The sequence below is a fragment of the Magnolia sinica genome, chromosome 11 (assembly GCF_029962835.1).
Source record: "Magnolia sinica isolate HGM2019 chromosome 11, MsV1, whole genome shotgun sequence".
In the NCBI taxonomy this organism is placed as follows: domain Eukaryota; kingdom Viridiplantae; phylum Streptophyta; class Magnoliopsida; order Magnoliales; family Magnoliaceae; genus Magnolia; species Magnolia sinica.
Genome location: NC_080583.1, coordinates 50,893,445 through 51,037,623, shown reverse-complemented (window position 1 = coordinate 51,037,623; position 144,179 = coordinate 50,893,445). Strand labels below are relative to the sequence as shown.

General features: G+C 39.9%; 2 protein-coding genes across 3 annotated transcripts in view; one reads left to right on the top strand and one right to left on the bottom strand.

Annotated features, from left to right (window-relative positions):
* Nucleotides 1-42,407: 42,407 nt before the first annotated feature.
* On the top strand, nt 42,408-121,272 carry LOC131219128 (sodium/proton antiporter 2). 2 transcript variants are annotated; one of them, XM_058214128.1, is made up of 10 exons: nt 42,408-42,714; nt 51,867-52,043; nt 52,218-52,346; nt 84,906-85,082; nt 90,007-90,113; nt 91,554-91,674; nt 101,188-101,249; nt 101,875-102,177; nt 119,890-120,184; nt 120,634-121,272. In XM_058214128.1, exons 1-10 carry the CDS (start codon nt 42,427-42,429, stop codon nt 120,793-120,795), a joined length of 1,821 nt encoding a protein of 606 aa, XP_058070111.1. In that variant the 5' UTR covers nt 42,408-42,426; the 3' UTR covers nt 120,796-121,272. The 2 variants fall into 2 exon arrangements, with proteins under 2 accessions (XP_058070111.1, XP_058070112.1); XM_058214129.1 differs by lacking the exon at nt 51,867-52,043.
* A 22,229-nt stretch (nt 121,273-143,501) lies between these two features.
* The window catches only part of LOC131218105 (uncharacterized), a 963-nt gene continuing 285 nt past the window's right edge, over nt 143,502-144,179 (bottom strand). The window contains exon 1 of the mRNA XM_058212785.1: nt 143,502-144,179. This exon is cut by the window's right edge and continues 285 nt beyond it. Coding sequence (XP_058068768.1) covers nt 143,502-144,179 — 678 coding nt within the window.

Here is a 144,179-nt window from a genome sequence, read left to right as displayed (position 1 = left end):
TCAAGCCTACAGACCCGGCGCCGTTAGGATCGCCTCTTCACTCTCCAATTATAATTAGGCATGGACTATTATCCTTAGGTGGCCTAACACCAATTTTACTATGAGTTTAATGATTATGAGTGTTAGGATGATGTGCTTGAGTAACTTATAGAGAGAACTTAGCTAAGACCCATCCTCCTAAATTCCATGAAATGATTAAATGTTGTTTATTTGTTCTTCAACATGATTAGGTTTAATTTTCATGTGGCATGTTCATCCCATATATGATTTTAGTATAACCTTCCTTATGGCATGTATAATTGCATAAAACCCTTGTTGTATGTTGGTGCTTGCTTAAATCCTTATTGTATGTCTGTGTTAGTATTAATTCTTGTTGTGTGTTTGTGATATGAATGATGTATAACTCTTGATCTTCTCAGTAACCCATCACAACACACATGCACATTAATTTTGTATTTTTGTTAGTAGTTGCATTGTAGAAAAAGCTAGATTTTATATTTAATGTATGAGATCATGACTTCACTCGTGCAAAAGATAAATCTTGAATTGTTGGAATATTATTGAATATTAATAAACCCTTAGGTTGGTCATAGAACTGAGGTGGGAGAAGGTGGTCCTGTTGGTAGGACCATCCTGCGGCTAAACCAGCGGATTTGGGCAGATGCGAATGGGCGACAGTAGTTGGACTACATGGGTTACTTGTACTTTATGTCATTCGTCATGTACTCACCTGAACTCGCATGGTTTAGTTCATTTACTGACCAACCATGTTTGTTAACCATGTCTGCTTATGCCTGTATGGAACCTGGAACACCCTTCAACCATTGAAGCCTATTGATAACCATTTGAAACCGATCACTGACTCGAGAGCCGGGTATGATGGAATGGGACACTGTGTCTGAGTTGTCGGCCTACGCTGGGGTGATGAGCCTCCCCGTAGTGACCGCGATCGATCCCTCTTTTCAGTAATCCCCATGTGTTTGAAATTGGGGATGGGGAACCCGATGGGATCAAGGATCGCAGGGTCCTGGCCTCTCACATTTAGGGGCTTTGGCCTCGCAACCAGTTTATGGCAATGATACGTGGGGTGTACTAGTTTTTTCAATCTGCTGGATGAACGGAATTAATTAAAAACTCAGCTAGCACATTCACGATCGCATCGCACTAGTTAGGTTAGCGACTCAACAGTTAAGGTCGCAATGAGGGAGTGTTGGTCATGCGCGATAGTTGGACAAAGTTGCTCGAGAGAGTGTTGTTGCGAGGGCATACATCATATCATAACACATGCATATGCATTAACAAGACTAGTTAAAGATTTATGAATGTATGCCTTTCATTAAATTTATCATATAATTGATACTTGTTGTAAATTAAGGCTAATAGTAACCACTGAGTTAACTACTCACTCTCACTCTGGGATGGTGTTTTAAAACACCAACCAAACCCTTTACTAGATGCTGGTGAGGCGGAGCTCGACGGGCCAAGCGAGGTGAGCCTGGATGAGGAAGAGGATCTTCCTACTTCCAGCTTGTGGGCAGTTCACCGTAGACTATGCAGGTTGATTATGGGTTGTGGAGTTGTGGATCTAGTGCACCATTTCTTTTGGACATTATTTTATTAAAATTTTATCAAGCGATGCCTTGTGTGACCCATTTGATATTCTTATAGACTTGTATTTCTTAGTCATTTATTTCAGTAGATTAGTTGTGGTTGTGGTTTATGTTCCAGCCGATTCATTTATTGCTCATTTAAATTGATATATGTACAAATTACCATAATTAGAATATAAGCGATACCCAAGAATTCGGAGGCCGAGTTCCTACACGGCCCCTGAAAGCTCGGTGTATTACAGGCAGATTCCGATCCTGGGATCCTACAAGGAGGATTTCCTAATGTACTTTTATCTCGTAATAAGCATAACCACAAGTTTACCTAAATCACAAAGGCAACATCATCATCACATCTCCACTAATATAAACATTTGAATACAATGCTAAAAAATGAAATACATATATTGAAATTAAAGCTCCAGAAGTCAGTTACATGCTCCAAGCTCGACGTTGTTGTAACCTGATGCCACTTGCACGCATCTATCGTCCATAAGCTTATAAAAAGTTTAGAGGGTGGTATAAGTGTGTGCACAAGATAAGTGCCAAGTATTCAATACAATGCCTTAATCATACCATATCAGAATTACTGGCAAGATCATGAATCATACGATATCAGAGTAAGCAGATATACTGCAAGTCTATAAATCGTACAATATCATAGTACGCAATACAGATCAGCTATGTAAATGAGGAATCATAGAGAGCCAAATATCAGATGTCGAGGTTATAATGCAATATGTAAATCTTGCTAAGTCTATCTAGGCCATATAAGTGCAAAAATAGAGCAACCAAAAATGCTATATGCCTGTGGATATAATGTAATATGCGATGCGAATGAAATGGCCAAGCTGGAGTGTGAAGTCGGGATATAGTACATACTATCGCAGGCTATGGGGTCCATCAGAAGGGACTTCTATCTAAACTAGTCCCACATGTAATTTTATAGTCAGACTCAATGTAGGAAACTCCTGATCTCTGGTTAGTCATATGCCACAATCGAAATCCTGGCCATTGTGAAGGTACACGTAACAAATAGTTGCGCACCACCAGCCTGAGTGGATAGTGAATGAATGAATGAATAAGTATGCAATTCCTACTCAATAAGTCCACATATCAATACTGTACATCTCTGGGATCATTACTGGGGTCTAGTACACTCCAAGCTGGCTACCGCCCTAGCCAGCCGCGTAGCCTAACAAGTGGAAAAGACGTCACTACCTGCCTACCAGTAGTATACTAATGCCCGCCCGGCTCGTCGATAGCGGACCCATTTAGGAGCTGATCAAACTCAGCCTAGCTCCATACCCCCTCCCAACCGACCATGACACAGTGAGAGACGCAGCCTACTGGCATTCGGCACTTGGGCACTCATATATACACTCGATCTAGACGTTGGGGCATCTCTTGGCCTCGAAGGTTTAGGGACTTTCACTCACGGACATCCAAAGTACCCAGATGCTCGAACTAAATATTTCTATTGGCCCATCTGGCCATTCACGACATGCTCGTGGAGGTCACAGCCCTAATGTTGCTAGGGGTACAGTAATCATAATCACACAATGCAAGATGCATGAGTCATGTAGTCCAATCATGCATCAATCCTGCGCATATCATGTGCTCATGTAAGACAATCTCTACCTATCAAGGAGTCTCATAATAACCTATCCAATGACATATGCAATGGTTAACCATATCTCATAATAAACATGCAGATGATGCGTATGGGCATGTATCATGATGCTATGCTGTCACATACTCATAATCGGTATTGATAATCGGCACAGATAATTAGAATCGACAATCGGCCTGATAATCGGCCTCAGTAATCAGAATCGACCTCGGCAATTAGAATCGGCCTCGACAATCATCCTTGATAATTGGAATTGGCCTCGACAATTAGAATCGGCCTTGATAATCGGCCTCGACAATCGGAATCGATAATCAGAATCGGCCTCAACAATCGGCCTCGATAATCAAAATTGGCCTCAACAATCGGAATCGACCTCGACAATTGAAATCGGCCCCGATAATCAGCCTCGACAATCGGAATCGACAATCAAAATTGGCCTCAGTAATCAGCCTTGATAATCAGAATTGGCCTCGTCAATCAGCCTCAATAATCAGCCTCGACAATCGTCCTCGATAATCAGCCTCGATATTTGGCCTCGACATTTGGCCTTGATAATCAGCCTCAGTAATCGGAATCGGCCTCAATGAGAATGGGCCTAACAAGGCCTAAGGGAAGGTCACAATGTGGACATTCAACCGTCATTTCCCATCAATGTGGACATTTAACCAACATTGTTCACAAGAAATAGCCCACATAGAGCCAAACATATAGTAGGCCCATGGCCTCACACAAGGGTCTCATACATCAAGTGAGCTGCATCAATGGGCCGCACTAATGGGCCTCATACACATTAAGTAGGCTGCATCATTGGGCCGCACTAATGGCCCACATAGATGGGCTACAAATATATCAAGGTGGGCCTCACAGATGGGCCACAAGTATATGAAAGTGGGCCTCCCGAAAAGGCCACAAAATATATTAAAGTGGGCCTGACGGATCAGCCATAAAATACATCAAAGTGGGCATGACGAATGGGCCATAAAATACATCAAGGTGGGGCTGACGGATGGGCCACAAAAAAATATATCAAGGAGGGCCTCATAGATGGGAGCTTGGATTACATCTAAAATCATTTCAATAGTTGCAGTTGCAATATGTGTATCACTGTACACTATCATTCCATGGGGCACATGGCCCACCAATGATGATCAACACTGTTCAAACATTGTCCAGGTAAATCAGCACCATACAAACATTTCCCATGTAAATCAGCACCATCCAAACATTGTCCAGTGTTGTTCAGCATTGTCTGGACGATATGGATGAAACAAATACATCACGTGGGCCCTAAGGTGGATGGACGGTTTGGGTCTAACATATACAACACGTGGGAGGGTCCCACTGTCCAAAACAATGGACGATGTGGATAGAACATAAACATCAGGGTGGCCCATCCCTGACGGATGGACGGTATGGATGAAATCCATACATCAGCTGGGTCCCACCGTCCAACCATCTGGACGGTGTGCTGACACTAGCCAATCCCCTCTAATTAGGTGGGTTCCCACGTAGGGCCCACCATATGTATTATATATATATATATATTATAATATATACATATATAGATATATATTATATATTTATTATTATTATTTCTTTTCTTTTGAATTTGCTAACGTCCAAGCCCTAGACGGACGGCCTGGACATGGCACACGTACGGACATGGTGGTCCCCACTGCTGCAAGTGGGTCCGACCGTCCCATCTACTGGATGGTGTGGACACTACACGTGACAGGTGGGTCCCACCGTCCAGACAGTGATGGTGTGGATATAACACATAACACATGATTAGACCCACAGAGCAGCTGACGTCAATACAGCAGCTCTCTGCTGATGTGGGACCCACCGTCCAGGGTCTGGACGGTGTGGATCTAACACATTTATCATGGTGGGTTTCCACGCGTGGCCCACCAAAGTTCTTGATAAAGTTGATATTTATGTTTTCCCTTCATCTGGGCTGGCTGGATGTCAGCAAGGTGGGCCCCACGGGCAGCTGGATCAGGTGAGCCACACCACACTTCGTCACAAAAGGGAGCGAGAGAGAGATAGAGGGAGAGAGAGAGAGAAAGAGAGAGAGAGAGAGAGAGAGAGAGAGAGAGAGACGAGTGTGAGAGGGGAGGGACCCCGCCTCTATGGGCCCTCCCTATACATTGCATACATCAAGATGGGTCCCACTACAAGTGGGCCCTTAAATCATCAAAATCAACAAATAAAATCACCCATCATTAGATCTCTTCTTCCTTTTTCCGCCAATGTATGCTAGAGCTCCAATGGAATGCACTTCAATGGTCGAGATGAAGCTTGGATGGTGGAGATGGGAGGTAAGAAGGTGGGCCACACTAGCTTCTCCATGGAAGCCATGGATGTTGGGTGCTTGGGTTGCTTGGGAGAATGAGAGAGAGGTGTAAGAGAGAGAGGGATGGGTGAGTGATGGGCTGTGATGGGTGAGAGTTAGGTGATGGGTGATGGATGTGTACTTAGTTGTAAGAGAGAGAGTTGACTTTGAGGAGGGTGGTTGTACTTGGGGATGTGTGTTGTACTTGACATTTGTTTGATGGATTGATTTGATGTGCCATAGAGATTCTCTCGGTATTTACAACGCATGGTGTTTTTCTCAAACTGAACGCGGGCCCACATCTCCTGGCCTGGGTATCGCCTCGGCGCGTAATACGCAGCGTCGGAACCGCGGCGACGGTGCAGTCGCAAGGGTACGCTTGACTCTGATATATGAGACACGACTCAGGATCGCGCGTAAACACCGATTACAGATCACGGGTCTCTGAAATTCGACCGAGAGGACCGCGGAGGCATACAGAATGGTACAAGTTAGGATACGGGTCTCACAGCTGTTGTCTGGCCTCCCATTCTCTCCTCTCCTTCAACCCCTTTATTTTCATCCTTCATGCTAGAAACGTCCAGCAATGGGCGTCAAGCCTGACCTGACTCAGCCTTGGTCGAATTGAGTCGACACAATGACTGCATCACCCGTTGCCTCTTCTCTTTCTTCTTTTCTTTCTCCATTTTCTCTCTCTTCTTCTCTCTCATTGGAAGGACCTAAACTGAGCCTGAACTCGGCCCAAATGTGACTCAAACTCACAAATTAAATCGTGACTCGAGCGAGCTTGTGTGGCACAACAACAACGACCTCCCTCTCTCTTTTTTACTATCTTATTTCTTTCTCTCTTTATCTCTCCATCTTCTATGGCCAGCAAGGGTAACCTTACCTATGAAGGATTGTTGTACTTTATTGTTTTGGGTTTGTTCTAACAATAGTGTGTCTATTTTGTTTAGTTGGTTAGGCCACCTCTTTTCTTTAAGAAGACGAATCCACAACTTAGGAAGCATACCTTATGAAAGGAAACTTCAGATTTTATTGGTGGACAAGCAAGTATGCATGTGTAATATATTCCTATCATGCTGGTTGAAATTCTCTCTTTTTATAAACTACATATTGGTGATGTTACACTCCAATCTCATAGATTTTTTAGAATATGTGCTTTAACACATCTGAATGTATGCTTATCCATGGCAATGACATATGTAGTTTAAACATTGTGAGTTACTACAATCCAATAGCTGCTGGTCAAGCAAAAGATGCATGTGATGGGATTATTTTCTTTAACACAAAAACACACACAAGTTCCTCCCTACCATTCAAGCTTTTTACAGTTTGCAATTGAGTGCATTTCAAAAAATGATTGATCATCTTCATTAGTCAATTTTGATATCTATAGGCATTTTTGTTATTTGAGAAGTAATTAATTTATTTTTGTCATTTTGTTTTGTATGTTATAGGTAGAGACGGATGGGGGTTGGATAGAGGGATTTTTTTTCTATTCTTTTATGTATTTGAAACCATTTCGAACTTTTTGTTATAAATATTATAAATATTTTTTATTGTAAAGTAATACAAATTTTTTTTAATATTCATTTGTAATTATGTTGTGCAACATTTTTAGGTTTTAAATATGTAAAAAAATAAATATAAGTGGTGTTTCGACAAGAAATGAATGTATTTAGTTTGGGGGATTATCTTATTCAATAATGACGAAGAAAATAGAAGAACATTCTTCATCATAGATTTAATTTATTCTGAGTTTCAATTACATCCTCATGTTTTCCTTGATTCTAAAAACAAATTACAATGGATCAGCACAACAACATATAAAAAGAAGTAATCCAATAGCAATTTTGGTAATGTTTCAACGTATTTGTGTCTGTCAAAGAGAAATCTCACGCAGGTTCAAGATCTCTTATCTGTTTGCTTGAAGAAAGGTACTAAATGTGCAACTTGTAGGGAAGGGAATCCACTACATTGATAGACTCATTGCGCTGTGGGGACCACTATGCGGATACCTGGTCTCTTCTCTTGAATTCTCTCTGTCTTCCTTTCCTTTCTGTACTCTTCTCTGAACTTCCCACTTCTTCTCCTTTTTCCCAAACTATTGTAGAAGTGGTTGTTGCATGGTTGGAGTGGTTGTGTGGTTGGAGTGGACCCTTGCTTTTTCTCCACTCTGCACTCTCTCTACTCCGAATTCTTATTCTTTTCAAATGAAGAGAGGAGGGGCATATATAGCCCCCTCACACGTGTGAAGCCCCAATCCGTGCAACAGGGAATCAAAGGAGGGAGAGGTGGACCGCATAACAAAGAGAATCGAAGGAGGGAGAGGTGGATCGCGCAACAGGGAGAGAATCGAAGGAGGGAGAGTGAGGCCGGCGCGCAACAGGGAGAGCAATATGGGATCCACACAACAGAGCTTTTAAGCTGAGGGATAACCACGCAATGGGACTTCCAGTCTGGGAGACTAAATCGTGCAACCAGGAATCCAGTCTAAGAGACCGAGGAGTTGCGTGCAACTAAGGCAGGTTGAGGAGTTGTTCATTCAACAAAGCTTTCAGGGAATCTTCATGATAGCGTATTTTTTGTGCCCCAACAAGTGGTAATAATAAAAAAAAAACAAATAGATTAAAAAAAAACATTTTTACTAGTGGTCAACACCTATAATCGTGTTTTTGTGACATATAACAGTAGGTGCATGCCTTTTTACTGGTGTTTGGCTTAGTGGGGGTCTTTTACTAGCGCTTCATTAATTTTATATCAACGCTTGGACAGGCCTTTACAGGCTTTTCAGCAAACTTTTACCAGTATTTTGGCAAGCATTTTACCAACGGTCTTGACCACTGGTAAAGGATAATTTTCTTATAATGACTATTTTTTAGGGTGTGGTCCACTTGACCTTTAGATATGCCTCATTTTTTGGCTCATGCACGAAAATGATTTGGTGAGTGGATGGACGGCTTGGATAAAACAATGTGCAAACAATAATGAGGTCCATAGAGCATCGGCCAATGCTTCATGAAGTGTGTGATTGGGCTTACGGAGTGTGATGGGGTTGTACTTGAGGGTATGCTAGGGTTTATGTAGTGTGTGATGGGTTACATATGAGAATGTGAGTTGGTTGGTAAAAAGTGTAACTTAGTTACACTTGAGAATGTTATGAAGTTGATAGATGGTGTTGGGATGTAGTTACACTTGAGTATGTGATAGGGCATTATTCAAAAAATGAAGCAGATCCAATTATTAGGTGGACTATACCATATGAAACAGTGGTAATTGACCGTCCTTCCATTAAAAACTTTTTAGGGCACACATTAATTTTTTTTCATAGTGTTTATTTACCATCCAATATGTTGATAAGATCGCATGAGCAAGGATGAAGGGTAAAAACAAACATCAGCTTAATCCAAAGAAAATTAGCCCATTAATGGTCAGTTACTATTGTTTCTTATAGTATGCTACACTTGATAATTGGATTACTTCATGTTTGGAATAATGCCCTAAAAAATTACACGTGCTGGGCCCACGGGCTATGCGCAAGCCAAGTGAGGGTCCAATCATATAGATTACAAAAGATATGGCAATGAGCAACAAATCTATAAACATGATAGTGTACATGTGTGTGTGGGATGTACTACATATCAACTCATAGCATTCATCTAATCATGCACATATATAATTAAACATTCAATCACATAAGCATAATAAAACAAGTGCTCAAAGACAATCCCAAACACAAGCATGTATAGTGGTTCAGTTTCCCTACTCCACTCTCGGTAGATGCACTCAACCCATGAGTGTATCGGATTTCACTATCAGAGGTTTTAAATCAGGTTCACCTCTAACATTTGCAATTATACACAAGGACTAGCTCCCGTAAGAGACTCTACATGGTTTTCTATAGGCTCTCCATGAATCTTGGTCTTACATAAGAACCTACAGGCGTACACTCCCTCTGAAGGCTCCCGCAAGTGATTTGAGTTTGTTTTCTATCGGCTAACCATTAACCTCGGTCCTAGTCTAAGGACGTATGGTTACTCCCGCCGGAGGCTCACTTAAAGACTAACACGTACGCACCCATGTCTGATGGCCTACACAAGGGCTTTGATTTATGTCCTACACAAGAATCAAGGTCCTACATAGTAACCTAATTGAGTTTGGCAATTCAAACTCTTACAGTCAATCCTACACAAAGAATGAGTATATAAAGACTCTTGTTGGATTGAGCACATTTTGTATTGTTGTCTCGAGTTGCTCGATCAATGATCTCCTGTGCTTCAATTAGCTCTCCTTTGCTCCCCTAATCATGATGTCGATGTGTTACCAAGGCTTCATCTCTAAGATCAAACATCTTACATGTAGTGCTCCTTTGAGGTGATCAAGATAATTGAAAATGGGGTGAATCTCCTATACCTAATGGAATGTTGTAATCTTAGGAGATTCACCTAGATGAGTCTTTTAAAGGATTTAAACAAAGATTTAATCATAGGTTCAAGTCTAATCTCTAGAAAATTGTGGAGTTTAAGCTCACCTTTAAGGTGGAGGTTGGAATCCTTATTAGAGTGTTAATCTCAAAGAAGATGACTTGGAACCCATTAATTTAAAGGCTTGGAATGGGGGATATGATAATGGAATCACCTAAGCTTTTATTACATGAAAAACTCATCTAAATGCCCACGAACCGAACGCCCTATATATGAAGTTCAAGCACCAACAATATATAAAAAAAAGTAAGATAACGGCTCTTTCGATGGGATCGATCGTGGCTTCGATGGCCTCAAGAAAATCGGGTTTTCAGCTAAATTGTTGCTAGATAGTTTACATACTGCTACCAAATGCCATTAAGTGGTGTTCGTGGGATCGGGGGGAACCTTATTGAAGGTTCTTTGATTCCATTAAGAAATTCAGATAAAAAAAATCATATGCTGCTGGACAGATCTAAGTTAACTACTCGATTCCATCGAGTGGTTTTTGATGCCATCAAAAACCCCTCAAGGACTGCTCAATGAGATCGAGTACCACACGAAAGTCTATTGTTTTAGGCATACGATTTTGCAACAGCCTTGCACCCCCTATAGCCTTACTTATCATGTTCTAATTAAACTTCTAAGGCTAAGAGATGATAAATAAAAGGTTTACCTATTAGGGTTAAGATCATCTAGAGGTTTTGGTTATTTTGGGTCAAGGGTTAGGGTCACCAATGCACCTCATATGCCTATTTTTTGTTCCTTGGTGCTTCACATCTTTGTGTGTTTTTAGTCTTTAACTTCCAAGGGCTCAACCGACTTCATGGCACATGAACTCACGTGATTGACAAATAAGGTGCACAAATCGGTGCACTAAATAAAACTATCTGGAAAAACAGATGGATAACATGGATACATGATACATACATCAAGGTGGTCCCCATGGTAAGGGTCACACCATCTTGGGTGAGTCAGAGGTCTCACCTAATCCACTCTCGAAGATGTGAAGGGTTACACTTGGAGAATGTGAAAACCACTTGAGGATGTGAGGGGGTTCGAGTCCCTGCCTCGATGGTAGACTCACAGGAGTTTCACATACGAGGTTTGGGGTTCGAGTTCCCATAGGTGGAGAAATCCCACTATGGCATGAGTGTGGGGATGTGTGGGCGTGGGGTGTTTGTCTGTGTGTGTGGTGCATGTGTAAAACAAATTGATGTGAAGGGCTTAATTGACCATGTGATCAGGTTGCACTAAGGACGTCATATGGATGTGTAACAGTGTGATGAGGTTACACTTGAGAATGTGATACGGTTGATAGATTATGTGATAAGGTTAATAGATTATGTGATAAGGTTGCACTTTGAGGATGTGATATGGTTGTGTGACGGTGTGATGTGGTTTCACATGAGAATGTGATACAATAAATGGACTATGGGATGAAGTTGCACTTGAGGGTTTGATATGATTATGTGGCAGTGTAATGTGGTTCCACTTGAGAATGTGATACGATTGTTAGACGGTATGTTAATGTTGTACTGGAGGATGTGATAGGATTGTAGGATAGTGTGATGTGGTTGCACTATAAGATGTGGTGGGGTTGTGAGGCGGTGTGATGGAGTTGCACTGGGAAGTGTGGTAGGGTTATTAGAGCGAGTGAATTGGTTTGTATAGTTTGGATTTGTAGTTGTTGTAGCTGGGTTTGTATATTTTGGATTGAACCTAAGTACACTGTGGCTGAAGATTGGATGTTATCATGTGGCAATTTCTTTTTCTTTTTCCTTAAAAATAAACAACAAAAGAACAAGAAAACTCCATGCCTTCCCTTCATTTCGTTTGGATTATAGTTTACTTTTTTATATTCACTTTCAATCTTCCTTCGTCCAAAACCCTCGAGAGAAAGAACAAAAGAAGAAAAAAAGTCTTATGTCCTAAAGCAGAAGTAACTACCCGAGTAGATTCGAGTGAAAAATTTTAGTTAAACAAGTCGAGGGTTCCTGTCAGTTGACAGTTAAAAGGCCTTGTTTGGATGTTCAATTGAATTATGACAATATAATGCAATAAAGTAAATAATGAAAGTGGGTTCTAATCCATTCACAATCGAGGTTACTGTGGTTACTAAATAACCAAGTTGGAGCTAATGGTTAGCTCCATTCCATTCACATTCAAGGACTTGCACCTTACGGTGGTTACTTGCATTTCTAACCCGACCTATTTAGCTTACCATTTTGTTGACAACTCTTCCAAATTAGCATCTTAACAAACATTAGCATCTACCTGCATTAACTACAGTTCAAGATCTGAAGCTTGGAGATGTGATATTCATTACACAAGCAAGCTGTGTTTGTACATCATCATAAGTAAGCACCGACTCTCTTTAAGAGCCTTTAACAATCTCTAAATTGTCACTTGCATGACTTCAACTTCCTTCATCATTGTCACGTCTCAAAAGTGGAATTTCAATATGTGGATGACATTCCATTGAATCCATTAGTGGAATTTCATTACATCCATAATTGAAATTTCAATATGTAATTTAATTAATTTTTAAAATTGATTTACATAAATTTAGAAAGACCCCACAAAAAGAAACAGGCCCCACCTATCGTATAATGCACATAAATAACGCAAAATGTACTTGAATTTAAGCAGGGCCCACAAAAAAAGAAATGGGCCTCACCTTTCTCACTTATTGTATAATGCACCTAAAAAGTACAAAATATACATGAACTAAGATAGGCCCTACAAAAAGAAATAGACCTCACCTATTATATTAGGTATATATATAATATAAAACATACATTTGATAAAAATAGAGGAAAAAAAAATAGCCATTCTGAGCTCTTGAAACATGCCAAAATCTGAGCACCCTTTAACTTGAACAATGATCATTGGCACAACCAAATTGCCCTCCTGAAGCACATAACGAAGGATTTATTGCTGTTTGAACTTATTATCTTCGCAATCCCATCCACAACCGAATTGCCTTACTAAGGCACATAATTCAAAATGAAGTTCACCTTCATGAAGAGTCTCGTTCATAACAACACACCAATCCTACTTTAATGCAATACCTATAAAAAAATGAAAGAAAACAACCCGCATTTAAATTCAATTATATATTTAATTAATATTTTCTATATTTGGATTATATACTTGGAGGTGTATATATTTAAATTATACATGAGAATGTGAAGAGGTTCAAAGACAAAGAGATATATTTGTGATAGGGTTTCAAGATAGTGTGATTAGGTTGCACTCGAATATATGGTATGCATTTTAAGAAAGTGTGATGCAATTACATTTAAGGGTGTGATGAATATGAAGGCATGTGATTTGGTTACACTTAAGAATGTGTTGTGGTTAGAGTATATATCTGGGTTAGAATATGTGATGGGATTACCCGTGAAACTGTAATGTGGTTGATTAATAGTATAACTTGGTTCCACTTTATGATGTCAAGAGGTTTTAAGATAGTGGTGGGGTTACACTTGACAATATGATATGGATGATGAAGTGTCTATTGAGGTTGAACTTTAGTATGTGATACGGCTATTTAAAACATATATAACCCATCATCTAACACAACACTTCATAGAAATCTAAAAATACTTTAAATAAATCTATAGGGTTGTTTAACAACTTCAGTTTGGGTTTTTTTTAAGTGTATTTTATTGAAATTGCACTTAGTGTAGGATGTCATGGCTACGTGTGGAAACTTAGCAGAGATATGGAATGAAGACTATGTCCTATAGGGGGTGATTATGACCAAATAAAAATTTACCAATTAAACACATAATTGCTTACATAAACTAATATGTCAATTTAAACTAAGTAAGGTAATTAACTATAAGGCTTCAAAGCCAATAGAGGGTCCAATCATATAAACTATAATAGATATGTCATTCAAGCAACTAGTCTATATATGATGGTGCAAATGTGTGTGTGGGATGTGTCAACTATCAACTCCTAGCATTTATCTAACTATTCATATACATAATTCATCTAAACAATCACATAAGCATAATTAGACAAATGATCAAATAACAATCTCAAACACAAGTATACATAGTGGTTCAATTTCCATACTCTGCTCCCGACGGACGCACTCGGTCCATGAGTATACCAAATTTCACTATTGGAGGTTTTTAAATTAGGTTCACTTCTAACCTTTACAGCTATACACAAGGACCTACCATGTACCCACTTATTTCGGTGGCCTATACAAGGACTTACCTAGTGTACACTCTTGTCGGAGGCTCCCGCAAGAGACTTTAGTTGTTTTTCAATCGGCTAACCAATAACCGCGGTCCTAGTCCAAGGACCTACGTTTACTCCTGCCGAAGGCCCTACAGAGATTAAAACGTAAACACCCGTGTCCGGTGAATTCTACCCTACACAAGAGCCTAAGTCCTATATAAGAACTTATTCAAGTTTAGGTCACGAATTCTTACCCTCAATCCTACATAAGAAATGAGAGTATGAACTCACTAAATGACAACTCACTTATTAGATTGAGCCCCTTTGATGCGCCACGCTTGGGTTACTTGATCAATGCTCTCCCCTGCTCCATTTAGCTCCCCTTATGCTCCCTTGATCGTTGAAGTCAACCTTCTTCCACTTCCTTGAATTGACTACCTTACAATTGATGTTCCAATGAGGCTACTAAGGTAATGTGAGGGGTTTGATTGAATCTCCTACAATTAGAGGCTCAGTTGGTTTCCAAATGGGGATTCACTTAAATGGGCATTATAGAGGTTTGCAAGGCAGTTTTTCCTATTGGATTGGCGTCTATCCACTAATGAATGTGGGGAAACAAGATAATCTTCACAGGGAGCTTGAAATGCCCGTTAGAATGATTACACACATGAAAGATGACTTGAATCCCTTTGGGTGAGAGCCTAGAAATGTTGAGAATCGAGATATATTGGGGCTTTAAACTCACTAAAAAACTATTATTTTGCCTAAAGTCCATATACCTCTTTTAGAGGAATCAAGTTCCAACAGTAAATAATTGATTTATGCCAAAGCGCTGGTTCGATCGATAAAACTCTTCTTCGATGTGATTAAAATGTCACTTGATGACATTGATTGCTTACCTCCAAGTGCAGAGGTTCCTTAATAATATCTCGTGAATATAGGGTCGATCCCATGGGGAGATGAATTGTGAGAATGAGAAAATCAAATGTAAAACAAACTAAGTAATAAAAAAAAAAAACTAAACTAATGATTTGATTTTAGGAGTTTTGAATGGATGTAATTCAACCGAATTAAAACAACACCCAAGCTTCAAAGTTCCACACATAGGTTAATGTTCCAAAATCATGATGACTTGGATAATGCAACTAGGATTTGAGTACTATGGTCAGCCTAATTGGAAAATAAAACAGCTTAAATATTTTAATAAATGATATAAAAGATTAGAAAATCATGGATTTGCACCATTAATATATATTTTCAAGCGTCCGTGATTTTAAGAATTCAATATCAATAAGATAATGAAAATCAAAGAAATATAATAGGTTGAGAACCTCTCCTATCTAGAAAATCTAATTGATCTAGGGTAAGCCTATCCATCAATGTGGATCTCATATGATGGAAACATATGAATCTCACATTAGAATAAAAAACTAAACCTAAACAATAGATAACATGCATACATCATTCTTTTCATCATTAAAACAATCAATCATCATAACTATGAAGACATTAAACCAATATGCTTTCCTTCTAGCTTGAGCTAGAGGGAACTTAAAAAAACATAATTAGAATAGAGAAAAAAAAATAATAAGAAAGAAATAAATGCAAATAGAAAAATCTAAAAGAAAAAAATAATTTATAAAACTTAAATAAAATTAAAAACCTTCTAAAAACCCTAAATCTTACTCTTGAATGCTTTGAATGATGCTTAGGAATGCGGGAACTTCAACTTTTGTACAAAGTTGAAAACTCTAAAAATCGCCTCAAATTTACATAGTTTTTCAAAATAGACTTTCCGCTATGCAGTTTTTCAAAATAGACTTCAGAGTTTTAGAATACACTTTTTCAGGACGATTTCAGGATTCTTCACTTTAAATTTTTGATTCTCTTCATTCCTCACTTAATTTTTTTGGATCTTTAGCATGTGAATTCTTCAATCTTGGTCTCCTAAGATCCATCCCTTGTCTTGGTGATTCTTGAGCATCAAATCCATGATTTTAACACCTTTTTTCAATCTAGTCTCTTAAATTAACCTTGCAACACATACATGAGTAAAATAGAACATTAAACTGATTCATGTTCATAAAACTAAGATATAAAGGGAGAAAATTATGCATTATTTGAGTCTTAACACACCCCCCAACCAACATTTTGCTAGTCCTGAGTAAAATAAGCAAAGAAAAATAAAAATAAGAATAAAAACTAATTCTAGAAACAAAATTAAAATGAAAAAAATTCTTCGCAGGTAATCTCGATTGCATTTAGCATATGCAATTAGCCTTTAAACTTCTAGGTTTCCCCCAGTGGACGAGTTATAGTCTCATGAGGGTTTTCAGAAATGTTACTCACAAACATTGAAAACATGAAAAATAGTTCAACACTTATAAATTTATACAATTATGCCTCCATTCATCATATGAATTCCAAAACAAAATAATACATACCCTAAGTCTGAAGTTAGTTAGAATCTCAATTTCATAATCCATTACATCCTTGAGTTCAGAGACCTAATTAAAATTTAGAATAGTTATGAACCAATATCCTTAGATGCTCCGTGACACTAGTCTAACTTTGAGAAATATGCATGTTCCCTATCCTAACTCCTTTCAATCATTCCAAGAATATGAAATCTCTAGTTATCTCATTTTCTTCTGGCCATTTCTTCTTTTTATCATCATATCCTCATTATTATAGACCACTCTTAGATGAAGATTCTCACCGGGTTTGCTTCATAACCTAAGGTATCGTACTTGTAATGATAACAATAATGGATACTTAGGTATCCTTACTCCGGATTACTGACACGATTGTTATGATCATTGCATTCATACTTTATATTAAATTTTTTTTTTCCATCACTTTTTCTCTTTAATATTCTCTATTTTAAGCATATATCAGTGGTACTAGTTCATTCAACGTTGTTTGAATTAAAATTTGTTATTCTAGTTCACATATCATATTCCTCACTTAGTCAGCTAGGGTGTATTATGAATTCAGTATATCAAATTACAACTCACTTTAAACTAGTGATTAGATAATCGAACTCAAGTCTATAATTTTTAGTTTTCAGAATTCTGACTACTATCGACCTAGACTAAGTATTAACTTTGCCTTTGGAATTCGCATAATATCATGTTCACATTCTTGTATATAAAAATATTATTTTGAAAATATTGAAAAAAATTTCCCATAAACCTTAAAAAAAACTAAAACCTAAATAAAAAAACCTCACATGGATGACTATCCACACCTCGAACCTAAAATCGACATTGTCCCCAATGTAATGCAAAGAACAATAAAAATAAAAGAAATGGTGGATAGTACCTACCATGAAGAACTCACTTGCTACATAACACTAAAAAAATTTGAATATAATACAAATCCTACACAAATGCTCCGTCAGACTAGGAGCATCAATCTGAATATTCTGGCTCATGAAAAGGGACAGACTCTTCTCCCAAATGAAAGTTTTCCACATAAGGCTTCAATCTCTGACCATTAACCTTGTACACATTGCCATTATGTGGATTCTCAATTTTAACAACCCCATGAGTATAAACATTCTTCATAATGAAGGGGCCTGTCCATCTTAATCTTAACTTTCCCAGAAAGAACTGTAGACGAGAATTGTACAATGCGACCTTTTGATGAGGTTCAGAATTCTTCCTTAGGATGTTTTTATCATGAAAATATTTAGTCATCTCTTTGTAGATTTTAGAATTTTCATAGGAGTCTCTCCTCAGCTCCTCTAATTCATTCAACTTTAATTTCTTTTGCCCACTTGCTTAGTTCATATAAAAGTTTAATTTCTTTATTACCCAGTAGGCTCTATGTTCCAATTCCACAGGCAGGTGGCAAGCCTTCCCACACACCATTCTGTATGGGGACATTCCAATCGGAGTCCTATAAGTAGTCCTATAAGCCCATAAAGTGTCGGATAGTCTGAAGGACCAATCATTCTTATCTGGCCTTATAGTTTTCTCTAAAATATTTTTGATTTCCCGATTAGAAATCTCAGCTTGCCCACTTGTTTGTAGGTGGTATGGGGTGCTCACATTATGCTTAATGCCATATTTTTTCATCAAAGCCTCAAATGTCATATTGCAAAAGTAAGACCTGCCATCATTAATGATGGCATTTGGAGTTCCAAATCTAGAAAAAATATTTTCCTTTAGAAATCGTATAACTACTTTGTTATCATTGGTCCTACTTTGAACTACCTCAATCCACTTTAAAACCTAGTCCACACCAACCAATATAAAAAAAAATCCAGAAGAAGATGAAAATTGGCCCATAAAATCAATACCCTAACAATCAAATATCGCCAATGGTAAAATTAGGGATAAAGGCATCATGTTGTGCCAGGACACTCTTCCCAACCTTTGACATCTATCACAAGCAACACAGAAAGCATGGATGTCTTTAAACATGGTAGGCTAGTAAAAATCGCACTATAGGATTTTTACAGTGGTTTTCTTAGCATAAAAATGGCCACTACATGCCTCCATGTGGTAAAAGAAAATAACACTCTAAACTTCATCCTCTGGGATATAACATCTAAAAATTTGATCAGTCCCATATTTATATAAATACGGGTCATCTCAGAAGAAGTTCCTAACCTCGGTTTCAAAACGCTTCCTATCTTGTGACTTCCAATGATATGACATTTTTCTCGTTACAAGATAGTTCATTATATCCGCATACCAAGGCAATTTGGAGATCGTAAATAATTGTTCGTCAGAGAAAGTGTCCTGGATATGCATCTCCTCAATGGAATCATCTAATGCCAATCTAGAAAGGTGATCGGCCACTACGTTTTCTACTCCTTTCTTATCTTTTATCTCTAAGTTAAATTCTTGGAGTAAGTGGATCCATCTAAAAAGTCTCGGTTTTGCATCCTTCTTAGATAAAAAATATTTCAAAGCTGAGTGGTCCGTGAAAATGACCACTTTGGATCCCAGTAAGTAGGACCTAAACTTATCCAAAGCAAAAACTACTGCAAGTAACTCTTTTTCAATTGTTGAGTAGTTCACTTGGGTTGAGTTTAGAATTCTACTCGCATAGTGAATAACATAGGGCTGTTTATCTTTCCTTTAACCCAAAATAACCCCTATGGCATAATCACTTGTATCGCACATTAGTTCAAAAGGAAGTGTCCAATCTGGTGGACGCATGATAGGTGCAGTGGTAAGGGATGATTTAATTTTATTAAAGACACTTGAACACTCATCTGTCCACTTAAATGGGACATCCTTTTGAAGAAGATTAATCAAGGGTCTATTAATGGCACTAAAGTCCTTGATGAATTTTCTATAGAAACCAACGTGCCCTAAAAGTGATCTAATATCTCTAACAGTTCGGAGGATAGGTTGATTAGCTGTAATGTCGAGTTTTGAGCGATATACTTCGATTCCATTTTTGGAGATAACATGGCCTAAAACAATTCTTTTTTGAACCATGAAATAACATTTCTCCTAATTTAAGACAAGGTGCTTCTCTTCACACCTAGATAAGATAAGAGATAAATTATCGAGGCATTCCTCAAAACTACTCCTAAATATAGAGAAGTCATCCATGAAAACTTCAAGAAACTTTCTAACCATATTTGAAAAAAATACTTAACATACACCGTTGGAAAGTTGTTGGGACATTACACAATCCAAATGGCATTCGTTTGAAAGCAAACGTGCCAAATGGATAAGTGAATATGGTTTTCTATTGGTCTTCCAAGGCTATCTCTATTTGGTTATATACGGAATATCCATAAAGAAAATTATAAAATGAGTGACCTGCTACCTTCTCTAAAACTTGATCAGTGAATGGTAGAGGGAAATGGTCCTTCTTTGTGACCTGGTTCAATTTTCTATAGTCAATACAAACATGCCAACCTGTGGTGACACGTGTTGGTATGAGTTCATTATTAGAATTTTGCACAATAGTTATTCTAGATTTCTTTGAGACTACTTGAGTTAGACTCACCCAAACACTATCAGATATTGGGTAGATGATTCCCACATCCAAAAATTTGATCACCTCATTTTTTATAACTTCCATCATGTTTGGATTAAGATGCCTTCGAGGTTGTCTAATTGGTTTGATGTCCTCATCGAGGTGGATTCGATGGGTGCATATAGAAGAGCTTATACCCTTTATATCAAAAATGGTCCAGCTCAAGGCTCCTTTGTGGTCCATTAAAACATTCAATAATTTAATCTCTTGATCCTTGTTTAAAAATAAAGAGATTAACACGGGATAAGTTTTATTTTCACCTAAGTATACAACTTAAGCTCATTTGGTAGTGGTTTAAATCAAGCTTTGGACATTGGTTGGTGATGGCAGAGGTCGCGAGTCCTCGATAGATAGGATTTGAGAGCGCGATCTCCATTGGTACATACCAATGTCCTGGGTGGTAGTGATCTCATTATCATCACAAATTTCAGCAAGCACTTTTTCTAAATCAGAATTTTTCAAGTCCCTAAAGACTTGAATCAATTCCTCCATCAGACTAGGTTCTAATTCCTCTTCTTCTATTAAGCAGTCCATGAAATTCAGCTCATGGATCTCATTATTATCAATGGGCTGCTTACATAGATTAAAAATATTTAGCTCTAGAGTCATGTTACTAAAAGACAAGTTCATCATTCCATTCCTGCAATTTATGATTGCCTTTGAAGTTACTAAGAATGGGCAGCCTAAAATGATGGGAACTTGAGCACTAACATTTACAAATGGTTCAGTACAGAGAAGTAGAATTTCTCCACTTGGACTAACACGTCCTCTAAAATTCTCATTGGTACCTTAATGGAGCGGTAAGCAAGTTGGAGTGTAATCGTGGTTAGTTTAAGCTTGCCTAATCCTATTTGTTTGTAAACCGAATAAGGTACTAAGTTGACACTTGGACCCAAATTTAGCAAAGCATGCTAAATTCGAAAATCTTCAGTAATACAAGGAATAGTGGGACTTCCCAGGTCTTTGTATTTGGATACAGCTCTTTGTTGAATGATAGCGCTCACTTTCTTATTAAGGAAGGTCTTTTGTGCACATTTAATTTCCTCTTTACAGTACACAAGTCCTTGAGATATTTAGTAGATGATGAAATTTGTCTAATAGCATCAAGCAGAGGAATATTGATAGTAATCTTTTGGAGCACATCCAACACCTCTTGATATTTCATGGGGACAGTTGGATTCCGAAGTCTAGATGAGAATGGAACTAAAGGCTCATATGACTTAGTCTCTTTATCTTTTTGTTGTTTTAGCTCTTGAACCATAGTCTGTTCATCATTCTCTTGAGGCAGTGGCTCATCCTCTGGTATTTCTACCGGTTACATTATCTTGTTATCAACCTCTTTTTCACTTCTCAACGTAATGATGGCTTTAGCTTGTTCATGATATAGCTCACTTGGATTTGAGTCTCCAATGAAATGTATGTTTATAGGGTTTGGCACAGGTTGAGAAGAAAGGGTCATTTTTCCCTAGTATTTAGTTAGTCTCAATCCTAGCCACGGCCATCTTTAATTCATGATTTGATTGGATTAGAGACTGATTCATTTGAGCTTAAGAGTTCATGAATGCAGTCAACGCATCCTCCACAGATGCTCGCTTCGGTAGAGGCACATTACTAGGTGCCCCAAAGAAGTTGTTTTGTGGAGGCATTTGAGGTATATTGGGCGCATTAATTTGTGATTCATTCCTCAAACTAAGATTAGGATGGTTACGCCAATTTGGATTATACGTGTTTCCCATTGGTTGCATAATTGACCTTTGGTAGTTATTTATAGCATTTGCTTGCTCATGTTCATGCATGATATTTTATACAACTGGGATTATTGGACAATCCTTTGTGTCATGGTCTGCACCACCACAAATGCTATAAAAAATACCCAAGGAAGTGTTTGCCTTAACCATATCAACCTTCCTAATTATAAGGCTTCGACCTTTCTGGCCAATGCAGCGAATTTTGTATTAAGGTCGTCTTCCTCTCTTAAGACATACATCCCCGCTTTCTCTCTAGGAATGGGTCTAGTTTGGTCTGGTTTAACAGAGACATCCCATGTTTGCTTATTCTCTGCTAACATGTAGAGAAAATCCCAAGTCTAAATATGATCCTTGTCAAGAAAAGTTCCACCACACATCATCTCTATGAACTGACGGGTATCCATGGTGAGCCCCTTTCGGACCGCATCAATCACGTGCCATGGTTCATAACCATGATGTGGACAAGTAGAAGGTCTTTGAAGTGCTCCCGAGTTGGAAAAACAGTTCATTCCCCTTTTGGGAGAACGACATGATTTCTTGTTTTAGTGTATTTGTTTTGTGCTGAGGAAAGAATTTTTTTCAAAAACTCTCTACTTAAGGCTTGCCATGCAGTGATGGTATTAGGTCTCAGAGAGTTGAGCCATTCTTTGGCCCGATCCTTTAGAGAAAATGAGAATAACCTAAGCTTAAGTGCATCCCTATTGCCATTGTTTACTTGTAATGTTCCAATTACTTCCTCAAAGTCCTTGAGGTGCAAGTAGGGGCTTTTAGAATCCAAGCCATGAAATTTAGAAATCAAATGAATCACACCTAGTTTAAAATCAATATTCTCTGTGTGAGTAGGGAACACTATGCAAGATGGTAAAGTTGATCTCTCACGGTGTAAACGTTCACGTAAAGTCTATGGTTGGTTTTACACATTCCTATGAACTTCATTTTCATCCTCAAGATGAGGATTAGGTTGATTTTCTCTATTTTGATTTATAATTGGATTTGACAGATTTGGATTTGGATTATTAATTGGGTCTGCCATGGAATCCAAGTGATGTTGAGTACCTCTTCTAAGCGAATGATCAAGGCCTGGAACTAGTTCGCCTTCAGAGGAGAGTCGATTGTTTTGATCTCTACTCCAACGGGACATAAACTATTCACACTACACAACAAATACCACTAATTCAAATAGCAAGTATGATACTTAAAATAAAAGTAAAAACTTAACCAACAACCCAGGCGACAGGGCCGACCATGAGGGTTCATCTACAAAGCAAAAATAAATCAATAACCTAGGCGGCAGGGCCGACCATGAGGGTTCAATCCATAAAGCAAAAATAAATCAACAACCCAGGCGGCAGGGCTGACCATGAGGGTTTAATCCACAAAACAAAAATAAATCAACAACCCAAGCGGCAGGGCCGATCATGAGGGTTCAAACCACAAAAAAAAATCAACAAAAGTAAAACTAATGTAGAAATTAAACTATGTTAATATGAAAAATAGATTTAGCAGATGATATTTGTGATCAAAGAGCAACTGTAGGACAACCATAGCACTTGGGTGATAAAATCCCAAACAGGGCAACCTTATGTCACAGTTTGTGCTTAAAAGACCTAATTGAATTTATTTTCAAAGAAAAATAGAAAATCTACAAAAAATTTGGAGGGTTTAGAAGAGAACTTATCTTAGAAAAGAATTTACCTTAGCTATCTTGCACGGATTTAATCTATCTCAGTCTCCCCGGTAACAGAAACTTGTTTGCTTGCCTATAAGTGCAGAGGTTCATAAGTAATATTCATGAATACAAGGTCGATCCTACAGGGAGATGAATTGTGAGAATAAGAAAATCAAATGTAAAACAAACTAAGTAATAAAAAAACTAAATTGATGATTTGATTTTAGGAGTTTTAAATGGATGTAATTCAACTGAATTAAAACAACACCCAAGCTTTAAAGTTCCACACATAGGTTAATGTTCTAAAATCATGATGACTTGGATAACACAACTAGGATCTGAGCACTATGGTCAGCCTAATCGGAAAATAAAATAGTTTAAATATTTTAATAAATAATATAAAAGATTAAAAAATCATGGATTTGCACCATTAATATATATTTTCAAGCACCAGTGATTTTAAGAATTTAATATCAATGAGATAATGAAAATCAAAGAAATATAGCAGGTTGATAACCTCTCCTATCTAAAAAATCTAATTGATCTAAGGTAAGCCTATCTATTAATGTGGATCTCTTATGATGGAAACATATGGATCTCACACGAGAATAAAAAATAAAACCTAAACAATAGATAACATGCATACACTATTCTTCTCATCATTAAAATAATCAATTATTATAATTATGAAAACATTAAACTAATGTGCTTCCCTTCTAGCTTGAGCTAAAGGTAGCTTGAGCTAAAGGGAACTTAGAAAAATATAATTAGAATAGAGAAAGAAAGCAACAAGAAAGAAATAAATGCAAATAGAAAAATCTAAAAGAAAAAAAATAATTTATAAAACTTAAATAAAATTGAAAACCCTCTTAAAGCCCTAAATCTTGCTCTTGAATGCTTTGAATGATGCTTAAGAATGCCGTGGAAAGCCCTATTTATAAGTGGGGAACTCCAACTTTCGTACGAAGCTGGAAAACTTTAAAAATCGCCTTAAATTTACGCAGTTTTTCAAAATAGACTTTACACTGTGCAGTTTGTTTAAAATAGATTTTACGCTTCGAAGTTTTTCAAAAAAGACTTCAGAGTTTTAGAATACACTTTTTCAGGACGATTTTAGAATTCTTCACTTCAATTCTTCGATTCTCTTCATTCCTCACTTGGTTTTCTTGGATCTTTGGCATGTGAATTCTTCAATCTTAGTCTCCTAAGATCTATCCCTTGCCTTGGTGATTCTTGAGCATCAAATCCATACTTTTAACATATTTTTTCAATCCAAGCTCTTAAATTCAACTTGTAACACATACATGAGTAAAATAGAAGATTAAGCCGATTTATGTTCATAAAACCAAGATATAAATGGAGGAACTTATGCATTATTTGAGTCTCAACTGACATGGAGAAAATCTTGGAATTATGCATTTAATTGATGGACGTTTCTGGGCACGTTCAATAGCTCAAGCTTCATCAATCGATGGCATCGACGATTGCTCGATGGGATCGAGAACCTATTAAAAACTACCTTTTGGGTTGAAATTTTTATAGTAGTTTTGCACCTCTTTTAACCTTACTTATCATATTCTAATTAGGCTTCTAAGGCCAAGAGATGATCTGTCACGCCCCGAACTCGGAAACCGGGCTCACAAAATTCCCGATCGCCGAATCCGGCGCCGACAGCCTCCGTAGAACCCCATTCTCGGACCCCGGCACCCATTCACCAGGTTCTGATCCTGGGAGACTACAAGGAGGGTTTTAAATCATCAGTCTGATTCATAATGAGCATAACAAAAGTATAACCCACAAACAATAACCACAAGAACACCACCACAAAATCCACTATGATCAAAAACATTTTGAGTACAATGCGACTGAAAGGGAAAATACAATGTAACAAAAGAAACAAAACTCCAGAAGCTCGGCTGCACGCTCCAACTACAGCGAGACTATGACTGCGAATGCGTCCTAGCGTCACCTGCACGCATCAATCGTGCATAAGCTTATAGAAAGCTTAGAGGGTGGTGTAAGTATGTGTGCAATATAAGCGTGCTCAAATGCAAGGTCAAAGTAATGTGGAATCATGGTGATGAGCACATGAATACAATCAGCCGTACCAGGGCTATGCTGTGCAAGATATGAATGCTATCGACCATAACACAGCCATGCGATGTGAGATACAACTCAAGCATGCCAAACCTCATCATATATCAGTACAGTTCTCATTCTGGATAATCACCGGGGTTCAATACACTCCAAATGGCACTGTCGCTCTCCTAGCCGCACAGTCCAAGTGAGCGTAAGAAACCTCACTATCCGCCTGACCAGTAGTCTGCCAATACCTATCCGGCACGTCGATAGCGGACCCATTCGCGAGCTGGTTAAACTCAGCCAGTATTGCCCCTACCCTCGGGCGAGTAAGGCCACACTCCTTTCCAACCGACCACGACACAGTGGGAGAAGCGGCCTCCTGGTATTCGGCCCTCATGCGCTCATATATCCACTCGGTCTCGACGTTGGAGTCATCCTCTAGTACCATCGGGTTTAGGAATTTTCACCCAGGGACGTCTATGGTGCCCGTATGCTAGAACCAAATATTTTCGGTATCCAACCCAGCTATCCACGATGTGTCTATGGAGGCTATGGCCCTGATGTTGCTAGGGCATACAGTAACTACAATCACACAAATGCAAGTGCATGAGTCACACTATCAGTCATGCAACAGTCCTGTATATACCATGCACTTATATGAGGCAACTCCGCCTATCAGGGAGCCCATAAACAGTCTATCTAAAGGTATATGTTATGATCGGTCACTCCTCACATCAGGCATACATATGGTGCGAATGATCATGAATCATGGATCTATACTAAACATGTATAAAGAGATGGACTCTAGATGGCCTACTTACCACAATTATGGGCCTATCAGTGGGCCTTAGGGAGAGTTATAATGCGGACATTTAACCAACATTATCCATTCAATGTGGACATCAAACCAACATTGCTCCCAAGGGATGGCCTTCCATGAATCACACATTGTAATGGGCCTTTTGTACATCTAATTGGGCCTTGACCCAAGGACCCAAATACATCAAATGGGCTACATAACATGAGCCCCATATCTATATCAAGGTGGGCCTCAATGGGCCTCATAATATGGGCCTAATACAAATCAAGGTGGGCCTCAACAAGGACCACTAATGCATGAAGATGGGCCTCCATAATGGGCCTTAAATTATCTCCAAAACAGTTGGACAATGGGATGAAACACATACATTATGATGAAGCCCACACTAAGAGAGAGTGTGGTTTATAATACTTACATAAGTGGGGCCCACCAAAATGCTCATTTTCCACCCAACCTAAGGCCCAATATGATGTTTATTTTCCACCCAACTTAAGGCCCATTATAATGTTTATTTTCCACCCAACTTAAGGCCCATTATAATGTTTATTTTCCATCAACTGTGCATAGGGTCATGTGGACCAGGGTAGAGCCCACTGTAGTTTTTTATTTATCATCCAATCTATCCATAAGGTCACGTGGGCCTGGATAGGGCCCACTGTAATATTTATTTTCCATCCAAAATGGGCCCAGTGCTATATTTATTTTTCACCCAACCTGTTGATAGGGTGGTGTGGACCAAGGGCCCACTGGGATGTTTAGGTGCACCCAACCCGTTCACAGGGCCATGCAGCCAGGGAGGGGCCCACCGTAAAATTTATTTGCCATCCAACCTACGTGGGCAGGGAGCCCATCGTGAGGCTGGCAGGGAGCCCACCGTGATGTTCGTTTGACATCCAACCTGTTTATAAGGTTACCAGAACCTGGGGTGGATGTGGGGCCCACCGAAATGTGGTTCACAAATCCAGCCCATCCATTATGTGGGTCCCACTTAGTTGTGGAATTGGATAAGTTGTGATGCATCCAAAATTCATGTGGGCCCCACCATGGTTTTATATATTGGCATGTCTTTACATAATTTTAAATGGTATGGCCTACCCGAGTTACGTATATGGTGATTTTGGGATGGGCGGTAGTCGTGGGGACCCGAAGAATGCACGGTTGATGGTCTAAACACATCGAGGTGGGGCCCAAAGGCGGGCCGTGAGCCCGGCTCGTCCGTCCGTCGAACTGACTAGCGCGGCGCCTGCGCGTTCTGCCGATGGCGGCCTGCTTGTTGGCTTCCTTTTTTTTTTTGAAAAGGTTTTTCTGCGGTTTTTCCCAAGTGGGCCCACTTGATAAACAGCATGGATAAAGTCCTGTGGCTTGATACAAGCCCATAGAGTCCAATATTGGTGTTTGGATACAGGAGCATCAGGGAGTAAATCAAAGGTAGGAAACTTGTTTGCCATGCTATGGCCCACCAAAAGTTCAGATTGAGATCATTTTTCGGCTCAACGCCTAAAATGATCTGGGAAATAGGATGGTCGGCTTGGATTACATAAAAACATCAAGGTGGGGCCTGCATGAGTGGCCCACCTCTCCCTTCTCTTTTTTTTTTATTAAAGTACACACCCATTGCCAGTGCACACACTTCACTTGCCAACGTCCAGCGTCCCTTGGACGCTGGACGACATACCTAAACACATTGCTATGGTGGGTCCCACGTAGATGTGGCCCACCATCATATATGCATATAATATATATTATATATTATATATATATTATATAAAATATAACATATAAATATATATATATATATTAAAAAAAATGCATTGGGCCATCCAAACAATGGATGGTGTGGATCATCACCTGAAATAGAGTGGGCCATACCGTCTGATGTAGATGGACGGGGTAGATGTAACACATATTGGTGGGATCCACACCATTACAAAGGAAGAGGGAGAGATAGAGAGAGATATACGGTGAGATAGAGGGACCCCGCCACTATGGGTCCTCTTGATTAAATCACATACATCCAAATGGGTCCCACCAACAAGTGGGCCCTAAAATTTAAAATAATGACAAATCACCCACCTTATCTTCCTTCTTCTTGGTCCCTTAGACTCCAATGCTCCTTAGCTTCAACTTTGATGGAGGTTGATGGGGTTTAGATGGTTGAGATGGAAGATGAGAAGGTGTAGATGGAAGATGGAAGGTGGGCCACACTTGAGAGGGAGAGGAAGCTTGGACGTTTGAGGCTTGGGGTTGCTTGGAGATTTTGAGAAATGAGGGAGAGAAAGAAGATATGGATGGGTAAGGTGAGGTGATGGAGTGATGGGTTGGGTTGAAAAATTGTAAAAGGTGTATGGTTGTTGTTGAAATTTGGAAAAGAGGAGTGGTGAGGTGGAAAGAAGGTGGACTTTTGAAAAAAAAGAGGGAATGGGTTGATGTACTTGAGGTAAGGCTTACATTAATGGTTGATTGATGGGACTAATTGTGTAGAGATTCTCTCGAAATCCGCAACGCGCGGTGTTTCTTCGGAATAAATGCTGATCAGCATCTTCTTGCCTGGGTATCGGTTCGGTGCGCAAGTCACGGCGTTGGAACTGCGGCGACGACGCGGTCGCTATGATACAACTTTCGGATCAAGCCGACGTCGGTGCGCGGGACCTGGCTTAGGATCGTGCGCAAACACCGAATACGGTGCGAAGGTTGCCGGAATTTGACCGGAAGGACCGCGGAAGCTAACGGAACAGTACAGATTAGGACACGGGTCTTACATGATCACCAAGAAATTACCCATTAAGTTTATGATCATCTAGAGGTATAAGTTATTTTATGATAAGGGTTAGGGACACCAAGGCGCCTCATATATATGTTTTTCACTTCCTTAATGCTCTGGTCTTCACATGTCTTTGGTCTTCAACTTCCAAGGGCTCAATCGACTCTTTGACATACAGACGCACATGATTGACAAACAAGGTGTACAAATCAATGAACTAACATTGGTTCCTGAAAGTCATTTGGAAATGCGTATTCCGATTTTTGAATTCTTGTCCGCACCATCGAGGTGAATTTTCCTAACACATATTAAATGCAATTCTAAGAACTTATAGACATGGACTATTCAAGCATGGTAGATGAAGAGTTAAGCTACACGTGGATGCGTAAACGAATTGAATCACAAACATTGAATTCAATCACATTAAATTATAAAGAGTTATTTACACCTTGTTAGCTAATAGTTGAATTTCGATTTAACAATGCATTGGTGTGTTTCATTTGCATTTGGTTGAACATCTTAGTGGGATAACTTTGTCGTAAGCATGATTAATGTATTTCCTTAGCATTTGGTTGAAAATGGCATAAAAAAATTGAAGAAATGCATAAAGGAGCGAGAGTCCAAGGGATCACAATGAAACTAGGCCTAACTCACAAACATCTTGGTTAGACGATTTTGTCATGTGCTTATATTAAGAACCTTGCCAATATCCTAAAGCCCCATGACGGATGAAACATGACAAACTATGCTCTTTAAATCATTAGGATATCAAACATTCGATTGCATGCAAGAAATAAAACTCAATTAGGCATGTTGCTAGTTTTCCGCTTCAAAGCTAACAAATCTTCTCATGTCAAATAGCGACATATTAACTTAAGAAATTTTTGCATTACCGCCATCGCCAAGGTATTTCTCAACTCTTAGGGCTTGTTTGGATACCACTAAATAAGTTACTTTTTCTACTTACATCAGTAGATAAGTAACTTATTTAAGATAAGTAAGTTTGGTTTAAGATCAATTATAAGTAAAAATTTTTACTTAAAAGTTAATCATTTCAGCTTAATACGTAGAAAACGAAGGTAACCTACTTAAGGGATAGGTGGTTTATCTTAAGTAACTTACGATCCATACGCCCCCTTAAAGGCAAAATCACAAGAGCAACAAGGTTGCCACACATTGATATTTTGGAAGTCGTCCTTGGGTGCTGTGGAGTTGGATGTTGACATGGACTTCGAAATGTTGGTTGGTTTAGCTAATCTTCTCCTTAGAAGATTTTTAAATGTGCTATCTCATATACTCAACATGTAACGACCTTGGATTTTCTTGCGCTAATCTTTCCTTAAGTAGTTGTTTTGGGGTAATTAGCGCTTTACTCGATTGCTTGTGAAATTCGCATCAATCACTTTAAATTGTATCTGCATGGCTCTAAACGTGTAGATTAGTGAGCGCTACGTTACTCTGAAATCTGGGATCCATCGCTAAATCCAGTTGTTCTGGGGAATTTTTGGAAGATCTAGATCGGACCTGGACCGCGCGTCGAAAATCCGATGGTGATGATCTTAGGACAGAGAAGAGCATAACAATTAAGAGAAAATGAAAAGAAAAAAATAAAAATCAATCCATGACAAAATAGGACTTGAAAAATGCCTTTCTGTATTTGGAAAGTCCTATGTTAACATAGATATGGGACCATAAATTCCCTTATTATTGTTTGTTTGACATATCATATTTTAAGGGAAATGTTAAAATGTTAATAATCGAAAGGCGAGAGCTGTAACTCCTAAGTGTGAAAATTTACATTTAAGTATTTAGTATGTTTTTTAAGAAATTATTTTGCAGGTTTTTGAGAAAAAGCTAGGAAAAGGAAATTGATTTTCCCATCTTTTCTTGTTAAATAAAGGCAATTGTTGTGTAAGAGATTCTTCTAAAAGAAAAAAAATGTTACATTAAGGGAATTCGTATTCTTTTCCATGGTATTTTAGGGTTTTCTCTCAAAACAAATAGGCCCTAATGGAAATATAATTATTGGCAACTCTCGTGGTTAATTACCATAAGTTGATCTCTCATGTTGACTGTCTTCCATTTATTTGATTGTTGAGAAGTTTTTTTCTATATGCTAAAGTAAATAAGATTCATAGATGAAGTTGAATATTCACAATATATAAAGTCTTGAAATAATGTAGATAAGAGGTAAACCATTACCTGAGGAAGGAAAAGGGATTGACGAAAAACGAACGGGGAAGCGACCTCCTCTTTCTCTTTCTTCTGGGATGAGTTTGGATCGCATCCCTAAATCCTATATGTTAATGCAAAAAACTATGGCGTCCTCTTCCCACGTCCTATCACCTGCACAAGAAGGGGATAAGGGAGACCCTGGCTCAAGCCGGGGAACCTCCGATGCTAAATTCAGCGCTAGGACGGTGCAAGAGAAGGGTTTTTAAGAGAGTTTTCTGCGTACCTTTCATCGTAGAGAATTCCTATTCTTATAGGAATGGGAGGATCCCGTCGTGCAAGGATTCTTTTCTGAGTATCTCAGAGATTTGATTTAGTCGTAATCTTTTTATGGATTTTGCCCGATCCCGAGATCTTCGGGGTCGGGAATCCTTTCACAAGATTTTCGGGACGGTATTCGTGTTTACACCGTCTCGCCCTCGCTTGACTCGGCCTTAACTGACTCTGGTAATGAATGAGTCTTGGCCAGCTGCAAGGATGGGGCTTTTTGCCTTCCATTGGATAAAATAGGATTGGTCCATAGCCAACCTCCTTTCTTAATCCGATAGCTAACACTATAACCGACCTAATATGGGACGGTTTTATGGTCGTTCAAGAGACTTCTAGCATTCAGGCCGTAATTGGTCCCTTTAGACATTGCTGCCTCATTATCTAAGTCAACTTTATGCGTCTTATATATTTTGCCTATGACTCATGACTCTGTAAGCTCCCGGTCGAGGGTCGTTCCTTACATTCTGAGCTAAGTCTCTTTGAAACATTTGATTCTTTTGCCTTGGTCGGGCATGTTGCCTCGGAATATCCGGCAGTGTCAATAGAGTTGGTTCATTCCATATCTGGACCTCCGGACTTGTCATATTTTTCCCCAACAGTAAGCCCCCTTACTCCTTATGTCAATCGTGTTGATGCTGAGGAGTAAAGCGTTGTTGAATCAGATTGGACTAGAGATCGACGTTATGATCGAACATTTAAAGCTCCTTACGTTGTCCATAACAGGCGTCGATTCATATCCCGAGGCCGCACATGTGGACAGCCGTCAGAGCCTTTTTCTGGCTTATGAGCATTGGACGCGTGGCGAGGACGGTTCTTTTGTTAGTCGGCATGCACCACATGTCAGGCAAGGGAGTCCAAATAGTTGTTGATTCGACTCCTCTTTAAATGCCTCTGCCACGTGGCATGACTATAAAAGGAGGAGCGGGAAGCCCTTTTCCCATTTTCGCGCGCATGCTCTTCTCTCTCTCAATCCCGTTCTCACCATCCCAGTTTCCTCCACCCTTTCTGCCTTCGTTCTCATTTTTACATCCACGTTCATGGACTTCTTGCCTCTCCCGTGAGTTCTAGCTCTCTCCCTCCCCTTTGTTTTTAATTTTTAAAGTAATGCAAGGTTCTTTGAGCCCCCGGGAGGGAGTCTCCGGTGATGAGGGCGAAGCGGGACATTTTTGGAATGTTTAGGAATTGCTCTCACTGCTAGCGGAGATGATGATCGGTGCCAATGAAGCTTTTCAGTTCTCTGAGAGAGTATCTTGGACTTCAGCGGAGCGTCCTGCTTCGGCAGGTCCTTCTCATAGAGGTATGTCGCTGGTGACTGCCTCTAGGAGACCTAATCCTCCTGGAGACGACATAGAAGAGGAGGATGAGGAGATTGAGGGAACCACTAGGTCGGTTCCCACTAGGAGGTCGATACAGGCTGTTGAGTCGGCAGCCGAGGAAGGGGAGGTCACCGAGGAAAGGGAGGCTGGAGACGAACAAAGGGGTTAGGTCCCTTCGGTCTTAACTGAGGCGAACTTAAACAGGATTAGAGTCGGGTATCATGTCCCTGACTCGGTCATCTTTCGTTTTCCTCTGCCGAGTGAGTTACCCGACCATCCTCCTGCTGGGATGGTCGCGATTTTTCAAGTCGCTCTGTAGTGCGGCTTGCGTCTGCCCCTTTAACCCGTTGCTTGGGATTTTCTTTCCCGACTACAAATTGCTCCTAGGCAGATAGTTTCGAACGGATGGAGATGTTTAGGTGCTCAGTGTTGTAGGCTAAGACAGAGCAGCCCCCACTGACCATTGACGAGTTTCTCTATCTGTATCAAGTACGACCAAACCCACAACAGCCCAGCTGGTACTTTTTATGCGCTTGGCGGAACAAGGACAGTCCTTTGATAACCGACCCTCCTACCTCCAACAAGCATTAGAGAGAGAGATGGTTCTGGGCATGTGCTCGCTAGGAGACTGTCGAGCCAGGGCTTTTCGCGCCTCGTGTTCCTCGGGCGTTCTCTGAAGCAGGTAACTCGGCATGTCCTTTCTCTGTCTTTTTTTGTTATGATACTTTTTAGTCTGATTGAATGTGTCTTATAGATATTCCCAAGAAAAGGCCAAAGCTAGAAGCTGACGCTCTAGCTCGGATTAAGGATCTGAGGGTGCTAAGTCTGGGGGATCGGTCTTGGAAGGTTCTTCTTCAGCTGGAGCGCCTTCTTCTCTCGGGTTTGGACTTAACCGTGACAGATACTCGGTAGTCTTAATACACTTCCTTGAACTTTGTCTAACTCTATGCTTCTATTGTTTCTACTGATGCAGAGATGGCTGAGGCTCGGCCCCTACTAAACCTGCTTCCAAAATGAAGGCCCCTCCGAGGTCGGCGCTTTTGTCAGAGACTCGCCTTCGAAGAAGCCAAAGGCGACTCCAAAGGTCAAGGGGCCAGCCGCCCTAGTCATCCTGACCGTGGTCGTGCTCTCCGACCTGGAAGAAAGGGCGGAGGAGGTGTTCGCGGTAGCTGCCGAGTCCCGAATGGCTCCCGAGCCAGGACCTGTTGCCGAGGAGGTCCCGGAGCTGAGGGAGGAGCTGAGACAGGAGACCTCTAGAGGGGAGATGACTCAACAGGAGTCTTCGCCCTTTCAGTGGGCTATGACAGATATGGTCCCTTGGGCCATCTCTCATGGGGGTGAGAGAGACTTTGCTCGCCTCTACAACTCCCCCCAAGGCGGACTCTCGCTCACGCGGTGAAGGTGTTGCTCGAGGTAACGTCTTTGATCTTGTGCTTTTTCTTGATCCTTACCCTTGTTTCGACGACTTAGTTCTGACCTCAAGTTCTTATTTTGCAGTTCGCCCCTTGTGTGCTTAAGGGTAGCTCAGATCTTGCCGACGCTGAGAAGCGGGTTGCGGAATTAAAGGCACAACTCAAAGCTTCCATGGCTCAGGTTGGCTTGCTATCGAGTAACTTGGGGCTTATCAGGATGGCCGTCGATGATGCCAAGGCCGAGTGTGCCCATGTAGCCTCGCTATTGAAAGAGGCTCAGGAGGAGAATCGATGACTCCATCAGGCTCACGCCTCTTGCAATGAGAGGTTGACTCAGGTCAAAGCTGAGGCTCAGGCAGCCATTGAGCAGGCTAAAGATCATGCCAAGGATCAAGCCATAAAGGTTTTCCTCGAGTCCCAAGAGTTTACGGATGAGAGAGATCGCTGGTATCAGGAAGGGTATGCCGAATGTATCCGAGTGATGAAGTAATCCTTTCCCGACCTTGATCTCTCGGGATTCGATGAAGATGTCGCTGGACCTGAAAGTCCAGAGGTTGAGGCTGCTGAGTCTACTGATGCGGCGGCTGGTATCGAGGTCGAGCCCAAGACTGCTCCCGAGGTGGCATCAGAGGTTGTTCTGAGCGGCGGCAATAGCTGAATCCGAGCCACCTCCTGTGTTAGCTCCTGATGAACCTTGGGGCTAGTATGATGTCAAGCACTTCAAGCACACCAAGTTTCAAGCACTTTAAGTACACCAAGCTTTAAGACGAGCTCAAGAGCATTTGCAACCAAAAGAAGATATATCGCGTTGTGGCCGACTCCTTTTGCTTTTATTTTCATGATTTTATCAATGTAATCCCATCGTGGACACTCATGTAATCCCATGCAAACATCATTTGACGAATGAATATACTTAAATTTTTTTTACTCATTTGACCGTTCTTACAAGTTTTCTATTTCACTGAGTCTTCATGAATGCTCAATACTCGACTTATGGATAAAAGAACTTTAGATGCTCGGCGTTCCATGGATGGGGTAATAACTGACCTGTTAGGTCTTTCAATCCATATGTTCCACGTCGGATGGTGCTTGAGACGACATAGGGTCCTTCCCAATTGGGTCCTAGTGTGCCTGCACCAACCTCCTTAGTGTTTAGGAACATTTTTCGGAGGACCATATCCCCGACTCGAAAATGTCTGATCTTGACTCGGGTATTGTAGAACCGAGCTACTTGCTGTTGCCGAGCCATCATTCGCAGCTGAGTTCTTTCCCTCTGTTCCTCCACGAGGTCGAGTCTGAGCGCTAGGAGTTCTTTGTTGTCTTACACATTAAACGAGTTGACCCGGGCTGAAGGCAGTCCTATCTCGACCGGGGTGATATCTTTCGATCCATACCCGAGAGAGAATGGAGTCTCTCCTGTGGCTGTCCGAGCAGTTATTCGGTATGCCTATAATATTTTAGGAAGCTCCTCGGCCCATACTCCTTTAGCTTTGTCGAGCTTAGTTCAGAGATGTTGTTTTATGATTTTGTTGACTGCCTCAACCTATTCGTTAGTTTGAGGGTGATGGGGCGATAAGTAGACATTTCTGATCCTGAGATTATTGCACATTTCTCGATACTATCTGTTATCGAATTGCTTCCCATTGTCCGATATAATAGTCCGAGGTATTCCGAATCAACAAATGATATTTTTCCAAACAAAGTCTGTGATCTTTTGCTCAGTTATCCTAGCCAATGGCTCGGCTTCGGCCCATTTTATGAAGTAGTCCATCGCAATGACAGCAAAAAGTAGGTCTGTCCCTTCCCCAAAGGGAGTGGTCTGATAATGTCAATTCCCCACTATGCAAATGGCCAAGGACCGGCCATGGGAGTCAATTCTTTGGGAGGTTGCCTTAGAACGGCCATGAATCATTGGAATTTATTGCAACTTTGGATGAGTTTATACGCGTCGTGCTGAATGGTCAGCCAGTAATATCCTTGACGTAGGACCTTGTGCGCTAGTGATCGTCCTCCCGAATGATTTCTACAAATACCCTTATAGATCTCCCGTAATACTTACTCAGCCTCGTTGGGATTTAGGCATCGTAGCAAGGGAGCGAAAAATCCTTTTTTATATAGTACTCTGTTGAGTATGGTATAACGAGAGGCTCGGATTTTCAGTCGTCGGGACTCGGCATGATCCTCGGGCAACTCTCCTCTGCCGAGATATCGGACGATCGGGTCAAGTCAAGTAGGTTCCGAATCGATTGTGTGTACGGTCGAGCTAACCGGATCATCGATACTCGATTTAGCGACGTACTCGATCGGGACGGACCTGGGTATGTCATCCTCGTCGGCAGAGGCAAGTTTTGCTAAAAGGTCGGCTTTACCATTTTCTATTTGAGGTATCCAAGTGACAGTACATAGCTGAAAGCCTCCAACCAACTCTTTGGCTTTCTTTATGTATGCTTTCAGCTGCTCTTTTCATATCTGATACACACTTGTGACCTGATTGATGACCAATTACGAATCGCTGAAGACGTTGAGATGAGTCACGCCCAGACTGGCTACGAGTCGGAGGCCAAGTAATAAGGCTTCGTATTCTACTGTATTGTTCGAGGCTTGAAATCCAAGTCTTAAGGCATATTGCATGTAGGTTTGATCGGGAGTTTCTAGGACGACTCCTCCCCCGCTTGCCGTAGAGTTGGAAGAGCTATCAACATATAGCTTCCAAGGTTTTGGGTCGGGTGAGGACTCGAGAGAAGCTGCTGTCGATTGATTAATTGATTCATCTCCAAGCTCGATAGGTAGATTGATCGGTGGTGTCACTTCAGCTATGAAGTCGGCTACCGCTTGTCCCTTATAGCTACTCTCGGCTTGTATTAAATGTAGAATTCACTGAGCTCAATCGCCCACTTTGTTAGTCGACCGGGCGCTTCTGGTTTCTGAAGGATCTAGCGTAGTGGGAGGTCGGTCATAACGATGATCGTGTGAGCTTGAAAGTATGGCCGAAGTCATCGCAAGGAGACAACTAAGACTAAGGCCACCTTCTCCAAAGGTGGGTATCTTGTTTCTGTCGGTAACGGTGATTTGCTCGCGTAATAGACCGACAGTTTCTTTCCTTCATGTTCGTGTATCAAGGCCGAGCTAAATGCTGCGTCGGACACGACCAGGTATAGTAGCAGAGTTTCTCCTCGCTCGGGTTTTAATAAGAGAGGCGGGGACCCGAGATAAGACTTCAATTGCTGGAACGCTGCTTCGCACTTTCCGTCTAATCTAACATTTGCTGTCTTTTCAACTGTTTGAAGAATGAGAGGCATTTATCGATAGCTCGGGAGAGGAAACGGTTGAGTGCGGCTGCCCGTCTGGTCAGTCTTTGTACGTCTTTAATTGTTCTCGGGGATTCCATGTCGAGCAGTGCTTTAATTTTCTCTGGGTTCACCTTGATCCCTATTTGACTGACAAGGAATCTAAGGAACTTTTTTGAGCTTACGCCAAAGGCACACTTGCTCAGATTTAACTTCATTTGGAACTTGCGAAGGATTATGAACATCTCTTCCAGGTCGGCTATATGATCGGCCACTTGTATACTTTTGACAAGCATGTCATCAATGTATACTTCCATGGTTCGGTCGATCTGCCCAGTAAACATTTTATTCACTAATCGTTGATAGGTCGCCCCAGCGTTCTTTAGACCAAATGACATCACACGGTAACAATAAAGTCCTTTATCGGTGGCAAGCGTAGTTTTAGATTTATCAAATTGATGCATTACAATTTGATTGTATCCAAAATTAGCATCCATAAAGCTAAGGAGTTCATGCCATGCCGTGCTATCTACCAGCTGATCGATTCTCGAAAGAGGGAAGCTATCCATTGGGCATGCTTTATTTATGTCGGTATAATCAATACAGACTCGCCACTTCCCATTAGTCTTTTTCATAAGTACGACACTAGCTACCCATTCTGGATAGTATATCTCCTCTATGAATTTGGCCTTAAGGAGCTTGCTAACCTCTTCTTCAATGATGGCGTACCTTTCGGGGCCGAGGGGATGTTGTTTCTGTCGGATCAGCTGGTAGGTCAGATAGATGTTGAGTCGGTGGGTCATTCCCGAAGGATCAATTCCTGGCATGTCTTCGTGGCTCCACGCGAACACATCCGCATATCATCGGAGTAGAGCTATCAGCTTGTCTTTCAGGGGAGACTGCAGAGACGAGCCAATTTGTACTGTTTTGGATTCGTCTGTCCTGACCAGAGGCACCAAGATAAGGTTTTCTACTGGTTGTCCTCGCTCGTGGGTCTCGATACGAGGATCCAATGATTCGATCGTGGATACCCCGACTGGAGCTTTCATGGCTGTGGCATAGCAACGTCTTGTATCCTGTTAGTCGCTTTTAACGATTCCTACTCCCAACTCGGTCATGAATTTTATGGAAAGGTGGTAAGTCGATACCACAGCTTGGAGCAGGCACAAAGAAGGTCGACCAAGTATCGCATTGTAAACTGATGGTTGGTCGACTATCAGAAAGTCGACCATTACTGTTGCTTGATGGGGAGGGCTCTTGGCAGTGAGAGGCAAAGAAATGACTCCTTCGAGGAGTGTTCGCCCTCCTGAGAATTCGATCAATGGGGTGTGAACTGGTCGTAATGCTGATCGTTCGATTTCCATTTTGTCGAATGCTTGAGTAAACAATACATCTGCAGACGACCCTGTATCGATGAGAATGCGAAATACCTTTTGGTTTGCTATAGTCAGCGTGACGACCAATGCGTCACCGTGTGGATGATAGATGCCTCGGTTGTCTTCGTCAGTGAAGGATATGCAATACGTCTCTCTTTTCCTCTCCTTCAGGGGCCGAGCTAGAATCAGAATTTCAGACTTGGGTCGACTGATGTTCCTGGCATGATTCTTCTATGAATTGTTTGAGTCGCCCCCGCCTCGGGGACCACCACAATTGTTCAGATTTTCTCAGTGGGTCGGTTATCTTCCTGACGTTTGTCCGTTGTCTTGGTCCTCTCGACATGCTCTCTGAGTCAGCCTTCTCGGATGAGCTTTTCGATTTCTTCTTTTAAGTGATAACAATCACTTGTATTATAGCCATGGTCGCGATGGTAATGACAGTATTTGTCCTTACTCCGTCGGTTCGGATTGCCTCGGAGTTTATTCGGCCAATTAATGAATCTTTCGCCCTTAATTTCCATCAATACCTGCTCTTGTGGTTTATTGAGTTGAGTGTATGTTGAAAAATTATAATTGGGTCGCTTACCGACCTACGCTCATCACAAGCCCGATCTTCCTTACGCTTCTTTTCACCGGCCGAGTCAACTTCTTTTTTTGACGACTCTTTAATTGGGATTTTCGCATTCTGGGCAGCTTCGCGCATGATCCGGGTTTCTTCGGCATCCTCATACTTATCTGACCCGGCCATGAATTCAGATAGAGTGAGAGGCGGATTTTTGTCCAGGGACGCTAAGAATGGCTTGTCCCTAACGCCTTGCATGATCGAGTTAAGGGTTGTTTCGTCTGAATGCTTTCGAACTTGGAGCGACTCAAAGTTGAAACGTTTGATATAATCTTTTAACAACACTCTCTCCTTTTGCACAATGTTGTTCAAGTGCGCAAGTGGCTTCAGTTTTTTCTTTCCTCTAATGAAGTTGGTGAGAAAAGTGTCGCTGAGCTCTACGAATGTACTGATGGACTTCAGTTTCAATTGTTGGAACCAAAGTCGGGCTACATCGGCTAAAGTAAGGGAGAAGGCTCGACACATTACAGTGTCCGTGGCATCATGTAGTTCCATATATGTCTGGAAAGATTCGATATTTTTAGTTGGGTCGGTTTTGCCGGTGAAGGGTGTAATCTGCGGAAGACGAAACCGTTCTAGTAACCGAGCTTGCATTACCTCTTTGACGAATGGGGATGCTTTTTGCTTCGGACCTTGCCGTTGTATCTCTCAACCTTGCTTCATGTCCGTAATCTCTTCCCGCCTGAAGTCCTGAAGGTAGGCTTTCCAAGGCTCATCGCTTTCTGCAGTCCCCTCAGCGGGAGGTCTGCTGCGTCTTCTTCGATCTTTCATATCGAAGATCGGTGTCAGGCAGCGGAGCAGTCACGGAATGAGTGGTTACTGGCTCGGACGGGCCATGGTGCCGACTTTGTTGAGGGGCAGATTGCGGAGAAACAGGTTGGGGGCCGGCAAATCGCTGTGGAGCGTTCGTCGCCTGACTTTCTGCGTACGGTGGTAACGGGACTTACTGGCGATGAATTTGTTCCAACATTTGCTTTATGACATTTATATCAGATCTAAGTTCCTGAACCTCCCTGTCCAACCGTCCATTGCCTCAGTTCCGCTAGGTATTCCCAGTCGCGACAGAGGTTGTTGGACAAGCAGCGGAACCCTGTCGATTGTTGGGTCGATTCTGAGCTTCTTGGGCTCTGTTCGCACCCGGTGGTCCTTCGGTTGCAGGCGGTGCAGTGACTGCGACCTCATTTGGTTCATCTTGGATAGTCCTTCTGGTTCTTACCATTAAAACTCGTTTGAAGCTCCTGGATAGAGCCTGGAAAACGACTTTTTGTATCGCTTCCCACAAACGGTGCCAATCTGTTGATGCAAAAAACTGTGGCGTCCTCTTTCCACGTCCTATCACTTGCACAAGAAGGGGACAAGGGAGACCCTGCCTCAAGCCGGGGAACCTCTGATGCTAAAGTCAGCGCTAGGACGGTGCAAGAGAAGGGTTTTTGAGAGAGTTTTCTGCGTACCTTTCATCGTAGAGAATTCCTATTCTTATAGGAATGAGAGGATCCTGTCGTGCAAGGATTCTTTTCTGAGTATCTCGGAGATTTAATTTAGTTGTAATCTTTTTATGGATTCTGCCCGATCCTGAGATCTTCAGGGTCGGGAATCCTTTCATAAGATTTTCGTGACGATATTCGTGTTTACATCGTCTCGTCCTCGCTTGACTCGGCCTTAACCGACTCTGGTAATCAATGAGTCTTGGCCAGCCGCAAGGATGAGGCTTTTTGCCTTCTGTCGGATGAAATAGGATCGGTCGGTAGCCGACTTCCTTTCTTAATCCGATAGCCGACACTATAACCGACCTAATATGGGTCGGTTTTATGGTCGGTCAGGAGACTTTTAGCATTCGGGCCTTAATTGGTCCCTTTAGACGTTGCTGCCTCGTTATCTGAGTCAACTTTTTGCGTTTTATATATTTTGCCTACGACTCATGACTCTATAAACTTCGGTCGAGGGTCGTTTCTCACATTCCGAGCTAAGACTCTTTGAAGCATTTGATTCTTTTGCCTCGGTCGGGCTTGTTGCCTCGGAATGTCCGACCGTGTCGATAGAGTTGGTCCATTCCATATCCGGACCTCCGGACTTGTCATATTTTTCCCCAACACTATATATATATATTCGTGGGCCACCTGAGTTTTGAATAGCTTGATTTAGTGCGTCCCTTGATCCTATGAGTGGGTTGGATGACTCTGTACACTATATGGTGGACCCAACGTTATAGATTAAAGTTTTTTATGATGAGCATCGCTTACCCAAAGTTCCCTGCTACTCCATTGGGTGTCCCACGTGAATTTGTATCCGGCGAACATGGATGCTGGGAGAGAAGAGGGAAAGCTGTGAGAGAAAATGGATGGAGTGCCATGACTTTCTGTTTTTTTTTTTTTTTGGATAATGACAATTTTTTATTAATCTCTTCATTTATTTAAAAGTTACTATGCTTGGATGACGTGGATAAAAAACAAGCTGTTTTTATTTATTTTTAGTTTTTTTAGTGAGTGGTGACGTGGACCAATGAGAATTAGGGTATCAGGAATTCTCTGTTGACCTGATAACAGAGGATCCGGACTCTTTCGGCAATCGGAGACGTCAAGAAATGGCAACTTTCTCTACCGGAAATCAGCTCTGCACCTACGGTTGCCGAGCCTACAAAGTGGCTGCTGCTACTCCTAATTCCTCCTCTTTCCACAGCCTGCTGCAACAGAGGCAGCAAAGACCCCACTCTCTGCTGCGCTCCGCTTATTTCCCACAGAGAGTAAGCGTTCAGAGAAGGCGCGGCACCGCCATTATTGCCAGAGCAGAAGACAAACCAAACGATTCTTCTTCTTCATCTTCATCTCTTTCGCCTCCCATTGCCGGTGAAAAGGAACAAGGATTATATGAGGTTTCTAATCCCACCCTCTCTTCTTCACTGTGTTGTTGAAGAAGTAGGTTATTTCATGTTCATGCCTTTCCTTTTTCTTTTCCATCTTTCTAATATGCGATTTCAGGCTGATAAATACACGTTTTAAGAATTACGATCCAATATAAATTCTTTGTACCTTGTTACAATGCCATTTTTACGATCCAAGATTATGGTGAATGACTGGAAATGCAGGCCATTCTGCCCTGGACTACCTATCACTGCTATTCTTTTAACGGACCCTGCAATGGATGATTGTAACGCCGGAGTTACTCTCACCATCAATTTCACATGCCCTTAACTGTATGCTTGTGATAATCTAATCATGGTTTTTTTTTTTTTTGGGCATGTTGTCATGGACTTTTTAACTCCTTAGCATTCTTGCCTGTGCGGCCCTCATACCCCAACACTTCTCAAGCCAACCTTTCTTCCACTTTCACTACTGAGTTCTATACACGACAAGGACTTGGTGAGAATGTGAGAGAATATACGAGAGTGGAATTACAAAGCTTGTGTTGCAGTAAGTAAATAAGATCACAACTCTGAGGAATGAGCCCAAATGAGCTCTCCCTGATTATATAGGCATAAGAAATCTTTAGAAGTATAGATCAATGGCTAGGATGGATCCAAGTGGCATCAAAGATTAAAAAATTGGCTTAGGATGCAATTCATCCAGGTATTGGAACAAGTTGTATCATTGGTACTGATATGACTTGTCTGATATGGGATGAGTCACCTCACTGTTACACAAAATAATAAAAAAAGTAATATAAAATGTGGAAAATCATAAGACAATAAAACAATAGATAGAAAATAAAAAGTGATGGAAATATGTGGTGTAATGGCCTGATTTTCTGTCCACAAGATCTAAACAGTGTGGTTGCCATGATTGAAAGCTTGGATCTCTCACATGTGTGCAGTCTTGGCAGGGAGGGAAAAAACTGTGGTTTTTGCTTCTTTTTTCTTCTTCTTTCTCTCCCATTTTCTTCTCTTCCTCTTTCCTCTCTCCCCCCTACTACCTTGTCTCTCATGAGAAAAGGTATACTCAAAGGCTAAACTATAATGTTAGTCTAGCATCATTAAAAAAGGGTGGCGCTCTTAAACATCAATGATCCATTTGATAGTTGTTAATTGTATGATTAGGATTGCTTGATCAGAGTGATGTTAGAGATATTCTCCACTATAAAAATTGTGGTGACTCTTAACCATCCATTTCATAGTCGACAATTTTGTGATTGGGATTGCTTGATAAGAGTGATTTTAGAGATATTCGCCATCCATGATGGGGTCACACTTTGGATGGTATGTGTAGGTTGCATTAGTGTCATGTGTGAGGAGGATTAGTCACCACTATTTTCAAAATGGTGATCAACTAACATATAGAAATCCTTAATAGATTTTCTATGCCTACTTACATGCATGTATAATTTATTTCCCTAGCAGAGTGTGGTGGATGATACACATGCACCCATAAATTGCACAGATGGCATGTGTGACTCAAATTGAAAGGTCAGATAGCGGGCCCCACATTAGATGGTACATAAAACAAAAGAAAACAATTGGTAAAATGATGACTTAATTGATAAATTAGTTAATATAAAATGGAAGGTCAACATAAAGAACAACACCCTTAAGCCAATGTGTCAACTCACCCCAACTTACCTTGACTTGTTCTCATACGGGGTGAGTTGGACAGAGTCAAGGATGATTTTGGGGGTTTTGTGGTATTGAGGGCCTGACTTGGATCGGTACCCATGGGTGATATTGGTTGTATTGGATGATGTTTAAAACCATGTGTGGCATCCATCTGGCAGTCAGGGAGCCTCTATAAAGCCTCTAGGCTAATCTACACCAATCTAGCTACAAGACTCGCATGGAAAACTGTAGAACATTCCAATGTTGTCTACCGAACTCTTAAGATTCTAGTATATTATAGATGTCTGTACACCATGTAGAAAGCTCTTATGTACAATGTGATCCAAAAAATGCCTAAATCTATGGATGAACCTCTGAGCCCCCCACCCCCCCAATGTGGTCTTTAAACTGTTATAGAGTGTTGGTTGGTAATAAGGTTGCTTCACTCTTGGTTGTTCTTATCTAGTTAACCAAATACTCTGTATATGTAGGGATTCCATCCATGTGTCTTGTGGTTGGCTGTCACGTACTTTTACCTCTTTGTTGAAGGAAGTCAACATATTCGCCGGTGCTCTCTACAACATGCCTTGTGCTAGGTCTTCCACATCCTCATGATATGACTTCATCATAATGGCACTAAGGATTGGGCGGATCTTCTGCCAAGTGGGAGGTTGAAGTTGGAAGGATACATTGGTTACCTTTCTTATGATGGAAACAAGTCCCTCGTATCATCGTACCACCCCCTTATGTACTTTCCTTAACATCTTAGATTGGTACAGTAGCACCTTAACAATCACCTTATCCTCTTCTTTCTATTTGACAGGCTGCCTCTTCGCCTCTACCAACTTCTTCATGCTCTTGGCAGTTTCCTCCATGATTTGGACTCTTTTAATCAACTAAACGAATCACATGCAAGTCTATAGCTTTCCTCAAAGTGCCCTTTTAAATTGGGGAAGCTGATGTCAGCACTAGGCTAATGCATCATGACCTCAATCGCAGTTTTAACTGAGGGATTACATAACGGTAACGGCTGGCCGATACAATGCGGTTTGTATTGGCCAATACAACGTATTGGCTGATAGAACCTTGTGACGGCCAAATATATATATTTTTTCTTTAGGAAAAAAATCTAAAAAATTATTAGCAAAATTTATTAAAATGTGAGGATCCCAAATATGTATTTAATTTTTTTTTTTTTAATTTTGGACATGCATTTGATGGTGTAAGGGGGCCATTCTTTGGTAATAATGCTGTCTATTGGGCAGTGTTAACTTGCCTTGCTGAAAGTTGACCACATAGGCCCCAATCAAACAAAAGTCAAGCATGGTTTGGGGGATTAGGGCTAGTTACATATAAAATTACAAATGAAGATGCTAAAAGTGACAATTTCCCCGCCTGATATTTTCCAAAATGGTCTACTTTGCTTCAGTTCATTGGCATAAATTTTATGTTTTGATCCTCAAAATATTCCTACAACCAGCTTAAACTTAATTTCTGAGTTTCCTTCATGGTTGAAATGAATAAAGAAGTAGAGAAATGAGAGTTTTTGTTTTTTGAAAGATACCGATATTTTATGAAAGGAAAGTCTCAACGAAGCACAAAAGACTACAACCCAAATAAAAGAGAAAAATTACAATGCTTAATAGCTTTTATATGAGAGGCCCATTCCACTACAAGAAGCTTTGCGTTACTAAAGATCTCCACTGTCAAGCTACTCTTATTTTGAAAGCATCCACCATGCCTTCCCCCCCAAAGCGCCCATAGGGTTGCCATGAAAGCCAATCTCTAAATAACCCTTCTTTCCCAAGCTCCACACCATACCATGTCATAAGGAGATCACCAATTGATTCCAACATCACCTATGCCACTTTAAACAGACTTAGGAAGCTAACCCACACCTTTTGATCAAAAGGGCAATGTATAAGGTGGTCAACTGATTCTGCATTTGCCAAGCACAACATGTAAACGTTGAGAGTCACTCACCATTGACCTTTTTGAAGATTTTCAATAGTTAGCACGCTCTTTCTCCCGACTAACCAAACAAAAGAAGCTACTTTTGGAGGAGCACCATAGAATCAAACATAGGATGTATGAACGTATCTCTCTCCCACCGAAGGAGACTGAAGCATCTTATAGAAAAAAAGGAGACCGAAGCATCTTAATAGAAAGAGCGGACCAAGAAGCATCTCGATTTGTCCTTATTCCACACCATCCTATCCCACTCCTCTAACCACATAAAGCAACTTTGGAGGTGCCCTTAAACCCTTATAAACTCCACTTCTACGTGGAGCAAATTCCTACGGCTGGGAGGAGACCAAACAACTACGTTTCCACTGAAGGAAAAGCACTGAGAAACCGTAATGTTTATTTTTCTAGAGATAGGCATGTTAGTCTCGAAAACTCAATCTAGAGTAAAGTCTTTCCTGCTCATACATCCTACTAGAATAAAATCTTCTCCATATCGCCAAGAGAAAAATCAATCCCCTCTCTAAACTTGGCTAGAGATTGCTTGTAATAACCTCTCTCCATACGACTCGTTCTTCTGACCCAAACCTCCACATCCATTTTCCCATCAATGCAAGATTCATCTTTTCTAGAATGGGTCCTTTAAGGTTGTATCGGCCAACAAAACCCAGTTTTTTCGTAACGGATTGATTCACCCCTGTATTGCATAATGAGGGTGACCATTTCCTTTATGTAACAACCGTAATGTAACCGTTTTTTAATACCATGGTTTTGACACTCTAAACATGTTTAGTGGCTTGAATTTTGCTTTTGTTTTGGGCTGCTTTAAATGCATCCTTCTATTGGCAAAGTTTGAACATGAAATTGCAAGATTAGGATTGCCATCCTTGCCTTTATCATTGAACTCTTGGGGTGCTTTTCTAGGTCATGTTTGTAGGTTTTGGATCAGTTCAACTACTACAACCATGTCTCCAAATGTTGGATATGATATGATGGTATTGTATATGTATCTCATACTAAAAAAGGTCCTTATTGGGTTTGATATTGTAACGACCCTAGTGAATTTTAGTCCTATAAATTTTTTTTGGAAATCCGATCCATCCATTAAATTATCTGGCCATTGATTGATCTATTCATGCAATTTTAGGATTATGCAACCATTAGATCCTTGATCCATTCATGATCCACCCATTAATCATGACATCTAGCCGTTGGATTATCCGTATATCTAGGCATCTTACCATCCATCCATTCATTAACCTATGTGAACGTACATTTCTACATCGATCCATCCATTCGTTAACCTATGTGAACGTACATTTCTACATCGATCCATCCATTCGTTTGATAAATACAACTGTCCATTTTATCATTCGACCATCCATTCACTTATTTCTTCAAATTATTTGTCTGCCCATGCATTTATATGATCATCCAATCATTAACCATGTAATTATTGATGATCCATCCACTAGATCATTGATCAATGCATCACCCATCCCTTAATCATGTCATCTAACTATTCTGTAAGTTATTCATCTGATTATTGGGTCATCCATCCGTCCATATATCAATCCACCCATCCGATTGCCTATCCAACCATGCATCTTAGCATTAACCACTCATCTAGTTGTCTATATATTCATTCATCCGATTAATTAACTAGTCATCCATTATATCACCCATTTACCTGTTTATCTTGCAATATGACTAGCAAATGTAGATTTCAACCAAACATGTACATAGATAAGATTTTTTTTTTTTTTTGCGTGATCAACCATTCATTGTACACTTGTGACCACACACTTGTTGCCACATACAAATGCATCGCACATGTACATCACACATTTGTACACATGCTATGCACACATGTATACAGATTAACACACGCACACCCATCAGCTCACATGTATCATACAATACACATAGACACCATACGTGTGTATCCCACACATGTGCACCACACCTCATGCACCCACCTTCCTCCCTTCTCATTCTACCCCATTCTCCCTCTTAAACTCCCATGTTACATGCATTTAACCATTTTAATGCATGGGAGACATAACTCCCTCCTTAAGAACCGCCCTGCCCCCGCCCATTCGAAAACTCATGGGGAGAGAGAGAGAGAGAGAGAGAGAGAGAGAGAGAGAGAGAGAAGAATTATGTCTCTTTATTTATGTGTTTATTTGATTAAGTTAACTCTTGTATTATTTATCAATCTATGGCTCGATTTTATTTTGTTTTGCAAAGGGACTTGGGCCGGATGATTGTCCAAATCTGGGCCCTCAATTATAGGGCACAATCTGCCCTTTAAATTTTTTATTTTTTATTTTTATTTTTTATTTTTTATTTTTTCATCGTTAATGTTTTTTTCCCTCTATGTTTTGACTCTACTATTTAGATGAGTATGTTGTTGGACATGGTAGCTTTTATGTATGGTTATTTTTCAACTATTTCAATCTAGTAAATGGTATAAGAGGGTGTGCTTATGGATATCTTATTTGTCTAATTTTATGTATGGCTATTTTCAAATGTTGAAATGGTACAAGTTGAAATTGCATGTGGTGGGCCCACGGGCTATGCATGGAAGCTTGGCCGAGCTATGGAATGAAGGCTATGTCCTAGAGGGAGGGTGATTAGGACCAAATAGAATTTATGCCAATTTAAACACAATTGCCTACTTAACTAATTTCCAATTAAAGCTAAGTAAAACAATTAACTCTAAGGCTTCCAAGCCAATAGAGGTTCCAATCACATAGACTACAAATGATATAACATTCAAGCAACTAGTCTATCAATGATAGTGTAATGTGTGGATGTGTTATTTATCAACTCCTAGCATTTATCTGATCATGCATATATATAACTAAATATTCAATCACATAAGCATAATTAAACAAGTGCTCAAAAGCAATCCAAAAAACAAGCATGTATTTCCCTACGCCACTCCTGCTAGACGCACTCAACCAATGAGTGTAGCGGATTTCACTATTGGAGGTTTTAAATTAGGTTTACCTTTAACCTTTACAATCTTACACAAGGACCGGCTCCCTCAGAGACTTACGTGGTTTTCTGTAGGCTCGCCACGAACCTCGCTCATAATCCAAAGACTTGTGTTTACTCCTACCGGAGGCTCCCTCGAAGACTAACACGTACACACTCGTGTCTGGTGGGAAGGGCTTGGATTTACGTCCTACACATGATATAACATTCAAGCAACTAGTCTATCAATGATAGTGTAATGTGTGGATGTGCTATTTATCAACTCCTAGCATTTATCTGATCATGCATACATATAACTAAACATTCAATCACACAAGCATAATTAAACAAGTGCTCCAAGGCAATCCAAAAAACAAGCATGTATTTCCCTACGCCACTCCCACCAGACGCACTCAACCAATGAGTGTATCGAATTTCACTATTGGAGGTTTTAAATCAGGTTTACCTTTAACCTTTACAATCCTACACAAGGACCGGCTCCCTCAGAGACTTACGTGGTTTTCTGTAGGCTCGCCACAAACCTCGCTCATAATCCAAAGACCTGTGTTTACTCCCATCGGAGGCCCCCTCGAAGACTAACACGTACACGCTCGTGTTCGGTGGCTTACACAAGGACTTGGATTTACGTCCTACACAAGAAGCTAATCGAGTTTGGCAATTCAAACTCCACACTCAATCCTACACAAGGAAGGATTGTCAAATGACAACTTGTCGGATTGAGCCCCTTTTTAAGCTCCTTCTTAGGTTGCTTGATCGATTCTCTCCCATGCGTCAATTAGCACCCCTTTGCTCCTCCGATTATGATGCTGATATGTCGCCAATGCTTTAGCTCTAGGATCAAATACCTTGCATGCGATGCTTCTTTTGGTGACTAAGATGATGGGAGGTTGGGTAGAATCTCCTACAACTAATGAGAAGTAGTAATGCCTAGGGGATTCTACTAGAAGGGTCTCCCAGAGAGTTTGGACGAAGGATACACAAATGAGGTTGGGTCTAATCTTTAGAAAATGGTGGAGATTGAGTTCATCTTCAACATTGAGGTTGAAATCTTCATTAAAATGGTAAAGCTCAAGAAGATGAATAAAATCTTATAGAATATGAGGCTTAGGATATGAGATATGATTGGGGATTTACCTAAGCTTCAATTATACCAAAAACCCTCTTGGATGCCCAAAGACCAGATCTTCTTTATAAAGGAATTGAGTTCTAACAGTCATAAAACAGGCAGAAATGGCTAGTTTTCGGTCGCACTGAATTAGATGGGAAAGCTGCTGGACAGACTTGGGCACTTTTGGTTGCACTGAAAGTGGTCTTCAGTCGCATTGAACATGGTTGTCGGTGGGACCAAATGTGGCGTTCAGTTGCAGCCGAATTACCCGAACCACAACACGCTATCCTGTTTTAGCTGATTTCGGTGGGAACGAAGGTGGGTTCGGTGGGACCGAATGTTGCTGAAATTATGTAGTTTTTCCAGCAACATGAGACTTCTAAAGCCAATCTAAGGATGGTCAATTTAGGCTCCTATGACTTAAGGGATGATCAATAAATGGTTTACTTATTAGGGTTAAGATCATATTGAGGTTTAGGTTGTTTTGAGTCAAGAGTTCAGGTCACCAAGGCACCGCATATATCTGTTCTTTGCTCCTTGATGCTCGACCTGGGCTCAACCGATTACATGACACATGGACTCATGTGATTGACAAATAAGGTGCATAATTCAGTGCACTAACACAAGTCGTAGAGCTTGTATTGTAAGTATCTTATTTTTGTGGGCCCATGTGGCAAGGTGTACATGGTGTGGATGAGTGAACATGCCTCCTTTTCCAAAATATAAACAGTTCAAATCACTGATTAGGGCCCCACTTGGCAAGATAACATTTACACAGTTTGGTTTAGTGAACAAGACCCTTAGCCAAAGAAAAAAATGGTTCGGATTAATTTTTATTATTATCATGGGCTCCACATTCCAAGATAACATGGACACTGTTTGCATCAATAAGCATTATACTTGAGTTTTGACAAGTGGAGCCAAAGGTTTGGTAATGCAAACCACTAGTTTGTTGTGTACCAACATGGGTAGACCGTTCTCCAAAACTAGTCTAGATTTTAAGGTAATAATATATATTGGCCGATATCGTCGATATTTAAAACATTGCTGCAAACTAAAGTAGTTCCTTTGGTCATGAATCTAGAAGGGAACATCTTGTCTGGTAATTAAAAATTAAAAAAGAAAAAAGAAAAAGAAAAAAAGGGGACACTAGTGATCGCCTTCTTGAAGGTTTTTTTAGCTATTATCATGCTATAGCTATATGGAGTTTGTTAATGTGGTGGCATTTGCAAGGTCATTATCTGTCAACTTTTGTGACTGATGCATGCCCTCGTCTTAAGTTTCATCCAAATTATGTATAGGCTATCTTCCTTAATAGATCTGCTATCAAAGTAACTTGATGTTGGAAATTTTGAACTCTCCAGCTTGGAATCTGAACATTCTTGTACTAAGTGTTGAAATGAAATTGATGGTGTTGCATTAGGAACTGAAACCGCAATCAGGAACATGTGATCCCTTGTGTTCTGTTGATGAAATGAGCTCTCAAGATTTTGAAGCTAACTACCAGCCAAAGGCTGACTTGCTGAAAGCTCTTGCAATTCTTGCGTCGGCTGTGGCAGGGGCTGTTGCTCTTAATCATTCTTGGGTAGCTAATAATCAGGTTGGTGCTCTTAATCAGATATTCTGTGATCATAAGCATTTTTGCAGTGGAACTTGGTATACTATTTCTAGCTTACATCTCTGATGACCCCTGATTTCTGATCCCTTACTATATGCAGATGTGTTAATGAACATTCCTTAAGGTCTTTGATGAGATGTATCTTATGTGGTACAGGATGTTGCTATGGCATTGGTATTCGCATTAGGATATGCTGGCATTATTTTTGAGGAATCTCTAGCATTCAATAAAAGTGGAGTTGGACTGTTGATGGCAGTTTGCTTATGGGTCATAAGAAGCATTGGGGTGAGTTTATGCTTTTTTGTCGTTGCATTAAAGATGCGAGTGTTCCGTATTGGCATACATTTAATCCTACTTGGAAGTTGGAACACTGCCTTCTAATTGTTAATAAAACCTGTTGTGCTAAGTTACAATACTACAATTTTTCACAGGTCTGAAAGAACTTTTATGCATCCAATGGTTGTTTGATCACGCTAACTTTTCACCTTGTTAGTGCCAACTCCAGCATGACTCTTGTATATTTCTGGGCACAATTCACTAATTTCAAAACAAATATATTTGCATCTCTTGTTGCTTCTACATCTAACCTGTCATTTAGTGACCCTGCCTGCTGGATGTCTGGTTATGTTCCTTGTTTAAAGTTTTCATGGTCTAGATCTGCTTCTGATGTGCACATTCAAAACTTTTTCCATTGTAGCCAGCCCCAATTGATGGGAGTGAGGCCGAGATGATAATGAATGGTGGCATTTATATTGTCTAATCTAATTGATGCAAAGTTATTAACCCTTGTGAGTTTAAACTCGTAGAAGTGTTAGTGGTAATGGAATTTTTGGAACATCTCGTCTAGATACGTAGTGCTTTGGTGTATGGCCGCTATATTTGCCATCAATAGTCTAAACTTCTAATCCCTGAGTTGAAGTTTCAAGTTCTAATATTCTCTGTTTTGTTGCTTACAAACTGAAAAGAAATAGTCATAGTTGGGTGTGTAACCTAGTACGCTGCATACACAACTCTAAGAATGTGCATGTGTTCTGTACTCCTGTGGTATGCCATACCTTTTTTGTTTACGGTTAAGTTAATATAAATAAGAAGTAAGAGGAGGTGGACGTGAGTTCTTCTTTTTTGTTTCTTCTTTTTTCTTCTCTACCATGATAAGAGTGGTAATGTGGGTACATCATCACACCATCATCATCGCCATTGCCATCCTCACATCATTCAATCATCAAGCCATCCTCCCATCATTCAATCATCAACATCACACTTTTCATTGTCTTCATCATTATGCCCCACTCCCTCCACCCTGCCAACATCATACCATCATCTTCTATATGTTATCATATCAAAGCCTCTATCAGTTGCTGTCCGTCATTACTGGAATATGTTGGCGCCGTTTATCTTCAACTTGCTGTCTAGGTCTGTCCATCATTACTGGAATACCCAGATGCTGTTCAGATCTGGTTCCTGTGCGAGTAGCGAGTAGTCTAGGTAGAAGATCAAGGATTCTTGTTCAGTAATCAGATCAGTCCATTTGTGCAGTGAATGTGTTGTTTCAGGTCAGACCATGATTCAGGACATGTAACAAATTATTATTTTTTGATAGTAGGACATGTAACAATTTAGATCAGTTCATGTATCCATTACCCAGCAATCAAGTTATGATTACGCCTTACATCTGTTTGCGATCAGCCCATGCATCTGGTCACTTGTTCAAACAGTTGATGGTATAGAACTGTTCTTGATTTGTGTTTCCTATTGATTTCTCAATTTAATCTGCAATATGGCGGAAGGACTTTGGGCTGTGCCAACACAATTCTGATTCCCATGGGAAATTGTCAAAATGACCACCCTGGGCTTACAATTACCACCGTAAAATTTGATGGAAAAGAATTATATGGAATGGTCGCAATCTGTAGAAGTTTCTATTCAAAGTCGAAAGAAACCAGGATTTACATTTGGGAATAAAGAGGAGCGGGCTGTAGATGATCTATCTCATGAAAATTGGGAAAGTGAAAACCTAACAATAATATCTTGGCTCCTTAATTAGATGCAACCAAAACATTAGCCGTGGATTTTTGTTTCTCAAAACTGCAAAGGAGATCTAGTACACTGTCGCCAGGACAGTCCTGATGACTTGGCCTAATTTTATCAGCTGCATTGTGAAATTACAAAAATCTGTAGCGAAGGGATATGTCTGTGGAGGAATATTATTTTCACGCTAAAATGGGAAGAAGTTGACCATTGTCACCGTTGCCCTCTTTGCTAAAGACATAAAGAAGCGAACAAAATGACATAGGCTTGTTGAATTCCTGGCAGGACTTCATCCTGACTTTTAATTGTAAAGGTGTCAATCCTTGGAAGGAGTCTCTTCCTTCTCTGGAATATTTTTATAATTACATCAGAGGAGAGGCAAGTAGAAGAACCGCATTGTGGGAAGTAATAGTCAGCTAACTTATGAAAGGTCAGCTTTAGCCATATAGTTGAGGCCACCTAGAATGAGTGGGTTGGGAAGAGGACCAGGTCATGTCCCACTATCAGTAGTAAAAACATGACAAAATGCATTGTACCCAATGTGGCAACATGCCGAGGAATATTGTTGGTACTTAATTCCCTGCTCGTCTAAAACAGCATTTTAAATAACGAATAGCATATAGCATAGAGCGCGAGGCGTGAGCTACATGGTACTTTTAGATTTTTAAGGCTGCGCTTAGTTGCACCAAATATCATGAAATTTCATGATATTTTTGCACCAAATTAGACTGGTTAATGTAGATCTTTTTTGGAGGAGGGTAAGCTCGATCTCCAGATGGATGCTTCCCCTTCATCTCCAGATGGGTTTATTCAGTTTTATTGTTATTCCCTACAAATCTTTGAAGCACGATTGAGTCATTACTTTAAGGAGAACTTGAGATTGAGGCAACTTCCAAGTGCATCCGAGGGAGGAAAGAAACTGCTGGGGCTTCATCAGCGTTTCGATACTTGGAGGGGACGGAGGAAGGGGTACTCCTTGGGGAGTGGATTTTCGGTCTCCAAGAAAAAGACCAAAATACATCATCATCGTTCCAGGGCACGGCCATTGTCGGTGCTGCTGACATTGTTTACAGAGCATTTTCCCACTGGTTGTTCAGAATCCAATTTCTGAAGGGTTTTCGATCATGTTGGGCATGTACGTGAAGTGGTGTTACCACGACTGAGGAATCCATCGAGGGAGCAACTATTTGCTTTAGTTTGCTTTGAGAAAGGAAGATGAAATCATCAGGGCAGTGAACGAGCTCGACGACAAGTATTTCAAAGGTATCCTTCTGTCGATGCAGAGGGCGAGATATGGGCCAGAAATAGTAAATATCGAAAACGGCTTCTTTGGAGAGGTGGTTTAAGGGGATAAGGTCTATAAAGCTATGGTGGGAGATGAGCTATGGGACAATGAAGTGGTTAAGGGGGGGCCTACTATCAAAGCTTCAGTCGTTGCTCCTGTCCTTGGAGCAGGGTTTCGTAATCAGGCAGTCTTGTTCCAAGATGTGGTGGTGAAGGGACAAAAAGCGACGATTGGCTATGCTGATGTACCGAAATCCAACTCTCTGATGGACTGGGTCTGGAAAGAGAGTTCGACTGATGGCCCAATAGTCTGTTTCCATCCTTCGTTGCCAGAGAAGGCAAAAGAAGCACTCTAATGGAGTATAGTTATGGTGGTCAAGAGAGGCTCATCAAAGGAAGAAATTAGTTCTTGGATGGCGCTTCTAGGATTCCTTGATTTATCCTCAGAATTGATGAAATTTCTCTCTGAAGACAAACTTTGGGTCCCCTTGCGATCTTAGGAAGAATTTGGCCAGTTCCCGTCTCTCGGGCCGTCGGAAATGGGTGGTCCTGTTTTGGAGATTGAAAGCTAGTCGTCCTTCTTTTTGTTTGGCGAGTCGAAGATAGTTGGCTTCGCATCGAGGGGGTCCCCACTCGAGCTATAGAATGGAGATCCCTTCAAACATATTTCCGAGTGGCTAGGGGAAGTGGTATCAATCAACAATGCAACGTTGTCCGGAACAGAGCTTCGTTGGGGAAGAGTATGTGTTAGGAAATACAAAAAGAAGATTCCCCTAGAGAAAATTTCTCTGTCAATAGATGGAGTTATGATTATGGTGAGAGTTTAGCAAGAGGAAGGTATCAAAATTGGTGTTATGTTGGAAAGGATCAAAATTGGTGTTATGTTGAAAAGGAGTAGGGGATTCCAGGCCTCGGAGGGCGCTCCCGTTACAATCTGGGAAGGAGCACAACGAACATACTCCAGCGGAGCACGGAATGTTGATGGAGGTACGTAACAGTTTTCTCAGCCTTCATCCGTAGCGTTGGACGCATGGCAAGGGAAGACTTGTTTACCAGTAGAGTACGACAGAGGGTGAGTGGGTGGTGGCTGAAAAAAGCTAAGGTTTCTCTCTCGGGGTGATGCGTGTCCTCAAGGGAGAGAATCATGGCGAGGATCCCTTGCTTCAAAATCTAAAAGGTGCTTCGGGAGCCTGCTTTGGACGTAATCCTCATGCTTCGGAACTCCCTTCGGCCAGTCCTGACCTCTCAGTTTGTTACAATGAATTTTGACCAGCCTTTTAGACGGGTCAGTTTCCGAACATGTTAGATCGAATAGAACTGACGCAATTGGATGTTTTATGAGTGGTGGAAACCCTCCTTCACATGGTGGCGATGAGAGCCTTATTTCAATGATTGTTCCATGTGCTGGAGAGGTTACCATGCATGCGGTCTCGCTCCCAGATCTAGCATATGTGCATCTTAATTTTATATCTAACACGTCTTTTGATTCCCATTTCTCTTCAATGTGATTACTCGTTATTTCCAGTGCTTATTACTCCCTTTGCATCAAGCTCTGAGGGTGATTTCTCAACGTTCGTCGGTGATGAAGATTGGGGCTCTAAATATGTAAGGGAATCTTGTCCTCACAATAGAGGCCAAGATCAGATTGAGGCTTATTGTATGCAAGAGTTATTTCAGCCAACCCTCCTCAGCCCTCGTAGTTCGAATGATCCAGTTGGGAGAGAAAGGGAAGTCCTAGACATCCCTCCTTTGTAGGTGGTTTTGATGTTTGCTAAGGAGTCCATAGTTGGGCAAAAGAAACACCAAGCCATCGAAGAACTTGCAGTGTTGAACAGTGTAGTGCTGGTGGAGATGGTGAGAGGTAAGAAGTGGATAAGGGAAGCTTTGGCACATTTCGGCAGATTGATTGGCATGTCCTTTGGAAATTGTCCGGAAGACTACTATGGCATTTTCCAATTCGTGGAAGAGTGCAGCCGTCCTAAAGACTTTTATAGGTTCCCCAAAAAAGCCATCAGAGCTTCTACGAGTTGTAAGGAACTGACTAATCTTTCTTCCGAGGCTTTCGTTCACTTGGGTGACTCAGTAGGAAGATTTAGGAAGGGGAGGGGGATGATGTGTTCTAAAATGAAGATTATCTTATGGAGTGTAAGGGGTTTGGGCAATAGGCATGCCAGATTAAGGATATTTGCAAGCGCTTTGAAGCCTAGGTGGTTTCCCTTTAGGAGACTAAAGTTCAAAGCTTTAACACAACATTTGGGGACTCTATGGAGAACAAACAATATCGATTGGGTTACTCTGAATGTGTTGGGCTCGTTAGGTGGCGTGCTGGTGGCTTGGAATTCTTCTATTTGGGGAAAACATGATGCTTGGGTTGGTTTGTTTTCCGCGTTAGTGATATTAACTAAAATCTCTTTAGGTTTTTAATGGTTATTTACATTTGTGTATGGCCCCACTTAGGAGGATGGGGGATCAACTTTCTGGGATGAATTATCTGAGTGTCGCATCAAGCTCAACGGGCCTTAGTGCATAGGCAGAGATTTTAATATGATTCGTTTTCCTCCTAGATCGGGTGGGGGGAGAATTTCTAGAAGTATGTGCGCCTTCTTTGACTAGGTTGGTGCCCATGATCTCATCGATCTTCCGTTGGAAGGAGGCAAAATTTACATGGTCTAATGGTCATTCTAATCCAATTATGTCTAGGTTGGATTGCTTCCTTGTCTCGCCGGATTGGGCTGAGCGTTTTCCTCTAACCTCTCAAAGGATCTTCTTGAGGCCTATCTTCGTTCACAGTCCTTTGCTTTTATCCATTGATGAAGAGAATTGGGGCCCTAAACCTCTTGCGTTTGAGCTCAACTGTCTGGAGGTTGAAGGATTCAAAAATAGTATTAATGATTGGTGGTCTTCCTTTTAAATGGATGGCTATGCAGGTTTCCGGATATTGCATAAACTCAAACTATTGGAAGACAAAATTAGATTGTGGAAGAGGGAGGTTCTTCTCAAAAGGGAATCAGAAACGTATACATCCTTCTTCATCTTCAGTCATTAGATGCTAAAGCGGTAGATAATGTCTTATCACCTGATGAAGTTGCAACTTGGGTTATGTTAACTCAAAGCATGTTGGGAGGGTCAAGGAAGAGGAGATTAAATGGCGTCAACGGTCTAGGAACTCATGGATCAAGGAAGGGGACAAGAATACAAAATATTTTCACAACATAGCTAGCATGCATACCAGGTGCAATAAGATTTCCAATATTATCATTAATGGTTCTTGCATTGAAGAAAGAGACTGCTTGTTTGTGGAAGTCCCTCGATTCTATGAAAATCTTCTATCTTGTGAAGAGTGGAGAAGACCCGTGCTGGATAATCTGAGCTTCTATCGGTTTTCTCAAGATAAAGCTAGGTTGCTGGAGTCTCCCTTATTGGAGGATGAGGTTAAAACGGCCGTCGATGTGCTGGGTAGTGAGTAGTGACAAAGCCCTTAGGCTGGATGGGTTCCCGATTGTGTTCTTTCAAATTTTTTGGGAGATCGTTAAAGGGGATGTTATTAACGTCATGTAAGAGTTTTTTCATAGAGGACGTCTGTCTATAGGTCTTGGAGCTTCTTTCATAGCTTTAATCCCTAAGATCACGGGAGCAGAGTCTATCAAGGACTTTCATCTGATAAGCCTTATTGGGGGGCCTTACAAAGTCCTGGCAAAGGTGCTAGCAACTCGGCTTCAAAAGATTATTAAAAAAGTTAATTTCAGAAAATCAAAGTGCTTTTGTACCAGACCATCATATTCTTGATAGTGCCTTGATTGCGCATGAATGCCTTGATTCAAAACATAGATAAGTGCAAAAGGAGCTGTATGCAGGTTGGAATTAGAAAAGGCTAATGATCATGTCGACTGGGAGTTTCTCGATTATATGCTGCTGTGGATGGGTTGCAGTCCTAAATGGAGAAAGTGATTCAGGAATGTGTTGGCTCAGCTCGCTTGTCAGTCCTTATTAATGGATCCCTGAGAGGCTTTTTCAAAAGCTCTAGGGGCTTTCTCTAGGAGGACCCTTTATCTCCATTCTTGTTTCTTATGGTGGTTGAGGCGTTGGGAAGAATGCTTCTCAAAGGACAAGAAGAAGGTTTTATCCGCTAAATTCAAGTGGAGGTGATGCCTTCCCCCATCACACACTTGCAATTCGCGAATGACACTTCTTTTTTGTGGTGTGGATCCTGAAATAGTGGAGAGGTTGACAACCATTGTTGAATGCTCTGAGGTGGTGTCGGGTCTTAAGCAAGTTGCTTGGTGTGCATATGGGAGTGGATGAAGTGGAGAGGCTAGCCGACGTGTTTAGATGTGCGGTTGGGGTGTTTCGGGCCACATTTGTGGGTAAACCGCCCAAGGCTTTGTGGGACAAGGTGGTGGAAATATTCGAAAAGAGATTGACTTCATGACAAATGTAGTATCTCTTGCTCGTGGTCGCATCACCCTTATCAAGGCAGTTTTGTCAAATCTCCCCCTTTATTTTATGTCGCTTTTTAAATGTTCGGCTATAGTATTATCCAAACTTGAAAAATTAAGACGAGACTTCCTATGAAAGGGGTAGAGAGAATAAGAAGATTCACTTAACAAACAGGGAGGAAGTGTGCAAAACTTATGAGGGTGGAGCAGGGATTAAAGACCTCAAGTTCATGAACAAAACCTACTTGGGAAGTGGCTTTAGAGGTTCAAAGAAGAAGAGGGAGCTCTTCAGAGGAGGGTAATCAAGAGCAAATACAATTCCTCAAGTGGGGATTGGTGGACTATAGTCTTGTCTCTATATAAGACCTCTGCTCCTTAGAAAGGGGTCCGAGCTGTCAATTTGGCTTTCTTCGAAGGAGTGGGTTTTTCAGTAGGTAACGGAGAAAAGGTTAGATTTTGGGAGGATATTTGGGTGGAATCCTCACTTTTGAAAGACAATTTCCATGCTATCTATTGATTGGCTTCGGATCGTGATGTCATGGTGGCAGAGTATTTTTCCTGTATCAGGGGGGTCATTTGGGAGCCTCCTTAGAGGCATTTTCTTCAGGATGAAGAAGTAAGCGAGTTTGTTTGCCTTCTTGACTGTATTCATCTCTTTGCCCCTAACCCATCTGATTCGGACAGAATGGTATGGTTGATTGATAAATCGGGATCTTTCTCGGTTAAATCTTTCTATTCACTCTTGTCATGAGGCAGACATCATTTTCAGGAGGTGAGTTTGAGCCATGTTTGGCATCTCAAAGTTCCTCTAAAAATCGCAACTTTTGGGCGGTTGGTAGAGAGGAAAGTTCTGACCATAAACAACCTTCAGAAGAGAGGGATGGTGCTCCTAAATATTTGCCTCATGTGTATGCGAGATGAGGAATCGGTGGATCATCTCTTCTCACATTGCTCTTCCCTTAGCACAATTTGGGCTAATATCTTTAGTCGCTTCGGGTGGTGTGGGTCGCACTGAGGTTGGTGGACAATGCTTTAGCCTCTTGGATTGGGGTCTGTCTTTGGAAAGATAGATCAATCCTATGGAGAATGGCGCTTCTAGCTACTTGGTGGGCGATTTAGGGAGAAAGGAATGCGAGATGTTTTAACAACACACGCAAGCCGGTCTAGAGCATCTCCTTGAGGGCAAGGAAGATGGTTATTGAATGGGCTTCTTGTATTTCTAATTTGAATGACTGTAATTTTTGTTTCCTTGGGTAGCTTTGGGTCGCCATCTCGGTGTCCCTTCTTGTATTCTATTGTTCTCTCTCTCTCTCTCTCTCTCTCTCTCTCTCTAAATAAAATAAAATTCAGTCATCTTTTTTTTAAAAAAAGACTGGTTAATAATGAAATTTCATGACATTTGGTGCACCAAACACAACATAATATAATAGGAAAAATAGGGCAAAGAGTACGTATAAAACAAAGAAAGAGCAACTAAATTGATTTAATACTGTTACTTGTATTATTTTATTAAAATCATTAAAAAGATCTTTTTTTTTTTTTTTGTTGAAAATAGAAAATGTAGCAAATCATGACTGTAATTTGTGTTTCCCTGGGTAGCTTTGGGTCACCATCTCAGTGTCCCTTCTTGTATTCTGTTGTTCTCTCTCTCTCTCTCTCTTTAATAAAATTCTGTCATCTTTCAAAAAAATAAAAAAATAAAAATAGACTAGTTAACAATGAAATTTCATGACATTTGGTGCACCAAACACAACATAATATAATAGGAAAAATAGGGCAAAGAGTACGTATAAAACAAAGAAAGAGCAACTAAATTGATTTAATACTGTTACTTGTATTATTTTATTAAAATCATTAAAAAGATCTTTTTTTTTTTTTTTTTTGTTGAAAATAGAAAATGTAACAAATCATGACTGTAATTTTCCCTGGGTAGCTTTGGGTCACCATCTCAGTGTCTCTTCTTGTATTCTGTTGTTCTCTCTCTCTCTCTCTCTCTCTCTCTCTCTCTCTCTCTCTATAAAATAAAATTCAGTCATCTTTCAAAAAAATAAAAAAAGACTGGTTAATAATGAAATTTCATGACATTTGGTGCACCAAACACAACATAATATAATAGGAAAAATAGGGCAAAGAGTACGTATAAAACAAAGAAAGAGCAACTAAATTGATTTAATATTGTTACTTGTATTATTTTATTAAAATCATTAAAAAGATCTTTTTCTTTTTGTTTTTTTTTTTGTTGAAAATAGAAAATGTAACAAATCATGACTGTAATTATGTTTCCCTGGGTAGCTTTGGGTCGCCATCTCGGTGTCCCTTCTTGTATTTTGTTGCTCTCTCTCTCTCTCTCTCTCTCTCTCTCTCTCTATATATATATATATAAAATAAAATTCAGTCATCTTTCAAAAAAATAAAAAAAGACTGGTTAATAATGAAATTTCATGACATTTGGTGCACCAAACACAACATAATATAATAGGAAAAATAGGGCAAAGAGTATGTATAAAACAAAGAAAGAGCAACTAAATTGATTTAATACTGTTACTTGTATTATTTTATTAAAATCATTAAAAAGATCCTTTTTTTTTTTTTTTTTGAAAATAGAAAATGTAACAAATCATTGATATTAATTGATTTTAATGTTTTAGTGGAAAATAACTTTTAATGTAAAGCTACATAGCATGTGGCATAGGTTATCTAGCGTGTGGAGTATGCTAATTAGTGTGTAGTGTAGAGTTACATGTGACTTGAGCTATTTTCATTTGCTACATACCATTAAGGCTAAGCTACGCTACATAGTGTAAGCTACACATGCATAGTGCAAGCTATTTAAAACATCAGTTTAAACTACAAAAAAATGTAGTTGCTGACACATTTTTGTCATTGAGACTATGCTTTTCCCCTTTAACTTAAAGAATATGGCTGTCTTCAACTTGTTTCTCTCACCGAGTCTATGCTTGTACTAGAATTTGGGGTTAAAAAAAAAAATGCTAGAACCCAATTCACAAACAAGTTAATAATATTAATACAAAAATTGATGTAAACTAATTTAACATATAAAAACTACCATTACCAACTAATGTAAAAATAAAAACTTATCAATCATATGAAGTGTGTGCTTAATGGTCCTATAACCAGCAAGGTGTTCCGTATCCGTTATGATACTCTTGTAAAGGCCGATACGTATAGGTAACAGCCATGACTGTTATGCGATACGGGGGTGAAAAGGGGCAGTTGGTTTTTTGAGGCTGTATCAACCGTTATGGTGGCCGTAAAGGCCGTTATAGGGCATAAAAACGATCACTTTTTTTTTTTTTTTTTCTATTTAAATTCAATTTTCTCTTCTTTTTCACTTTTCTCATTTCAAAAACTCTCCTATATCATTTTACAACAGATTTTAACGACTCTTACTATAGCTCTTAAGATTGAAACTGTGAATTGAAGTGATTTGAGTGAATAGAATCTCCGAGGGCAAAAAATTGAAAAAGCAGTATTTATGCCTTTTTCTGATTTTTAGTTCTAATGCTTAATTGTGATGTGTAAACATTAGAGACAATCATATTAAACAATTTAGTAGACAACCCGATACAACACTGTCACCAAAGAGTGGACTGTTACACTACCATAAACGTGTTTAAAAAAAAATAAAAAATGAATACATATTTGAAATATTTATACTATTCTTGATTTTCTAGATATTTTTTTTAGAATTTTTTGAGCAAAAGAAAATTTTCAACCGTTACAGGGGTTGTATCAGCCGTTATGGTCGATACCCGTATTGGTAATGGTGGTGACCGTTATGGCTACCGCTACCGATACGGAATACCTTGATAACTAGTGTTCAAGTTGTCGGTATTGCTACAAGTTTCATTGGCTGGGGATAAAGAAACAATATTGTTATCGCAGATAATATTGCCAATAACAAGAAATGTGGGAGAAACATGAGGAAACATGGAGAAAATGGTGGAATTTTTCAATGAAACTTCAGGAAATGTTTAAATACACATATTTGCATATTTAGGAATAAAAAATTTGTAAAAAAATGCATACATAATATGTTTTCATTTAATGGGGGCCTAAAACAAATTGTCGTAAGAAATCACTTTAATAATAAATCTCATCAAATCAATTTGCAAGCAAATAAACATGTACAATCGTCCAAACATTATACATCAATGCATAAATAAGCATATAAACACAATTCATGCATCATGCATGATGATCTAACCATCCATCCATCCATCCATCCCATCCAATCATCTAAACGTCCATCCTATCTATCTATCCAACCATCCATCCCATCCAATCATCCAAATATCCATCCATCCTTTCTATTTGTCCATCCAACCGTCCATCCACCTATTCATCCCATCCAACCATCCCATCAATCATCCAAACACCATCCATCCATCCCACCTATCCATCCAAACATCCGTCCATCCATCCATGAAACCATCCAACCATCCAACCCATCCAAACAATCCATCCCATCCCATCCAATCAGCCATCCAACCATCCATCCCTCCCAGCCAATCATGCATCCAACCATCTAACCATCCCATCCAATCATCCATCCATCCAATCCATCCATCCATTCATTCATCCATCCAACCATCCCTCCAACTGTCCAATGATCTCATCCATCTATCAATCCCATCCAATCATCCACACATCCATCCATCCATCCATCCATCCCATCTATCCATCCATGTAACCATCCCATCCAATCATCCAAATATCCATCCATCCATCCATCTCATCTATCCCTCAATCTAATCATCCAAACATCCATCCATCCATCCATCCAATCATCCAACCATCCCATCCCATCCCATCCCATCCATCCATCCATCCCATTCAATCATCCAATCATCCAAACACCCATCCATCCAATCAACCAACCATCCATCCATCCATCCCATCTAATCATCCATCCATCCATCCATCCAAACATCTAGCCATCTATCCCATCCATCTCATCCATCCATCCATCCATCCAACCATCCATCCTACTATCTATAAAACCATCCAACCATCCATCCTACTATTTATCCAACCATCCATCCTACTATCTATCCAACCATCCAATCATCCCATCCTACTATCCATCCAACCATCCATCCTACTATCTATCCAACCATCCATCCTACTATCTATCCAACCATCCAACCATCCATCCAAATATCCATCCATCCGTCCCATCTATCCTTCCCATTCAATTATCCAAATATCCATCCATCCATCCCATTTACCCATTCAAACATCCATCCATCCCATCTATTTATCCAACCATCCAATCCCATCTACTTTATATATATATTTTTTATAAGGTTTTCTTTGAAATGTAATTTTTTCATGTAATGGGAACACTGCCTATAACATCGCTCATTGATTATATTATTTACCCGTTTATAAGACAGAGGGTCTTCAATCTTGATGGCGTCCATGATTTGATTCCATTGTTGGTCATGTCTTGTTGTCACCACCGTTAGGACTATAATGGGCTCTAGAATGGCAACCATGCCATGGACATTATCTCAAAACACGTTACTTAGAACTACTTCGTCAACCCTTTTTCCCATTTGATTATCACTCTTATCCTAATTTGCCCACTCAGCGGAGGTGAATGGGGCTCTCAGACCATTTCTATGTCTACTCAAGCTCTCAAATGCAATGAAGTTTGTAGTGAACCATGTTGCCTTTGGCTATATGTGCCCTTCGTGCTTTTTCCGCAGCTTACAACTAGGTGTGGCTATAGATGAAGTTTGTCACTCTCCTCCTATCTTGGATCACACTTCTCATAGTTGGCATTTCCTCTATTGCCTCTAGCATCAAACAATGCACTGAGCTGAGCATGGCGTTCATTAAAGGCTGTACTTTCTTATTTAGTCCTTACCAGCCTTAATCACTGCACTCACATTATCTGTGATGATTTGGATGACATTCTTCAACCTCCGCTTATACTTTCCTTTATTGATCCACAAATGTAGTTTGTTTCTTAATCTTATTTGACATATCAATTGGCTTTAAAAATAGTCTCCTTAATCCATAAATGTAGTTAGTTTCTTAATCTTATTTGACATATCAATTGGCTTTAAAATTACTGTCTAACTTTAAAATATACCATGAAATTGATTATTGACAATCTAGTTTTCCTTCATCCATAACACATCAACGTAACTCCATTTGTCTCCCATGGTGGCTTCATTGAGTCTGTGTAATTCTTCAAGTCCTTCACTTGCTTCTCCAAGCAACTACTTGTAATACCATGTTGTGTGGTGTTGGAGGCTTAACTTTGGGCCTGGCACGTTGCACTTTATCAATCGTATTTTCGAAGTGTGGATTGGACGCTACATTGGCTGACACATGGTTGTATATGAATTACTTTGAAATAAACAAGCCCATCCTCTTTGCCAAATTTCCTTCACCCCAAGGATCTCTCAATCACTTTTGCTTTGCACCCTTGTTGTTATACAATGATGGATCCATGGGTGAATCCAACATCCGTGTGCTTTGGGTGCAACATAAACTAGGCCTTGATGTCCAAGCCCTTGAAGTTCCATCACCCTCCTGCCACCATGCCATTCTACTACCACTATCCTTGTGTATAGACCCCTCAAATGCAAGCCTATACTCAAACCATCATGTTTGTTCCTATTGTATGTCTGCACAAAGTCATGAATAACCTGTCTATTAGGCAATCTCCTCCACTCTGTTACACGGTCATAGAGGTATCTAATGTCATCGTTGTCATTACTCAGGCCCTCATCCACAGCTTCAAGTCCCCGTACAGGATGTGGCAATTCTTCCTTCTCCTGATCACGTGCTTCCTGGCCTTTTCAACATGCAACACTAGATCATAACACTTCATCTATGCTTTCACTCATGATCATAAATGCTCCCCCCCCCCTGCTTCCTCTTTTTTATTTTTTTGGGAGAGCAAATGCTCCCTTTTTTGGGAAAAGCAAGAAAGGACTCTCTCCTATTACTTAAGCCAGGGCAAATCCTGAAGAAATACAACAAAAAGGGCAGCAGAAGCCCCTAGGGACAAAAGAAAAGAAGAGAAAATCCACACATCAGGCTAGGGGCCAAAAGCCTACACCCTGGGGTAGGGAGAAAATTAAAATGAAAACTAAGGGGGTAAAAACAGAGAAGAGAAGGCGCCTGCTCTCTGGGCTAAGGAGAACCCACATCCCGGGCCAGGACATCAGAGAAGAGAAGCTAACTCCGTTGGATTAGGCGGCTAGAGGCATCCAACGGAGCATTGATAAACTTCAAAAGGAGATCCCTTTGGTGCTTTGAAACAATACTAGCTTGGCACCCAAAGTAGGAGATGAAGGTGTGAACTCGACGGGCATACAAGCACATCTCCCATGAAGAGGATGGAGGATCTAATAAAGCACGCAAGCTCTCGCCATTATGCAGTTGGATGCTAACACCTGCCACATAGGCAGAATTTAGTTTGGAAGTGCTAAGAAAAAGAGCTTGGGCTTTTGTCCCTTGGCCCATGCATGCTAACTTCAGAAAATGATTCCCCAAATGTGTCTAGAGGAAAGGGGAAAGCAAGGAATGTCAATTCTACAATTATTAATTTCTGCACAGGCAATAATCCACCACGTCCTAGCTGCATTACGTAAGCATTTTGGATGAGTTGGGTAACTAATTGTGGTGCAAGATGTAGGAAAGTCCCAGGCCGTGGAGAGGTAATTAGGGGCTTTGGTAGCAATAGCCATACCAAAAAATGAAAATGATTCTAGCCCTTAAGTCAGAAATAATATTTTTAAAAATGGCTTATTTAGGAAGAGTTTTAGAATTGAAGATGTGCAAGGCCAGGAAGCTAAGCCTACGTAGGGTCTCAGAATCTTAATTCATACAATTTTCCACAAGGTGTTTAACTGAATGGAGAATGGAGGGAAAAACAACAAAAGAGATGATGAATTTTGGGGGAAGCTTTTCCCAAATCCAGTGGATAAACCCACAAGCAAAGAATAAGTGACCAATCATTTCAAGAGTATATGGACAAAAAGGACATACACTATCATCAATAATATTGATTATAAAGCATGTCCTTGGTTTTTAGATGCTCTAGAAAAATCATCCACGCAATGATGGAGTGTGTGGGAATAGATCCGTTGAACTAAATGAATTGAATCTTTTTTTTGTTGGGCATCCAGACCCACATTCCTACAAGCTCTTACCACATTCCTACAAGCTTTAAGAGCTGAGGCAAGGTTGGAGAGAGTCTTTGGGGCATAGGGTCCACATGGTTTCATCGTCAATTGGGATCAATGATTAAATTGTTGGTGATATTGTCGATAATATCGCCAAAATATTGTTATCGACGAACCGCCAACATCGAAAACGCCTTGTATCGTATCCCTGCTGGATTTTGACGATTTTACAGTGGTAAATGCGCTTTTTTTTTTCCCCGATATAAAATAGTATTATCATGATATTTTTGAAAATATCGCACCTACCACTCTTGAGCACCACTCCGACCTAATCCTTTCGTTGAAAATTTCTTTAAATATTGCGAAATTATCGCCAATTGACACTCGATTTCTTCCGTCAGTGGGTTTGTGCGTAAATGGCAGAAATTCAAAAAAGAAAATCAAGAGAAATGGTTGATTTGACTTCATATCTGTTTGGGTTGTCATTTTCGGTAACTCCTCTTCAAGCTATTTGGATTTGAGCATCTGATTTGGTTCAGAGAAAAAAAGAAAAAAGAAAAAAAGAAAAGAAAAAAAAATCTTCTTCCTCTTCTTCCCATGCAACCTGCCTCTCTCTCTCTCTCTCTCTCTCATAAAAATGAATGAGCACTCTCTTTTTCTGTCCTAGAAATGAATGAGCTTGAAAAGGTTCCCTTTCTCTTGTAATCAATTAAATGAGCCTTGAAAGGCTCTCTTTATGTCATTTGACTCATTCCAATTAAGGAAGAATATTGTGTCATTAAAAATTAGTTATATGATACTCAAACAATGTATGATACACCGACACTTTAAAATTGTACATTGATGCATGCATGAATGGTTGGTTGGATGGTTGGATGGATTGGATGGATGTTTGGATGGTTGGATGGGATGGTCGGATGGTTAGTTGGATGGATGGGATGGTTGGATGGTTTTTTGGATGGATGGATGGTTGGATAGATGGAATGGGTGGATGTATGTTTGGCTTATTGAATGGGATGGATGGGATGGTTGGATGCATGGATGGATGGAATAGAATGGTTAAATGGATGGATGGACGGATGGATGGAATAGAATGGTTAAATGGATGGATGGACGGATGGATGGAATGGTTGGATGGATGCATGTTTGAATGGATAGATGGGATGGATGGATGTTTGGATGATTGGATGGGATGAATGGTTGGATAGATGGATGGGATAGATGATATATGAATGTTTGGATGGATAGATGGGATGGTTGGATGGATGATTGAATTGGATGGTTGGATGGATGATTGAATGGGATGGATTGAATAGAATGGTTGGATGGACGGATGGATGGTTGGATGTTTGGATGATTCGATGAGATGGATGGTTGGATGGATGGATATTTAGATGGATGGTTGGATGGGTAGATGGGAGGGATGGATGTTTGGATGGATAGATGATGCAGACATTAGTGCTGCACCCTTTAGAGTGTACTAGAGGAGGAGGCATTGTTGACAGAGTACCAGAGTGGAGGAGTTGATGTGGATGGATGCCGAGTCCATTGGACCCATTTTCTGACGCGCTATGAGTGCATAAGCGGCATTACTGCACCTTAACCGCAGGCCCATGGGGCGGATTTCACACCCTGTCATGTGGATGTTTTAGTTTTATACGTTTTTTAGTTCTTTTTCTTGTTTTCAGGGGCTTTAGTGCACTTTTTTTCCGTGGCTTATATATACACTGTGAGAAACCCTATTTTATTAGTGAATGAATGAGAATTCGTATGCTTTCTTCATCTTTTACCAAAGAGATTAGGGTTTCAGAATTGGCCCTTGGGTGTTGAGGATTCCACACCGGTTTCAAATTTTCATTTTTTCTACATCTTCGAGGTGAGAAAAGGTTAGAATCAACCGTCTTCTTTTCTTTGATACCCTAGAATCCGTACTCTCTTTCATCTCGAACCCATCTCTTCTTCATCTCTTTCGTTCATCTCTGGATATTCTCTTTTGGTTTGAACGAAAAGGAGGGATGGCTAGTCAGGAGAATCGGATCCAAGTTTGTGGATTGGCTAATGCTAGATCTAGATATCCTCATATCCCTAGGTCCTCCATTTTTTACTGTTTACTTATGTTAAGGGGCATGAACTAGACGGAATGATTTCATCTCTAGGTTGAGATTTGTCTAATCCCCTTGATTGAAAACAATTAGTTGATTAATTTTATTATTTGAATTTCTTCAACCTGATTATAGATGTATATAGGGTTAGGCCATCATATGTCCCTACATCAATAGATGAGATAGTTGGATGGTTAAGTGGGTAGATGGGATGGATGTTTGGATGTTTGGATGGGATGGATGGTTGGATGGATGTTTGGATGGATAGATGGGATGGCTTGATGTGATGGTTGGATGAGTGGATGGGATGGTTGGATGTTTGTATAGATGGATGGATGGATTGATTGGGATGATACATTGACTTTTATTATTATTTTTAAATATTCTAGCCAAAGTCAGAGAATTTGGGTACGGGAAAAACCACTTAGTGTCCTAATTAAAGGTACTAACAGTGATGTTCTCACTTAATTCGAGATCTTGGATAGCTTGTTCGCTGAAACGGTCGAAGAGGCTATTGTCTCCTAAGTAGGGGTCATTCCAAAAATTAGTAAGTTGACCATTCTCCGCAAGGAATCTGTCATGGCATTTAGTACTGTCGCGGACACTGAGAATGCTTTGCTAGGCCCATGATGCATTTGTAGAAAATTTTCAACCGCCATATAGATTTTGATGTAATGTATTTGGAGCGGATCCATCTTCCCTAAAGGCTTTCTTAATTGCAAAGAATTTTCCAAAATAGCTCTAGAAGTCGGGCCTTAGTAGACATTTCAAGGGAAATTATTCCTAGCCTGCCCACATTCTTGGTCTTGCAAACTTGATCTCATCCAATGGAATGGAATTTAGTAGAGCCCCAAGGAAAGTCCGTAATGTGTCTCAATAATATCGTAGCACGATTTAGCGGGTATAAAAGCATGGGACCAAAATATATGGAGATTGGAAAGAGTTGATTTTATTAACTCTAGCTTGCAAGTAAAAGAGAAGGAAGCTTTTTAACTACCCAACTTTTTTTATCAAGGCTATCAAGTAAAGGTTGGTGGTCTCTAATAAGAAGCCTGGTAGAAGAAAGAGGCACTTCAAGATACCTAAGGGGAAACTCAGTCTCTTCATATTTAAAATTGCTTTAATTGTATCTTTACAAGGGCAAGAACCAAAGATTAATAAAACAGTCTTTTTGAGCCTTATGAACGAGGTACTCAGATTGGTTTTAAGCAGATTTGTTTTGGTATGATATTGTTTTTAAGCAAATTTGTTTTGGTATAACATTCTCGTTCAAAGTTCTACCTTGTCTTACCATTTGCAACATTCAAAACCGTGTTTAGTACATCTTTGTGAGCAAGAATTGTACATGAAGTGATCAAAGCGTACTTTCATCAAATCATAGGTTAAATATCCATATCATATCATAATAGGGGACCTCATTTGAGCTGAAAGAAATCATTTATATGCTTTGTTGGCAGCATCCTAACTCTTTATATGGGTACACGGGTTCTTGGGACTTGATGCCTAGTACTAGAAAATTGTTAAGGAGAATGGTTGGAATCTATGCCCGGCCATCCCCTTATTGGAGAGATGCTTTTAAAAAGTGGGTGCTTGAAGCTGATGTTGCATTCAATAAACTCAGACAAACTTTATGACCTTCACGCCTTTATTGACATCACCTACTTTCTCCAAGCTCTTCATGATAGTCTGTGATTCATTTGGCATTTGAATGGTGGTTTACACGAGGATTTGTCTATAGCCTACCTTTGTAACCTTTTATAACTCGGTTTGTGTGCCTATCACAGGGATATGATGCTAATTATTCTTGTGGTGACTGTGGCAGGAAACCCTACCTCTTGGGAAGCTATATTAAAATCCGTATTGATCACCATAGCTCGGAATATTTTGTAGAGTAGTGAGTTCCATGTTAGCACAATAGAAATGGATCTCAAAGCATTATACATGTAGTGACAAGGTGGCTGCCCTATCTCTTGGGACGGAGTTTAAAATCCGTATAGATCACAACGTGGAATATTTTGTGGAGTAGGGTCCATTTTAGAACAACGGAAAATGATCTCTAAGTTGACTAGGTATATGACTACATAACTACTTATGCTAGGGTATTAGAGAACGTTGTAGCAAATGCGTTGTCACAATAGTGTGATGGATCCTTTCTAGCAGTTATATTCTTCTAACAAAAGATTTGGGTCATCTTTGAAACTTTCTTGGTATAGAAGTTGTCATATCAGAGGAAGGAATTAATGTCTTAATTAAAATATGTTTTGGATTTGTTCACAAAGATGAGCTTTCTTGGTACTAAGCCAATTGATATACCAATGGATCCAAATCGTAAACTAGTTCGTGATGAAGGTGTGGTTGAAGACCCAGGAAGATATAGAAGATCGGTCGGAAAGTTTATCTATCTGACTATCACTCGACTAGATAGATTATGTGCTGTGAGTGTGGTGAGCCAATTTATGAGCTCTCCAAGGGTGCCTCACATGGATGCAATTGTTTGGATTTTACGGTATTTCAAGGGAGCTCTAGGCAAGGGAATTTTGTACACAGGGAATAATCATCTTGAAGTCATGGGGTATTTTGATGTAGATTGGGCATGCTCTCTAACCGATAGGCAATCTATTACTAGGTACTCTGCACATTTATAGGAGAAAATTTTGTAATGCGGAAGAGTAAAAAGTAGAGTGTTGTAGGCCGATCAAGAATTGGAACTAATATATAGGGTGATGGCTCATACCATGTGTGAGCTTGTGTGGATCAAGAAGTTGTTACAGGAAATGTGTTCTGCAGAACCTACCTCTGCAGTTATTTTGTGATATTAAGTGGCCTCTCATATTGCAAACAATTCAGTCTATTATGAGAGAACCAAGCATATTGAAGTTGTCTCTCACTTAACTTGGACAGTCCAATTCATTCATTGAGCTTGTTTGAATAGTGTCAAACAAACTTTCGAAGGTGTTAGGGAATGATGGATGATGTACATGATCGTGGCTAGAAAACTATGGAAAGAAGACATGCTTCGCCGGAAAGGAGGGTAAGAAAGAAGCAAGATCTCTCTTCCTTTCCAATCCTTTATGTTGAGGGGTTCCTTGAGGGATGGCTTCCAATCAGTTTCTCGCGCGTCTTTAGTAGAGTTTGGTAGAGCAAGAGCTGTAATGGAGGTTGTACTTCCTTGGGATTGTTTCTCTTCGAAGCTGCGAGGCTTCGCCTTTGTTCGGATGGGGTCAAACGAAGAGCTAGCTCGGGTGGTTGAGTTTCTTTACAGTAAAAGTTTCAACGATAGGAAGTTACTAGTCTAGAGAGCTAGGTTTGGTCCCGTGCTCAAAAGTAGTAAAGGGGGTAAGTTTCCTTGAGTTGGGAAGGCGGTGGAAGTGTTGGTCAGCAATGTAGACCAAGAATAGGGGAAGAAGAACAAGCAAAATAGAGAGGCTGACCCCTCTGAGGCCTGAAAAGTTTCTTTTGCTTCCTATAGAGACTCATGATGGGTGTGGCTCTTGTTCTCTCGCAGAAGGAGCATTTAAGCATGGGGGACGATTGTTGTTATTGGACGGAGGAGGTTGGCATATTTAAGCAGGTAAGTGTGAACTTGAAGGTGGTCGACAAGGCCTCCTATTCTTTATGATCTGTTGTCGCAGTAACAACCCCCGATGCAACTATTCCTCAAATCAACTTGGCTGGAATATTCTTGCAATTGGTTTAGGGAAGATTTCTCGATCAGACCACTAGGACCTGCCAAGGTATAGATTTGGATTTGCCCAGTGAGGAATTTGGAACTGTTAATGGCTGTAGGAGGCATGCATAGAGACGGGCCGATTAGGAAGATTCGGAAGTGGGAGGATTTCTCACACTCTGGAAGTGAACCGAAATGGTATCTCATTTGGGGGATTCCTTTGGAGTTGTGGTCCAATGATTTCTTCGGTGCAGTTGTTTGTTGCCTAGGAGAAGTAATGTTTACTGATCAGGCAACGGATGAAGGGGAGGAGCTAGGGGTAGCTCGGTTTGTGTAAGGCAGAAAAATGCTCTATTAGATCCAGAAGAGATCACAGTTAGGGCTGTACATCGAGCTGAGTCGAGTCGAGGTGGGCCAAGCTTGGCTTGGTTCTTCCGTACTCTCCTCAAGTTCGAGCTCGGGCTCTGCTTCAAGCTTACAATTGGAGCTTGGCTTGTTTGCCAAACCTTTCGAGTCGAGCTCGAGGCGAGCTAGTGGATCGAGTCGAGGTGAGCTTACCTTGAGTCGAGTTAAGCTTCCTCCTAACCCGACCCAACCCAGCACCTAACCTGCACCTGACTCAACCTGCACCCGACTCAAGCCAGCCACCTGAGCAACTGACCCAACCCCCAAACAAAATATTCAATTAATTAATTATATATATATATATATATAATATTAGATAGAGCCATAAAGGGTACCTTGTTGTTGGTGCTGAGAGAGAGAGAGAGAGAGAGAGAGAGAGAGAGAGAGAGAGAGAGAGAGAGAGAGAGAGAGAGAGGGGAGAGCTCGGGCAAGTGCAGGCCATACAACTGAGACAAGTCAGACAGACACCGAGTCAAGCTCGGGTGAGTGGCTGAGTGGAGAGAGAGAGAGAGAGAGAGAGAGAGAGAGAGAGAGAGAGGTGTGTGTGTGTGTATATATATAAGCTGAGCCAGGTTCAAGTTGAGTCGAGTCAAGCTCCCCTATGTTCAAACTTGGCTCGTTTTCAAAATGAGCTGGGTCATATGAAGCTTGGCTTGTCTTGAATTGTCGTTCGAGTCAAGTCAAGCTACATCGAGCCAAGCCGAGCGAGCTTTTCGAGCTAGCTTGGCTCATGTACAGCCCTAATCACAGTAATGGTGGGGAGGAGTATTTGTGTCTAAAGGTGCAACGGGAAGTGGAATGGGGGTTTCGGCCAGGTGGGGTGAAGTCTGGAAGAATCGGGAGGTGTCCTTTCCTCTTGGTAGTAATGACGGACTAGCTAGTGTGGATGAAGGAGCTTCTTTTCCTTGCTTCGGAGTTGCATCGGCCTGTAGGGAGACACATGTCGCGTTACGAGTGGTGGAGATAAGGTAGGTAAGGTTAGATCGAATGAGATGATGGCCGTTGCCTCTTCATGCGCTGCTGGAGCACCAAACCTCTCTTACTCCTCTCCGACCCTTCTTTCGAATGGAGGCTCAAAGTTCGAACCTACGTCTCTTCAAGGAGGAGGTAGCGCGATTGAGGCTTCAGATTTGGATCGGGACAGATGTCTAAGGGAGATTTTAAAGGGGAGTTTGAGCCCGGCTTTGGTTCCTCGGGGTGTCTCTCGCCTTTACACGTGGAGGGAACCTTCGTTCTCTCGGGTGGAGTTTGAAACTCATGTGACTTCTGAGTTTTCTTTTTTATGTGGTCCCCCTTCGGCACGCATAAACTCCACAAGTGTTTCTCTTTCACCTCATCTATTCGATCATATGTGTGGCTCCTTCGCTTGTGAGATGATTATTCAAGCCCTTACGTTTAATTTAGGAGAGTCTTAGCCCCTTCTTTTGCTTAGAAGAAACTCCTCTAGTCTGAAATCGCGGAGCCTTGCGGGAGAAGATTCTAGAGATAAAAATCGGGAGGCAGATGTAGCACAACAAGGTCTTTCCAATCCCTCCATCGATGCTTCTTCAATCTTGGAATTGGAAGATCGATCTTTTATGGGAGAACGGGAGGATAAATCTATTATAGCCAATTGGGAAATGGCTTCTTGTGGTGACTATAAAGAGGCGATGGAAAATCTTCTCTTGGAGGATGCAGAGGAAGGAGTCGATGCGCTAGCTTTTTCGAATTCTGTCGATGGCATGCTCTCATCGTCACCCCCCTCTGTGCTTAAAAGATGGATAAGGAGGTTTCACCTTTAGCCCTGAAGGCTTTCGATTTTGCTAAAGAGTCATTACAGGATTCAGGGGTGTTAGTGCACTGATTTGGGCATCTTGTTTGTCAATCACGTGAGTCCATGTGTCATGTGGTTGGTTGAGCCCTTGGAAGTTGAAGACCGATTACAGAAGAGAAAATGAGCATCAAGGAGCAAAGAACAAGTAACTGAGGTGCCTTGGTGACCCTAACTGTAACGCCCTGAAAATCGGGGGTCGAGCATAAACGCAACCCACGAGTTCCAACGCATCACTTATGCAACATAGATAATGATGATTAGATGTTGTCTGTGTTAGTGCATTAATCATGAGTGGGATTATACCAAAACAGTAATTCATACTCCAGATCAATTCATATAACGCAAGCGGAAGACTGGAAAATGTATATAGACGCGTATGAGCCAAAAGGATCACGATCGGACTCCAGAGTATGAATACATCACTGAGTCACCATATACATGTAATAGTTCAAAATAGTTCAACTACAATAATAAACCCTGTAGCCCCTTCGATTCGGATGGCCTAAGCAAAACCACCAGAGAATTGCATATATGAGAACTCATCCTGATCGTCATAGTAATCGGGCTTCGCCTCCTGAGTCGCATCGTCATCTGCAACTAAGACAGAGTCTGGTGGGTGTTCAGAACACCGTCCCAGAACGTGGGAGTAAGTGATCAACTCAGTGGAACAATAAAGCAAAGGTTAACATGTTCTCAATTCAGTCAAGCAGTAATGACAAAGCAGACATATCAGACATTCCTAGGTACTCTTATTAATGCAAGGATAAAATGTAAGCATGATGCATGCCCTTGCCTACACTCCCTCGTGCGACACCATCTTACGGTCGCGGCATGCTTTCTTCCCTTTGTGCTCTTCAACTCGGGGCACATGCAGTGTGATGAAATGAGCGTGATTACCGAGTTATTATTAGTCCTTTTCATACAACGGGATTAGGAAGTTAAGGTACCTCCCTTATATCAATTCCCAAACAATGATCCATTATAGGGTCGTCAGTCCTAGTAAATCTCATACGATGATACGGTTCTAGGTCGCTACAAAGGGCTCGTCACCTTATCAGTGCAAGCCTAGTGTACTCTTGTTGGTACGTAAGGGCTCGTCGCCTCTACGCAGTCTTAGCGTACGCTCGAGGTCATTACAAAGGGCTCGTCACCTTATCAGTGTAGGCCGACAGCTCGAATACAGTGTCCCATACCACTGTATTCGGCTCACGAGACTCTGTTGCTCACTGGTCACTACGGGGAGGCTCGTCACCCCAGCGTAGGCCGACAGCTCGACCACGGTGTCCTATACCATCATGCCCGGCTCATGAGTCTTAGTGGATCGAGGTACTAAGGTTTAAAGGGTTTTCACTGGTGAGTTTGGTACCTTAGATTCAAGTAGTAGCGTCCATACATAGTAAACATACATCGGGTCAATCGGGTTACTTGATGAGCTCGATTAGTACGAGCGCACGTTGAGTTGATCGACATGAAGTGCGTAAGCACTCCGTGTGGCCTAACCATTGCCGACATCCCACGTACGGCTTGGATTCATTAATCACATTCTATGTGGCGAAACAACCTCAGCCACCTATTCAAAGCCTGTTGCCGATTGCCTGGACTATTTCATAGTCCCAAACACATTCAATTAGAACGGATAATCATACAAGCTAATCAGAACAGTAATGGATCAACCATTCCAATCATACTAGCATATGAGCATTTGATGGATTTCAACTTAAACATGAATTCACACATATGTAGTTCCTAAGTAAAACAGACAAAGATTGTAAGTTATATGAAGGAAATCATACACATCGTTAAGGTAGTTGAGAATCTCTTCTCAACGGCCATATAAAGTATAATATATTACACACTTGATCATTCAGACATTTCTACAAACACTTAGACTACACATTCCAACATACATGACGTATGTTGGTGATAGCACGTCTTAGGGCAAATCCTTTCGCCAAGGAGTTGTTACACATACAACTAGCACAAACACACGATAATTAATCATGGCAAGCACACGTTCAAATTTCATACGCATACGATACTTTCTACATATACATGGAATACACTAAACTCAATATAGTTCATATATATCAGAAACGCGAAACAAACATCGCATTTGGCATGTGAAATAGCACCCACATCAGTAATAAACCATTAACCGACATTGAAAGCCATGAAAACTATAACCTATACGTTTATAATCCGCACCTTTCGCTAGTAGACTTGTAACGAACTCAGTTTTAAAGCTAAGTCTTTGTTTACGGCAGATTGGCAACCTATAGCATAAATCAGGTTAGCTATTTCATAACTTACACTATCTGAAACCCTAAAATAGATTAGGGTTAGGTTTTCTTACCTAAGAATGGAATCGGAATCGCCTGTATAACGATATAGGAGTGGCGGTTGAGTGCGTGGAATAGCGGGATCAAATCCCAGGAAGAATCTCCAACTCTCACTCTCACTTTCTTTCTTTTCCCCTCTCTTTTCTCTTCTCTCTCTCCTAGGGTTTTATCAAATTCGTATGGGGTGAGAGGGAGAGGGTTTAAGGTCCTTATATAGGCCCAGGTTTGATGGGAATGGCCCTAGGGCCAAGGTATACTTAGGTTATATCCAAATACGGACTGTTTCGGTCCAACGGAGCACTTCTGGTGGCCCCTTTTCCACGTGCGGTCGGACTTAAGCTCCCTGACCATGGATCTAGGTCAGGCTAAGTTTTCGTTCCGATCGGATTTACAGATCAGCCGTGGCGGACCAGTTTCAGTTCAACGGTCACGGTCACTCGATCAGGGCCACAAGTACATCGACATGTGTGGGACATTTCTCCTGATCCGAGGGTATATTTGGGTCAGATTTTGACGGTCTGAATCCTTATATTTGGCCTGCAAGCGACACGACTCAGATTACTTAAATTCAGATTTTATATCTAAATATTTTCACGTTTCTCACACTCTTCGCTCTGGGCTCAAGTTGTGCAGTTCTAGACACAATTAAGACTTGATTTCCGAAGGGGTTGTCAAGTCCAGTAATGCGGTCATAACTGTATAGTTTCGGGGTAATCAGACTTTTGACGTGCGGTCTAGGTCTGATACGGAGTTTCGGTGTGCTTCCGAGAGCAACTGGGTTTTGAGATGGATTCTAGATTTCAGGGTAATGTAGCGTCAATGATTCTACACGTTTTTGGTCTTGTAGATCATATTTAAAGTGATTAGTGCTAATTTCATAAGCACTCTAGTTTAGCACTTGCTAGCATTAACCTAATTTCTAAAAGGTTTTGGTCCTGGGTAATTTCTGCCTGAGGTGGTACTCGGGTCTTTGTACGGGTTTTTTCGAGACGTTACACTAACCCTTGAACTTCTAGATGATCCTAGCCCAATAGGTAAACCTTATTGATCATCCCTTAGCCTTAGAAGCTTAATTGGAACATGATAAGTAAGGCTAGTAGAGGTGCATAGTTGCTGTGAAATCGTATGCCCAAAACAACAGTTTTCGAGTGGTCTTCGATCCCATTGATGGACTATTAATAGGATTCAATCCAATCGAAGGTCCACTTGATCAGATCGAAAAATGAATCCAACAACCATACAGAGATAATTCTGGATTTTCTCGATGGGATCGCTAGAGGGTTCGATCCCATCGAAGGACATTCGATCCCTTCGAAGGACCTTTCGATCATAACGACAGCGCTGTTAACTAGACGTTGCAAATCGGTTTCTTATAAAAGAGCATTCGGTTCTTGTGCATTTGGATGGGTTTTTGGTGCAATAGAAGCATAGGTGATTTCATGTTCATATCTCTCATCCTAAGCTTTTAAACCAATGAGTTCTAAGCCATCTTCCTTGAGATTAACACTCGAATGAGGATTCCAACCTCCACCTTGAAGATGAGCTTGAACTCCATTTTCTAGAGATTAGACTCAACCGTATTGGTATATCCTTTGTCTAAATCCTCTAGAAGACATGTAGGTGAATTTTCTAGGATTACAACCTTCCATTAGTTGTAGGAGATTCACTCAACCTCCTATCACCTCGCTCACCTCAAAGAAGCACTACATGTCAGGTGTTTGATCTTGAAGTTGAAGCTCGGGCAAAGCATCGACATCATGATCAGGGGAGCAAAATGGGAGATGATTGAAGCACGGGAGAGCATCGATCAGGCAACCCAAGATGACGTATTAATGGGGCTCAATTCAACAAGGTTGTCATTTATAGATTCCATGTACACTCCTTCCTTGTGTAGGATTGAGTGTAAAACTAGATTAGGTTCTTGTGTATGATCTAAATCAAGTCCTTGTGTAAGCCACCGGACACGGGTGTGTACGTGTTAGTTTTCTTGGGAGCCTTCGACAGGAGTAAACGTAGGTCCTTGGACTAGGACCGAGGTTCGTGGCGAGCCTATAGAAAACTACGTAAGTATCTGGGAGAGCCGATCCTTGTATTGGATTGTAAAGGTTAGAGGTGAACCTGATTTAAAACCTCCGATAGTGAAATCTGGTACACTTATGGGTTGAGTGCGTCCATTGGGAATGGAGTAAGGAAACTGAACCACTATACATGCTCGTGTTTGGGATTGTAAAGGCCAAATGGAGGCCTCGTATCATGGCTATTTTGTGGGTTGTTTGGGGAGTGAGAAATGTGTGTTGTTTACGTAATGTAGCCGTGTCCGTTGAAGAAGCTATTTGTAGAATCAATCATCTTTTATCCGGTTGACAATGCTTTTCAATAAAAGTCTCTAGTGGAGAAATCTTTCTACCGTATGTTTGGTCTTAGACCTCTTCAAGACCTATTCCCCAGGCTGGCTCTTATCTCGACTGATCGATCTCAATCGTGGAATGCTTCTCTGTGCAGGTGGGTCTATTGTTTGGAACCCTCCGTGTCGTAGGAACTTGACGGATGTAGAGATTGTCGAATTGTTGTACAAAACTTATTCATTCATATATAGTGTTCCAAGTATTAGTATCGCTACAAGTTTCGCTGGCCAAGGATACGGAAACAATATTGATATCGCCAATAATTTTGGTGATAACCGGAAATGCGAGGAAACATGGGGAAAATGGTGGAATTTTTAGTGAAATTTTAACAGATGTTAAAATCTACTTATTTGCATATTTAGAAATAAAAAAATTGCAAAAAGAATGCATACATAACAAGTTTCCATTTAATGGGGCCTTAAAACATGTGTTGTTGTAAGAAATCAGTCCTACCATCCCATCAGCCAATTTTGTCATCCTACCACCCATCCAACCTTCTATCAAACATTCATCGATATTGTAAAATATCATCAACACATGATATTTCACAAAGAAATCATCAACACTTGTAAAAGAAATGAAAGATTATGGTCTCAATATCATGCATGTTGCGATATTGATAATATCAAAATATTATCAATATTATCAACAATGACAAATTGAACACTACATACAACCATGTGCCCATAAAAAATGGAATGAAAAATTTTCTAATAAACAAAATTTTGATGATATGATACGTTGGCGATATTATTGAAATATCTCTGATACGCTTGTGATACAAACGTTACCTAGAATTTACGAAGTCGAAAATATTAGCGATACATTGACGATATCGATGCATTGGCAATATGAGTGACACCTGGAATTTACGTAGTTGAACATATTGGCAATTACATTAGTGATATTGATACGTTGGCGATACTTAGCGATACATTGCTAACACTTGGAATTTCTAATACTACCAGTGTTATTGGTATCGCTACCAGTGTTATCAATATCGCTGAGCTGGGGATAAAGATAATATTGGAGATATTTCGATAATATCGGGGATAATTCAAACACGGGTACTTCCTGAGATAGATGATGTGTATCCCTTACACTTACATATTATTATGATTGGATCCTGCCCAACTCTACTTGCAAGAGCGCCTCAAGTGGGAGCGTGCGTCAGTAAGTTCTTTTATAGGACTAGGGTTCATGGTGAGCCTATAAAAAACTACATAAGGTCTCTTCAAGAGCCGATCCTTGTATTGGATTGTAAAGGTTAGAGGTGAACCTGATTTAAAACCTCCGATAGTGAAATCTGGTACACTTATGGGTTGAGTGCGTCCATTGGGAATGGAGTAAGGAAACTGAACCACTATACATGCTCGTGTTTGGGATTGTAAAGGCCAAATGGAGGCCTCGTATCATGGCTATTTTGTGGGTTGTTTGGGGAGTGAGAAATGTGTGTTGTTTACGTAATGTAGCCTTGTCCGTTGAAGAAGCTATTTGTAGAATCAATCATCTTTTATCCGGTTGACAATGCTTTTCAATAAAAGTCTCTAGTGGAGAAATCTTTCTACCGTATGTTTGGTCTTAAGATCAACTTGCCAATGTGTTCACCAAGGCTCTCAGTCACTGTCAATTTACTCGCATTTATTCCCAGTTTTGCGACAACGCCATCTATGCTCCGACTTGAGGGGTAGTGTTGATGAACATGAGTATGGGCCATACACTTGTACAACCTACCTAGACTTGGTGTTTGATCATATTCACGTGTCTATTCTTATTTCTTAATGTCTATGGGTACTTTGGGCATTTTTGGTTTTTATCACTTAAATATAAGAGAGAGAGAGAAGAGGGATGTTTTGATGGGGACATTACGCGCATACACGCACGCACGCCGCTCCTACGCATGTACGGAAGGAGAGGGAGGGCCCCACCGTCGATCTGGGTTGATGATGACGTCCAGGGAGGGTCTCCTAGTTAGAAGACGGAGTTTTGGCTCATTAGAGTGAGCTCAATAATCAAGTAAAGCCCATCATGGGATCTCATAATTGGGGCCCACTAGTCGGATTGATTTCATATTTTAGGTTTTGATTATTTATATTATTTAGAATATCATGAACGCTTTAGATTTCTTTGTTTGGTTTTAATTTTAGTTTACTTTATCACCAAGTAATAGGTTGCGCACATGGCGCGAGTTTTGGAGTATAGGGTTTTCTTATAAATAGGCACCCCTTGTAGTTCTTTTGATTCATTGAAGTTGAATAAAAATTCCTGTGTGGTTTTTCTGCTCTCTGAGTTTCTGAGTTGTGGAAAAATTAAAGTGGGTGCGAAGCCCTCCCTTTTCGAAGGGCTGAGATTAAAGTGGGTGCGAAGCTCTTCCTTTTCGAAGGGTTAGCTACCGTGGTGCGAAGCCACGTTTAATCCCATCTGCCCCTCCATCTTATTTCATCCCTCCCACAACCATCTTTGTGCCCAATCCGTTTGTTTTGCAGCTGTTCATCCCTCCACAGCTAGTTTTCAGAATCTGGCCCTACAAGAGGGTTGAAACTTCGACAGAGCACCACGCCCAGACCACAGCCCGGATCGACGTGAAATTTGAAGGTCTTGCAGCTCTAGCCCGGCTGACTAGGGCTAAGAAGCTGATTTAGGAAGGCGAGCCTTCATCGCATGTGCAGCCAGCCCCACCTGCGCACGTGCGTCAGCCCCGGGGCACCGTTTGCACGCGGGGACTATTTCTGGGACATTTTTCTCTTGTTTCCTCTTTTCATCGCTAATTTTATAAACCCTAACCCTAAATCGACCTAAATCCCCAATTTCTATCTCTTTTCTCACCCTAGGGTTCCTTGATTTGAAATTCATGAATTCCTTGGATTAGGGATTGATTGTCATGCATGTGTGGATGATTTCTATTTCCCTTTGAGTATTGTTTGGTTCATAATTTTTATTGATCCAGCCCTAACGTGTGTAGGCCTGGACCCACATAGATTCCCCTTAATTGAATATTTGGACTTTTGTGTAGGATGTGGAATTTGTGTAATTGTTTATGAACTATGTGATCTTAAATCTGAAATCTTGCACATCATATCTGAATTTCATGTCCTGCATCATGTTTTTACCCTTTTCTCTACTCTTCTCATTCTCTTATCTACAACACCTATTTTTCCTAGTTTCCTTCTTGTTTTCTCTATTAATATACAGGAAAGAATATGTTTGGACACATCTCTTAAAGTCTTTGACATGCAGTACTTTCTGATGACATCACTAGGACACTTCATCTATACAGATTTTGAGGTGCAATGTTGTGTCCAGGAGTGTCCAAGTGTCGCCAAGTGCCAGTACGGCAAAGTCCAGAAAGTAGAAGTGTCTAGGTAACACTGCTAGATTGTTACCTACCCTAGATGGATATTGGCTTGGGTGAGGTAATCCAGTGATAAATTTATTTATTTATTTATTTTTTTGGGGGGGGGGGGTGTGTAACCAGGAGGGTCTGGAAGATTGGAACTATTTGGTTCTGCTTGTTTTTGATGCTCTTCTTCATCTTAATAAATCCTTCTAGTTTCTCCCAATGAATTTCTCAGGTTGTTTCTCCTTTCCCCATTTTATTCTCATTCTTGTCAATGAAACCATTAACTTATTACAGCGAGTCCTAAGAATTGAAATAACAGTAGGTAATGTGGTTTTTGATTACATATTTACATTCATGTCTTTGCGTAACTTTATTTATTTTTAACTAACCAGCTGAAACATGAACTTTTGTGGACATGTGCATGTTGGTATGTCACTCAACCTAGATTGGTATTTTTCATGTTGATTGGTAATTACATTTTTATTCATTTTAGTTATAATCCTTTGGTGTGGTTAAAGAAGCAAGAATGGACACCAGATGCAATTTTCCCTCCAAGACCACCTACTGTCTCAATGCCTTGACCTATATTCCTCTGCATCTTTAGTCCCTGTTAATATTTTGTTAGAACATGTTAATATTTGCTTGCAACAATTTTGTAGTATGTGATCATCCTTTCAACTTCTTTGGTGTGGTTAAAGAAGCAAGAATGGACACCAGATGCAATTTTCCCTCCAAGACCCCCTACTGTCTCAATGCCTTAACCTATATTCCTCTGCATCTTTAGTCCCTGCTAATATTTTGTTAGGACATGTTTCATTTATTTGCTTGCAACAATTTATCATCTTTCCTTGCAGGCCCCTTCAACTGATATTGCTGTGACTGAACTAAGCCATGCATCTGCTGAAGTCAGTGAGATAGTTTTTTTCGTGCTTGGTGCAATGACAATCGTAGAAATAGTTGATGCACACCAAGGTTTTAAACTGGTTACTGACAACATCACGACTCGGAAACCACGAACCCTCCTTTGGGTGGTGAGCAATCTACCTTAGTTACTATCCTCTGTTTATGGTATGTTCTGCTTGTTGACTGGTTGGTTTATCCATTAAATTTATTCCTGGAGCTGAACTCAATAGGTAAAAGATGACTTGCTTGTCTAGTTCTAGTTATTGTCATTTGCTATATGCCCTGCCTTGGTATTTCTTTATTTGCCTTGTATTCAGGTGTTTTGTAGTACGCTACAAGCTCAGTTCCTTCAGTTTATTCTTGTTTAGTTGAGAATTCTAGCATAATATTTGACAATTTATCCTTTTTTTTTTTTTGCAAATAATTTGCATTTGGTAGGTATCCATCATATGCTGCTATCAAGCAGTTGATAGATGATACAGTAGAATATTTTCAGCTACTTAGGTTTCACAAAGGAGCAGCAAAAACTTTGAATTCTATTGAAATTACAGTAAGACTACCTTAAATTGGTTCAAAACAAATAGTCTATCCTATTCAAACACGCATTCTAATCCAAGGAGGATCGATAGAATCAGAATTTCATAATTGTAAAGACTCCCGAAAATCCCTGAACGTAAAACAATTTGGAAGCCAACATTATTAGAATCAAACTCCCCCTAAATGAATAGGAAATTATCTTTAAAAAAAGGGGAAATCTTAAAGATACTAAAACCATAATGATTGAAAAATGATGTCCATTCCCCTACTCTAATCACAAAATTAAAGCCTAAAAATAGCAATAGATTTAAGAAGCTTTGGGCGTATTATCTCTAGTATTGGTGTGAGAAGAGAGTTAGATTCGAGGGTTAATGTCTCATCAAGCCTCTTTTCCGAGAAACTTGATGAAATAAGGCATCTCTTTGAACCAACATTTAGAGAAACTGTCTTCCTGTAAGGGTTGAAGCGTTTTATTGGACAGCAATGGCCTGTAAATTTCTCATGTTGGATCATTTGGAACATAGAGAGAATAGGCTTTTGAAGGTTTCTTTAATATGCAAGAGGGCAGAGTTGGAAAATCAACATGTTTTTTTGTCCATGATCAGCTTGTACAATTTGGGGTATTTTCTAAAGCTTTCTTGAGTTCTTTGGTTTTGACATGATAATAAATGGGAGCTGGTGATAGGATGAGTGTACCGCTCAAACTGAAAGGGAAATTTTATGGGACAGAATGTTGAACATGTTCATAGGATGAGTGTAGCTGAGCTGAAACAAGGATGTTGAGATGGATGAGTGGCAAGACAAGGAAGGATAGAATAGGAAAGAATGGATTCCAGGGAATTTATGAGTAGCACCAACAGGTAATAAGATGAGGGAAAGAAGACTTAGATGAGCTAGTAGAGACAGTATAGAGTGTGTGAGTGATCTAGGGTTCAATCTCTGGAAAGTAGACTTAGATGAGCTGGTAGAGACGGTGTATTGTGTGTTAGTGACCCAGGGTTCAATCCCTAGTTGCGTTACCTTTCAAAAAAGGGAAAAAAAAGAAAAGAAAAAAGAGTAAACTAAGATGGTTTGGTTATGTGCAGTGGAGACCAAGAATTGCGCCGGTTAGGAGTGAGTTGGTACAAGTTGAAGGCTCTAAAAGGGCAAGGGGAAGGCCCAAAAGGACATGGGTAGAGTTAATAAGAACAAACTTGATGACCTATGGTCTAACTGAAGTTATGGCCCTTGATAGAGTGGAATGGCGGAAAATGATTCATGTAGCTGACCCCAATTAGTTCAGATAAGGCGTAGATGATGATGATGATAAATGAGAGGTGGTGAAGGGTTGGGATGCAAGTCTGTTAATTGCTAGAGTGGAACAATTATTTTACTAGTATGGTGTCCTTGTTAGAGGAGGTGAAGGAAAACATTCTAAGCAATATTAACAGGTGCAGTGTTGTTAGTAATGAATTTCGTAGAATTGTAGTATCAAATGTTATGAGGGATTGGAAGACCACTAGCAATACTAGTGGGGTTGAGTCTAAGGAAAATGTTAAGTGGGGTTTCTTTCCTACTCTGAGATTAAACTTCAATAGGTCTTTGATGTGAAACTCAGGTCATGCTGTTGTGTGACAAGTAATTTGAGATGAAATGAGAGACAATATTCATGTAATCTAGATCAGCCCAGTGATTCCAACCAAGTGAGGCAAAGTTGCTGGAGAAGGTCTAAGATGTTTCTCTACCACTATTTAGGGAGACCTGGGATGTGATATCTTTGACTGAGAATCATTTCTTCAAATTGTGGGAGTTAATGATTATTTTTAATGAGATTCATAGCTTAGCTTCTAGGATAAACATTTACCAATTTTAGGAGAGATGTTATTGGTCTTGCTGGTACTACAGTCCGAGGAGGTCTTACGTGATTATCCCTTTCTACTGCGAGTGCACTCATGCTCTCATGATTTTCCTTCTTTATTGCTTTCTTTCTTCTTTTCTTTTTTCTTTTTCGTTTTGATAGGTAAGCTGCGTTCAAACCCTAGAGCTCTATGTTGACACGCACTTTGTCTGCCATTGCGCCCCGCGCTTGAACCGTTAATTTTTTGTCTTTCTGATCGAATAAAATTTCATTATCTGGAAAAAAAAACTGATAATAACATCATCATGCCCTTCAAAAAGAAAATTTCTCTCTCTCTCCCTCCCTCTCTCTCTCTCTCTCTCTCTCTCTCTCTCTCTCTCTCTCCTTTTCTTTTGTGAATGGTAAATAAATTTTTTTCATTGTTCTTTGCTTCTAAAAAATACATTTTTTTTTAAAAAAAATCTTTAAAAAAGAGAAGGAAATCCTGAATCTATTCTTCACAAGATTTGGTGGAGACTTGACATCAGCGAATAGGATTCCTATGCGTTTATCATCATGTGAAAAGCCCATATGGCTTTTGTCTTTATTCTCTCTAATCTCTTCTTCATCTGCATTTTATCGAGGATTGGTGTTTTCTCCCTGTTGACCATTTTGGCCTTTCTATATTGTCTTCAAAACTAATTCCCTTTCCAACTCAACATTCAAAGCATGTCTAAAGGGTCTCAAAGTCAAACTTTACCTTCACTTTTTGGAGCTTGATCATAGTCATGCTTTAAATCCCGAGATGAATCATTCGTCATGTAAAGATGCATGTCAGCATGAGGCCATTCTGGAAAAGTGCTGCCCTCTTGCGACATAGGAGGATATCACTAATCCTTTCTCTTTGTTCTTATAGAATGTTTCAATTCTCTATGTAGGATGTGACCATGTTTCCAGGCTTAGGTAGGTTTGATTTTCGAAACAAAAGTATCAAATGAATATGATCCTATTTTTGGTTTAGAGTCAGCAGTCTTATTCGGTTCCGGGTCCAAAGATGGATTTTCAGACTACAGTGTCATTTGATCAACCTTGGTTTCAATGTTATCAAAATCGTACGATTCACGATATGAATCATACGATTCATATTGTATCGTATGGGTGTATGATTTGAATTGTACAGCCAAATCGTAAATCCTAAATAATTGTATGAATCGTATCGAATCGTACGATAATCGTATCAAATCGTACGAATTGCAAGATAATAATAGACCGCGAAAATGGACCTAAAAAAATTAAAAAAATCAATTTATTATTATTTTATTCAAAACTTTCCTTTTCTTTGTACCCTTTTGCTCATAAAATATGACAAAGGCTAGGAGGGAGAGGAGAGAAGATTTGGGGATTTTGATATTCAAAAGGCCAAAACAAAGAAATCAAGATATCTTTTGATTCACAATGGAATCAAATGCCATTTTTTCTAACATAATTCAACACTCAAGAAAGGTACAAAACAAAAATTTTAAGGACCCTTGTATGTTTTTTGAGGTAAATTTCTCGAAAGACAAGAAAAGAAAATGTAGGAAAAAGACAAGTCCTTTACTATCATGATATGTATACCATATACATTTTCTCAATTGATAATATCATGATATGTATTACTTTTTTGGTACATGTTGATAGGAAATGGATGATTAATGAGTTTTTAATCTTTTCCGATTTACTTATATTTTTTCATTTGTTTTTTTTTTTACAACACAGGGTGTATATTTTTAAAATCAGAAAAAAATCTTACGATTTACGATTCGATATGATTCAACCCCTTCTATGATTTGAGATACGATAACGATTTTGAAAACATTGCTTGATAGAACAATTATAACCATCCAAATTGTGGCCTACAGTATAGAAAGATAAGAATAGAAATACAACAACAGTCCACAACTGAATGGCTATGATCTCCTAATCTGGGAGACTTTTGGGGCATGGTCTATCCACTCTGAGGATGCAACAAAATAATGGGCTTGATTACTGAAGCGTGGGCCTTTGCTTATCAGAATTAAAACTGTGTCACATGGGGTTTCATGGGATTCCGCATCACTTGCGGACCGTATATATATATATATACCCATGACACGTGTGCAATAAAGGTGCGCACGTGCGTAGTTGCGCAGTGAGCATGACTCTCTCTCTCTCTCTCTCTCTCTCACTACATACATACATATATATATATATATATATATATATATATATATATCTATCTATATATTGAAAATCAGAAAAAATCTTACGATTTACAATATGATTTGTGATTTGATACGATTCAACCCCTACCACGATCTGCGATATGATAACGATTTTGACAACATTTTGGCTTACATAGTTCACAGTTAGGTTCATTGCTGATAGTTCCCGACCCATATCTCCCCTCTTAAAGGGCGTTAATGTTGTGAATGGAAATTTCAAAGAAAATGGTGCTCTGATTGCTGTCACAAAGTGTGTTCACTTCTGATTGAACATGCTGCATTGTATGTATGGGACATATTAGTTTACTTTAAAGAAATTTTGTTGCTTTATTAAAATTGTCGGTATGGGGACGGGGATGTACTTGATGCTTACTTGCACTAAGTTTGGAGATTTCTATACCAGCCTGATATATTTGGTAAATGTGACTTTAACATGATGACTTGATGAAATTTCAGATTGGTTTAGTGACATTTTTCCTTAGTTCAATCCTGGACAACCTTACATCAACAATTGTTATGGTCTCCTTATTGCGGAAATTGGTTCCTCCCTCAGAATACAGGAAGTATGCTCCTCACCAGTTATTCTCATTCTTCCTTGCTCCTGAACTTTTTATTATTTTGTTGAAAGTTTCCTAAAATTGCCAGGCTACTGTATCAGGTTGTCTTAGCTTTCTGAAATTCACGTTACTACTTACTAGTGTATTTTCTAAGGTAAATGTTGCCTAATTTGTGTCTTGTATGACTAGCATTGGCCATTAACTACATATTTTGCTGATATGCCATGTGATTAGCCGCCGATTACCGTAATTTAATTGGTTTTGCTAATCTATTATGTACTGTACTGGTTTACTTATCGTGCATCATTTGTGCAAAGGGCAGAGACACAAAGGAGTCTGAATGCAAAATGACAAAACAAGGCTAGATGCAGACATGACCTTAAGAGGCCCATATTATTTTCATTAGCATTAAGAGATGGGTGCCTTTATTTCTTTACGAGGCTAATGTCTATTGTTTGTATCTAACTCAAGTTGGGTGTTGTTGTAATTTCCGTTATAGCCTCAAGGGACATACGGTGCAATTTGCTACTGATTGTCACAGATACTACATGTGAATTTCCTTTTTATTTGAGTAAGTTGGCAGAAAATAACAATTTCAAATTGTTCAATTAATTATGTACAGTTCATTTCAACATTCACTTTGCCATTCTAAGTCAGGACTCAGGAGAATAGTTGTGTATCTGTTCCCACTGTTGTCGTATGGTATAGTGTGCTTGCAAATCTACCCACTGGACTTTCTGCAGTGTAGATCCAGCGAACGACCTTGTCAGTTTTGTCTCCTTTCAGGAGTTATCACAGCATAGCTATAGCTGTTTTGTACCTTTAGCTAATCGTGCTTCCAAAACAAAAGAAATATTCTGGTTGTGTTAAGCACATTTGAAGACCATGGTTATTGAAGAACCTCAGTCAGAGCAGTTACTGGACAAAGGCATGGTAAGTGACACCCTTTGGAGAAAGTTCCAGTAGCTCCAGTGAGTTTGTTCGACTTCTAAGAAGTCACTAACATGTTGCACAATTTAACCCTTTGTAACAAAGGCTGACCCAGATATTTGTGATAAGGCTGTCAGTTGTCATAAATGATGCTGATGATTATGATGATGGATATGCTGCTGCTGATGATAATAATGATGAAATGGAAATAAAGGTTATTGGTGCACATTTTCAAGTGGGTGGGTCAAACTGGTGTGAAGAGCCTCCAAGGAGGTTCCTTTTTTTTTTTTTGGGAAACACCTTTGTTATGCAATTTGTGCAAAAAATATAGCACAAATTTGATGTATTTTAGTTCACAATTCCGGGATGTCACTTTTAATTGTTGTCATTCACTGACTGCATGATGCCATTCCTCTCCTTTCTTGGCTCATCCCATTGTAATTGCCAACTTTTTGTAAGATTATTTATTGATTTTTCATTCAATGCTTAATTTCAGCGAGGATATCTGATTGGCAGGTTTCTAGGAGCTGTTGTAGTGATAGCAGCAAATGCTGGTGGTGCGTGGACTCCTATCGGTGATGTCACCACAACTATGTTGTGGATACATGGTCAGATTTCCACGTTGCAAACAATGAAGGTCTTGCTTATTGTTTGCTTTGAATCTTTTATTATTTCAGATTTGTTAGCAGACAATATCATGCCCTTAAAACAGAATTTCATACATAGCGCGTTCTTATGCTTTTGCCTGATATGAATGTGTAGCATGTATTCTTCATAGCATCTGTATTGTTACATGTATTGCTGACCAGGGATACGGAAACATGAATTGATATTGCCAATATATATATATATATTGAAAGGTACACCTGGATCACTCACACACACTAGACTGTCTCCATCAGCTCATCCAACGAGCGGGAGACAAGGAAATGTATTGCTGACTTGGGAAAACATTGGGGAAACATGGGAGAAAGGGGTGGAATTTTTCAATGGAACTTCATGAGATGCTCATATTTACATATTTTGGAATAAGAAATTGCAAAAAAGAACCATACAGAATAAATTTCCATTAAATAGGTGCTTAAAGCATGTGTTGTCGTTAAAAATCAGTGGAATAGTAACCAAAATGAGTTCATATAATACAAATACTACCAATAATATCATTCTTTAGGAACAAAATAATCACTTAAATCTCTTTAAAGCAAAGAACAAGTTGTACATCCATGCATGAATGCATACATACTTGTCCATCATGCATGCATACTTGTCCATCCATCCATGCATGCATCCATACATTCACACCGACTCATGCATACATACATCCAGTGTTTGCGTTATCGATAATATCAACCGATATTATCGGTATTGGTACTTGGCGATATGAAACCCGTATGGAATACTGCTGGAATTGAAAAATTCCCGGGTATCGACGTTAATATCGCTATGTTTCGCAATGTATCACTGATAATAGTGTTCGAATTATCTCTGATATTATTGAAATATCTCCGATATTATCTTTATCTCCAGCTCAGTGATACCGATAACACTGGTAGCGATACTGATAACGCTGGTAGTATCAGAAATTCCTAGTATCAACAATGTATCACTAAGTATCGTCAACGTATCAATATCGCTAATATAATCGCTAATATTTTCAACTATGTAAATTCTACGTATCACTTGTATTGCCAATGCATCAATATCGCCGATGTATTGCCAATATTTTCAACTATGTAAGTTCTAGATAATGCTTGTATCATAAGTGTATTGACGATATTTCAATAATATCGCCAACGTATTGATATCATCAAAAATTTGCTTATTAGAAAGCATTTTATTTCAATTTTTTATTTTTTATTTTTATTTTTATTTTTTATCCATGGGCAGATGGTTATATGTAGTGTTCAATTTGTCATTGATAATATTGATAATATCTCGATTTTATCGATATCGCAAAATGCGTGATATTGAGACCACAATCTCTTGTTTCCTTTCCAATTGTTGATGATTTGTTGGTGAAATATCATGTGTTGTTGATATTTTGCAATATCTATGGATATTTGGATGGAAGGTTGGATGGTTAAATAGGCCGGATGGGATGGTTGGACTGATTTCTTACAACAACACATGCTTTTAAGGCCCCATTAAATGGAAACTTGTTGTGTATGCATTCTTTTTGCAAATTTTTTATTTATAAATATACAAATATGTACATTTTAACATCTCAAATTCCACCATTTTTCCCATGTTTCCTTGCATTTCCGGTTATCAGCGATATTATCTGCGATATCAATATTGTTTCCGTATCTGTAGCCAACGAAACTTGTAGTGATACCGATACTTCGAACACTGACTGATATCTCGCAATATTGTGAGATATTATCATTCTTTTCTTAAGACTTTTCCTATGCATTGACGATACCTGTTGATATCGAAAATTATTGTCGATACATTCCAGGAACTGCACGCTGCCCTCCCAAAAACCCTAAAATCTGATTTTTTGCTCATTTTCTTCAGATTTATCTCTTCTAAGCTGTTGGTGGGTGGATTTCAGTCCATCCTTTGCTTAGATTCGGGAGAGAAGCCACATTTGAAATCAGAATTAAGAATTTCTTGGATTTGGGGCCATTTCTCATTCGGTGAGTAAATTTGTGTTTAGATCCTTTTTTCTTTTTTTTTTTTCCTGTTTAAATCATATACAATTAGTAAGAAATCCTAAGAAATCCTTTATTCTTCATGTTTTGCATGGAAAATCAAAGTTTTCAACCTTCGATTTCGAGATTTGAGTTTAGGTAGTCCGATTTTGGTAAATTGAGGAAAATTCAAAATTTCCCCAATTTCTCCCAAATTGTTTGCAATCTTCCACTCAAAACATGAAATCAAGCATGTATGAGGCTTGATCTATTAATTTGTTAAGTTCTGGTCTAATTTCGGAAAATCAAAATTATTTTTTATTAAAAAATAAAGAATTGTTAAAATATATGTTTTCCTCTAAATTTCACTTCTTGCAACAGCCAATTGAGTCCATTTTGAAAGTATTTAGGACTCTTTGATGAATTGATCATCACATACACTCTAATTTTCATTTTTGTGTGTAGGTGGCCCAATTTGGGAGAAATTGGGGGAGAAGTCGAAATTTCCCCAATTTCTCCCAAATCACTTGCAATATTGCACACGAAACATGAAATCAAACATGTATGAGGCCTATTTATTGATTTATTAAGTTTTTGTCAAATTTTGATTTTTTTTTTCTTAATTAAAAAACAATAATAAATTATTAAAAATATATATATATTTTTTTCAGAATTTCACTTTTTCTAGAAATGTCTACCATGCATCACAAAGGGACATGGAAATTGGTTCCATTACCTCCTAAGTAAATGATCAGTTGCCTGTTGGTGGGTCTCCACCATTAAATAGCAAAAGGATGGCTTGATTGAGGGGCTAAAGGCAAGGCTTATCGCTAAAGGCTGTATTTGGACCACTGGCCTTGATTATGAAGAAACATTTTTCTCCCGTGGCTAAACTCATCTCTGATTGAGTTTTCATCTCTACAACTAATAAATCCTGGCCTTTATAGTTAGACATAAAGAATGCTTTCCTAGGGTGGTTTGCCCGAAGAAGCCTACATGGCACAACCTCTGGGGGGCGGAGTTACACAAGCTATGGAAAGTAATTTATGGTCTCAAACAAAGTGCAAGGGCCTAGTTCAAAAATTTAGCATTGCTTTGATCGCTTTTAGTTTTCATATATGCTGAATAGACCGCGTTGTCTTTCTCAAACAAAGTTCAAAAGAAATGGTGGTTCTAATCATCTACGTTGATAATATCATTATTAGGCAATGATAAAGATGAAATCACCACAGCAAAGCATCGCATAAAAGAGAGGTTTCAATCGACGGATCTTGGAACTTTGTGACACTTCCTAGGGTCGAAGTTGCTCGATCCTCTTTTACAATTGCTTTATCTCAAATGAAGCATACTTGGATCTTTTGAAAGAAACAAGGTTGCTAAGTAGCAAACCATGTGACACCTTGATGGAACTAAATAGCAAATTATCTGTTGATCAAGGCAAGCTGTTTGAAGCAAGGTATTCGGTATCGGTAACGGTGGCCGTAATGGTCACCACCATTACCGATATGGGTTTCGGCCGAGACGGGGGTGTAACGACCGTTACAACCCCCCGTAACGGTTGAAAATTTTCTTTTGCCCGAAAAATTCTGAAAAAATATCTAGAAAATCAAGAATAATGTAAATATTTCAATATGTATTCATTTTTTGTTTTGAACATGTTTATGGTAGTGTAACGGTCCACTCTTTGGCGAGAGTGTTGTATCGGGCTGTCTAGTGAATTGTTTAATATGATTATGTCTCTAATGTTTACACATCACCATCAAGCATTAGAACTAGAAATCATAAAAAGGCATAAATAATGTTTTTTCAATTTTTTGAAAAAAAGGCCCTCGAAGATTCTATTTGCTCAAATCACTTCAATCCACTGGTTTAATCTTAAAAGCTATAGTAAAAGTGGTCGAAGTCTATTGTAAAATGATATAGGAGAGTTTTTCAAATGAGAAAAGTGAAAAGAGGAGAAAAATGAATTTAAAAAGAAAAAAAAAGCGATCGTTTTTCGACCGTTACGGGAGTAACGGTCGTTGTGCCCTGTAACGGCCTTTACGGCCACCGTAACAGCTGATACGGTCTCAAAAAACTAACTGCCCCTTTTCAGCCCCGTATCGCGTAACGGTCATGGCTGTTACCTACACGTATCGGCCTTTACAGGCGTCTCGTAACGAATACGGAACACTTTGGTTTGAAGACCTAGAGAAGTATCGAAAACTTGTTGGCAGACTCATATACGGTAGACCTCACTATTACTCGACAAAACATCTCATTTGAAGTGGGAATGCTGAGTAGGTTTGTGCACCAACCAAGGACTCAACATTGGGACCTTGTAGTTTGCATAGGATGGGGACTTATCTACTGGTCTAATGGACATCTTTAAGTCGAATCCTACGTTGACACATATTGGCTAGGATCTGCGATAGATAGAAGATCCACCTCTGGGTTTTGCACATTTGTAGATGGAAACCTGGTGACATGGAAGAGAAAGAAGCAAAATATAATGGCTAGATCAGGTGCTGTGGCAAAATATAGAGCTATGAGTCATGTTGTGCGTGAGCTTCTATGGATAAGATCATTTCTTTAAGAACTCTAGCTTTTTGGAGCGTCAATGGTTCTTTACTGTGATAATCAAGTGACGACACAATCAATAATCTAGTCTTTCACAAAAGAGCAAAGCATATCGAGATGGATTGTCACTTTATTCGAGAAAAAGGTTGCATCAAAGGAAACCATTGCCGAACACATTCAATTAAAGGCAAAACTAGCATCACACACGTAGAGCATGCTAATTAATGGCAAGCTGGGCATGGCAAATATATGTGCTCCAGCATGAGGAGTGTTAAAAGAAACATGTTTACGTGTGTGTTGAATAGGTTGTTGTTGGGAGTTGAATATCTTTCTGAATATAGTTTAGTAAGGAGGAAAATGTAAATATCTAGGTTGTATAGGCCCAACCCCCCTCTCTCTCTCTCTCTCTCTGCCCTCCTTTCCTCTTCGTTCACTTCTATCTCTTCTATTCTCGGCTACAGCTGGGCATCTTCAACCATTGATCATCAACATCCATCTGGGCGTTTTTAGAAGGCATATGGCAAATACCCAGATGACAATAGGCTAATGAGAATCTGGGTCTTGTGATTACTACTATCAAATTAGATGGTAAAATAATTATCTAGAGTGGTCTTAGTTTGCAAAAATGTATGTGCATGAAAGAGACTTGGTTTCATAACCGTATTTATTTTTAGGTCCAATGACTTAGGTTCTAGAGGTTTGTTTTGGTTAAGAATCTAGATTGGGCTTTCGATTAGGCTATGGTTGTGTTTAATAATAAACACTATGAAAGTTCTACTAGTTCTCAATTTGGATTACTGCAAGACCTTCAATTGTGATTGAGTTAGTTAACTTCATCATTCTATGAAGTGGGGTGTTTACATTCTCGTACCAATATTTTAACTCTTGAGAAACTGTGCGATAGATCGGGTGGGGCGTGCTAGATGCTGTTTGGATATGGTTCATAAATGAGATGCATTTTGTAGTTGCCACTAGTCAAAATCTTGGTATCTATGACAGGCTAGACTCCATAGAACCATGATGACCTAGGGGTTAAAATGAACGGTTTGGATTCGACTGACTTTGCATGTGGTCTATGTCCGTAGATTCCAAGGGCGCGCCTCAATTATGGGAGAGGAAGGTGTGAGGCACCCTTTCTTGACTGTACAATCATATGATTTCTACATTATGGGATTTGAGTTTTTTGGGATTATAACTCTAGATTATTGCTTGAAAGTAAATAAAAAAGAAATAAAGCAAACTATAATAGAAGGCTGTATGAGCAGGAAAATATAGCAACGTAGTACATTGCTTTAATGTAAATAAAAACTTTAAAAAAAAACGGGGGGGGGGGGGGGGGGTTGATTGCTTGGTTTAACTGAGGGTACTTGGTTGAAAACTAGGTGCAAAATACCAAATGTAGGGTTGTTAACGTGCTAGGTTAGGGTTGGGCCAAGCTCTGTTCAAGCCTGATCCACGTTTTTCAACATTGGCACAAGCCTGACCTAGGCCGTGATGGGCAAAAGTAGTCTAGGGAAGGCAAAGCCAGGCCAGACTCGGGTCGGGCTATTGTACAAGGTCCAAACTTGGCCCAATTGAGAGATGGGCCTACATTGAAAGCCTAAGCGCGACCCTTGTGCTTGATGCTTCATTCAAGCCCGAACGAAAGTCCCCATTCACAATTCACATAGCTTAATGTGATTGGCTCTTGGAAGCCTTGGGACATAATGGCATCTTCTCATTGGTTGGTTGGGTGGTAGGCTTGGTAGGATGCGCCTTTCGTTTTGTGGGGATCAGCTACACAACTTTCCCTCAACGTCAAGGTATGCAAAATCGGTTACATAATGGCCTTTATGTAACGGTATCGGCAATACCGATTATGTGATATGGGGCATAATGGGTACCGTTGGAAATTTCCATCGTAGTTTACCATTATGCTCTCGTACGTATCCCCATCTAACAGTAAAATAATGACTAATTTTTTTTTCTTTACAAATTGTTGCTTATGAGGTGTATTTTCCACGCCTCTTCAAATTTTTGAGGGTTTTTTTTTTTTTTTTTTTTTTTTAAATAATTGTGAGAGTGATTCTAAGGTAATTTTGACCACTCTTGTGCATTCTTTGGACATTAAAATGCAAAACCAAATCTTTTTAGAAGAATCGAAGCTCCGTGGGCCAAAAATGGGGCAATTTGAAAAAAAAGGATAAAATTTTGAATTTCTTTTATTCTTTCTTGTTGGAAATAATTAATTCAAGATTACAATATCAAATCGATCATATCTTGCTAGATTGGTGGTCGATTTGACGTTGCTTCTATAACTTTTCATTTTGTTTTGTAACTTTGCTGGTTTTTTTTATTTTTTATTTTTTTTAATTTAATTAATTAATTTATTATTATTTTTTTAATACATAAAATTGAGCAAAATCCTTTTTTTTTTTTACTTCTGTTTTGAGTGCGGCTGGTTACAAATACTCTTTAGATATCAAATAAATGCATTAGATCAGATTTGTTCATGCCATTTTATTTTTTTTCACACAAACACGCACATATATATTTATTTGTTTTTGCTAATTTCTGGAATGATTAGTGTCAGTTTGAAAATTTCAGCAAAATTCTAATTTATTTTTTCCTGTTCCGAGTGTGGATAGTTGAAATACATGTAGACTCTTTACATCTGCACATGTATGCATTTGAACATCTTTGTTTATCTCATTTTGTATATTTTTTTCATAATTTTTTATTTTCGGGTATTTTCTGGAATGAATAATGTTAGTTTCAAAATTCCAGCAACATTTTCTTTTTCCTTCTATTTTGAGTGGGGATGGTTGGAAAACATGTAGACTCTTTATATGTGCACATGCATTCATTAAATTAGAAACATTGGGTGGATACATCCATTGATACCTATACATAAAACATTGGCTGTGAGACCCTTTTTCTGCCCGTACAATTGAATGGTGTCTGCTTCATGGGATTTGAGATTTTGGGACTTTATCTCTAGATTATTGCTTGAAAAAATAAAAATAAAAATAAAATAATCAATAAAGCATATCCAAATTAGGTGTATGGGAAGGAAAATATAACAATGTAGTAAATGTAAAGCAATGTAAATAAAAGCAAGAAAAATGAACTGTTCGGATTAATCGAGGGCAGTAGAGATGTGAGTGGGGAAGGAAGAACTTTGACACTTCCCCTTGGGAGTAGATGACTAGAGGAGCTCTTCGAACCCCGACCTTGTTTTATGACATCTAGATTGTTGCAAGATGATGAACCTTGTATAGAGATGTGAGCTGGGAAGGAAGAACACTAGCACTCCTTCCCGGGAGGAGATTACTAGAGGAGCTCTTTTATTCGAACCATACTCCTAGGATCTACTGTGGAAGAATGTAGTATGGTAAATGTGAAAAGGTGTTGGTGTAGAGAATGTGGCTTGTTGGAAATGAGAGATTTGAGGAGTTTATATAGGTGAGGGTGATGACATTTTGGGTGAAGGCTAGGGCAAACTGCCACTGTTATGTTTGGCTCTTGGAAGCCCTTGGGACACATGGCATCTAAGTTATTCAATGATGGCATTATTGTTACGATATGGACTGTAATGCCTGTTATGGCCTTTAAAAAAACATCTCTATCAACCTTGTAGTGGATTGTCACGAGCAATTTTTCTATAACGGCAATTACAACCCCATCACGCATAACGGTTCCCACCATTATGTAACCGTTTTTTAATACTTTGATGGCATCTTATCATTGGTTGGTTGGAGTGGTAGGCTTGTTAATATGAATGAAGGTTGAGGGTAAAAGGTAAAAACGTTTTTCTTTGAAGGATTTTTCATAAATAAGGTAAAAAATAGCTTGTGATAAGGGTTGGCACTTGGCACGATAGAAAAATTAGAAAATTACAGAAATGAAGTCATAATTGGGTCATCATCCAAAGCGAAATCCAATTTCTACTAGTTTTCTTTGATCAAATTCTATCATTTGACTAATTGACCGTTGATTGTGGAGACAACTGCTATTTATTTATTTATTTGGAAAAGAGGGCAGTAGAAATTGGGTTTCCACTACCTATCTTTGACTCGATTCCTAATGCACAATTTGTTGTTGATTTCTGGGGCACAACAGTTTTTGAAAGAGAAGAGGCTAATGGAAGTTTAATTTCTGCTACATATCTTTGATCCACATATCTTTGATCCAAATCTTGATGCATGATTTGCTGTTGATTTCTGAGACGCGTGGTATTTTCCAGAGGAGAAAAGAGGGCAGTGGAAAGTGGATTTCCTATGCTAATCTTTGATCTGGATCATGATGCATGAATTGTTGTTGATTTTTGGGACGTGGCTTTTTCCAGAGGAGAAAAGAGGGTAGCAGAAATTTGATTTCCATTGCCAATCTCGGACCCAAATCCCGATGCATGACTAATTTGCTATTGATTTCCAGTACACGTAGCTTTTGGATGCAAAAGGGTGCCAGTGGATTCTAGATTTACGCTACCACCAAGTGGTCAATCTTGCCTTATTTTGGGGTTTGGATGGGCTTGGATTAGGATAATTATGGGTCAGTTCAGATTGTGTTGGGGGTGATATGGGATGCACATACGTTGACTTGGATACATGCCTGTGGTTCCGTGGTTCATCGTGTGATGTGATCTGTCTGATCTAGTGCGATCGATCATTCCTTGGCTAGGTGGGGTGTCTGTAGGAACATAAAAGTCTCTAGACAAATTTTTATCACTTTTAATTGATTTCACAAGTTATAATTCTCCATTTTAATAGATTTATTTTATACATGGATTTTGAGGCTGGTTAATGCTTTTTAAGTGATTGGTATGGTGTTCCAATGTTCTCTGTGATTGTTTTTATCTTAAAAAAAGAAGCTCTTCCATGTTTGATTGCAAATATAATATATATATATATATATATATATATTTGGAGTTTCCAATATATGTATCATTGTAAAATGCATGTTTTCTTTGCATGCAGGGCTTGTTTATTCCTTCTGCCCTTTCCTTGGTTGTCCCACTGGCTCTTATGTCTCTTACCAGGTAAATTTTAAGCTTTGAAAGGTCATTTAGGACTTATACACAATGTTTTAAATAGAAAATAGCGTGTAACATAGTGTTCACCCCTTTAAAGTGTGACGTGTAAGTTACATAACATGTAGCGTAAGCCATACGTCACTCTTTAGTTTTTTATTTTATTTTATTAAGGTTGCACTTGTTGCACCAAGTATCATGAAATCAATAAATTTCGTGATATTTGGTGCAACCAAGACACTGAAATAATAGGTTAATGAAGGCCAAGGATTAAGTATAAAGATAAAGAAATAGCAACAAAATTTATTTAATACTGTTAGTTGTACTATTTTACTAGAATCATTGAAAACATTAACAAAATTCTATTGAAAATAGAAAAATATAACAAATTGTTGAAAATATTAGCTAGTTTTAATGTTTAGTGAAAAATAATGTGTAGTGTATGCTAATTAGTCTGTAGCATATGCTAATTAGCGTGCAACATAGGCTACATTTGACTAAAGCTATTTTCATGAGCTACACAGTGGGAAGGCTAATCTATGCTATGGAGCGTTAGCTATTTAAAACACTGTTTATTCAGGAATGCTGCATTTCTGTAGTATGATTTTTTTTTTTTTCTTTTTGTTCAATGCAGTGAAGTTAATGGGAATGGACCAGAATCTTCCAATGTTTTGACTTTAGAGCAAATGGCTCCTCGAGGACAACTTGTTTTTGCTGTTGGTATTGGGGCTTTAGTGTTTGTTCCTGTGTTTGAGGCCATCACTGGTCTGCCTCCTTACATGGGTATTCTTCTTGGACTTGGAGTTCTTTGGATCTTGACTGATGCAATTCACTATGGAGAATCTGGCAGGCAAAAATTGAAAGTACCACAGGCTTTATCTCGGATTGATACACAAGGAGCACTTTTCTTCCTTGGGATCCTTTTATCTGTGAGTAGGTATGTGTAACTTTGTATTTCAATAAAGAAAGAGAATTGTCTGAATTAAGTAGCATATGATTAAAGATATGTGCCTTTATAGAAACAAAAATTTCTATATCAATTTTGTTCGCTTAGCTGGAAAAATTATTGTGTATAAACATCTTGTCTAGCCATTATTGCCCTCATTTTACTCTTTCTGTCATGCCTATAATGATCTAGATCTAATTAACACTAGTTCTGATAGTTGTTTCAGTAGATTATGATGATGGAAAATCTATTTACCTCTTTGAATTGTTTTTTGTGCAACCCCTAACAGTTATTGATGGGTTCAATTTAGAGATCTGAATCAACTTCTAGGCCACAAATTTTGGGTGTATGGAAGTAAGAACATGTACTCAGTGTCATGGGTGAATTTTTGGCCAAGTCAGATGGTGGAGAAGTGCCCAACATAAGGAAAGAACCAATAGCAATAAGCAAGTTCAATATATCTGCAGATAGTTTACCAGTCAAATTAATCCATTTTCTTCATTGTTAAGGTAGAATTGGCAGAATCAATCCTCAACTATAGTTGCATTGCATTATTAGAAAACCTCTTAAGGAAATGTGTGATTCTGATCTTTATGGGCTCTCTATGGTTTTGCCACTAACTCGGGGCACAAACCTTCTTTGGAGAATGGAGATTATCGATAGTCAAGACCAGTGTTCAAGTTGTCGGTATCGCTACAAGTTTCGCTGGCCAGTGGCCAGAGATAAAGATAAAATATCATTATCACCAATAATATTGCTAATAACCGGAAATGCGGGGAAACTTAGGAAAAAATGGTGGATTTTTTTAGTGAAACTTTAGGAGATGTTTAAATAACACATTTACATATTTAGGAATAAAAAAAATTACAAAAAAAATACATAATAAGTTTTCATTTAATGGGGCCTAAGCATGTGTTGTTATAATAAATCCAACATTCTAATCCATCCTTCCATCTATCCAATCATCCATCCATCCCATCTATACATCTAACCATCCAACCATCCATCCAACCCATCCAACCATCCCATCCCATCCATCCATCCATCTATCCAATCCATCCACCCATCCAACCATATACCCATCCAATCATCCCATCCATCCATCCATCCATCCATCCATCCATCCATCCATCCATCCATCCATCCATCCATCCATCCATCCATCCACCCATCCATCCAACCAACCATTCAATCCATCCATCCATCAACTCATCCAAATTCTAATCCATCCATCCCATCTATACATCCAACTATCCATCCAAACATCCATCCCATCTATACACCCAACCTTCCATCCATCCCATCTACCCATCAATCCAACCATTCATTACATAATCCATACAGATAGTTTTTTTTTAAATATTTTTTCATTAAATACATTATTAATTTATATTTTAAAATAAATCCAAAAATTAAAAATAAATAATGTAATACTTTATTTTCCTTTAAATGGCCCCAATGGATTCTAATGGGTCCCATTAGGCTAGCCCATCCTCATCACGTAATAAATCAGGCCACAATGGGCCCCATTTAAAGAAAGAAAGAAATAATTTATTTTATCTTAAAAATAGATTTATTTTATTTAAAAAATATAAAAATGGATTTTATATACAGGCACTTAGAAATTGAACACGTGGCACACAAGTGTCAAATTAAATTGTTCAAATTATGGTATCCTGCTTAAGCTATATCATGAATCCAAATTAAGCTTTTTTTAATCATCTAAATGTCTAGTTGGTGGACATTTATTGGACAGTTAAAATAAAAAAATAAAATCTAATGGTCTTCATTTTTAGCTCATGACCCAACATGATTGGGCAAAATGAATGGACGGGATGGATTTCTGACAAATATCATGGTGGGCCCCATGGCCCCACCTAACTTCCAATGCATTCCTGTGAAAGGCCTTGCTACACTACAGAACTGGGAAGCAGATTGCGTGGTGTGCCACACACCACCAACCTCTATATTGATGTCACCAAGTTTTGTGAGCCCCAATATGATCATTGTTATATCCAAACCGTTAGTCTATTTGTCGAAATATTTTTAGGACTTGAACCAAAAAACGAGACATATCCAAAGCTCATGCGGACCACACCATAGAAAGCAGTGGGGATTGAAGGCCTACCGTTGAAAATTTCTTGGGGGTCACAGTAGTTTTGGATAAATCTTATATTTGTTTTTTCCCCTTCATTCAAGTCTACGTGACCTAATGAATAGGTTGGATGGCAAATAAACATCATGGTGGCCATAGGAAGGTTTCAACGGTGGGAATCAATGTTCCCATTGCTTTACGTGGTGTGGTCCACTTAAGATTTGGATCCGTCTCATTTATGGGCTCAAGCTCTAAAACGATCTCACCAAATGGAAGGATGGTTTGGATATAGCCAAAAAATCATGGTGGGGCTCATAGAAATTGGTGGCGTCAACACACCATGGAGGTTGGTGCGTATGGCACACCATGTAATTCGCTTACCCTGAACCATCGGCATGGGTGGGATAGAATCTGGCTTTGGATCCCACCTCAATGTATGTGTTGTATATCTACGCCGTCCATCTGTTCTGCTAGCTCATTTTAGGACATGAGCTGAAAAATGAAACAGATCCAAATCTCAGGTGGACCACTGACCACACTACAAGAAACAATGGTCATTCACCATTAAAAAAACTTTGTGGGCCACAAAAGTTTTGGTTCATGCTAATATTTGTGTTTTCCCTTCATCGAGGTCAGTGTGACCTTATGAATAGCTTGGATGCGAAATAAACATTACGGTGGACCCTTTAAAGTTTTTAATGGTGGGTGTTTAATGATGACTGTTTCTTGTGGTGTAGTCCACCTGAGATCCGGTTATGCTTCGTTTTTGGGCATACGCCCTAAAATGACATGGAAAAATGGATGGACGGCGTAGATATACAATTCATACATTGAGGTGGGCCCTAGAGAGTCGCCGCGCGTCCTTATTAAAAAAAGGAACTCGACTATAAAAATCCTCCGTAAACAAAGGGAAGCAGAAACCTAAAATCCTCCATAAGCAAAGGGAAACCGAAACCCTTCTCCTTTTTTAACCCTAAAATCCAGTTTGAAACATCTTCAACGTCGATTCTTAACGGGAAAATGGATATTTTTTTTACAGAAATCAAGCAAGATTACATAAAACTCGCCGAAATTCTTAAAATTTATTACTGTTAGAAGACTTGTGGGTTTATTTCGTACTTTTGAAGACCGGAGTTGTCAATCCACAATCCAACCATCTAAGATCTTCCAAAACTCCTCGAAAGGTATTTTCTATTTTCTATTTTTATTTTTATTTTAGATTTTCCAGCATTTAAGTTGGACATATGCTCGATTTTGTCACAGACAATCACCGAAAATGTCGAAATTTCGTCATTTTATCGGAAAATCGAAAAAATTGGCGAAATCTCGCCAATATCCAATAGAGATTCGAAATTTGGGGTTTTCGGTATCGACGAGCCACCGATACCAAAAATATTGGCGATAATATGATATTATCGCCGATAATTTAAACACATGATGTAATGCACCCAGTGTTCGAGTTGTCAATATCGCTACAACTTTCGCTAGCTGGAGATAAAGATATAATATCATTATCGTCGATAATATCACCGATAACTGGAAATTTGGGAGAAATGGAAGAAAACAGTGGAATTTCTCAATGAAATTTCAGGACATGCTTAAATGCATATATTTGTATATTTAGGAATAAAAAACTACAAAAAAGATTGCATTACATAATAAATTTTCATGGGAAAACATAAATATCATCCAACATGTTCATAGGGTCATATAGATCTGTATGGAACCTTCCTAGGGCCCGCCATGAAGTTTATTTATCATCCAACATGTTCATAGGGTCACATAGATCTGTATGGAGGGAAAACATAAATATCATATTGATCCAAAACTTTTGTGGCCCCCAAGAGGTTTTCAACGATAGGCATTCAATCCAAAAACCAAAGAATCATTCCCATCGGATTGGGAAGGGGCTACCTTGACTTGCTCAATAATCTAATGAAGTAACTGTCTCGCCATCCGAAAGGGCACGCTTGCATGGGGGCACCAAAGTGGGATTAGGGCGGTTAGGACAGAACACTTAGCAACTTTGACATCTCTTGAGGGCGCAAGGCAAGTCAGCCCCGTAAATGATTAGATCAAAAGCGTGTCACCAAACCAAATATCTTCCCCAAATCCGACTTGCAATCCATCTCCAATCGAAAAGGAAATGTATCTTCTGAAGTCCACCCTTACCGACGCAGTCATCTTCCAAACATGAGACATCCAGTAAAGGTTAGACTCTTTGATCTCCCGCCCACCTCCTTCCTCTAGGTCATACTTATCTGCAATGGTAACCCTCTACTTGCTCCCTGTTCCAGTTCCAAAGTGCCAAAGCCACTTTCAAGAAGAGCAATATTCATGCTTCGAAGCTCCCTCAGCTCCACACCTCCTTGATGAATTGGCAAACAGACCTCTTTAGTCTAACAAATGGAAATTTCGACCTTCTGCAACCCCTTGCTGGAGGACGTCCCTCAACTTTTCCAACTTTTCTAAAACTGACTTCGAACACCTAAATATGGACATGAAGTACAGTGGTATGTTGGAGAGAACTGCCATCATAAGAGTAACGCAGCCCCACAAGGAGAGGAAGCGGCTCTACCAGCTTGCTAGCTTTTTCTTCACTCTCTCAATCACCCCATCATGTAGGTGTTTACTGGGCTCACTGATGCACAAAGGAAGCCCTAAGTATGTGGAAGGAACAATTCCGGCCTTGCATCCAAACAATGAAGCTAGACTTGCAATCTCATTGCGACACCTAAAAATTCGCTTTTCAAGAAGTCTACCTTAAGCCTGGAAACCACCTCAAAGCAAATGACCATGTTCCACAAGTCGTTGACTTTTCTGAATTTGCCTCTTAAAATATGATGGTATCATCAGCAAACTGGAGACGAGATACCTGAGTTTCCGACCTAGACAGCTCGAATCCAGAAAAGATGTTGTTGTTGTTGTTATTATTATTATTATTATTAGCTTCAACTATGATCAAGAAAAGATAAGAAGATAACAGGTCTCCTTGCTGGAGACCTGTAGAGGGAGCAAAAAAAGCCTTTAGAGGATCCGTTAATGAGTATGGAGCAACTCAAAGAGGAAATGCAAGACTGAATTCAAGCCCTCCATTTGGAATTGCAGCCCATTCTTTCCAACATCTAGTCAAGGAAGTCCCACTAGACATGATCATAGGCCTTCTCAATATCAAGTCTGCAAACAACCCCAGCTTTACCCAACTTAAATTTAGCGTCAATGCACTCGTGCGCTATGAGGGCGTTGTGTATAATTTGTTTGCCCAGCACGAAGCCCCTGTTCTCTGAAATAATAGAATGAATAACTGCCCAAAGTTTGGAAGCAAGAATATAAGCGATAATCTTGTATGGGCTGCCGAATAGACTTATAGGCCTGAAATCCTTTGAAAGAGGCTCCCAAATCCTTGGACAATCTTCCCCTCTCGAAGAATTCCTTGACAAAAGCAATCACATCGTCCTTGATCTCACTCCCAAAAAACTGGGAAGAAGTCCATAAGGAAACCATTCGGCCCCGGAGCCTTGTCCCTACCATGGGAATTGACTGCCGCTTTCACTTCCTCCGACGACATCAGGCTTTCATGTGCAATGGCTTGAGATTCCAATAATGTTGGAAAATCCAAATTTTCCAATAACTGCCGCTCCAAGCTTGCAATGGAATTTTTCAATAGATTCACGTAACTAACTCTTCTCCTCAACCCTTTCTCTATTCACCAACAGGCTAAAATCCTCATGAAAGAATTTTGTATTGCTGTTCCCTTAAGGTAAACCACCCTAGATTGTTGTCTCCATTTGATTTCCTCTTGCTTGAGTTTATTTTTATAATCCAGAATGAATTGGGACTGCCAATTCTTTTACTCCTTAGAGAACATCCCTCCCTCCTCTTTAATGTCAAGCTTTTGGATGTTTTGGAGAATATTATCTTTCACCTTCTCTATTTCTCTTCCTGAAATGATCTTTTATTCATAGTTATTTTTTCTTTCTTTCTTTAAGACCTTTTAAGTTTCTGAAAAGAGTCTATGGCTGCCCACTTTTTATTGCACTTTTTGGGAAACATGGGGGAAATGGTTGAATTTTTCAATGAAACTTCAGGGATTGTTAAAAAAGACCTTAATACACACCTTTAAATCATAACATCTCAAAAAAGAAGTGCACATAATAAGTTTCTTTTGTATATGGTCTTAAGCTATGCATTGTCTGACTGAACTAATGCAACTATATTCATATTGAATGCATAAAATTTAGAGTGCGTGTGATGATCATTTCATCAAACACCCCAAAATACTTCGAAATTGGCCTCAATTGACAGCTAGTTGAAGGGAAATTTCAAAAAACATAATTTTTTTTAATAACTTTTTTATTTTTCGAAAGTTGACAAGGACTCAACAAATCAATTGATCAGCCCTCATACATGCTTGATTTTGAAAATTTCCCAATTTCCCCAAAATTTCCCAAATTGTACCACCTACACTCAAAGTTCGAAATTAGAGTGTTTGTGATGATCATTCATCAAATGCTCCTAAATACTTCAAAATTAGTCTCAATTGACAGCTGGTTGAAGGAAAATTTTGAAAAAAAACAAACATAGAGAACATGAAGAACCAATGGATATCAAAATCAAAACTCCAACTTCATGATTTTTCATGCAAAACTTGAAGAACTAATGGATTTGTAAACATTCGACACTGATTTAACATAATTTCAGCAAAAAAAAAAAAAAAAAGATCAGAAATTGAAAATGCTCACCATATCAAACATGTGGGATATATCAGCACTACCTGTGCATTTTGTATCGCACACATGAGATACAAGATATATTGTGGGATATATCAGCCAATATCGTCGATATTGAAAACATTGGTGATGGATACTAAACCCAGAGAACCTTCGACCCGAAAGATTTCCACCACTTTACCCACAAGTGGTAGAAGCCTTCGATTCCACCCACCGAAGCTCAAATCTAAATGGCTTTGGCCCCCAAATGTCGTTGTTCACCTCAAGTAAGATGGGCATGTGGTATGAAATTGGCCTTAGGAGCCCTCTTAACTTCGCAAGAGGGAACCTCTCCACTCATTTTGGCGATGCCAAGAATCTATCCAACCTTGAAATTATTGCCTCATCGCCCATTAGTCCATGTGTACTTAGCTTTGCTCATTGGAAATCCAATATCTCATTCGTACGGATATAAAGAGAAATTTGACATGCTTAGCTCGGGAGCCATTTGATTACTCAAATATGAAACGGATGATGTTAAAGTCCACGCCAATGCACCATGGGTATGGCCACTTGTGTCATATAAGTTGTAACAACTCCTGAGAGGGGTCCTCTGGCCGGCCCTACATGGGCTTGCAAACAACATAGAGAGTCGACTTAAATCCGAAGACACATTTAGAAAAACCACCAAAATCGAAAACGACCGCGCCAAGATTATTCTTTCCTCCAAATAGCTGAATTTCGGCAATCAAAATGCCCCCACAGGATCCTTTTACATCTGCATGCACCCGATCCTTATCTCGAACCCCTAAATCGTATCCATAATTCCCCTGTTGAAAGCCGAAAGCTTGGTTTCTTGAGCATTATGGTTTGAAATCTTTTAGATTTACACCCTAAAATTCTAGCTTAAGATTTTCATCGGGAAAATGACCTTGCCCTTTGCCACGGTGAGGCCCTTTGACTTTGTTACCCACTTCATAGTTAATTGTGCTTTCCAATCGAAGAAGCTCTCTCCGACCTTTGGGTGTATTCTTCAATGACCGCTTAAAATCTATCTTGGCATTAACTTCCCCATTGCTCCACTAATCGAAGATAAGCTTCAACATCCTAGTCCCTTGCGATGAAAGATGTTCAACATTTGGCCCAATCCTTTCTATTATGTCCTTTGTCCAATTGATATCTTCATCTAATAGAGATCTGGTAACCATCGTCTTACCAGGAGGCCCTAGAGGTGCAAGTAGCAACACGTCTCGATTGGGGTGCCCTTTCTCTCTCCGTAATTTGGAGCGGGGTGACATCCAAAGTTTCCGATATATCATCGCCCGGAGTCCAGGGGTTTCCTCCAATTGGCATTCATTATTGATGAGGACATCACTTCATGTACACCTTTGTGTATGTGTGTATGTATTAGAGGAGGTGGGTCGCATTGATTTCCCTGTGGTTAGGCGAGTACCCTTGATCATGTGAAGACCCCATGTGCATGCGCGGGCATCCGGAAGACCCCACACTAGGAATATGCACATGGATTGCTTTAGGAAGTGATTTGGACTGTTGGATTCGAGGGACGCGACGATCGGGCCGTTGGATCGCATGGATCACATGTTCGGGTCATTGATCGTGGATCGTCTTCATTAGTTTTTAGACTTTATCATCTTTTAGGATTTAGTTTATGATTACTTTATGTTTGGACACCTTATAACTGATTTTAGTTGATTTTTCTTTAGACTATGGTCATTTTCATCAAATTTTATAAGATAGGGTTGAATTTGTAATTTTTGAAAGTTATTAAAGCTATAAAATGGGGGTGGGGGGTGTCCTCTCTTCATTAGGTTTTTTGAGAAAAAAGAAGAAGTGAAAAGCTCTTTTCTTCTTCTTCCATCTTCATGTGATTTGGAAGGAAGATTGGTGCGAAGTTAATCTTTATTAATAGAGGTGTGAGGTCTCCATCTATCACTCTCATTATCATCCCCTCATCAACCATTGAGGTATTCTTCAAGTTGTTCAATTTTCTCCATCCCAAACCTTCCCCATTCTTCCAATCCTTCATCCTTCCACACTTATCGACGAACCAAACCCTCACAACCTAGCCCACACGTGTGACCGTATGACCACACGTGTGAATCCATAGGGTTGGCTATATGGCCACTTTCTTGTCCCATTGGATTGCTTCTTCTTCCATCTTTACGTGATTTGGAAGGAAGATTGGTGCGAAGCTAATCTTTATCAATGGAGGTATGAGGTCTCTATCTATCACTCTCATTATCATCCCTTCATCAACCATCGAGGTATTCTTCAAGTTCTTCGATTTTCTCCATCCCAAACCTTCCCCATTCTTCCAATCCTTCATCATTCCACACTTATCGACGAACCAAACCCTCACAACCTAGCCCACACGTGTGACCGTATGACCACACGTGTGAATCCATAGGGTTGGCTATATGGCCACTTTTTCGTTCTATTGGTTTTCCCTTGCCCTTGCATCAAAACCCTACTTTCCCTTTTCCTAACCTTAACCCTAAACCTATAAATCCTTAATTTTCCTATTTCCTCAAATTACTAAACCTTAATTATACACATCCTTCAATTAAGCCTAAATCCTTACAATCCTTTCATCCAAAACCCTAATTCCCTCATCCTAATACCCAAGTCCTTTAATCCCTCTCTCCAATTACCCCATTAACCCTAATTCCAAGTTTTTCCCCAATTTTCCCTAAACCCTGGTTTCACCCTAGATAGTATTAGCCCTTCTCCTTTAAAATAGGCTTTACCCTATGTTACTTGGATGTCTCTACATCCATTAGATATTAGTTTCCCTCATTTAATGGCCCTGTAGGATGATGCCTGTTAACCTAGGCTAGAATCATGCATGGTGTTCTCTTGGGATTTTGATATTTGTGATGATGATAGAAAGTTTTGTGGATTTTTTTTTTTTTTAATTAATTAAGTTAATTTTGTTGATTGATTTCACACAATATTTAAGTTCATGCATCGGTCCTACATCATAATGTCCTTCAAAAAAACCAAGAGGCTCCACCATCTCCGCAACCTCTTCATCTGACAAATTCCTCATAAAGGGGGAGACCACACATTGCATATATGATCATATTGCTGAAATATTTTTTCACAGTTTAGAGTATCCTATTGCTGAATTTTCAGCTAGCATTTCCACTTATACCATTGCTGAATTTCCAGCATAGTAATCTCAGGTTGTCACATTTCTGAATTTTTAGTTTGTAATTTTCAGATTACACTCTTGCGGAATTTTTGGTTTGGTACCCTCGGATTACCACCTTGCTGAATTTTCAACATAATATTTGAGGGTAGTGGCTTGCTGAATTTTCAGATTAGTGTTTCTAGCGTGTCCAATTTGATCTCTAGGTTGGTTCTATCATTGTCATAACACAGTCCTAGGACCTAGGGTTTCCTTTGGAAGTTTCCTTATGTATCCCCACTCGTTCGGGATGTGGTTTTGTCTACAACCAATGATGAATTTAGAGTAGATTGCCGAGGCCCTTAATGCGATTAATAATCGTCTGCCGGCCATTGAAGCGCACAATCGAATCACCGCCACTCAATTAACCGCGACCAATGCGCGTGTCAATCAACTTGAGGCCTCCCTACAGGCAAACCCCGACATTGGGGAAGATGTTCAATCTCAGGCTGGAGATCAAGTTGATAAGCGAGTGCGTGATCGTGGCCAAGGCCTTGGATGTGGTCGAGCACAAGTGCCACCACGACGTGAGGAACGTCATGACCATTATGATCCAAATGCACAAGTCATGAAGGGTGTAAAAGTTGAGGCTCCCAGTTTTGATTGTCGCTTGGACCTCAAAGCATTCCTCGATCGGGTGGCAGACATGGACCACTATTTTGAGTGGTATGATGTCTGATGCTCGTCGGGTGAGATTTGCCAAGATGAAGTTGGTGGGCCAGGCCAAACTTTTTTGCACCAATATGGAGCGTAAAATTGAAAAGAAAGAACCCCCAGTTGCGCACTGGGTTGAGATGAAAGAAGTCATTGAAGAAAAGTATCTCCCTCTTTCTCATCGCCAAAGGCTTTTGGACCAGTGGCAGACCTTGCACCAAGGATCCATGACTGTGCTAGATTACATCACCAGGTTTGAGGAATACATGATGCGATGTGACATTGAGGAGGGCCTGATGATTACATTGTCCAAATTCAGGATGGGCCTTCGATTCGAGATCCAACGAGAACTTTATTCTCGTGACGTTGGCATATTGGAGCACATGTACCAAGTAGTGTAAGACATTGAACACTATCTCAAAGCACCAGTTGGTAGGTGTTATGACTCTCGGGATCCAAGTGTTAAGACTTGTCCTCAAGGGACTAAGCCTAACATGGGGAGTCAGTCCAAACCCCAAATTGGTTCCCAGTCCAACCCTAGAGATGTTAAAGGAAAATAGATAGTAAGTGCTAGCTCTAGGGGAGGTGAGTAAACACGATGCTTCAATTGTCAAGGATTTGGTCACTTTGCGTATCAGTGTCCCTGGAAAGATAAGAACAATGCTTTGGTGATTGACGATAGTGAGGAAGAAGGAGATGAATAGGGTGATTTTGAAAAAGAAGTCTATCAGCCCAATATCATTAGTGCTAGTGATGAGAAAGTAGAAGAAGAAGAGACCATGCCACTTGTAGTAGTCAGGTGCGCCTTGACCAATGCTAAGTAGAATGATGATTGGTGTTAGACTACGATATTTTATACATATGCAAAATGTGGAGAGAAGAATTGCAAGGTGATCGTCAATAGTGGCAACTGTACCAATGTAGTCTCCACTAACACTTTGTCCCGTTTGGGTTTGAAACCTGAACCGCATCGTCAACCCTATAGAGTGTCATGGGTGGATGTATCTTTCATGCCTGTTACCTAGCGATATCTCATGCCCGTTAACTTTGGATCATATTTAGATTTGCTGTGGTGCAACGTTTTACCTATGGATGTTGGACATCATTTTGGGACGACCTTGGTTATTTGATCGCGATGTGACAATATACGACCGCTTAAATGCGTGCTCATTCATGCATCAAGGCGAGAAGATCACTCTAGTTTCACTCCCACTAAAAAGCAATGCGGCGAAGAAAGCTAAGGGGAAGTCGAACAATTAAAGGGATCCGAGGAAATCCCAACCTAAGTCTCTCCATGTTATCAACGCCAAGGAGTTTGAGAGAGAGACTATAGTGTATTCGATGGTGCACGCCTTAGTGACTAGAGAAGTTACACTCGAGGTTGGTGTAGGACCCCTCGAAGTGAAGTCGATTATGGATAAGTTTCACGATATATTTCCAGAGGAGTTATCAGATGAGCTTCCACCCATGAGGGACATTCAGCATGCCATTTATCTTGCCCCTGGAGCGACTCCACCAAACATTCCTCATTATCAAATGAACCCAACGGAGCATGCAGAGTTGAAGAAGCAGATAGATAAGCTCCTTAGGAAGGGTTTCATTCAACAAAGTTTAAGTCCGTGTGTTGTGTCAGCGGTTCTTACGCCTAAGAAAGACGGCACGTGACGCATGTGTGGACAGTAGAGCCATAAATAAAATCACGATCAATTACCGGTTTCTCATACCGTGTCTTGATGATATGTTAGACATGATAGTGGGTGCCATCATCTTTTCAAAGATTGACCTCGAGCGGGTATCACCAAATACGTGTACGCCTAGGAGATGAGTGGAAGACAGCCTTCAAGACGTATGATGAGCTATAAAAGTAGCTAGTCATGCCATTTGGCTTGACTAACACCCCAAGCACATTTATGAGAGTGATGACCCATGTGTTGAGACCCTTTTGTGGGTAAGTTCCTTGTGGTGTATTTTGATGACATTCTTATCTATAGCTCATCAAAAGAACAACACCTCCACCATCTGAGGCAAGTTTGCAGGGTCTTTAGAACTGAAAACCTATACGCCAACTTTAAGAAGTGTACATTTATGTCAAAGAGCATTATCTTCTTAGGGTTCATCGTATCATCTGAAGGCATGAGAGTAGACCCCAAGAAAGCTCGCGCCATAGTTGAATGGCTTGAACCGCGCAATATTCATGTGGTGCAAACCTTTCATGACTTGGCAACTTTTTATAGGTGGTTCATTAGAGGATTTAACTCCGTTATGGCTCCCATCACGGATTGCATCAAAAAAGGAGAGTTTGTATGGATTAAAGCTGCCTCTAAAGCTTTTAAGGAGATTAAGGGCAAGATGAGCGAAGCCCCTGTCATGTGCCTTCCAGACTTTTCCAAAATCTTTGAGGTCGCATGTGACACATCTGGGGTAAGTATAGGTGGCGTGCTCAGTCGGGAAGGGTGCCCCATTGCTTATTTTAGTGAGAAGTTGAATGAGGCAAAGCAACAATATTCCACCAATGACAAAGAGTTCTATGCGGTCGTCCAATCCTTGCGCCATTGGCGGCATTATTTATTACCGCAAGAATTTGTCTTGTTCTTTGACCACGAGACCTTACGTTACCTCAGTTCTTAGAAGAAACTAAACTCTAGGCATGCTAAATGGGTCCAATTTTTCAGGAATACTCTTTGTTCTTAAACATAAGGTTGGGGTCGAGAACAAACTTCGATGCCCTTAGTCATCGTGTGGCTCTCTACTCCAAAGTATGAGAGTGGAAGTGATCAGCTGAGAGATGAGTAAGGAGTATCCTACATGCTAGTACTTTGGTGATTTGTATGCATCACTACGAGATGGTTAGTCGACCGACGGTCGCGGGTTTGTCATCATCGAGGAGTTCCTATTTAAAAGTGACAGACTCTGCATTCCTCGTACCTCCCTCCGTGATGTCCCAGTCTACGAACTTCATGCAGGAGGGGTAGTTGGTCAGTTGGGGAGGGACACGACCATTGCCCTTGTGACGGATATACTGCTTGGCCAAGACTCAAGCGAGATGTAGCCAAGAGCGTTGGGCAATGCAGGACTTGTCAATTGACAAAGCAGAGAAAACAAAATACATGATTGTATATGCCTTTGCTAGTACCCCATGCTCTGTAGCAGGACATCAGTATGGATTTCGTGTTGGGCTTACCGAAAACTATCAAGAAACTTGATTCCATATTTGTTATTGTAGACCGTTTATCCAAAATGGCCTATTTCATTCCGTGCTCGAAAACTTCAAATGCCTCCAATGTGGCTAAGATTTTCTTTAGGGAGGTAGTGCATTTATATGGTCTACTTAAGACCATAGTGTTTGATCATGATGTATGCTTTATGAGCTATTTTTAGAAGACACCATGGCATATGATGGGGACAAGGCTTAAATTTTCATCTGCCTATCACCCTCAAACGAACGGTTAGATTGAGGTTGTCAATAGGAGTCTTGGAAACTTGCTTTAGATGCCTTGCGGGTGATCACGTCCGAACTTGGGATACTGTTTTTCCTATAACCGAGTTAACATATAATAGTTCCATTAATAGGTCCATAGACATGAGTCCCTTTGAGGTTGTGTATAGCTACAAACCTAGGAAACCTGTAGATCTCATACCTATGTTTGTGTCCCATAACTCATCCGAGTCAGCACATGAGTTTGCATGTCACATACATGAGTGGTATAGTGAGATCAGGAAGCGAATTAACGTAAGTAATGAAAAATACAAAGCATTTGCTAACTCTCATCACAGGTTTTATGAATTCCAAGTAGGAGATTACATCATGGTTCGTATGAGGCTTGAACGGTTCCCACATGGGGCCATTAAAAAGTTACGAGTGCATAGTGTAGGACCATACAAAATACTACAGAAACTGGGTCCTAATGCGTATGTAGTAGACCTTCCACCTACCATGGGAATTAGCTCTACTTTTAATATGGAAGATCTAGTATGATACAAGGGCCCTACTACTTCGCCTTCTGATCCATTCTCAGGACCTCCCACAGACCATGACCTAGTCCCAAACCCACGACCCCTACCTGACCAATCATCCCAACCTTTGCCACCCTTACCCTCATTGCCTTCTCGAAGTGAACAAGTTGAAGACATACTGGATGCACAAGTGGTTTCCACTCGCCATGGGGGATTTCAGAAATTCTTCGTTAAGTGGAAGCACTGGCCGATTTCAGATAGTACTTGGATTACAGAGGTGAGCAATATCATTTGATTCTAGACATTTTGGAGCACTACGGGAGTTTTAGTCCGCCAGAGGCGAACTCTTCTCCGCCGCGGTGAGTTGATGAGACATCACTTCACGTATACCTTGGCCGTTACAGGGCCGTAACAGCCGTTATGCCCTGTATCGTAAAGGTAATGGTGGTGGCCGTTATAGCCACCGTTACCGTTACAGAACACCTTGGGACCGTTAGATTCAAGGGACGTGATGATCGGGCCTTTGGATCGCGTGGATCACATGATCGGGCCATTGATTGTGGCTCGTCTTCATCCGTTTTTAGACTTTATCATCTTTTAGGATTTAATTTATGATTACTTTATGTTTGGACACTTTGTGAGTGATTTTAGTTGATTTTTCTTTAGACTAGCGTCATTTTCATTAAGTTTCATAAGACAAGGTTGAATTTGTAATTTTTGAAAGTTATTGAAGCTATAAAAGAGGGGTGGGGCATGTGACTCATCGGGGTGGGCTCTACGGTGATATGTTCATGAAATCCGCTCCGACCATTAGGTTCTTGAAAGTAATTTTACCGTAGATCCAAATGAACAGACATTCGTAATTCAAGTGGGCCATACCAAGAGAAACAGTGTGAGAAGGATAGGCCTACCGTTAAAGTTTTTACTGGGCCCATTGTGATATTGACGTGGAGTCCACTCCAACCATTACCTGCCTCCTAGCAATACATGCATGGGGACAAAAATTCTCACCCATACGTGATTTATGTGGGCCATACATAAAGAAACAGTTATAATGGTGGGCATTTCCTGCACTATTTCCGCTCATATGGCCCACTTGAATTATGTATGCGGGTGATTTTTTTTTTTTTTTTTAGCGATATGGGTAAATTCTTGTCATGCATCTCATGATCGAAGTGGGTTTCACATACTCATCAAGGTGGGCGCACCCCAGCCCTCCCTGTCTTGCCTGCCTGTTGACATTTTTATGCATGCCCACTCTTCCAGCAGCAACCTCCCTGCTGGTGAGTATTGAAAGTGTTTTGTGAGCCCCACCATAATGTTGTGTTTTATCTATGCTGTTCATTTTGCTAGATCATTTTATGGCATTAGCTAAAAAATTAGGCAGATCCAAACCTCAGTTGAACCACACTAGGGGAAACAGTGGTGATTGAACGTCCACCATTCAAAATTTCTTCAAGGCCACAAAAGCCTTGGATCAAGCTGATATTTGTGTTTTCCCTTCATCCAGTCTATATGACCTAATCAACCGGTTGGATGGCAAATAAACATTACAGTGGGCCTTAGGAAGTTTTTAGTGGTGGGTGTTCAATAACCATTGTTTTTTGTGGTGTGGTCCACCTGAGATTTGGACCTGCCTTATTTTTCAAAACATGTCATAAAATGAGCTTGCAAAATAGGTGGGCAGCTTGGATCAAACACATACATCATTGTGGGGCCCATGAGCAGTGACCAGTGGTAAAGTCACTACCGTCAGCCTCAGCCTGAGCAGATTAGGTGAGACCCTGGACTCACCCAAGACGGTGTGGCCCTTACCATGGGGCCCACCTTGATGTATGTATTCTGCACATATGCTGTCCATCCGTTTTTCCAGATCATATTAGGGCATTATGCGAAAAATGAAGCAGATCCAATTATCAGGTGGACCATACCATAGAAAAGAGAGGTGACTGACCATTAATGAGCCACCAAAGTTTTGGATCAAGCTGATATTTGTTTTTCCTCTTCATCCAGGCTTATGTGACCTTATCAATTGATTGGATGGAAAATATACACTATAGAAACATTAAGATGCACCCTTAAGAAGTTTTTAATGGTAAGGCCTTCAATTACCACTGTTTCCTATGGTATGCTCTTCCTGATAATTGCATCTCTTCATTTTTGGTATAATACCCTAAATTGATCTGGAAAAACGGATGGACAAAGTGGATACAAAATACATACATCAAGCTGGGCCCCTCGGTAAGGGTGGCACTGTCTTGGGTCAGTCCAGGGTCTCACCTAATCCGCTTCCCAACCTCAGCATGCAATACACATCCCCTCGCCTGTCTTGCCTCAGAGTGCCAACAAGGTGGGCCCATCTTGATGTGTATGTGAAATCCACTCTGATAAATAAGGTGTGTGGCAAGAATTTATCAATAAGGTTCAAAAATCACCCACATTCATAATTTAATTGGACCATATAAGCGGAAACAGTGAAGGGAACCCCCACTGTCCAAACTATTTGGCTTCATATGGCCCCATATAAATCACATACAGGTCTAAAATTTGGTCCCCATGCATGTATTGTTACGAGGCAGCTAATGGTTTTCAATGGTAGGCATCACTTCTCCACTGTTTCTCTTGGTATGGCCCACGTGAATCACAAATCTTTCTGTTCTTTTGGACCTACTGTTAAATTACTATCAAGAACCTAATGGTTGGAGTGGATTTCACGAACACATCACTGTAGAGCCCACCCCTGTCCCATTCACTCCCACTACGGATACCTACAAAGATTATTGATTTGCAATTTCTTATTTCAAGGAAGAACTAAATTAGCTTGGTTTCATAGCTTGCTCGTTTTACAAGCTATAATTGCTAGGCATCTGAAATATTTTCTCAGTTGTGTAGAAGTCGAGATTTGTGTTCATGAAATTCTATATTTGCATGTTCTTGTGTGTAATATAGACAAAACAAGAATAATTATTTAGAAGTTGCAAGGTCATTGCACCTAGCACATTTTGGCAGGGGCCAAAGAAGGGAATTGTGATCAGTATTTGTTTCTGTGTGCTGACAGTTGTATTTCGTGCATTTTGCAGCCTTGAGGCTGCTGGTGTTTTGAGAGAATTGGCGAATTACCTTGATGCCCACATCCCAAATAGTGAGTTGATTGCAAGTGCAATAGGTGTTGTATCAGCAATTATAGATAATGTGCCGCTCGTTGCAGCGACAATGGGAATGTATGATCTAACATCGTTCCCACAAGATTCTGAGTTTTGGCAGCTGATTGCTTTTTGCGCGGGCACCGGAGGTTCTATGCTTGTCATTGGCTCTGCAGCTGGGGTTGCATTTATGGGAATGGAAAAGGTGGATTTCTTTTGGTACCTACGGAAGGTATATAATGATGTCGTCCCCAAAATTACTGCTACGAAAAAAAAGAAGAAAAAGTGAAGCTCTTTAAGTTTAGGATTTTGAATCCCACTCTTACTGCATGTGCCTATGTAGCACCTCTCTGCAAGATCTGGGTTGTTATTCAGGTGGACAATCAGGCTAGTTGGTCCAACTTGTATGAAGAAATGGATGTTTACATACAAATGCAGTCCACCTGGTGATTGACCACCCTCATTTTGCAGCATGGAAAGTACATGATGGTGCCTGACCTTATGAACCACTTGGGTCATGCACCCACATTCTGCATGATGAGAGTGGGATTCTGAATGCTACTCTTGCAAATAGCCTGAACAGGGATCTGGTGATAGGGCCAAAACAATAACCTAGTTTTTTTTTTTTAATTTTAAATTTTTTTTTTTTAAATTACTGAAAGCAGTGGTTGTGTTATGTAGGTGAGCGGATTTGCCTTTGCAGGTTATACCACGGGTATTGTTGCATATTTAGCAATGCAAAATCTCCACTTTTCGTTCCCCAACGCTTTCGCTCAGATTCCTGCTCAGGTTCCTTTTCTTTCTAGCTATTACTTACACATGATGTTTCAGGCCACCTCATAATCAGTAGGTAGTTCAATCTTGTTTGTATTGGACCATATCTGCCAATACATATTGACACGTGTTATGACAAAGGAATAGTTGTTCTCAGTATCAACAAAAATAACATAAGACTATCATACACCATCAGAGATTTGCCAATATGGTAGGCATTTGGAGATGCATATCAGGTATTGTTCATCAACCAGATTTATCAAATGCTCAGACAGTGCAGTGCTTTTGGCCAGCGGCCATTGCTTTGGAGTTTTCTTCCTAAATTATATGATTCACAGAGATGAAATGGATGGATTGGTGTGGTGTATGAAATTTTGTTGGATCCCCATAACTGTAATAGCGGGGCACGACAAAGTAATACAGGAAAGGAGCCATGGAAGATGAGACGCTAGCTGCTTTTATTTGTTTAGCTTGATGAATGTGGTCTCTTGTGACTATGAAAATCAGCATTCGTAATTCAATAAAATTGATGCGGTTTCTTCCTTAGATTTGTGCCTCATGATCTTAATACTAATAATTGCTCATCTGTTAAAAAAAAAAAAAAAGGAATGTTTATGCCCATGTTTGAAAACATTCATGCCCTTGTTGTTGTCCCATGAAATGCCTTGCTATTATTTAAAATATATATAGCATATAGAGGTATGAGACAAGCTAGGGCACCCGTAATGTTTGTGAGGCCTTGAGATGCAACTCAATTGCATGCATGGGTTCAAATGTGCATGGTCATAGGAACCGCACAAACATCGTCACATGCATGACTAAGGGTTTGCCTGTTAAAAACCCATGCCAACATCGTCACATGCACGACTAAGGGTTTGCCTGTTAAAAACCCATGATCGGGCCTCCCACTAATCAATCTGAACTATTGGGTGTGTTTATCACATGGCCATTGGGCTACACATCAAGTTTCAACCCAATCAATCTTAAATGGGCCAAATCCATCCAAAACGGATCCAGCAGTCCACATTAAATCAAGGTTAGATCTGGTCATCACACATCAAATCCAAACCATCCATATAATAGATAATGTGGAATAAAGCCTCCATGTCAAATTCGAGGTCAATCAAACTCAAAATCAAGTGATATCTAGCCTGACCAAGCTCAAGAGGCATTGTAATAACCTAAATTATGCAATATTCGCAAAAAAAAAAAAAAAAGAAGAAGAAGAAAAAAAAAACAATTAGATGCCCATCCAATGTAATTTCCAGCGTTAAATCATCCCATTGACTCGTGTATCAAAGCCAAGCCGCATGATCGGGGTAAAATTTAATTTTGACGGTCGAGATCCTGTGATCATGTGCTTATCGAGTTGAGCGTCTATCCGTCACATAAAAGTATACATCATCAGTCATGATCAAATGAGACATCAAGGGCATTTAAAATTAATAATTTTTAAAATTGGAAATTTCCAAAAATCCTTTTTTTTTTTTTGTCACAAGGACCAGATTTGGACAGCTTGGATTTTTAGAAATTCTTAAAAATTACAAAAATAGGGAATTTTAACCGAAAATTCCTCCAAACACATGATATTGATAGAAGAAGGTTTGACGTTGGATATTCACCAATGTGAAAAGTCTAATCTACCCCTGAATAAAAAATTATGCATGAACAGAAAACTGCTCCCCAAGTCCGGTACGGAAAAAAGCAGGAAGATGTGGACCCCACTATAATATGTTTCTGAATTTTACTCCGATTACTAGTTGTGCAATCTAATTGTACGCGTAGGGCTCAAAAACCATCCCTAACTGTGATTCAGGTGGACAATACGATTGGAAAAGGTGCACAAGGTGTACAGGTTGACACCCACCCTCCAAATTGTTTTCCTCAGTGTGGTCCACCTGAATAACGAATTGTTCTGGTTTTTCGGCCCTATAACTAAAATTTTATATTGCATTTAATGGTCCAAATAGATTTCACAAAATCATCACAATAGGCCATTGGAAAAAAACGTCTCTCCCCATTGTTTCCTATGGTGCGGTTCATTTGAATCACAAGTCAGTGTTGTATCGTCTTTCTTACCTAACTCAATTGGAATGGACAATTGTTATGATAATGGAAAGATATTGCAGGCTAAAGATCTCCAAGGATGGTTGGAGTGCATTTTATAGAATCACAGCTAATAGGATGACAGACAGTAAGCAGTTGAGAGGAAATCAAAGGCAAACCAAGCAGCTGTCCAAGTGACCGAGTGTCATCCTAAAAGCCAACTAAAGCGGCCGATGTCCATCCTGGAGGCCGATAAAGCATCCGATGTGCATCTTAAAGGCTGATCAAGCGGCTGAGTGTCATCCTGGAGGCCGATCAAGCGGTCGATGTCCATCGAGGAGCTCGACTGAGCGGCCAAGCATAATGCGATCGAGTCAGCAAGTAGGCTTGGAGGTATTACTGGGACAAGTGGCAAGGAAGTCTCCAGAATGCAGTAGTACTAAATAGTTACATGATAGGTGGCAAGAGGGGAAACATTCATAAGCTAAGTAATGAAGAACGGTTATAGCAATCGTCAGAACGTGGGAAGAATCCAGAATGGCTGGATCAAAGCTATAAATAAAGGAGGAATATAACAAAGAAAAGAATCTCGTACTAACCCAAACAAACCAAACATAAGTCCCAATGATCCTTCAATTATCCTGTCAATTTACATTTCAGAATGTAATCTTTACTTACCTTGTTGAGTAAGTTACATTTTATATTGTAATTTTTACTTTCCAAGCCTGTTATTTTACCTTCTATAGTGTAATCAACAGCAGTAATTGAGTAGCTGATCATCTTTAGCTGTAATTTGAGTTTATGCTAGCACGTTAGACTCAGTTCATCCATAGAAAGAGTGTTCTGCAGCTGTTATTTGTGACCAATTGTAAGAATCTCTTTCCCGTTCCATTTGTCTGTATTGAAAAGTCCTTTCATATAGAAGGCAAACGAGTAACCCATCATCAGAGGACGAACCCCACCCTCTGAATATCGCTTGATCCAATTTTACACACTAAGCGAGTGGCTGAATAGGTGACTAATCTCTTTAAATCTCGGTCATACACTACGTGTCTTCCTATCTTAGCGCTTGGGGTCATTGTTTTTTAGTTTGAATTGAAGCCGCAATTTCAATTCTGCCATGCCTGTGTACCTAGTGCAGAAAACAACAACAATTTTCTTACACGCCTGATGGGATGCTATAATACGAGTCGATATGAAAGTAATGAGAAAGCGAGATGGCCGACAGATCTTTCTGAGATAGTGATGACTTGGCTACGTGATATGCAAATGACGAATCGACATATAGAAGAGCAATTATGAGCTCAGGCCGAGCAGTTACGAATTCAAGCCGACACTATCAACAAATAGATGGTCAGCCATGCCGGAAGCATGAATATGATGTTTTTTAAAAGAACACTTACCGTGTCACAGAAAAATATGCCTCAACCAATTGTTGATGTTAGTTTTGTCGAAAATCTGATGTCGATACTGCCAACACTGCAACTACCACTTCTGTCACAACAGAGTATTCATCCGGCTCCAATCCAAGAGATACGGAACACTCCATTGCACTTTGAGTTCAGGCGACCAAAGCGAGAGGTCATGAATTTTATCCCTGAAGAGGGAAATTAGGATATATCTTGGGGGTGGCCATTCTATGAGAATCCACTGTATCATGAAAGACAAAATCAAGTAGGCCCTGAACCACCTCTAATGGTCGAATCACACCATTTGAATCGTAACTGAAAAGACGAGCTATAGATGTCCTGAGGGGGGGGGGGGGGGAGAGAGAGAGAGAGAGAGAGAGAGAGAGAGAGAATAGGACAGTGCCAAATATTTCAATATAATACAGAATAATAAATCAATGTAATACAATTTTACAAAGTATTGAATTCTTTATATCAAATAGTTTGTAGGACAACCTTATACCTAAAAGATTTGGGTAGGACAACCTTATGTCACGATGTCTTTGAAATCAAAATCTCAAACTAATGCAAAGAATAAGAAAAGCACAATAACACAAATAATAAAATCCAATCATCACAATGTACAAAAGAGTTATAGTGGTTCGATGCCTCAATACAACCTACTCCACTCCCAAAATTACTACCCTCGCAATTTTGACTTTCACTATTTCAAGGTTTTCCAGGGTCACCTTAACAACCTTATATAGTTATTGTAATACCCGATCCAACCTATAAGTATGACCGATTGGATAGTAGATGAGACACACCTTCCGAAATCAAACTCGGTAATCTCTGCATGTACAATTCAAATACTCAAAAGAACCCCTTATAGTACACCCCTCATAATGCAACTGTAAATAACCAAAACCGATACCATGATGACCACCTTGACCATTCCATACCACTTTCTATGCTTACGTGCATGATGATCGACGCCCTTGGCCAGACTTGGATCGGCTGTGCATAGTACACACCCGACTGAGTGGAACCCTAAGACTTTGAAACCTATTCCATATCGACCGCCCCATCGCCGCGATCGTGGAGGTACCACCCGTACATCTGTGCAATGCTCCGTTAGTGAGATACGCCGCGAAGAATTGTTGGTGTATCATGTGCGCATGGCGCCATATATTGCATTCTACACATGTGCACAACACATGCTCCCACACATGCACCATACCACACATGGGTGAGAGAATCTCTACCCATGTGTGTGACGTCACACACCCATACCCCTCCCTCTCTCATGTACACCTCAAAATCAACTCCTCTCCATTCCAAATCCTATGCATGACATCATCACACCATGCCATCCCATGCCCCTTTAATCCACCATTAATTCTTAATAATGCACAAATTCTCATAATCCTAGCCTAAGCTAACATTAATCACATTAGCTTAACCTAACCACATTTTTATCTATTTCTCTACATAAACCTCTCCACCCCTTAGCATTTTCACCATTTTTTTACAACGAGAGAGAGAGAGAGAGAGAGAGAGAGAGAGAGAGAGAGAGAGAGAGATCTTGGTGGGCCATCAATCCCATCCCCTCCATCCATCTCAACCATCCATTCCATCAATCCCATCCCTTCCATCCATCTCAACCATCCATCTAATCAATCAAGGTGCCTCACTTATTCTTATTTTGTTTTTATTGTATTTATGTATAGTGGAGATGATGATGATGATGATGTAGATAATTGTAATGATGCTGATGATGTGATTAATGGTGTGGATGCATAGGAGAAAACATACAAAATCAAATTGTTATAGACTTCATGTGGGACCCACTGATAGTGGGCCCCACCAGAATGTTTGTATGCCATCCAAACTGTCCATGTATGGGGCCAAACTCACACACATCTTTCACACTTATACACACGCACACACACACACACACACACACCACACACATTTAAAAGGGAGAGTGGAGATACCTCGTTTCAACACTTGAGGTCTTGGTATCGATCCCTAGTGCGGGTGGCTAACATGGAGTGTGTGTACTGACATGGGTGTGTACTAACACGCTAACCCAAAAAAGAAAAAAAAAGAAAAAAAAAGAGGGAGAGTGGACGTTGTTGCTGCCAGCGTCCAGGAGACGCTGTAGCAAGCAGCGTCCAGGTTGCTTGATAGAGGCAGGGGGCTGGGGCCCACAACACCCCCCCCCCCCCATGATGTATGTATCTGATCTACATCGTCCATCCTATTTTCCAGATCATTTTAGACATTGATCCAAAAAATGAAGCCAATTTGAATTTTTGGCGGGCCACATTGTAGAAAACAATGGTATTAGTGATATCAACCGTTAGGGCCCGCTGTGATGTTTCTATACACTTAAACATATTGAATATTGGGCTCATTAGATTTGTCACGAGCCCGAGAACCTTATAGACGGAGTTGATTGTCCTGATGTGGGCCCCACCTATGAAAAACTATTGAAAAATAAAAAAATAAAAAAATAACAACCGACGCTATTGCTGCCAGCATCCAGAGACGCTGCAGCAAGTAGCGTCCAACTGCTTGGAATGAGGTGGGGACGGTGGGTCCACCACAGGCCCCACCATGATGTATGTTGAACATCAACACCGTCCATTTGATGGGTCCCCTTTAAAAACTAGGTTGCCCTAAAAATCAGCCGTACACGGAACTCAGGTGGCCCACACCATCTAAACTCATATGAAGACATGCTAAAACATATAAAAGCACTCGCTAAGCCCTACCTAAGATTTGGATGCATCTGAAACTTGGATTGACCCCTTAACCAAGTGGGACACACACAATGGATGGGCTAGATTCGTGAACCACATCTTCGTGGGCCCAACAAATTATTAAGAATGTTTTAATGAAGGGTGACCCCTCTCATCCTTTGTATGTGGTGTGGCCGACACAAGTCACTGGTTGACTTGGTTTTTAAGCCCTAGGCCCACCATGGAATGGTGCATCTAACTGATGGGACAGATGTTCGACACGCATCACGCTGGGCCCACATAGCTCGACCTCATGGGAAGTCCCCGTGTGCTGGACCACACAGAACCTTTTCATATATATATATATATATATATATTGTTAGATGGTTAGTACGCCCCACTATTAGTTCACATTTCACTGTTAGCCACCTCCACTAGGGATCGATACTAAGACCTAAGTGTTGAAATGAGGTATCTTTCACTCAGTCTACCACCTGAACTATGGATCAGGGTGTATATACATAATACATATATGGTGGAACTAAAATTTGAGCCTCTCAATAACTATACGTTCTCCTCATCAAAGCCCAATCCAAAACCCATATAAGCCCACCATGAAAACTTCGTGTGTATTGGACGTAGCGCCACCCTATATGACAGGAATTTGTGGCCCAATTTCATGAATATCTTAAATAGTCATACTAGGCATCTAAATCACCCAATACAATGCAATGGTCAAATCGTGGAGTATGTAATTAGATTGTTAGTAGGATATTCATACATAAGAAAGGATGTTAATTTATAGAAAGGAGTAATAACTAAAATTATGATCAAGTACCCTAGTTTAAAAATTACAAGGACTACAATTCGATTAATTATGATTAAGGAAGAAGAGAAAAGCATTTCCTGCCACAATATATTCAGCTTCAGCAGTGGATAATGATACTAAGTTTTGCTTCTTACTCATCTAAGAGACAAGACAATTTCCGATGTAAAAACATCCACCACTTGTGGATTTTCTATCATTTACATTACCTGCCCAATCAACATCAGTATATCCAGCAATTTGTAAAGATGTATCATGAGGATACCATAAACTCAAATTAAACAGTACTGACAACATATCTAATTATTCTTTTTATTATAGCCAGAGATTCCTTAGGGTTAGATTGATATCTAGCACATACACCTACACTAAAAGAGATATTAGGCGTGCTAGCTGTTAAATATAAGAGACTACCAATCATACTATGGTAGAGATGATGATCAATGCTTTTACCTGTGTCATCTTTTGATAATTTGAGAGTTATAGCCATGGGAGTAGCAAAGTTTTTACCATTCTCAAACCCAAATTTCTTAACTAGGTTTATCGCATACTTGGTTTGAGATATGAAAATTCCTTCTTCAAGTTGTTTCACTCGAAATCTAAGAAAATAATTCAGTTCTCCCACCATTCTCATCTCAAATTCTGATTTCATAAACTCTGCAAACTTAGAAGAAAGGTTAGCATTTGTTGGTCCATATATAATTATCATCTACATCTATTTGAACAATCAACAGTTCTTCATTAATTCTTTTGATGAATAGGGTTTTATCAACGCTACCCATTTAAAAATTTTGCTTGAGAAGAAATTTTGTTGATTTTTCATACCAGGCTCTAGGAGCTTATTTTAATCCATACGGGGCCTTTTTAAGACGGTAAACATTGTTAGGAAGTTTAGGGTGTTCGCAACCTTTAAGTTGTTTTACATAAACTTCTTCATTTAAATCACCGTTTAAGAAAGCACTTTTAACATCCATTTGATAAATTTTAAAGTTTTTATGACGTGTAATGGAGATAAATAGTCTGATGGATTCGAGACGAGTGACTTGAGCAAAAGTTTCATCATAGTTGACTCCTTCAATTTGGGTGTACCCTTATACAACTAATCTTGCTTCATTTCTTAAGATATTCTCAAATTCATCAGATTTATTTTTAAATATCCATTTAGTTCAAATTACATGTTTGTCAGATGGTCTAGGCACTAGATACCAAACATCATTCCTGACAAATTGATTTAGTTTATCTTGCATAGCTAAAATTCAATTTTCATTAGCTAAGGCTTCATTTACATTTAATGTTTTTATTTAGGAAGTGAAGCATACATGCTTACAAATGTTTTCAACTTGTCTTCTGGTTTGAACACTAGTGTGAGGGTTACCAAGAATTTGATTAGTCGGATGGTCTTTGACTAGTCTATTCTCAGTTGTATCTGATTTTGATGAAGGTGTTGATTGATTGAATATAATAACCTCATCATCATGTTTATTAGCTGGAGTGATAGTTTGATCATCAATTATGACAATTATGGATTCTTGTAGTACTCCAGTCCTTTTATTTAGGACACGATATGCTCTACTATTTAGAGCATGCCGTAGAAAAATACCTTCATCACTTTTTGCTTCAAATTTTCCCAGATGTTCCCTATCTCATAAAATGAAGCATTTGCTTCTAAAAGTATGAAAATATTTTATTGATGGGTTTTTGTTAGAGCAGCGTTCATAAGTCATTTTATTTAAAACTACTCTTACATATACTTGATTAGTAATATATCAAGCACTGTTGACAGCTTCGGCCCATAAATTTTTTGCTAATTTTTTACTATTAAGCATAACAATTCCCATTTCTTGTAGAACTCTGTTTTTCCTTTTAGCTATACCATTTTGTTGAGGAGTTTTAGGAGCAGAAAATTCATGTAATATTCCATGGTCATCACGAAACTTCTCAAAATTGCTATTGAAATTCTGTTCCATGATCACTTCTTATCTTTTTCATAGTCAATTCTTTTTTCATCAGGATGCATTTAAATAACTTTTTGACTTCGTCAAAAGTATCCGAATTTTCTTTTAAGAAGACTATCCATGAATATCTAGTGTAGTCATCAACTACAACTAGAAAGTATTTTTTACAATCTCTACTCTCTGTTCGGGTTGGTCCAACAAGGTCCATATGGAGTAATTCGATGGGTCTAGATGTAGTTAAGGAGTTTACCTTCTTGTGACTACTCTTGATTTGTTTAGCTATTTGACAGGCACCACATACTTTCTTTTTCAATTTTTTAAACTTGGGGTAAGTCTCGAAGATGATCTCTCTTGCTAAGTTTGTAGATATCTCTAAAGTTCACATGTCCAAGACGTTGATGCCATAGTTCAGTTTCGTCTGTTTAGACCATATAATAAGAATGACTTGTGGAACATGATTCATCAATGATATAGCAATTTTCAGAGGTTCTTCGACCATTTAATATAACTTTGATTATTAAGTATTTCACATCCGTGATAAGAAAAATTTAACAGCATGATTATTATTACAGATTTGAGATATGCTTAGCATATTGTGTTTCAAACCTTTAACATATAAAACATATTTAAAAACAGGAAGATTGGGAAGTTTTACATTACTTCTTTCACCGATTTTGCAGTTACTGCCATCTCCAAATGTTACTGATCCTCCATCAATGTGATTGATGTCTGAAAGTATTGCCTTATCACCTGTCATATGTCTAGAGCATCCACTGTCTAGATACCATCTTGAATGACTACTAGCTTTGAAAGTTGTGTGGAAAAAAAGACACTTATTTTTTGAAACCCATTTCAATATAGTTTTGGGTTTAAGAGGATCTCTAATAACATGATTAGTTTGAGAAAAATATATTTTCTTATTCCCACTTACTCTCATAGTTCTAGAGTTGGATTTCACGAGCTCCTTAAGTAAGTCCACTATCTTATCTGCAAGAAAAGGATTATAATTTTTATTTTGATAGTTAGACTTAGTTTTTGGATAAAAAAGTTTTTGACAATGTTTTTTCTTTATTTCCTTTATAGTTTCTTCTTTAGATTTTGAAGATTCACCTTTAACAAATATAAGATCAGTATTTTTAGATTTTTCTGAACGACTCTTAATATAGCCCAAGCTGGATTTGTTGTTACTTCGACGAGACGCAGATACTAGCTTTTCAAGTATCGGGTCACCATGGGTATATATCCAAGTCTCTTTAGAATTTTTAGAGAAGTAATTTCTAATAGTAAATTTTTATTTTTAGTTTTGAGATCTTCAATTTCAGAATTTTTTAGATTGAGTTTAAGTTTGGTTTTCTCAAAACAATTAGAAAAATGTGATTTTTCCAAAACAGAAATTTCAAGTTCTAATTTTAAATCTGCAAATTTATTCTTTTGAATTTTTAATTTTGTTGCAATCTTACAACTTTTTTTATATAAGGCATCAAGACTACTTGAAGATCTTCTTCATTTTCAACATCACTTCCTGGCATTTCATAATCAGATGTTTCATCTTCATTTGAGGAAGTAAGTCTAAGTAGAGTCATAAACGCCTTTTGATTATTTTCAGTTTCATGATTTGATTCGTCAGTTTCTGAATCAGATTTAGATTCAGACGATTCATCACATGTGGCAATTATGCCTCTTCTTTTAGATTTATCATTCGTAAGACATTTTGCAGCTGGATGCCTATATTCAGAACAGTTGAAACATTGAGAGTCTTTAGATTTAGATTTCCAATTTCTCTTTCTTTTGTCAATTGGTTTTCGAAAATCAGATCTATTTTTATTTTTAAAAATCATATAAAACTTTTTAACAAGCATAGCCATGTCATCATCATTTTCTGAATCTTTTGATTTGGATTTTTAGGATTTTAGGGCTATAGATTTACTTTTGGGAGCTTTGAAATTTAGCTCATAGGTTTGTAGAGATCCTACTAATTCCTCTACCTTCATTGTATCAGTATCTCTCAATTCTTATATAGCAGTGACTTTAGAATTGAACCTGTCAGGAAGCGATCGTAGAATTTTTGCACACACTTTGCTTTCAGGGACTTTTTCTCCAAGACCCTACATGGAATTAATAATGTCATTTAGTTTAGTGAAGAAATCCATGAATGATCCATTTTCTTCCATATGGATTTCTTCAAACCTTGTTGTAAAGATTTGAATCTTAGATTTCTTAACAATATTAGTTCCTTCGTGTGTCATTTCAAGTATATCCCAAGCTTGTTTTGCTGTATCACACGAGATGATTCTTTTGAACTCGTCTGATGATAAAGCTCAGGACTAGCAAAATGCTGGTTGGGGGTTGTGTTGAGGGTTAAATATTGCATATTAGACCCCAGTTATTGCTTGGATTTACGAACAGGATACCATTTAATGGCCCGCTTTAATCATGTTTGTGATACAGAGTGTATTTACGAGCTTAGACTGAAAAAGGATGATAAAGCATAGATTTAATGCTCTGATAACACCAAAGGCAAGGGACGGACTCAGGGGACCAAGATCGACGGAATTACATGCCAGGGATCCGCGAAAAAACTGAAGCTCAAGCGGCCTAAAAGTCGGCCAATGCAAGATCACTAGGTTTCCATTATCTGTTCATCTCGAAACTTTATACATGGTGGAGGACCAAAAACTAAGCGTACACGCCAAATTTGAGCCATTGGATCCCTCTGAAAGTGGCCCAATGGACGATCTAATCCATAAATCGTGATTTGGGGCCCGCCTGATATCTAAAATGCTTCAATTTTATTCTCAACACCTTAAATGGAGTGACACAACAAATGGACGAGGAGATGTCTCACGAACATCACAGTGGACCCTACATATGCGTGCGTGTACATAGTGTACACGCACCGGTTGTGCACCGTACGGTCAGTCCGGTCAAAGACATATTTCCATTTTAAGCGCCGTATAACGGACGGACGTTGTCCGTCCATTTTTCAGCATGGGCCCCACTCGCTCCCCAGAATCTTGTCCACCGTTCTCTTGTTTTAGAAGATGGCTAAGACCATCGCCTAGGTGAATAAATTTCAAGAGGCAGCATAGATCAGATATCAACCGTTCAAACGCAGGACGAACGGTGGAATGAGAAATCCAGTGGGCCGCACGGAATCTAATCTAAAACCCACCTTTCCTGACCTGTTTTTCGCTGGGAATCAAATGGATGGATGGATTCTTCCGTTACCAACGATAATGGATTCCATTAGGAGTCCAGCGCGAGTGCATTCACACCCTTGTGCCAGGAAATCCGGCCGCTGTGGGCCTTTTTGTGTTTCTGATCATCGTCAGATTGGTGATTCAGACCATCCAGACGTATGTAAAGAGAGTGTTGAACCCCACCATGAAGAGAAAATATATTTCATGATGATGTCAGTGCCGAAAATCTGAGTTGAACGCAACTCGTTTTGCGTCTTGAGCTGCGTAAAACAGGGAGTGCGTAACGCCTTATGCACTCCACCGATTTCCACCGACTCCAGGGGTGCTGTGCTTATAAGAAAGAAGAGAGAGAGAACGAAAAAAGGGGGGGATTGAATCTGGAAAGCTTTGGACGGGCAGTTGGAGGCAGCAGGAGGGAACGGTGGAGGGCTGAACGTGGAGTGTTGGAACGTGGAGAATGGGAGGAAGGACAGAGATTGCCGGCTTGGGCTGGAAGTGAGCAGAGGGAGAGAGAGAAAAGGTGGGCTGACTACGTCTGGCAGGGTCTTTCCTTTCCTCCTTTATGTTATTGCTTTTTATGTTAAGGGATTTTAGTTTGATTATGTCAGGCTAAAACCTCTTAGCTGGGGCTAAGAGGGGAAGCTTGTGGCGTGATGAGACTAACTCTATGCCTTTGATTTATGCTAGACTGATTGATGTTGATTTTAGTTCAATTAAGAGGAATACTTTCAGTTTGTTTTAATGGTTTGTTGTGACTGAAATTATAATAGATCTGTGATGGCTTTGAGTATTTTCTTTTTCCCTTTTGATGTTTATGACGTCAGGAAGCCCTGTTGTTCACCATCGTCTCATGGGCATGGTCGAATAACGGTACCCTTCCTAACCTTCATGCATTGTTGATTGGTTGATAATTAGTTGAATTCTATTGTTTGCTTTGTCTCCTGGGCATGGTTTGGTAATGGAATCCATTCTAATTCATATATCTTTCATCTCGTGAAAACTAGATCAAGTAAGTTCAGTTTAAGTTCCATGATTTTTGAAGCAGGCATAAAGATCTCCCTGATCTCTACAAGTGGATCCTCTGAATCCCTAGTTTCTTTCTTCTGAATTCCTTAAGTTTTAGATTAATATTTCACCATTATTCTCTCAAATTCATTCGATTTAGATTTCATCTCATTCTAGTTCTAGTTCTATTTAGTTTCAGATTACGTACAGGTATCAGTCCCTTGGGATTCGACCTCGGTCTCACCGAGTTTATTACTACATCACAACCTTATACTTGGGGAGTGAACAACTATGATTCTAACCCAGAGTCCATAAATTATAAACTTGTACTTTCATGGACTTGCTTCCATCTTCACCCACTACTTCCAACATTGGAGGGACACATTGGGTCATGGTAGCTTGCTACACACTTCATCAATAGATTTAAAGAAGATCCTCATTTTAGCTTTCCAGTAGGAATAGTTTGAGCCATCAAAGGGTGGTGGCCTAGAAATGGATAGACTATCGAAATTTGACATTCCAATAGCTTTGGATCTAACTCTTGGAAGTTAAGCCTAAAAAGAGCAACTTCGCTCTGATACCACTTGAAAAGACGAGCTGTAAATGTCCTTGAGGGGGGGGGGAGGATATGATAATGCCAAATATTTCGATATAATGCAGAATAATAAATCAATGTAATACAATTTTGCAGAGTATTAAATTCTTGATATCAAATAGTTCGTAGGACAACCTTACACCTAAAAGATTTAGGTAGGACAACCTTTTGTCATGTCGTCTTTGAAATCAAAATCTCAAACTAATGCAAAGAATAAGAAAAGCACAACAGCACAAATAATAAAATTCGATCACCACAATGCACAAAAAAGTTATAGTGGTTCAGTGCTTCAATGTAACCTACTCCACTCTCAAAATCACTACCTTCGTAATTTTGGCTTTCACTATTTCAAGGTTTTCTAGGGTCACCTTAACAACCATATACAGTTATTGCGATTTTCATGAGCTATCACAATCAAACCCACTTTGTGATTTTATGGGGTCACCACAAACAAACCCGCTGAGATTTTAAGGCTATCTCAGAAAAACCCAAATTGAAATAATTTAAAAGACTACTTATTTTTGATTTGGCGAGTCGAAGTCGTAGCTGTAGCTTGAATGCAGCGATATTCTTCTTGGGATATTGATGAAGTTGTTTGTATGAGTTCAACCCAAAAAGATATAAAAAGATTTAACAGATTTTCAATGAAATAAATGAAACCTTGTTGTTGCAGATTCGATTCTCCCTATTCTCAGAGTATGAATTACTCAATAAAAAACAATTTAATCTAACTTTGAGAAGGAGAATAGAATAAGCTAATAATAAAATATGAATTATAACACAAATAGCTTAAGGAAGCTTGAAGGATCTCTCTTTACAATACAATATAAGACTATGAATTTTCTTGGTTTAAAGAGTAAGAGAAAGCCTCTATTTATAGCCAAAGATCTGTGTAGTTTAGCTAGCTGAACTTCAAAGATTATGTTCCAATCAGAATCTAGAAATCGCGGGATAAAATCTTTCAAATCTTCGGCTGGCTAAGCCCATGTTCAGCTAGCCTAACTGGTCCAAGATCTGATTTGGTTCCATTGCTAGAAACTTGACCGAAACTACCATGGGCAGGCCGAACCCCAAGTTGGGCTGGTCGAACCTATCATAAAAAGATCTTTTCATATCTGTCTTTTTGATCGAATGTTGTAGGGTTGGCCCAACAGGTTAGGCTAGCCAAACCGGACTTTGAGCTGACCTAATTTAGTATATTTAACATAAAATATGATTCTAAATATGCATGAGTGAAATATGTTGAGGGTCAAATATTGCATATTGGACCCCAGTTATTGCATGATTTTACGAACATAATATTGTTCAATGCCATATTTTAATCGTGTTTGTGCTGCAAGATGAATTTAGGAGCCTAGACTGAAAAAGGGTGCTAAATGCATGAATTTAATGCTCAGGAATCATCAAGGCAAGGGACGGACTCCAGGGGACCGAGATCGACGATTTTACATGGCCGAGATTCAAGAAAATCATGTTCGTCACACTAAAGATGCTTGAAAAGTCAGTCAGAATACAAGATCACAGGGTTCCCACCATTCGTTGGGCTCGAAACTTCATATATGGCTTGAGGACCATAAATTAACCGTACACGTCAAAATTCAGACCTTGGATCAGTGTTTAAGTAACCCGAAGGACAAAATCAGACAATAACCATTAAGAAAGCATCTTGGACATCCTTGGGAGATCGGGACCCAAATTGAACCGATGGAAAGAGTATGAAAAAAAGTGGATATTCGTCAAATTTCACTTCTTTTGAACGGTGCGGTAGGGAGAAATGAACCACATACATCTATAGAAGGGAAAGTGGCAAATTTGTAAATAACCAAAACTCTATATGCATGCACGTAAGCAAGAAGTGGTTTGCTTCAATGTTCGGTATTAACTCATCATAAGTGGATGGTGTGGCCCACTTAGAGTTTGGATTTACTTCATACTTTGACCCATGGGCTTACACATTACTGAGAAAATAATGAGCGGAGTAGATCTCCGAAAATGTCATCAAAAGTGGGCCCCACCTAATTTTTGAACAAAACTTTCCAAAAACTGTCTTCTAGCGCAAAACGTCCAGGGACGGACATGCTTGCAGTTGGATTTTGACAATGGGCCCCACCCATCATCTATTTCAATGATCGGGACCGTCCATTGTGTCCAGAGGGGGGGCGTGACCGTCACTTAGGTGTCCGTTTTGTCCCATGAAAGCATTGTAGGTACATGAAGTCTCAAATGTAAGATTGAACGGCAAAGTCTTTGCTGTAAAATCAATCACGTGGGCCACCACGAATCTGATCTAAAACTGATCAAGCCTGACTGGTTTTTCGAGAGAAAACAAATGGACGGCGTGGATTTCTTTGATAAGTCAAATTATGGGCCCACTAATCATCACCAATGCGTAAGAGTTTTTAGAAATTTCTGTTGCGTAAATAAAGTGGGTTTCCGACTCTGTTATAGCAACCACTCTCATCGACTACTATTACTAATAAAAGGTGACGAGAGAGAAAGAGAAGGCATTCAATTTTCCAGGGACGTGGGCAGAGGCAGAGAAAGAGTAGAGTAATATTTATTTAGTTTTTTTTTGTTTCTTTTTAGTATTTCTTTTAAGATGTTGAGCCTAATCATGTTGGGCTAAACCTCTTAGCTAGGGCTAAGAGGTGAAGCTTGTAACATAATTGGGACGTTTGCTTGGTTTTGATTCATGTTTTGTTGAACTCTTATGGATTCTAGTTATTTATGAAGGTATATTTTTAGTTTTTAATGGTTTGTTGTGACTCAAATTACAATGGATCTGTGATAGCTTTAAGTATGTTTTTCCCATTATTGAGATTGTGAAATTAGTAAGACCTGTTGTTCACCATCGTCCCATGGGCATGGTAGGGTGACGGAATCCTTCCTAACTTTCACAATTCTCTCATGATTGGCTGTGAGATTGGTAAATTGTCGTTGTTTGCTAGTCTTTTAGGCATGGTTAGGTGACGGAATCACTTCCAAATCTTCACCACTCTTATCTATTGATGATTAGATCCATGAGAAGTTCAGAGATCTAACAAATCTCTTCTTATCAACTGGATAGGATAGGACTCTGATTCCAGTTGTATCCCTGAATCAATACAAGGTAGCTTCCCAATTGTTACAAGTGGATCCTTAGCACCCTAGTTCCCACCTTTATTTTCACAAGTTTTAGAGTAATACTTTACCATTATTCCCTCATATTCACTTGATTTAGATTTCGTCTTAGTCTAGTTCTAGTTATAGTTAGTTTCAGATTACGTACAGGTTTCAGTTCTCGTGGATTCGACCTCGGTCTCACCGAGTTTATTACTACATCACAACCCTATACTTGGGGAGTGAACAAAATACACTTAACATATGGTCAAACTAAGTTTATACTACCTGTAGGTTGACTTATACGAAGTATTCTGATCATCGAATCATGAAAGGTCTTGCTTTGAGTGTTGAGCCTTCTTTCCAAATGCTTGATTGAGTTGATAGCTTGTCTTCAGTTAAGATTGCGATTGAAACCGGACTACAAAATTTGACAAACTAAATTGTGCTTTAAGTATAAGCACTTACAGTGACTAAATGATTCAAATGGTTTAGGAGTAATAGGCTAAGTTTGCGGCCGTATTACTACCTCGGTCAACCATAAGCCTTAATCAGAATGGATTGACCGTTAGTCTCCATTGCCACGACTGATTTTGCCATTTTTTTTATAAGGACGGCTGAGTTCGACCAGGATGATTGAATTTACAGTTTTTTTTAAAATCATGATTGCAGAGTTCGACCAAGACAGTCGAATTTACCATTTTTAATCACGATGGCCGAGTTCGACCAAGACGGCAGAATTTGCTGTTTTCAATAAAGATGGTCGAGTTCGCCCAAGTCATCCAACTTTGACGTTTTCTGATCAGGACGGTCGAGTTCGACCAGGATGTCCGATTTTACCATTTTTCGATCGAGATGGTCTAGTTCGGCTAAGTTGGCCGACTTTGATATTTTTCAAATAAGATGGTCAAGTTTGACCAAGATGGCTGAAATTGATGTTTTTACATGGCCGAACAATCACAGTTATTGCACCAAACAATGAATTAACATCGGATTAACCTTTTAGCAAAGGCAAAGCAACATGGGGGGGCAATGTTGTATTGTATTCTTGACTGTTCTTGGGAAACTCAATTATAAGGGACATGTGTTATAACAATGGATAAATATTGCAGGATAAAGATCTCCAAGGATACATTTTATGAAATCACAGCTGACAGGATGATAGGACATGTAGCAGTTGGGATGAATTCAAAGGCAAACCAAGCAATTGTCCAAGCGGCCGAGTGCCATCTTAAAAGCCAACCAAAGCATCCGATGTCCATCTTAGAGGCTGATAAATCGCCTGATGTCCATCTTGAAGATCGATCAAGCGGCCGATATCCATCCTGGAGGCCGATCAAGTGGCCGATGTCCATCGAGGAGCTAGACCAAGCGGAATGCGATCGAGTCAGCAAGTAGACCTGTAGCGCTTATTGGGACAGGTGGCAAGGAAGTCTCCAGAAGGTAATAGTGCTAAACGATTACATGACAGGTGGAAAGAGGGGAAACATCCAGAAGCCAAGTAATGGAGAACAGTTATAGCAACCGTCAGAACGTGGGAAGAATTCAGAATGGCTGGATCAAAGCTATAAATAAAGGAGGAATATAACAATGAAAATTGTCTCAAACCAAATCTATCTTTCAATTATTCTATTGATTTACATTCCATAGTGTAATTTTTTACTTACCTTGTTGAGCAAGTTACATTTCATAGTGTAATCTTTACTTTCCAAGCTTGTTGTTTTACATTCCGTAGTGTAATCCGTAGTAGTAACCAAGTAGCTGATAATCTTTAGCTATAATTCGAGTTTACGCTAGCACGTTAGACTCAGTTCATTCGTCGAAAAGGTGTTATTCAGTTGCTTTTCGTGATCAATTGTAAGGATCTCTTTTTTACTTAATTTTAACCTGTATTGAAAAGTCCTTTCATACGGAAGGCAAATGAGTAACCCATCATTAGAGGACAAACCCCACCCTCTAAATATCGCCCGATCCGATTTTACATACTAAGCAAGTGGCTGAATAGGTGGTTAATCCTTTCATCTCGATTATACACTACGTGTCTGCCTATCTTGGCGCTTGGGTTCATTATCGTTTGGTTCGAATTGAAGCCGCAAATTCAATTCTGGCACGCCCGCGCACCCAATGCAGAAAACAACAACAAACAATTTTTTAAAGAACATATCAGAATTTAGTTGAAAAGAGACCCTTACAGTCGATCACGAATAACAACTAAAGAACATCTTTTAGAAATTTAAGTGGAGAGGCCAATAAAGGCTGGTGTCCATCCTAAAGGCCAATCAAACGGCCGATTTCCATCCTGGAGGCCGATTAAGCGGCCAAGTGTCCATCTTGGAGGCTGATCAAGCAGCCGATGTCCATCAAGGAGCTCGATTGAGCGGCCAAGCGGAATATAATCGAGTTAACAAGTAGGCCTGGAGTTGTTACTGGGACAGGTGGAAAGGAAGTTTCCAGAAAGTAGTAGTACTAAACGATTACATGACAAGTGGCAAGAGGGAAGGCATCTAGAAGATGGTCGTTTCGCTGTTAGTTCCGTTTACTATAAATAGTAAGTTTTAGTTTGATTATAACTCTTCATCTGGCTTTGAGTTGCGCCCAACGTGAAAAGAGCTTAGAATAATTAGGAGAACGGTTTGGTGAAGCCAAATAGGACACTTACTATTTTGCCGAAAACCTTGCGCACTAGTAGACATCACGACCGTCTAAAAATAGTAAGTTTACTATTTATAGTAAATCGAGGATTCTAAGAGTTTGAGTTGTAGTGTGCTTCTAATTTATTTCCAATTGCTTGGTGGACCTATTTAAAGGGAGGTGAACTCGGATTTATTCATCACTTAATCAATTTCGAATTTATTAGAATTAACATCTTTTAGAAATTTAAGTGGAGAGGCCAATAAAGGCTGGTGTCCATCCTAAAGGCCAATCAAACGGCCGATTTCCATCCTGGAGGCCGATTAAGCGGCCAAGTGTCCATCTTGGAGGCTGATCAAGCGGCCGATGTCCATCAAGGAGCTCGATTGAGCGGCCAAGCGGAATATAATCGAGTTAACAAGTAGGCCTGGAGTTGTTACTGGGACAGGTGGAAAGGAAGTTTCCAGAAAGTAGTAGTACTAAACGATTACATGACAAGTGGCAAGAGGGAAGGCATCTAGAAGCCAAGTAATGGAGAATGGTTATACCAACCGTCAGAACGTGGGAAGAAAATTGTCTCATACCAACCTAAACAATCCAAACTTATCTTTCAATTATCCTGTCGATTTACATTTCATAGTCTAATATTTTACTTACCTTATTGAGCGAGTTACATTTTAATAGTGTAATCTTTACTTTCCAAGCCCGCTATTTTACATTCCGTAGTATAATCTGTAGCAGTAACCAAGTAGTTGATAATCTTTAGTTGTGATTTGAGTTTATGCTAGCACGCTGGACTTAGTTCATCCATCGAAAGAGTATTTCGTAGTTGTTCTTCATGACCGACTGTAAGAATCTCTTTCCCATTCCATTTGTCTATATTGAAAAGTCCTTTCGTACAGAAGGAAAATGATTAACCCATCATCAGAGGACGAACCCCACCCTTTGAATATCACCTGATCCGATTTTACACACTAAGCGAGTGGTCGATCTCTTTAGATCTCAGTTATACACTACATGTCTGCTTGTCTTGACACTTGGGGTCATTGTTGTTTGGTTTGAATTGAAGCCACAATTTCAATTATGGCACGCCTGCGCACCTAGTGCAGAAAACAACAACAACAGTTAGCAAGATTTTTTTGGCTACAGGCCTAACTTTGGATTACACATCTAAACGGTCTGAATGGATTTCATGTACATATTAAGGTGGGCCTTGTCAAAAATCGGCGGGGACATCGGACTCAAATTTCATAGCGTATTACACAACACTTGTTAGCACAGTGGTGTTGGAAAAGTTTTGGGCCCCACCATAATGTATGTGTTTTATCCAAACCATCCATCCAATTTTCCATATTATTTTAGAACATGGGCCTAATGAGGTAGATCAGAATATCAAGTAGACCACACCATAGGAAACAATAGTGATTGGACACCCATCATTAAAAATGTCTTGGGGGCTACAAAAGTTTTGGATCAAGCTGATTTTTGTGTTTTCCTATCACTTAAGTATGTGTGATCTAATTAATGGGTTTGATGGAAAATAAATATTACAGTGGGCCCTAGGAAGTTTTTAATGGTGGGTGTTCAATCACCACCGTTGCTTGTGATGTGGTCCACCTGAGATTTGAATTTGCCTATTTGTTTGGATCATGACCTAAAATAATATGGCAAAATGGTGGACAACTTGGGTAAAACACACATCATGGTGGGGCCAACAAATCTCTCCAGCACCATACTATTGTATACTTGGCTTGGCAATCAGAGTCTGAGAGCAAATGTGAAATCTACTGTGACCATAATCAGGTTGATTTGTGATTTATGTGTCATACCAAAGGAAATTGCTAAGAGAGAGACGTCCATTGTTGATTTTTTACAAACCCACCGTGATAATTATGTAAAATTCATTCAAGCCTATCTTTGAATACAAAAATTTAGACATTTAGTCCAAAAATACAATTCGTGATTCAGGTAGGCTGCACCAAGGGAAATAGTTCGGAGGGTAGGCGTCGCCTTATACACTTTTTCTAATCATGTGGTCCACTAGTATTACGCGTGGAACTAGGTTATGCAACTAGTGGTCATAGAGAAATTCATAAACACATTGATGGGCCCACATGGCTCTCGATTTCTTCCTTTGAGTGGAGGCGTGGGTTTCAGTTGCATGATTCTCCCGTCAAGGCAAAGTAGACTTTTCACTGTGTCCATACAGTGAGAGGAGTGTTTTGGTAAATATTCAATGTCAAAGCATCTTCTTATAATATTATATATTTGAAGGATTTTTTATATAAATATCCCTAAAAAAAGTAATTAATAACAATTTAAAAAGATTTACAAAGGGGAGAGAGAAATCATAAAGTAAACACAAACACTTAATTAGACAGGGGAGGGGGCAGCCTCATGTTGCCCCTTGCGTAGGCCCCACGTGTGTCATCCGAACCGAACAAGAACAATCCAATCTCCTCTCTTTGCCGCGCTCTCTTTAATGAGCTTAATATTGATAAGTGATTTCCTGTGATATCTAGGATGCACATTTTGTTTTTTTCAAAAGGATGATTGTATTTCACAAAAGAGGAATTTACATGGCCTTTGGGCGGTCATCACAAAAAGGATGATGCCTCATCTATCATATAGGGCGCATGAGCTAAATTCCTCTCAAGTATCCTAAGCCTACTCTATAAAAAAAGAGAAGGCCTATAACAATATCCGGAAGATCGGTCTCGGCTGAAAATGTGGAGTTGGCTTTAGAGGCACTACCTCTCCTAGCCAGGTGGTCGGCTACTGCATTCGCCTCCCTAGGAGTATGCAAAAAGGAAATGTGTAAGAAGCCACATAAATCTCTGACCCTCGTGCACCAATACCACAAGGACCACGCAGGACTAGAGTTAGCTGACAGGATCTGAATAGTTGATTTGGAGTCACTCTCCACCTCGATCCTAGAAAAACCCAGCTCAACACATCTCGTCAGACCTTCCCAAATGGCCTGTAGCTCGGCCCGAGAGCTTGAGCCATTACCATAACCTGATGAGAAGGCAAAAATAAATTTGCCTTCCTAATCTCTACCTAGACCACCTCCGCCCGATGGCCCTGGGTTACCTAGCACCGACCCATCGACGTTGAACTGATCTAGCCGCTTCTGGGCCTCAGCCATTTAACCACTCGAGGGGAGGGAAGCTTGGAAGAAGGAGTGATAATACGCAGCTACGCGAGGAGCGAAGAAGATAACCGATTGAGGGACCAATGGAGGGGAAGTGATGGGCCGATCATCTCAATCCAGCGGCGGACCCTAGATAACCAAACTAGAAGAGAAGACGGTGCCGTTGAACTTCGCCTTGTTCCTCTTTAGCCAAATCTCCCAGAAAATGAAGGGAGGAAGGAGGACGCGCAGCGGAAGCAGACGATCATGCGAAGAGGAGGGGGCCGACCATGCGTTAGCTCTCCCCATAGCTGACCTCTGGGAGGTGTCGGTGAGCCTGAAAAAGGGCTGGAAATAACCCCAAACCTGCCTAGCTGCAGTCCCCTCTGAGAAGAGATGGTCCAACGCTTCCACGCTCGGTTGATGGGATGCTGGGTAGCAAACGCACTTGGAAACTATTGCGACACCCTTCTCTTGGATCCTGGCGTCCATTGGAACTGCCTTGTGAATGATTTTCCAACAGAAAAGTGAAATTTTGGGGGGAATATGGGGGTGCCACACCCATCTGTACCAACGATATATCACACCTGGAGTTCGGAGGAGCTCCCAAGCAGAACCGACCTTGAATCTACCTGAAGCTGAGGGGGTCCAAATTCTTGTGTCTTCACTCTTAGGGAAAGTGTAGATACCTTCCCTAGCAACATGGTCCACCATATCAACAGGGAGGAGTGATAGGGCTCGACTTGGGTTAATCCAGCCTTGGGTGCCAATGAGGTCGCACACCTGAACTTCCAGGGAAGAGGGTTGTTGGCACCATGCTACCAACGG

Excerpts from the sequence above, each read along its gene's own strand:
- LOC131219128 (XM_058214128.1), top strand. The coding sequence starts at position 42,427 with ATGGCAACTTTCTCTACCGGAAATCAGCTCTGCACCTACGGTTGCCGA. Across the intron at positions 52,044-52,217 it reads CTTGGGTAGCTAATAATCAG|GATGTTGCTATGGCATTGGT; the intron begins GTTGGTGCTCTT and ends TATGTGGTACAG. Across the intron at positions 90,114-91,553 it reads CCTCCCTCAGAATACAGGAA|GTTTCTAGGAGCTGTTGTAG; the intron begins GTATGCTCCTCA and ends TCTGATTGGCAG.